General features: G+C 42.3%; 2 protein-coding genes, 2 long non-coding RNA genes and 1 pseudogene across 6 annotated transcripts in view; 4 read left to right on the top strand and 1 right to left on the bottom strand.

Moving 5' to 3' along the window:
* The first annotated feature begins 12,339 nt into the window (after positions 1 to 12,339).
* Positions 12,340 to 25,551, top strand: LOC136145170 (solute carrier family 7 member 13-like; annotated as a pseudogene).
* A 39,740-nt stretch (positions 25,552 to 65,291) lies between these two features.
* Positions 65,292 to 78,097, top strand: LOC136144992 (uncharacterized). Its single transcript, XR_010658665.1, has 3 exons — positions 65,292 to 65,366; positions 65,536 to 65,682; positions 77,902 to 78,097. It is a non-coding gene; the product is annotated as an uncharacterized lncRNA (long non-coding RNA).
* ATP6V0D2 (ATPase H+ transporting V0 subunit d2) lies at positions 66,309 to 114,888 on the bottom strand. Of its 3 annotated transcripts, XM_065903109.1 has the most exons (9): positions 114,854 to 114,888; positions 114,292 to 114,524; positions 101,613 to 101,784; positions 78,013 to 78,191; positions 76,752 to 76,831; positions 74,874 to 74,951; positions 70,136 to 70,312; positions 68,909 to 68,986; positions 66,310 to 67,239 (listed from the first exon to the last, which is right to left on the bottom strand). In XM_065903109.1, exons 2-9 carry the CDS (start codon positions 114,419 to 114,421, stop codon positions 67,078 to 67,080), a joined length of 1,056 nt encoding a protein of 351 aa, XP_065759181.1. In that variant the 5' UTR covers positions 114,422 to 114,524; positions 114,854 to 114,888; the 3' UTR covers positions 66,310 to 67,077. The 3 variants fall into 3 exon arrangements, with proteins under 3 accessions (XP_065759182.1, XP_065759181.1, XP_065759180.1); XM_065903108.1 differs by lacking the exon at positions 114,854 to 114,888 and having other exon boundaries at positions 114,292 to 114,700; XM_065903110.1 differs by lacking the exons at positions 70,136 to 70,312; positions 114,854 to 114,888 and having other exon boundaries at positions 66,309 to 67,239; positions 114,292 to 114,709.
* LOC136144991 (uncharacterized) lies at positions 67,201 to 74,865 on the top strand. Its single transcript, XR_010658664.1, has 3 exons — positions 67,201 to 67,464; positions 68,543 to 68,667; positions 70,453 to 74,865. It is a non-coding gene; the product is annotated as an uncharacterized lncRNA (long non-coding RNA).
* Positions 114,889 to 142,237: 27,349 nt separating the features above from the next.
* Positions 142,238 to 144,179, top strand: part of PSKH2 (protein serine kinase H2) — a 10,330-nt gene continuing 8,388 nt past the window's right edge. Inside the window, 1 exon segment of the mRNA XM_065903449.1 lies at positions 142,238 to 142,287. Within this exon segment, the coding sequence (XP_065759521.1) occupies positions 142,238 to 142,287 (50 nt within the window).

Raw genomic sequence — 144,179 nt, 5'->3', positions numbered from 1 at the left:
TAGGAATGTGTTGAATCTATTTGGGAGAGAATTGTTATCTTAACAATACTGAGTTTTCTAATCCATAATCACAGAATGCCTATTTATTTAGGTCTGGGGCTTCCCTGGTAACTCAAACAGTGAAGAATCTGCCTGCAATGCAGGAGACCAGGGTTCCATTCCTGGGTCAGGAAGATGCCCTGGAGAAGGGAATGACTATCCACTCCAATATTCTTGCCTCTTGGACAGAGGAGCCTGGCAAGCTACAGTCTATGGGGTCACAAAGAGCTGGACATGACTGAGTGACTAACACTGTTTTAAATTTACCTCAGCAAAGTTTTATGATTCTCAGTGTATGCTTTGCACTTTTCTTGCTAAATATATTCCTAAGTATTTCATTCATTTTGGTGCTATTGTGAATGAAATTTTATTCTTAATTTCGCTCATGTATCAAAATACAGTTGATTTTTGCAAATTGATATTATATCCACCAAACCTGCTGTACCTTTTGAAAAAAAATAATGGACTTAATTTTTTTAGAGCAGTTTCAGGTTTACAGAAAAATTTAGTACAGGAACTTCCCACCTACCCCTCCTCCCAGCGCTCTCCTCTACCCCTTCTACACAGTTCACCCTATTATTAACATCTTGTTAAATATGTTAAATAATACTAAAAATTGGCTTACCATGTGATCCAGCAATTGCTGAATCTAGTGCTAGAGATATACTTGATGAGCCAGTATTGCATTAAGGTTCACTCTATGTTGTATATCCTATGAGTTTTCACAAATGTATCCACAATTAAGGTGCCATACAACTTGCTTCACTGCCCCCCCGCCCCCCCATTAACCTCTGCAACACCTGTTCATCCATCCTTCCCTCCTTCTGGAATCCTTGGAAGCCACTTATCTTTTTACTGTCTCAGTAATTTTTGCCTTTTCCAAATTCCAACTGTTGTGCCTTTGTTCAACTAGCTTTTGTTGAGTCTCGTGATGACAGAAGGTGAGCCCAGGTTCAACAAGAGGCCACAAGGGAATTGAAATAGAGAAGTTTATTGCTCGTAGATCATGGAGGAAGTACACCGCATACGCTGGGGGAGCCCATGGGGAGGTCAAGGCAGGGTGTGGGCAGAGAGAGGGACAGGATGTGGGGCAAGGGCTTTTTTTAAGGTCCATGGGTGGAGTGCTTCGGGGTTTCCAGCTAAGCCAGATTGGTCAGTTCAAACCAAGAGGGGCTTTGATAAGCTCCGAACCTGCCTTATCTAAGAAGCATGCAAGGGGAAGGCCCTGGGCAGAGGGCTGAAAGTTTATCACAAGGGCTTTTGGGGAAGTCACATTAGGAACTTAGATTTTCTTGTGCCTCTGCAGGCTGTTATCTGGGCAATGTTCTTGCATGTGGAGCTGATGTCAATTTAAGGCCCCTGCAAGTTTCTTGACCCCCAAAATGGAGGTCAAAGCAGCGCTACCATGGAGTAGCTTAGCTAAATTTTCAGCAGTTGGAATCAAGTAGCCTGTAGTGTCTTTGAATTGATTTCTTTCTTAAATGCAATATGCATTTAAGATGTGTCCATGTTTTATCATTTATTTTAACTGCTGGATGGTATTCCATTGTGTACAACATAATAATATTCCATTAATATTATCACAGATGTTTATTCTTTCACCCTTGAAAACATCATGGCTGCTTCCAAGTTTTAGTTAAGCTGTGAATAGAACTTTGTGTGCACGTCATTAATTTCAGCTCATTTGGGTAAATACCAAGGAGTGCAATTGCTGGATCATATGGTAAACCGATGTTCAGTGTTTTAAGAAACTGCCAAATTGTCTTCAGTGTTGCTACACTACTTTTGCATTCCCACTAGCAATAAGCAAGAGTTCTTATTGCCCACATCCTTACTAACATTTGGTATTGTTAGTGCTGCTGTCAATGATTTCAGCCATTTTAAAAGGTGTGTAGTTTTACTTTAGTTTGCAATCGCCTCATGACGTTTGATGTGGAGCATCTCTTCACATGCTTATTTGCCATCTGTACATCTTATTTAATAAAGTATCTTATCAGTTCTTTTGATCACTTTTTGGTTGGGTTTTTTGCTTTCTTATTGCTAAGTTTTAAGAGTTCTTTCTATATTTTGGATACATGTACCTTATCAGATACACATTTTGCAAATATTTTCTTTCAGTCTGCAGTTAGTCTTTCCATTTTCTTAACAGTGTCTTTGCAGAGCCAAGGTTTTTAAATTAGGAAAAGTACAATTTGTCACATTCCCCCCCCAAATTGTGCTTTTGTTGGTGTGCCTTAGAAATCATCACTAAGCCCAAGGTCACCTAGAGTTTTTCTTATGTTGTCCTTAAGAGCTTTGTAGTTTTGTGTTTTATGTCTAGGTTTGTGAACTGTTTTGAGTTAATTTTTATGAAAAATGCCTACTCTGTGTCTGGATTTATTTATCTTCTTCTGCATTTGATGTTTAGTTGTTTCAGTACCATGTGTTGAAAAGATTCTGTTTTCTCCATTGAATTGCCTTTGCTCCTTTGTCAAAGGTCAGTTGACTACATTTGCGTGGGTCTATTTCTGGGATCTCTCTTCCTTTCCTTTGATCTATTTGTCTCTTCTTTTGCCAGTACCACACAGTCTTGATTGCTGTAGCTTCCTTCTGTTTTTGATTTCTAACTTAGCCGCATTTGTATGACTTAAGTCCATTTAAATTTATTAATGCTTATTTCATTACTTAACATATTATCTATCTTGTAAAATGTTCCATATGTGGTTGAAAATAATTTATGAATATTGCTGATGATGGGTGTTAGATTAAGTGGGTTGATGATATTTTTTAAGTTATACATATTCTTGTGGATTTTTGTTCCAGTTTTTCTATCAATTTTTTGAGAGCAGCTATTTACTTTTTTAATTATTTTTTTTTTGGCCACATGATGTAGTCTGTGGGATCTTAGTTCCCTCGGCAGTGATCATACCCCAGCCCTTAGCAGTGACAGCAAGGATTCCTAACCACTGGACCCCCAGGGAATTCTCAAGAGCAACTATCATTGAATTTTCTGTTCTTACCTCTAATTCTATCGATTTTAGTTTCATATATTTGGGACTCAGTTGTTAGGTTTTTGTAATTATTATTTGTTCTTGTAACTCAACTCTCTTGTTATAAAATGTTTCCCCAGTCCAGTAGCAATTTTTTCTTAAAACTTTATCTTTTATTAGTGTAATCTCTCCAGCTCTTTTTTTGCATACTATTTGTATTATATATCATTTTCTATCTTTTAACTTATTTGTGTCTTTGAATTTTACTATCTTCTATATACCATATTTAATTGGATCATTAAAAAATTCCATCCTACCTGTCTCTACATTTTGGATCATAGCATTTAGTTACATTTACTGTAAATGCTACTAAGGTAGGAGTTATGTTTGAAATTTTGCTATTTGTTTTCTATGTGTCTTTTTTATTCATCTGTTCCTCCCTCCCTTCTCTTGTGTGAAATAGACATTTTCTAGTGTACCATGTAAATTCTCTTTTCTGCTTATTCTTTTTAAAAAGTTGTTTTTGTAGTGTTTGCCCTGAGGATTACAACTGGCATCTTAACTTAAATCAGTCTGATTTAGATTAATATTAATACTAACTTACTTTCAGTAGTGTATAGAGATTTTGTTCTAATGGAGAAACTAGGCTTCATCCCTTCCTTTTTTCTGTGTGATACTATTGTTTTACAAATTATACCTTCAAACGTTATAAGACCATCAAAAAAATTTATATTAATTGCAGTATATAGTTGTCTTCTAAATCAGATAGAAGAAAAAAATTACAAAAATTGTGTTATATTGTGTTTTGTATTTATCTGTGTAGTTACCCTTACTAACAATCTATTTCTTCAAGTTGATTTGAGTTTACCCCCTAGTGTCTTCATTTTAGACTGAAAGATTCTCATAGAACTGGTAATTGTGAATCCCCTCAGCATTCGTTTGTCTTGTAGTATCTTGATTTCTCTCACAATTTTGAAGAATAGTTTTCCTGAATATAGAATTCTTGACTGACAGTCTCCCCTCCCATTCCCAATATTTTGTATTGTTCCACTGCCTCTGGCCTCCATAGTTTCTAATGAGAAGTTATTGTTAACTTTACTGAGAATTTCATATAGATGATGAGTATTTTTCTTTTGATGGTTTCAAGAATCCTTTGTTTATGTCTTTCTAAGTCTGAATACAGTGTGCTAGAGTATAAGTTTAGCTAAGTTTATTCTATTTGGGACTCATTTGTTTTTCATCAGTTTGAAAGTATATTAGTCTTACTGGATTAGGGCCCACCCTAATGACTTCATTTTAAATTAATTACCTCTGTAAAGACTCTTATTTCCAAATATTGTCACATTCTAAGGTACCAGGTATTAGGACTTAAATATGTCTCTTGGAGTTACATAATTCAACCCATAATATGAATTTTATAGAATTAGACTAGGAAAGTGATTAAGCAATCATACACGCACACATCCCAGAAGCAATAACAATTACAACAAACTTTGGGGAAGAGGGATCTAATTTTCAGAGTTGTGATATTTATATTATCTAAAATGTCGAGTTTCAACAAAAATTTATGTGAATTATGAAGGAACAAGAAAGACACAGAGGGAAAAGAAGACATGGGGAGAAAAGAGCATGGAGCCATTGTCTTGAATCTACAAACCAGGATATGGTATAGATTGCCAGAAATCACCTGGAGCTGGATGAGATGAGGAAGGATTCTCACCTAGAGTGGTCAGAGATTATGTGGCCCTCCTGAAATATTGATTTTTAACTTCTAGCCTCCAGAACAATGAGACAATAAATTTCTGTTGTTTTAAGACATCTCAGTTTTGGTACTTCATTGTGGCAACCCTGAGAAACAAATAAAAATTTGTATTCCCCAGTGTGCAGCCACTGAATTCTTTACTAGGTATGCTTAGTAGTTAGTTAATGACTCATCTCACATGCTAGCAAAGTAATGCTCCAAATTCTCCAAGGCTTCAACAGCACGTGAACTGTAAATTTCCAGATGTTCAAGTTGGATTTAGAAAAGACAGAGGAACCAGATCCAAATCAAATGGATCATTGAAAAAGCAAGAGAGTTCCAGAAAGACATCTACTTCTGCTTTATGGACTACACCAAAGCCTTTGACTGTGTGGATCACAATAAACTGTGGAAAATTCTGAAAGAGATGGGAATACCAGACCACCTGATCTGACTCCTGAGAAATCTGTATGCAGGTCAAGAAACAACAGTTAGAACTGGACATGGAACAACAGACTGGTTCCAAATTGGGAAAGGAGTACGTCAAGGCTGTATATTGTCACCCTGCTTATTTAACTTGTATGCAGAGTACATCATGAGAAATGCTGGACTGGATGAAACACAAGCTGGAATCAAGATTGCCAGGAGAAATATCAATAACCTCAGATACACAGATGACACCAACCTTATGGCAGAAAGTGAAGAGGAACTAAAGAGCCCCTTGATGAAAGTGAAAGAGAAGGGAGAAAAACTTGGCTTAAAACTCAACATTTAAAAAACTAAGATCATTGCATCTGGTCCCATCACTTCCTGGCAAATAGATGGGGAAATAATGGAAACAGTGGCAGACTTTATTTTGGGGGCTCCAAAATCACTGCAGATGGTGACTGCAGCCATGAAATTAAAAGGCACTTACTCCTTGGAAGGAAAGTTATGACCAACCTAGATAACATATTAAAAAGCAGAGACATTACTTTGCCAACACAGGTCTGTCTAGTCAAGGCTATGGTTTTTCCAGTGGTCATGTATGGATGTGAGAGTTAGACTATAAAGAAAGCTGAGTGCCGAAAAATTGATGCTTTTGAACTGTGGTGTTGGAGAAGACTCTTGAGAGTCCCTTGGACTGCAAGGAGATGCAACCAGTCCATCCTAAAGGAGATCAGTCCTGGGTGTTCATTGGAAGGACTGATGCTGAAGCTGAAACTCCAATACTTTGGCCACCTGATGTGAAGAGCTGACTCATTTGAAAGACCCTGATGCTGGGAGAGATTGGGGGCAGGAGGAGAAGGGGACAGCAGAGGATGAGATGGTTGGATGGCACCACCGACGCGATGAACATGAGTTTGAGTAAACTCCGGGAGTTGGTGATGGACAGGGAGGCCTCACATGCTGCGATTCATGGGATCACAAAGAGTTGGACACGACTGAGTGACTGAACTGAACTGAATGACTGATCAGAGATTCCCATAAATGATTGGGACCAGTAAGTTTTCCAGTCTTTGCTAAGGAGCCCTCTGTGTAGGTTAAGGCATTCCTTCTATGCTCAGGCAAATTATTAATCTAATTTAGGCTTCATTTCTAGTTTTCACAGGGCCTCAGTGAGAGCTTGGGGCCCTGTCAGGCCTTCTCTAGGCATTTGTACAGCCCTGAATGTGCACATGGCCTTTGAGATATTTATGAATACATTGGCACTTTTCAAAGGCCCTTCTGGACATCTCTTCCCCCAGATCTTCCTTTTAAATTTTAGACTGGGATTTCCCCTGTCCTCCTTGACGCCTAAACTGGCATTGCTGCCTTAGGCCATTGCTGTGTTAAACAAAATTGCAGTTGATTGTTTTTGTTAGATATCCTGCTGAGAGTGCTTTTTTCGAGACCTGCATATGGAGTATTTTCAAGGAGCCAAGAGATAGGTCCAAGGAGGAGAATGCTCTGGAGATGGTGCTCTTTGAGGAGCTCCTGGTTTACCACTTTCCAATGGTTGCAACACTGCTTATTTTCACGGTGGCAAGATTTCAGAGCTGTTGGCTTTCAAGGCTGACTTGGAGCTAGGGAAGGAGGATGGGAATAGGCCAAATTTAAAACCCACAAACTCAACTGTATTAATTAAAGCTCAGAAGTTTTTCTTAAATAAATTCTCCCTAGACTGTGACAGTTGTTGACTTAGATTCTGAAGTACAGAAAAAGTTGATTTTGACAAATTTTTCAGTATCTTGTTGCTTTTATGGAAGAATAGACATATAGGGTCTTCAATCTGATAATGTGACTACCACACTTATATTTAAATCAGGGGTGAAACAGGGAAGCCTGGCGTGCTGCAGTCCACGGGGTTACAAAGAGTTGGCCGTGACTGAGCAACTGAACTGACTGATACATAAAAAGGAAAAATCTAGTGCTATCTGCAGAGATGTGGGTGGTCCTAGAGATTGTCATATAGAGTGAAGTAAGTCAGAAAGAGAAAAATAAATAAATGTCATATAATATCATGTATATGTGAAATCTAGAAAAATGGTTCACATGAACTTATTTGCAAAGTGAAAATAGAGCCACAGACGTAGAGAACAAACTTTGGTCACCAAGAGGGAAGAGGAGTGGGGTGATTTGGGAGATTGGGGTTGACGTGTATGTACTACCATGTCTAAGACAGCTCACTAATGAGGACATACTGAACAGCACAGGGGCGTCTACGCAGAGATCTGGGGTGACCTAAATGGGAAGGGAATCTGAAAATGAGTATATGTGTGTATATGTATCCATGTAAATGATTCACTTTTGTGTACATCAGAAACTAACAACATTGTAAAGCAAATACATTTCAGTCAGTTCAGTCGCTCAGTCGTGTCCGACTCTTGGCAAACCCAGGAATCGCAGCACACCAGGCCTCCCTGTCCATCACCAACTCCCGGAGTTTACTCAAATTCATGTTCATTGAGTCAGTGATGCCATCCAGCCATCTCATCCTCTGTCGTCCCCTTCTCCTTCTGCCCCCAATCCCTCCCAGCATCAGGGTCTTTTCCAGTGAGTCAGCTCTTCGCATCAGGTGGCCAAAGTATTGGAGTTTCAGCTTCAGCATCAGTCCTTCCAATGAACACCCAGGACTGATCTCCTTTAGGATGGACTGGTTGGATCTCCTTGCAGTCCAAGGGACTCTCAAGAGCCTTCTCCAGCACCGCAGTTCAAAAGCATCAATTTTTCGGCACTCAGCTTTCTTTATAGTCTAACTCTTACATCCATACATGACCACTGGAAAAACCATAGCCTTGACTAGACGGACCTTTGTTGGCAAAGTAATGTCTCTGCTTTTTAATATGCTATCTAGGTTGGTCATAAATTTCCTTGCAAGGAGTAAGCGTCTTTCAATTTCATGGCTGCAATCACCATTATACACTTCAATAAAAATTAATTAAAAAATTAATAAATCAGGAATTTATTCTACAAACAGTAAGTTTATTATACAAATAATTCTACAAACAGTAGAATTTAGGTATTAAGAACATAAATTTTGGAGTAACACAGAGTCATATGAATTTCACAAGTCCCTTCCCTTCTGTGAGCCTCTTTTTTTGCATATCTGTACAATTGAGCTAATGATACACATTTAACAAGACTGACACCATTAGTTCTGCCATCATGACAGATCTTCTCTTAGATTGCAATTAAAGAAAAAGAAAAATAAACAGGAAAAACATTGTAAACCTTTCAGGATGGCATCTCACTATTCAATTTAGTCTTTCAAAACGTCTCTTCTTTGCTTCCCTCTTCACTGATTCTCTGCTGTTTGCAACTCCTGTTGCTGTTTCTTGAGTCACATGTTGAGAAGGCGTGGTCATGGAAGTTTCTCACTTCGCTTTCCAGAGTTTTCGTCCAAGGGCTGAGCTCACCTACGTGCTGTGGGGAAGGTGATTCCCAGGGCACTGGAGGAGCTGTGCCAGTGACCCTGATATTGGTTCACTCACCTTTTAATGGAGTAGCCCCACCTGGAATCTTCAAGAATACGCACCATGGAGTAGGGATCCCGTTTCAAAGGGAGCTTCCCCTGTATCTGGAGACTCTCTGATCGTCCTGAGAATGCCAGGAGTGGGGGTTGATACGCCAGCCCTAGTCTCCTGTTTTACACGCTTATGTTTCAGTGGCACAGACAGTTGTTGCTGTTTAGTTGCGACTTCATGTCTGACTCTCCTGCAACCCCATGGACTACAGCCCACCAGGCTCCTCTGTCCATGAAATTTCCTAGGTAAAAATACTGGAGTAGATTGCCATTTCCTTCTCCAGGGGATCTTCTTGACCCAAGGATTGAACCCGAGTCTCCTGCATTGGTAAGCAGATTCTTTACCACGGAGTGACTGACATACTTGAATACTACTGAACTCAAGGGGTACATGAAATGGCATATCCTTTTGCTCCTTGTATCAGTAAGAGCAATAGAACCTCTAGGAAACTGTATCTACATCTACATCTATTTCATCTATATATAGATCTATCTATAGCTCTCTATCTGTGTCAGTATCTGAATCTCTGTTTCTATTTCTAGCTATCATGGGATGGGGAGGGAGGTGGGAGGGGGAATCGGGATGGGGAACACATATAAATCCATGGCTGATTCATGTCAGTGTATGGCAAAAACCACTACAATACTGTAAAGTAACTAGCCTCCAACTAATAAAAATAAATGAAAAAAAAAAAAGAAAATGAAAAGGATTTGCTTGTTAAAGAGATTTGACTTTATTTAGTTGTGGGAGCTGATTATGTCGTCTCTAGTCCTCAAGTCTGCAGCTGGAAGTTGAAGTTCAGGTCATCCAGAAGGGATAGTGGATGTAAAAGTGAAGGAGAACAAGAACAAGCTGGAGCTCACAAGGATAAACTGAAATCTGTCAGTTTTATTACCACTTACTTTGACAGCGTGAGTATCTCACCGAAGCTGAAGCCCTTCCCGGTGGAAGTAAGCATGCACCAGACCCAGAAGTTGGAAGGGCCGGAGGACTTTGGTGAAGGTGGGAGAGTCACAAGTTTCCTTACCACCTCATGCTGATGAGATAAGCCAGCAGATATGCAATTATTACAGCAAAGGGGCGGGCCATCATCTATAACACAATGTATACTCTAAAAGAAAAATTGCTTAGTATGCTGGTTACAAATGGCAAGGCAGATTTTATTCGAGCTACTGCAGAAGGGGAAAGACACTTCAGTCTAGAACTGAACTCGACTCCAAACACAGCAAAGGCATGTGGGGATTTAGAGCCCACGCACAGTGAGGGGGTCAGTGAACGGAGAAAAACCAAGAGGAACCTGATTAGATAGCAGCAGTGTGGGTATTCTTGCTAAACTCTGCTCAGCAAACCAAAGGATGAGGGCTCAAAGGAGTCTTGTTTAAGTTTGGCCAAGCAGGGCTTCCTTGTCAGTGTGAAACATCAAAATGATTGCTGCTTCACTTCTGTTCTCTAAATCTTACTCAAGAATATTCCTTATGGGGTCTTCCTTGGTGGTCCAGTGCAGGGGTCCCTGAGCTTGATCCTTGGTGAGTAATTAGATCCCACATGTCGTGACTGAAGAGTTCAAATGCCACAACTAAGACCCAGCACAGTCAACTAAACAAACAAGCAAAAATTAGGGGGGAAAAAAAAGAATTCTTTTTCTCAGTTCATTTTAACTGAGAAATTCGGGAAATGTAGTTCAGCATAGTCAAATGTGTAGTTAACACATTGCAAAGCTACCACATTGTTATTTGTGGGTGTGTGCGTGTGTGTGGGGGGGGTGGGGTCCTGCTTCTTTTTCTAGTCTTATTTTCCTGCTGTGAAATCCAGGACACAGGGAGTGGGCTCACTCACTGTCTCTCCTGAAAGCAGGTAGGTAGGAGACTAGTGGCAGGATGTTGGCTAACTCTGCCCCCTGCTTCTGCTCTGTTTTCACCTTTTTCTCTCCACCAGTTAAATTTTATTTTACCCTCACAAAATATCTTCTTGTGATATGAACATAACATGGGATTTATCCTCTTAAATCTTTAGTTTGCATTATTGTTGACTATTGTTATAATGTTGTCCATCTCTAGAGCTTAATCATTTTACTTAGCTAAAACTTTATGACTTCTGATTAATAATTACCCACTCCCCCCTGGTTCAGCCCCTGGTAACCACCATCCCACTCTTTGACTTTATGGATTTGACTATTTTAGACACCTCATTTAAGTACAATCATGCAATACTAGTCTTTCTGTGAGTGATTATTTCACATACTGTAATTCAATTTTTAAAAAAAATTTTTGTAATTCTATTTTAAGGTGAACATTCTGGTCTCCTTCCCTCACTTCTAGGTCCTTCTCTCCAGGACAGAAGGGGAGGCATACTTTCATTTGGGTTGTGAACCTGCTCGTGTTTATTGAGATCTATATAGCATTGTTACTGGGCTTTCAGGTGAATCAGATGCAGTCTGCCAGAAAATACTGGCAACCAAAGCAAAAACATAAACAATTTTATGTTCATTTACTCTTAAAGGATAATATGGAAATAATTTACATCTAAGGCAGGGAATGTTCTCTAAGCTTAAGAGACTTTAGAGGTCAGGATGACATTTTGCATTGTGGAGTCAACATATTTAAGAGCTTGCCTTAATCAGGCCTTGCTCAGATGTTCAAGACCCTCGTTCCTCTGTCCAGGGGGTCAGGCTTCCTCCTGTCTTTCCTGACCTCATCTTTCTGCACGTGACCCAGGCCACCAGAATGGTGGCTGGTTAGGGGAAGGGCTTATGTTGCAGGGTCTTTCACTCCCTCACGTTGTTAATTTGTTTCTTAAAATGAACGAAAGGTAGATCCTTGGTAGCTTGAAAGCATGATGGAAAAAATGGGAGGAAGAGGGAGTAGAGTAAGTGAGAGGATTTTTGTAAGTGAGCCAACTCCTCAGTGTTCATGTGCAGAAGTCAACAGACACTGTCTTATGTTGAGATATTTATGACTAAACATTTCCATATTGTTTAGAGATGTGGAAAGAAAGTATTACTCATTCAATTGTGTCCAACTCTTTGTGACCCCATGGACTGTAGCCCACCAGGTTCCTCTGTCCATGGGATTCTCCAGGCAAGAATACTGGAGTGGGTAGACATTCCCTTCTCCAGGGGATCTTGCCGACCCAGGGATCAAACACAGATCTGCATTTCAGGCAGATTCTTTACCATCTGAGCCACCAGGGAAGACTTGTGGAAGCAACCACCAAGAAGAACCAGAACCATAAACACTCTTAAATGGTTGTTTCCAGAGGAAAAAAAAACTGGGAATATGTTTGGAAAGGAGTGGAGTAGAGTAGAAGACCCTTGCTTTTTGCTGTAATACCTGTCTCAATGACATTTTTCTTCCATCTGAATGTACTATTTTCATGATAATTTTTTAAAAAGTCAAACTAGAAACCCTTCAAGTAATCTTACACTCTTTTACCTGGATGCATCACATGCATTTTGTTAATGATTGAACACAGGCTGTATTTAACAAAGGTGAAACAAAAAGGGGCAGCACTCTTGTTTCAGAGAACCCATGAACATCATTTCTACCAATATAGGCAGGAAAAGTCATCAACTGTCATTTATGCAGAATTTGAAAATTCTGTTGCAATGGATAAAGAGAGGAAGATATAGCTCAAAAGAGTATTTGGATGTTACTGGGCACGCGGTTTCTAGTTGCTGATATAACTGGAGCAGACATTTTTGTGGCCCTTAGAGGGGTGTTGAAGTCCACGTGCATGAATCCAGGGCTCTCCCTAAGCACCCAGGTTGACTGGGCCCTGTGGTCCTTTATGACCCCTCTCCGCTCAGCAGAGGTAGGCGTGACCTTCTCATGCAGTGGAGCTCACTACTGTTTTCTCAAGAGGTATTTTGGCAATGTGATCTCTTTCCTGAATCTCTGGACCACCTTTCTGGGCCCAGGGCTCACTGCCAGGCAGGCTCCGCTCCTTGCTGAGTACAGCATCCAGCCTTTTTATCCCAGCTGCTCTGCTCCAAAGCTGCTGAAGAAATGTCTGGCACTGGGAATTCTGAGTTCTCATGGTGTGAGAGGGGTGACTCGGCTTCAGATAGACAGCATGATGCTGAAAATGGCCACGCACGGCCTTCTTTCCCTAAGTGCGGTAGTGTTACCGGTGAAAGGGAGAAGGGAGAAGCTAGAATTATTTCAGAACTCTTTCAATGCTGAGTTTCCAGAAGCCTCCCAGTTGACAGAAGCTATCTTCCAAGGATATTTTGCATATTCAGATGGGAGATGATTTATGTATCCAGCAGGTAACCCACAATACCTTGAGAAAAATAAATCTCAAGCCATGACTTGTTGCATGCAATGTGAAGTGCACATCTTTTATTATACTTTGTGTCTTATTTAAATTAAATAATTTTTTCTTCTTTATTATTTTCCAAATCAGATCAGAATATGCCAGCTCTGCATTTATCACCAACTCTTAATTTTTTCCAGTTATTCCAAAGTACTTATTTTCTTGAATAACTTCTCTTTTTCAGCTTTCTTTTCTGGGACAGCAGATAGGGGACTTACGTGCCAATCTAGTTTTTATTCTATTAATGGATGAATTCTCAGAGTGTGGAAATAGTCCTCTTTCACGAAACTGTGAATCTAAGAATAATCCAATGCCAGACTATGCTTGTATTATGGGTGGGTGTGACACATTGAGGCTTTTAAGTATTTTTAAAAAGAATAGAATCATAGATTTCCTTGATTGCTCTAAGGTCAGATTCGGTACCCATCCTTCAATGTCAGGATACAAGTTCTGTCTCCATTTCAAAGTCAGCCTCTCCCCTTGACCTCCACCTGTATGCTTTCCCTCTCACGTCCTCAGGAAACTTTCACACTTATTACATCGTGTTTCTCAACTTCAACCTTTTTATCGGTGTTTTTCTTGGACATTTAAACAGGAAGCAGATTCTCTACTACTGAAAAGAATGTTTCCTTAATCTTAGGACCCCCTGTAGTCACTGATGTGTCCATCATCTATTAACTGTCTTGTCAGCAGGTATTTTTTTTAAACACGGATGAGTTTTAAAGCCCTGTGTTAGTGCTGTAAGATCAGTAAGATGTATTCTTACATCTTACTGATGTAAGAGATCTGCAGCAGTAGAAGAGGCTCTCCCTAGATTTGTGGCCTGACTTCTTCCTAGTTGTGGTAAGTGTCTTTATCTCTCTGCACTTCACCTTCCTTCGTCTGAAAAATAGGCAGTATTGCTTAAAGTCACCATGATTCTGTGACTTATGAATAAGTGATGATATGATAGTATGTCATAAGTGACTGTAAGGGAACAATACAATTACAATGGAAATTCAGTGGAAGGTAAAACCACCTTCTGCTGTCTCATCAAGTGAAAAAGGTAGCAATTTTAATGGGACCCCCTCCAAAAAATTCCAGCAGTAGAAAAATCTGGGTGAAGCTGTGGAGACCAGAAGTGTGCAGATGTGTGTAAGACATGGCACACAATCTTAGGTAACTGCAAGATTGTTTCCACCTCACCAGCTTGATAATCAATCCAGTTGTTAGGTCGAGCACCTAGAGTGAGGAAGAGCAAGATGACATAGGATTGGAGATGGATGATGGAGAATGTCAACTTTTAGGAGGTAGATGGAGAAAGAGGATTTGATAAAGAAGCCAGAGGAAGTCTAGAGAATTATGAAAGAAAATCATCAAGTTTCCAAAGGAGAGAGTGTAATCCACATGGTGAAGTGCTTCAGAAGCTGAAGAGTGTGAGAAATGATCAAAAACAATTTTACTAACCAAGAGGTCATTGGTGAATTTTGAGCATGACAGGAAAGTCACTCAGCATTGAATTTAAAATTGAGATATTGAGAAAAGAAAACTATGAGAGATCAGTGTTTTATAATTAAATGGGCCACTGCCATTTGAGAGGATAATGAGCAAAACTTTCTTTTCCTCTCTCTCTCTCTCTCTCTCTCACTCACATTGTCCTTTTCTCTTTTAAAAACAGGAATCTTTGGCTTCTGTTTGTGCCAATTTCATCTTGTTTCTTTGCCAATGGTGTTTCATTGCTAGACGACTCTGCTGTAAACAAATTAACAAAATTTGCTAAGCTATCAACTATTACAGAACTCTTCAAAACCCGCGAGCAGTAAACAAAACGCTGGAGGAATTTGGGCATATGATGGGATTGTTAATTTACTTAATAACTTTTAAGCATAACTAAATTCTAAGTAACACTTTTACCAGTAAAATGGTAATTTGTAGGCACTGCCTTTGCCTACTGCGGGAACATTCATCTTTTAAGTTCAAAACCAAGGATATTCATAACTTGTATAGCTATTATATTATATATTTTATTGTATTATATTCCTTATCTCTGATGTAGCAATCTAATACATAATGAGAAAGAGCAAAAGGCCCAAAGGAAAGAACAGGTAATCCTAAAAGTTGCCCTTTAGCTTGCTCAAAAGCTTTAACTAATAACTGTAGTCATTAATAACTTATTAAGTGCTAGGGATTTGATTGGAATTTTATTGTCTCTATATTTTCCAATTTCCCCCAATATACAGGTAAGGAAATTGAAAGCTTGACGGTCAGTAAATCATCCAGAAGCCCATAGGAATAAGTGGGTGAGGCAGCACCTCAATGAGAGCTTTTTAAGTTTTTACTCTTCAGCTCTCAATCAGCCTATATCGGTGTGTGCCAGGGACAGTGCATTCAACCCTTGGGTGGATGTAGATGGAAGGCGTTTGATATCTGTCAAAGGACAAATATTTATTAGTCAGAGGTACTTGGCTTTAAGTAGCAGAAACTCACACACATTAGCTTAAACAAGCAGAAGGAAACAGGCTGGAAGAACAATGCTGTATTTCAAGGAAGACCTGAGCAACCAGTCTTCAGGAACAACAGAAATCAAGGAAGCTCTAGGACTCAAAAATTAAAGTTATCAGTTGCCTATTATGCAAACACTGAGTGCTTTTTTCCTGGTTCTCTCAGCTTTGTTGACATATGGTTCAAATCTTTGCAAGAAATCTTGTGTACTGGCAATGATAGGCTTCCAGGGAGTCAGAGGTCTGTGCGTGGTGCTGTTACCTATTACCAGGGCCCAGGGTCACATTGTATACACATAGCTATAGTGTTCAAATCTTTATGTCAGGGAGAGTTGTCAGAAAATGGTAAGACTGGGGAAAATGGTGTCATAAACGGGACAATATTTAGAATAAGACTATCCTGGAAAATCATTATATATATAAATGCTAAATCATGATCTCTTCTGCACTGAATATTGGTGTAAAGGAAAGCTTAGGAGTCTACAGGGAAAGAGTACTTCCGACTGACTCTTCTACTCTTTCCACAGATGCTATGAGAATGTAAATAGGACAATTTTGTTGGCCTAGGAGAGTTTTGATAGACAGAGTGCCTGACGAACTATGGACAGAGGTTCATGACATTATACAGGAGGCTGTGACCAAGACCATTCCCAAGAAGAAGAAATGCAAGAAGGCAAAATGGTTATCTGAGGAGGCCTTACAAATAGTTGAGAAAAGAAGAGAAGCAAGAGGAAAAGGAGAAAAGGAAAGATATATCCGTCTGAATGCAGAGTTCCAAAGAACAGCAAGGAGAGATAAGAAAGCCTTCCTCAGTGATCAATGCAAAGAAATAGAGCAAAGCAATAGAACGGGAAAGACTAGAGATCTCTTTAAGACAATTAGAGATACCAAGGGAACTCATGCATATGAAATGGGCACAATAAAGGGCAGAAATGGTAAAGACCTAACAGAAGCAGAAGAGATCAAGAAGAGGTGGCAAGAATACACAGAACTGTACAAAAAACATCTTAATGACCCAGATAACCGTGATGGTGTGGTCACTCACCTAGAGCCAGACATCTTGGAGTGTGAAGTCAAGTGGGGCTTAGGAAGAATTACTATGAACAAAGCTAGTGGAGGTGACAAAATTCCAGCTGAGCTATTTCAAATCCTAAAAGATGATGCTGTTAAAGCGCTGCACTCAATATGCCAGCAAATGTGGAAAACTCAGCAGTGGCCATAGGACTGGAAAAGGTCAGTTTTCATTCCAATTCCAAAGAAGGGCAATGCCAAAGAATGTTCAAACTACCACACAACTGCACCATTTCACATGCTAGCAAAGTAATGCTCAAAGTCGGTTCACTTTGAGGTAGGTTTCAACAGTATGTGAATTGAGAACTTCCAAATGTACAACCTGGATTTAGAAAAGGCAGAAGAATCATCCATTGGATCAGAGAAAAAGCAAAAGAATTCCAGAAAAAAAACCTACTTCTGCTTCATTGACTATGCTCAAGTCTTTGACTGTGTGGATCACAACAAACTGTGGAAAATTCTTAAAGAGATGGAAATACCAGATCACTCTACCTGCTTCCTGAGACACCTGTATGCAGTTTAAGAAGCAACAGTTAGAACCGGACATGGAACAATGGACAGGTTCAAAATTGGAAAAGGAGTACATTAAGGCTGATTATTGTCACCCTGCTTATTTAACTTATATGCAAAGTACATCATGCAAAATCTTGGGCTGGATGAAGCACAAGCTGGAGTCAAGACTGCCGGAAGTATCAGTAACCTCAGATGTGCAGATGGTACCACCCTAACCGCAGAAAGTGAAGAAGAACTAAAGAACCTGTTGATGAAGGTGAAAGAGGAGAGTGGAAAGCTGGCTCTTTTATTTTATTTTATTTTCTCTCTTTTTTTTTTAATTTTTTTTGTTAGTTGGAGGCTAATTACTTCACAACATTTCAGTGGGTTTTGTCATACATTGACATGAATCAGCCATAGAGTTACACGTATTCCCCATCCCGATCCCCTCCCCACCTCCCTCTCCACCCGACTCCTCTGGGTCCTCCCAGTGCACCAGGCCCGAGCACTTGACTCATGCATCCCACCTGGGCTGGTGGTCTGTTTCACCATAGATAATATACATGCTGTTCTTTCAAAACATCCCACCCTCACCTTCTCCCACAGAGTTCAAAAATCTGTTCTGTACTTCTGTGTCTCTTTTTCTTTTTTGCATATAGGGTTATTGTTACCATCTTTCTAAATTCCATATATATGTGTTAGTATGCTGTAATGTTCTTTATCTTTCTGGCTTACTTCACTCTGTATAATGGGCTCCAGTTTCATCCATCTCATTAGAACTGATTCAAATGAATTCCTTTTAACGGCTGAGTAATATTCCATGGTGTATATGTACCACAGCTTCCTTATCCATTCATCTGCTGATGGGCATCTAGGTTGCTTCCATGTCCTGGCTATTATAAACAGTGCTGCAATGAACATTGGGGTGCACGTGTCTCTTTCAGATCTGGATTCCTCAGTGTGTATACCCAGAAGTGGTATTGCTGGGTCATATGGCAATTCTATTCCCAGTTTTTTAAGAAATCTCCACACTGTTTTCCATAGTGGCTGTACTAGTTTGCATTCCCACCAACAGTGTAAGAGGGTTCCCTTTTCTCCACACCCTCTCCAAGCTAGCTCTTTTAAAACTCAGCCTTTGGAAAACTAAGATCATGGCATCATGGAAAATAGAGAAAATTTGAAACAGTGACAGACTTTCTTTTCTTGGGCTCCAAAATCACTGCAAATGGTGACTGCAGACATGAAATTAAGAGATGCTTGCTCCTTGGAAGAAAAGCCATGATAAACCTAGACAGGGTTTTAAAAAGCGGAGACATCACTTTGCTGACAAAGATCTGTCTAGTCAAAGCTATGGTTTTTCCAGTAGTCATGTATGGATGTGAGAATTGAACCATAAAGAAGGCTGAGGGCTGAAGAATTGATTCCTTTGAATGTGGGACTGGAGGAAACTCATGTGAGTCCCTTGGACTACAAGGAGATCCAACCAGCCCATCCTAAAGGAAATCAACCCTGAATATTCATTGGAAGGACTGATGCTAAAGCTGAAACTCCATTACTTTGGCAACCTGATGAGAAGAGCCAACTCATTGGAAGAGACTCTGGTGCTGGGAAAGATTGAAGGCAGGAAGAGAATAAGGCAACAGAGAATGAGACTCAGTGGACATGAGTTTGAGTGCAGCAAACTCCGGAGATAGTGAAGGACAGGGAAGCCTGGCGTGATGCAGTCCCTGGGGTCTCAGAGTTAGACATGACTGAGCAACTGAACAACAAGGAGAGTGTTAGCTCCTCTTTCCCAGAAGAAGCTATGGTTGCTGAAGGAAGGGCTAATGTCAATTAGGCAACTAGAAAAGGCAATAAGAGAATGGGCTGAGGGCAACAGGGAGTAAATTTTTCAGGAACTGAAAGAAAGCTGGTGTGCCTGTAACGCAGATAGCAAAAGGGACAATCAAATTATCATATATTTCCACAGCGCTTTCTCTTTTATATGGACACTTATCACAGTCACTATTTTAACTTTTCTTTATGTGATCATTGAGTTAATCATAGCTCTTCTCATAATCTTATGGTAATAAACATATATTTAAAAATGAGTAACAGATTCAAGGAATAAAAGGAAATTTGGGAAAAAATGAGGAGCAAGAAGTAGGAGGGGTTGAGCTTCCTGTTTGTTTTTGCTTACCATTGTATTCCCACTGCTCAAACTCAGCACCTAGTACCTAACAGAGAAGCCTGAAGACACACAGGTGGGCTCTGAACCCACAGGGTCTTATGGGCTCAGCTTCCATTTTCATTCTTGTGCCTTTAATTCAGAAATTTCACCATATTGTTCACTTAGCACCAAGCTCTGAAGGGAGGGTGCATGTGTAGTAGCTACTATTGTGGGTGTTTGTGCATATTAGAGTGTGTGTGTGTGTGTGTGTGTGTGAGTGGTAGGGCCCCGGTGAATAGGAAGAATCCAGCCCAACACTTGATACATGGAACTGTTGTAGTCACGCGTTCCAGGAAACAAACTCACTCAGGACAATGCAGATAGTGGAGTGCAGTTTATTACACCGGCGGGCCCAAGGCAGAGCCTCTTCTTAGCCAAGGACCCTGACCAGTTTTTGTGAAAACCTTATATACTCTAAGTGTACGTGTCCAAACCCATCTCCCCAAATTCCCTGAAGCTAGTCTGAACAAAGGAAAAGAAAGATACAATCAAAGTTAACCCGTGATTTGTATGCCTTAAGCCTCGGTAGTTAACAGTGGACAATTATCAATAGGCCTGTGCTCATACCCCAATAAGCATAATAGAATTCATGATTCCATTCGGTTGCATAGATAATTAGGGTATTTTTTTAGGTGATGGAGAGTCTAGGTATGAGCCCTGGGGCTCTTCCTTCTGGGGGGTCTGATTTTCCAGTTGGTATGTCGTTTCCATAGATACTGGGCATAGAGCTCAAAGTCCACAGTCTGGCCCAAGATGGAGTCCTGCTTTCAAGATGGAGCCTGTTCTGTCTGTTTCCTCCTTCAGAACAATTTTAAAGATAAATTTAAGACATAAGATTTACCAGTTGTGATTTTGTTCTTTTATGTCTTTCAGGCGAGCTAAAGAAACCCAGAAAGACAATTCGAAAGTACTTATTTCTTGCATTCCCTCTGGTAACTCTTGTTTATTTCCTGGTTAACATTTCCTACCTGACTGTTCTGACCCCCAAGGAAATGCTCTCTTCAGGTTTGTATGTAAATCGCTAAGACAATAAATAATAAAGACGGCATATATAAGTATCCCTTTACCAGTTGGAACTGTTGTTTGCTTTTCACTATTTTATAGAGAATCTATTGTAATTTTTGAAAATGACTGAGGTGACAAAGAGTATGATTTGGTTAAGAAAAGAGTTTTACATTTAAGCATGGTAATATGTTTTTTGCTAATATGGAATAGTATACATAATGCTGGCATATGATGCAGACTGATTCAGTATTAGCATTCCTTTCATGATTTCCTATCACCAGAGTGATACTATGTAATCAGAGCTTATATCTACTAAAACTTTGACAATGTGAATTTTCCAAATATTCTGCTAGGTGACATAAAGAATGATAAATTTGAAATGTAGGACATTAGCAATTAAAAGAATAGATGCTAATGGATGCTAATGTATATAGTTAATATGATAAATATTAATGTGCAATATAATGTCATTATTTATCATAAGTAACTCTAAACTCTATGGGGGCAAAGGGCCCTGAACATATTGAAAAGTTGACTAAAAGATAACTATTTGAGATCCCTAATTGTAGAATAAAAAATGAAATAAGAAAATCTTAAGGAAATAAACATATATTTAAAAATGAGCAACAGATGCAAGGAATAAAAGGAAATTTGGAAAAAATAATGAGGAACAGGAAATATGAGAGACCAGCAGTTTCCTCAAACCAGCATTAGACTCTGAGCAACCGCCTTCTGTGGTAAGCTATCAGCCAGTTCCTTTGGAACTAATCTCTTTTGAGTAGTTATTACTGCTTTAGTAAATCTTTGGAGCACTGGAAATAAGCCTAGGGGAGGTTTAATATAAAAGTCCTAACACACTTTGCCTGAGGTCTTGAGTTACTGCCCTGTAGGAAGTTGCCATATGCATGGTATCAGCGTTGATTCACAGCAGTTTAGCTCTCTTAGGGAGCTATATGCTAGAAATAATCAAGATTCTGAGAATTTATAACAACCTGCCTGCTAAATTGGATAAAAGCAAGTTGTGTTAGTTGCTCAGTCATGTCCGACTCTTTGCAACACCATGGACCGTAGCCTGCCAGGCTCCTCTGTCCATGGAATTCTCCAGGCAAGAATGCTGGAGTGGGTAGCCACTCCTTTCTCCAGGGATCTTCCCAACCCAGAGATCAAATCCAGGTCTCTTGCATTGAAGGTGGATTCTTTACCATCTGAGCCACCAGGGAAGCCCTCTACTTTGATTATGTGGAAAATAAATTTACAAAGGTAGCTAGGTATAGATGTGGTCAGGGCTGTTGGTCAGCTGGCTAGCTGTAATGGTTCATTGAAGCTGACATCTGTTATGGCCAGTGCTATGGTCATAGAGACTGAAAAATAATGAATGTCTCTTCTCAGGGGTCATAATAGTTGCAGCATTTTTGGGGGTGGTATAGTAATTTTGCTATGTGTGGAAGACTCATGAAGTGTTTTGACTGTATTTGATATGATTCTTTCAGACATATCCTCAGATCTTGTTTAAATTCTGAAATAATATTTTTATTGCAAATATCTATTTTTATTGTATTATGAACTTAAATTAAGAAAAAAAATCAGAGCTATACATGAAAACTGTATGTACAAGGGCAACCATCATAACATTATCTGAGGGAGCAAAAAATTAAAGATCACCAAAATATTCAATAAATTTGAAATAGATAAATAATTTCTAGGAAGTCATATAACAGACCGTCCCAAGCTTTTCCAAAGACCATATTTTTGAAGAATGCTTAAGGTAAAAAGACAATAATGAGAGGATTTCACTGTATCTACCACTAGCACCACCTGAGGGCTTCCCAGGTGCGCCAATGGTAGAGAACCCGCCGGCCATAGCAGGAGACTTGAGAGAGGTGAGTTCGATCCCCAGGTCGGGAAGATCCCCTGGAGGAGGGCATGGCAACCCTATTCTTGCCTGAAGAACCCGGTGGACAGAGGAGCCTGGCGGGCTACAGTCCATAGGGTTGCAAAGAGCTGGACACGACTGAAGCGATTTAGGAATGAGAGAAAAGGCAGGATCTACATTACAATATGTAACAGAGAGTAAACAGTTAATACTGATCTACAGGTGATTTTTGTTTATTCTTCACTAAATTTTTGGTCATGTCTGACATCGTCGAGTCTGTTCAGCAGAGGTTCCTTCGTTTACTTACATAGCTACCACTGCATTCCAGCATCTTCCACAGTCAGGGTCGGATTTAGCAGGTGGGAAATAAGAACGGGCAAGTGCTGCCTTGGGTCACAAGTTATACCATCTGCTATTCTGAAACGTCAGCCTAACTTGATCACCAACAGATTCCATCTTTTCATCTTCACTTACACTTAAACTTACTTTCAGTCTGGATGAAGAAGCGTTTCACAGGAGCACCCTTTAGTTGTAGAAAAGGAAAGGGGCAATGACTTGGCCGCATAAGGATACTGTTGGAGAAAGCTGGCCTGATGCTCTAATTATCAAAATAATAAAATAGTCTTGGTTGGCTCAGCATTCCTAAAGCTTTACTTGGATGATCATATTTAGCCCTCTCGGTCATACAGAAGGCAGATACAACTGTTATCTCCATTTTACAGAAAAGGAACCAGGTTTATACAAGTTGAGTCACTTGCCCAAGGCCACACAGCATGAAGTGGAAACAAGCTTCAAACTCTGGGCAGTCTCTTTGGGATGTTTGTCTCTCACCAAGTACAAAATATAAGAATGAACACTCGGAAGAAGCAGCATTTTAATCACCATCAACTTTGGTTGACTTGCAACCAGCCCTTCTTTTCAGTTCTTCCTTCTACTTCCATCTAATAATGTGATGAAAGTCGCTCAGTCGTGTCCGACTCTTTGCGACCCCATGGACTATACAGTCCACGGAATTCCCCAGGCCAGAATACTGGAGTGGGTAGCCTTTCCCTTCTCCAGGGGATCTTCCCAACCCAGGGAGTGAACCCAGGTCTCCCGAGTTGCAGGCAGATTCTTTACCAGCTGAGCACCAGGGAAGCCTATCTAGCTATCCTCTAATTGTATCAGTTATTGAGCAGCCACTAGGATTTGAGTATCTAGCTAGGTGTTCTGGGTGTAGAAAGGAATAAGACGGCTTCTGCATTCATGCAGAGTTTAGTCTACCTGGATAGTCAGGTGCGCCAAAACCATAGTAAGATCCCTGCCACACAGGGGCCTCCAGAGTACTTAGGGAGGGCATACAGGGAAAGACAATCTTCTTTTTTTTAACCGCTGATCCTCAGTGTTTTCAGACCTAAAATGGGAATAAATAACGCTCACCTCCTAAGAATGTGGGGATGTATTAAATGAGCTAAGGCATGCAAACAGTACAAAGCCACAGTGTACTTATTATTGCTTATATTATTATTTGATATTCATTTGCATCATAATGGAAGGCAGGGGACTTCCCTGGTGGTTCAAGGGCTAAGACTCTCTGCTCCCAGTGCAGGGGGCCTGGGTTAGGGAATTAGATCCTGTATGCTGCAACTAAGATCCAGCACAGCCAAATAAATAAATATTACCAAAAAAAAAAGGAAGGCAATGGTAACCATAGCATAAGCCGTTGAAATTTGTCTCTAATACCCACATGCATGCTCTTCTTTCCTCTCTCAGTTTTTGGATAATTGACAACAGGCTGTGAAACGATAGGTTATCTTTCTCAAGGGTATTTTACCCATTAAAAGGAGTTTTCTTAATGATTTAAGCCCCAAATGAGTGACCCTCTAATTAAACGGTTTCATAAATTGTAACTTGCTGTGTTAAACTTTGGGGGTATAGACATCACAAAAGTGACTGGCTTTTCTCCCTAGGACTTTTCTTTATGTGAATTGCTTACATTAACTTCCTAATATTTTATGGTTTTGTTTTTAAAATCTAGCTGTTTTGTTTATATAAAACTTGTTTTTATGTATATTTGAAAGAAGTCTTCTAAATGTATCTTCTTTTTTTCTCAAATGAATAGCCAATTACCAATCTGTTTTGTTTTGATAGTCTTTAATTTTAAAAAAATATATGGGTCTGAATGATTTATTCTATTAATCTATTCTGTATTAGTATGCAGTTTCTTAAAAATAGCAATGTTTCAGTTACCCTATTGGGTTGAATATTGTCTCCCCAAATTCATGTCCTTACCTGAACCTCAGAATGTGAATCTATTTGGAAACCATGCTTTTATAGATGTAGTTAGTTAAGAAGAGGTCATACTATGGATAGAATGGGCACTTAATTCAACAAGATGATGTCTTTGAAAGCAGATGAGCAGAGCCGTGCAGAGGGAAGATGTGTGATGGGACACAGAAAATGCCATGGACTTCTGAGGCAGTGTTTGAGGTAATGTATCTGCAAGGAGATCCAACCAGTCCATCCTAAAGGAAATCAGTCCTGAATGTTCATTGGAAGGACTGACTGATGCTGAAGCTGAAACTCCAATACTTTGGCCACCTGATGCAAAGAACTGACTCATTTGAAAAAACCCTGATACTGGGAAAGATTGAAGGCAGGAGGAGAAGGGGGCAACAGAGGCTGAGATGGCTCAATGGCATCACCGACACGATGGACATGAGTTTGAGTAAACTGCTGGAGTTGGTGATGGACAGGGAAGCCTGGAGGGCTGCAGCCCGTGGTGTCACAAAGAGTCAGACACGACTGAGCGACTGAACTGAACTGATCTGCAATTTGGGGAAAATGCCAAGAGTGGCCAGAAACTTGACCTTTCAGAGAAGGCATAGCCCTGTTGGACTTCTAGCCCGCAGAACTGTGGGAGAATAAACTTCTCTTTTTTTCATGTCACCTGGTTTCTGGTACTCTATGGCAGCCCTAGGGAACTTACACAGTTTTTAATGCTCTTAAAGAAAAGTCCTGTTTGGTTATCTGGTAGTGTATGTCAATTTTCCTCGTCTTGTAAAAAATGAGTATTAGTTATTACTGCCTTTTCATATGCCATAGCAAATTCTATTTGAATTTTTATTTTCATTACTTGGTTGTACTGGTTACTTCTGGAAGAACTCACATTTTCCAATACTGAGTCTTCCTTTTCAAGTCTTTCTTTTCAAATCTTGCTATTTATTAGGTTATCTTTATGTCTTCAAAGAAGTTTTATAAATATTTTTCAAAGATCTTGCAAATTTTTGTTTATTCCTATATGTTTCATATTTTCTTTTTTTTGACAGTGATTATGTTTGGGATACTTTAATCCCTCATTATTTTTTCCAACTGGTGATTGTTGGTATTTAAGAAAGCCATTTTTATTGTGGGTGATCTTGTATTTGGCTACTTAACTGAACTCTCATTATTCCAATAATTTTTTAGAAGAATATTTCTCATTTGCTAGGAAGATAATTGTCATCTCCAGAAAGAGAATTTTGTTTCTTTCACTTTAGTTTTTAGATATCATTTATGTGTTTTGCCTTGTGGCGATGACAAACACCTCCAGAACAAGGTTGAAAACTGTGATGATATTTGCATCCTTGCTCTGATCTTAACTTCAGTGGAAATAATTTTTTATGTTTTACAATTAAAAATAACTAATGCAAGTTTATACATTTGTGCAATCATATAGGTATTTATAGGAAAATTCTTATTCTAGCATATTTTCTTTTCCTTTCCTTACAGTGATAAGCTTTTGTTTAGTTGAGTAAAAATAAATATGAATTCCCTTCCTCAACAAAAAAAGTAAAAGAGAGACATGAGGCTTTCATGAACCCTTAAGAGTAGATGTGTATTTCTACATTGCACCATCTTTCTATCTCAAGCATTCCCATCATCACCACAGACTCTTCGAAAGAGATGATGGCTCCAGTGACTTTCCCTGCGGTTATCTGCTCACTCTGGAGGGTAAGACGGCTCTACATATGGGCCTCTGCACTTTTCTAAAACAGTTTCTAACGTGATTCACCTGAGATTTCCTTTGTCAATGTTCTGGGGAATTCTCTTTACCTCTTACCTCCACCTGTTTCTTTTGTCCCATGTATTTCTCTTTTTCAGCTGATTCTTCATTTTGGAAGGGCATGTTATTTTGTAACTTCATGTAAAAGGTAATGGGAGAAAAATTTCATAAGATATTGCAAGTATGTAAGTGTCTATTTTATTTCCTTACTTGAGTGATAGCTTGCAAGTAATAGAATTCTTTGGAAATAATTTTCCTTCAGAATTTTGAAGGCATTTCTCCACTGAATTCTAACTTCCAATATTGCTCTTGACATTTCAAAATCATTCTAATTTTTAAAATTTCTTGTTTAATTGTTCTGGTTAGACATTCTAGTATATTCTAATTCCTAATCCTATATATGTGGCAAAAGCCCTGTTTTTCCCCCCAACCTGAAAAAATGTAGCTACATTTTTGGTCTTCAGTATTTTAAAAAAAATTAATGGTAACGAATTTTTATGTGTCTTTATTTTCACCTATTGTGTTAGACCTTCACAAGCGTTTTCAAAATGGAAAATATTTTGGTTTGGGGAAATTTTCTTGGATCATTTCATTGATATAATGCCTCCTCTCTATTTCTGTTGGTTTTTCTGGAATTTTTGTTATTTTTGTGTGAACCTCCTGAACTTGTCTTTTGATTTTCTTATCTCTTGTTTCCTATCTTTAACCTCTAGTTGCTTGTTGTTACTTTTTTGTTGCTCTTTGTTGTTCAGCCGAGTCCAACTCTTTGCAACCCCATGAATTGCAGCACGCCAGGCCTCCCTGTCCTTCACCATCTCCTGGAGCTTGTTCAAACTCATGTCCATCCAGCTGGTGATGCCATCCAACCATCTCATCCTCTGTTGTCCCCTTCTCCTCCCGCCTTCAATCTACCAGCATCAGAGTCTTAATGAATTGGTTCTTCGAATCAGGTGGTGAAAGTAATGGAGCTTCAACTTCAGCATCAGTCCTTCCAATGAACACCCAGGACTGATCTCCTTTAGGATGGACTGGTTGGATCTCCTTGCAGTCCAAGGGACTCTCTAGAGTCTTCTCCAACACCACAGTTCAAAAGCATCAATTCTTCAGCACTCAGTCCTCTTTATGGTCCAACTCTCACATCCATACATGACTCCTGGAAAACCAGTAGTTTTTGATGTTTTGTGAGCCTTAACTGTCTGCTCATAATTAAAAATAATGGACCAAAAAGTTGATTGGAAACTCCAAATGTATACATGCTATATATATGGCGATCTCAGTGAACCAATTGTTAAGGCATCATCAAATTCAGAATCTGTACATCTTTCATCTCAGGAATGACTTTCGGGTATTAGGAGCTGAGCTGGGGATTGGGACTAGAGAGCACAGTCTCTGCAGTTAGTAACCAATGAGTATAAACTCATCTCATTTTCACAGAGTACCTAGAACTTCAACTGTGCTGATATCTCCCATCAATAAATCTGCAGTTATTTACTACGGTAGCACAGGAGCAGTTGCCTAGGGATTAAGACTAGAACTGGATTCTAGATCATTTCCACATAATCTTCTTTACTTAAGTGATGCCCCAGCCCCAGTCAGACCTAATTCCATTAATTTACATGATTCTTTTGAGCATTCTGCAGAGTAAATCACCTTGTTTCTCAACTTCTCCTGCTTTAAAGACCCACATTTGTAATGCATCTTTAATGCATTTGCTTTCCAATTTACAATATTTTGGAATATTTTTCTCAAAAAAAAAAAAAAAAAAAAGCTTTTCTCTTTTCCCTCTTCCTCATGGGGTTATTTATTTGAAAATTTTGTTCATTCTGGTTTTATTGGGATTACATAAGAGTGAAAGTACAGTGTTTTGGGCAGAATACTGGAGTGGGTAGCCTTGCCCTTCTCCAGGGGATCTTCCCAACTCAGGGATCAAACCCAGGCTCTTCCATTGCAGGCAGATTTTTTTTTTTAACCATCTGAGCCACCAGGGAAGCCCAAAAATGCTGAAATGGGTAGCCTATTCCTTCTCCAGTGGCTCTTCCCCACCCAGGAGTTGAACCAGAGTCTCCTGCATTGTATTGTAAAACATGTTGCATGGCTTAACATATTTGTTGTATATAACTGAATTTAAGAGGCTTCCCTGGTGGCTCAGATGGTAAAGAATCTGCCTGCAATGTAGGAGACCCAGGTTTGAGCCATGGGTTGGGAAGATCCTCTGGAGAAGGAAATGGCTACCCAGTCCAATATTCTTGGGGCTTTCCTGATAGCTCAGATAGTAAAGAATCTGACTGAAATTCAGGACATCCAGGTTTGATCCCTGGGTCAGGAAGATAACCTGGAGAAGGGAATGGCAACCCCCTCCAGTGTTCTTGCCAGGAGAATCCCATGGGTGGAGGAACCTGGTGGGCTACTGTCCATGGAGTCGCAAAGAGTCAGACATGACTGAACAGCTAACACACACACACACACACACACACACACACACACACACACACTCACACACACACACACACACACTCAAGAGTAGCTTAAATAGGGGCTTCCCAGGTGACTCAGTGGCAAAGAATCTGCTTGCCAGTGTAGGAGATGCAGGAAATGGATTTGATTCCTGAGTTGGGAAGATCCCCTGGGGAAGGAAATGGCAACCTACTCAGGTACTCTTGCCTGGAGAATCCCAGGGACAGAGGAGCCTGGCAGACTACAGTCCATGGAGTCGCAAAGAGCTGGACATGACAGTATGCACTCACAGCTTAAATAGGTGTTTCTTCAGTCTGACATCTTAACCTAAGTTAAGTCTGACATCTTAAACCTAAGATTTTTTTTTTTTTTTAATGTGTTGCAAAGACTTTTTTAAACAGGTAATATGTCCGTCAAGAAATCTGAGTTGATCAGACTCATTATTCTGAATAAAGTTTAAAGGAAATGTGTTCAAAGACGTTTGACTTAAAAGTCTTTGTCTCAGTGATATAAATTGTTTTAAAACAAGAATGTGATTAGTCTACATTGTCTAGTTTCATGGTATAGTGCAATATTTTCTTCCTTCTAATGACTGGCCCCATTCTCAGGCTGCATTCGGTGTTAGTACGTTTACATATGGCACAAGGCCCAACTCTACCAAGATGCCCTGTAGACTTATCATGCTTCAGTTCCACATGCTTAGGTTAATGGTGCATTCAAAATTTCAGTCTCGTTAAAATCTTGTGGAGGATGATGTGTCTAATGGCAAGTGAGAAAAATTCCTTATTACCTGGAATCTTTGAGCACTTTAATATATAAGGGAGATCCTACAGGTTGTCCCCTTTTCCCTTCCTTTACCTGACTTTATTCAGGTAAAAGGCAAAATTATACTCATCTTCAAGGGGATGAATCATAATTGATCTTGGCTGAACCCTGTAATCTCATGCTCCTGGCCTGTGATTTGTTTAGGAGAGGGTGTGAGACCTAGTTTTTGCCAAAGAAATGTAAGAGAGAGTCTGATGCAGGGTTGATGAGAAACGGTGTTCTCTCTGATAAAAAAGCCAGAACAAGCTCTCTGTGCTTTCCTTTCTCGGATTTGATCCTGTAAAAGTGGAATGCTTGAAGCCATGCTGACTCTAGTAACCCTGACATGCAAGTCAAGAGACCACAGAGAAATGGAACGCTCTTCTTGTGAAGCTGGAAACATAACCAGCCCTAGAACTGCTTCCCTCCAGACTTCTTCTTCTGACTTAATATGCTATGATTCAAGATACTTTTATCCAGTCTACTTTAAGCCAAAAGCATTTTAACTGGAAAAACGGTAAAATGCGAGGTGTTTGTGGTCATCAAGTGATGAGATGGTAGTCAGTATCTTTACATCTGTTTTATCATTTAAAATTGGAGTTAACACTCACCACTTAGGGGTTTATGAGAGTTAAATGAGGTAGTTTAGATTTAAAATGGTGGGAGGGGTGGGAAGCTTGTCGCAAGGAAGAGGATCTATGTCTACATACAGCGGATTCACTTTGTTGTACAACAGAAATGAACACAACATTGTAAGGCAATTATACTCCATAAAAAACAATAAAAAAATTTCATAAAGTAAAATAAGGTGCTTTTCTCAGTGTCTGGTACCTGGTAATCTTTAAATAAATAACAGTAATCATTATCTTAAGTTAATTAAGATGTTTAACTTCTTTCATTTTAATAAATGTCTTAATAACACTCATTTTTTGGCCTAATGAGACTATATACACTTTGGAGCAAGCCCAACCTTATGTGTATCTTTTCACGTCCAGTATGAGGCACAGGATAAATGTTCCATAAAATTAATGAAACAGAGTGAACATAGTAGGCATGCAACGCCTTTTTATTAAATTAATGAATAAAAGTGTGAGTGGGTGAATTAGTGTGAATTGTCTGTCGTGTCTATTGATTACCCTAAATTGTTAGAAGAAAAGGTGACATAGTATCCAAATAAGTTCTGTGAAAAATTCGATAGAGTTCCTGGAGAGAACATGGGATGGGATGGCAATGTGAACTCTATATATACAGAACGTTGGGTCGTGTCCCTCACCACTGATAAAGCGGTTCACTGCCTCGTGGGGGAGTATCCTGGAGCTGCTCAAGGGAAATCTCTTTGAAGTCTGTTAGGACAGAGCTTGTCTCTCACCCTATCTGGGATTTTATCTTAGAATCTTACAGGCTTATGCAGCATTAAACTGCACTTTATAGAATACACATTTAGCATTTTGCCATAAACGGAGCTCATTAGAACAAATGGAATGGACCAGAGAGGTTTCTACAGAACAAGGTGTCCCTTGTTAAAAAAAAACCCAGTGGCCTCTGTAATTCTCTCCCCTTTCTGAACGGATGGTTCATTCTGGGCACCAAACAGAGTTCCAAATCCAATGTCATCATCTGCTGGTTCCAATCTTATCACAACAGTTTGCATTTTTAAAGGAAATACATAAAACTGAAAGATAATATTCTTTTCGTTTGCTCACAGGAAACCAGCATTGTGTTTTTCACTGAAAAATTCTGGCTCGCACAACCCTTGACATCACAAATGATCTCAAAGCCCATTCTTGTTTTGGAATTTTCTGAAAGTTTGATTGCAAGTCCAGCAGAAATCATGATTTAAAAGGCAAGAGCTCAAGCCATTTTTGATGCTGGTTCAACAGGATCCAAGGTACCTCAGGTCAGTGTGGAGGAAATGACTTAAACCAATGATCAAACTCATGTAATGTCCTCGAGAAAGAAGTACATGATTTATGTGTAAATATTTTATGAACCTAAAGGCTGAATCTGAGCGAAACAGCTTTGAAAAGCCAAAGTCCTTGAAGAATGAATGGTACCGTTTCTTTGGTGACTCTTCTGGAAAGGCACTGAAAGAGCCTGGGGATGGTGTCTGTGGCTAAGGGGAGAAAGCCGCTAACGGGGCAGGGTCACACGGCGTCTTCCTCCTGCAGATGAGCGGAAAGACGACCCTTGCTGGGTCTTCAAACCCCAGTCATTGGAAGACTCCTCCTGTGGTCTGGTACGGAATGTCTGTTCACAAATCTGTGAGTCAGTGATGGCAGAAGGGAGAGTATGGTTGACAGGTGGAACCTGACTTCATTGAGGAAATTTTCAGCTGTGGTAAAATAGGGAATGGAGGGCTTAAACTCCAGTGAGAGACAGGATTCAGTGAAAAGTCTGTAAAGCAGGGTGTGCAAAGAGTTAGAATGACAGTGTCACTCTGTCCTGAGATGGAGATTCTGTTTGTATGTTTAACAATGATGACGGAGGTTTGCATGACAATATCTCATCCTCCTAAAATTGTTGCTTAAATGAAATTATGCTGATAACAAAGACAATTCTTGTCATTATATGTGCAGTAAAAGTAGCTATATCAAGCAGAGGCAATTATTTAGATTGTCTTCACATACTACTCTAAATCAGATAGCTATGATAGGAGCAAGTTAACCATTCTATCTCAGACATCCATGATTTACTGATTCTGAGTTTTATAGTAAGAGAGAATGGACAAAAGAATTTCTTACATGGAAAGAGGGAATCACCTTTCATTCCACATCTATCAAGACTCCTTTAAAAGCACTAGAAAATGTCCAGCAAAGTTGAAGCCAGTGCTGATCTTTAGACTCAGAGTTCATTGACGCATAGTGTGTCTGAGATTGTACAGAAGTTACCTGGTGGCCAAATTTATCTCAAAAACTCTCCCTTCCATTCTTCTCCCCGTTACAGATGGCCAACTTTCTATCGACTCCTTTCAAAATTTCCAACAGAGGTTAGAGATGGTTGGCTACTTGGGGAAAATTGAGTATATTAAAGGACGTGGCTAAGCTACTTACTATTTTCAAAATTTGAAGAGGTATATTTCAGACAGAACAGAGAAAAACAGAAAGAAAAGGAAGTCTTTTAAAGTTGCATCGAGGGGCACAGGAAGATAAGAACCCAGCTGCAGAAACAGGAAGATGTGGCACAAGGATTTTTTTTACTGGTATTTGAAACTCTGCATGTACAAGATGGAACTTCTTGCCAAGCAAGCCTTCTCTGCTTTTACCTCTCAGTAAGTGGCACCAATACCTTCTCAGCAATGTAGACTCACACCTCAGAGCCTTCTTGGAGCCCCTCTCCCCCTCCATCCCCAGTGTTCCAGAGGCTATCTAAAATTCTATTGATTCTATCTTGACAGGGTTTCTCACATTGCCTCTCTTTTCCATTGCCATATCTACCTTCTTAGTACAAGTCCTTAACTTCTGACCACCAGTTCTAGAGTGTTTGCCAATATCAACAATTAATTCTTTTTTTTTTTTTAAAGCAGTTGCAATACCGTCTTGTGGTGTCCCAGGCAGATGTCTAGCCTTTGGCCCACATCCCTGGCACAGAGCTCCTAAAACCCTTGGATTTTTCTGAGTGACAAAGGTGAAAAAATAAAAATAAAAAAGCTTCTTTTGTTCTAATGAGGTGACCCTTAGGGATCCCTGGATACCTTCAGGATGGTGTTATGTCCTCAGAAAGCCCAAGCCTTGATTAGAAGCTTAGAAATTTTAGCCCTGCCTTCCCAGTCTCCAGGAAGGGGAGGGTCTGGAGATTAAGTTAGCCACCTATTTTTTAGGTTATTATAATAACCTCCTGTTATTTAATCAATCATGTTTATGTCATGGAACTCCTAAATGACGGGGTTTGGAGAGCCTCTGGGCTGGTGAACACATCTGTATGCCAGAAGGGGGCACAACCCACCTCTAAGGGGACGGAAGCTCCCGCACTCAGGACCCTCTGAATCTTGTCCTGGCTGCCTCTTCGCCTGGCCGTTCATCTGTATCTTTATAATACATTTTCTAATAAACCAGTAAATGTAAGTGAAGTGCGTTCCTGAGTTCTGTGAGTCATGATAGCAACTAACTGAACCTGAGGAAGGGATTGTGGGAAGCTCTAATTTATAGCTGGTCGGTCAGAAGTATGAAAGACCGAGAATTTCCAAAGTGGAAATGGTCCTGTGGATTTTGTGGGTTTTCTGGATCTTCCTAATATTCATGACCCGCCTGAGAGGGCACCCAGACAAATTTTCCACATATTATCCCTCTTCATTTCACATAAAATGCCAGGAACCAGCACCTTGGGAATCAGTTCAGTTGCTCAGCTGTGTCCGACTCTTTGCAACTCAATGGACTGCAGCACGCCAGGCTTTCCTGTCCATCACCAACCTTGTGAATATCAGACTGGAAAATGACATACCAAGCAGTATGTATTATTATATCATATATATGTACTATTACTGCCATTTAGAAATTATAAAATAAATCAGAAATCTGAAAAAAAAACTAAATAACCCCTAAAAATGTGTTTATTATATGTTCTACTAAATCTAGGCCATATATTGAATTCTAAGCTTATACAGGCTTTAACTTTCTTTGGCAGAGTTATTTGAAAATTCTTTAAGTCTCTGAAATAGACAAACTAAGATCATCTGGTTTTAATTAGCTTATCCAAGACATAGTGAATTATGATAGCCAGTGGAAATTAACACCAGTTTTTAGGAAATAAAGTAAATCGTGCTCTGGGCATTGCCAAGATATATTATTTTGATTGTTTTGACCTCAAACAAGCTAGTTCTCTCAAATCATTCAGTAAGTAAACTTGATCTTACTCCAAGCTTCCCAAAAATTTTAACCACAGAAACCCTTTTAATTGTACTACTTTGTTTTAAAACAAGTGGTATAGAATTTGGAAACCCTACACACAAATGAAAATAAATTATCTTACAAAGTAAAAAAGAGACGATTTTTGTATTTAAAGACTGTTTACACAGCCACTATTTGCCAGGCAAAACCTTTTCTAGATTCCAAATGTAATTTAAGGATGAAAATGGGAGATAATCTGATAAATAGGAGTCTACAGCATCAGAGCCCGTTCAATGCTTCCCTGGTACCCAGAGGAAAGGCCAGTATAGGCTTTACCTGATACGATTTCAACTGAGATTAAAGACAGAAATACCAGAGAAAACAAGTCAACTTTGTACCTCATGTAGGACCAAACATCTCTATAAATGGCCTACTTAAAAATTCCTTAACCTGGGTTTCCCTGAGAGCTCAGTTGGTAAAGAATCTGCCTGCAATTCAGGAGACCCTGGTTCAACTCCTGGGTTGGGAAGATCCGCTGGAGAAGGGATAGGCTACCCACTCCAGTATTCTTGGGCTTCCCTTGTGGCTCAGCTGGTAAAGAATCCACCTGCAATGTGGGAGACCTGGGTTCAATTCCTGGATTGGGAAGATCTCCTGGAGAAGGGAAAGGCTACCCACTCCAGTATTCTGGCCTGGAGAATTCCATGGACTATATAGTCTATGACATTGTAAAGAGTTGGACAAGGCTGAACGACTTTCACTTCACTTTACTTCACTTCAACCAACGGATTTACTTAATATGTTTATAAAAAGATAATCCAAGGTTATTGACTTTAGGAGGAGAACTCAGATTAACTGGTTTCAGATTAAGAAACTTTTCACAACCGGCTTCCTGCCAAATTGTTAATAAATATGCAGATCTGATCAAGTACAAAAGTGGTGTTTCTTTTGTGCAACTTGGCTTGCATTTTCCTGAAAGTTATCAGTGAGGGCACGACACGGATTTAGCTATCGAACCATTTTACAGGCCAGAGGGCTTTTCAAGGAGATGTGCCCACAAGTTACCTTCAGAAGCCTGAGTCTTGGGAGCTGTTTCTGACTGATGTTGACGGTGGGGATGTTCACGGTCCAGCCCTGCTGGCTAGCCCACTTTCAAACAGCAGCCGAGGAGCTGCAGCCGAGGTCCTCCGCACAGACCCTTCTGCTGACTGGAGGAAGCCCTGGGAGAAGGCTTGGAGCAAAAGGGAGAGAACTCCGGGCTGATGAGAGATAAATCTGACTGTGGAAGCCTTGAGATCTCATCACTGCCCCTGGAATTCTGCCATGGGGGGAAATTCATTCCTGCTGGATGAGAAGAAAATAGTGAATTTAACTCATGTCCTCCATTACCATTAGCGTGGTCATCATCAATGTGCAATTACTGAGTGCCTACTCGGGGGTAGTGAAGGACAGGGAAGCCTGGCGTGCTGCAGGCCATGGGGCCTCAAAGAGTTGGACACGACTGAGTGACTGAGCAACTGGTACATGCCCTTTAGCTAGGGAATATGCAGCTCTTATAAACCATGGAAAAACAATGAAGAATTTGTAGGCGATTTAACAGAGAAATGAGTAGTCATATATTAAGCATAAAAGTTTTAGGTAAATACACACATCTGTGTAAAATGAATGAATATTGATAGCCAAATGGCTATTTGCTTTCGAATTAGTCTCCAGATTGGAAATGACATGTTCCAATTGAGAACAGGTGACCATAAGTATATAGTTAAAGCAATATAATATTTTAAAAGCATTTGGCAGTCTTTTTCAATAGTTACTGAATGAACTACTATCACATTAAGCTTAAAAAGTAAGTGCTACTTAATAAAGATAAGTTGCGAAGCTATTTTAGGTCCTCAGAGTACTATGGTCTTTAAATCCAGAGCATTATTGGGACACGTCCTTCCCATCAGTGATCCCATGAATTTCTGGGACCAATCAGATAACAGAGATAAGCACTATTTCTTAATATCTGTAAGCTCTCTGGCCTCTAACATATTTCTTTGGAAATGAAAATATTAAGGACAAAGTGAAGGAGAGTTATGGTCCCCTCAGAATTCTGGATCTCTAAACTTCTAGGTAAGTTAGATTAGATTCAAACAAGGAGGTTAGAGAAAAACTGTCTGTCTTTTGGGGAAGGAGACGTGCTGTGTGTAGTTTGAAGTTCTGCCTCCCTTCTGTCTGGGAGTGGTCCTCTCACAGCAGCCCTGCCCTGCTCTGGCTCTGTCCCAGGACTGGTTAAAAGCCGTGGGCCTGTCCCTGGTCACCAAGGTGAACAAGTTTACCTACGGGCAGGCTCACGCTTCCTTCCTGTGGCCCACCATTCAATACCCAGAAGAGTTTTTGCGAACCTTGCTACACAGCTCAACACAATGTAAGAGTTGCTAAAGGAAAGTGAAGTCGCTCGGTCGTGTCCGACTCTTTGCAACCCCATGGACTGTAACCCGCCAGGCTCCTCTGTCCACGGGCGTTTGCAGGCAAGAATACTGGAGTGGGTTGCCATTTCCTTCTCCAGGGGATCTTCCCGACCCAGGGATCGAACCTGGGTCTCCCACATTGCAGGTATATGCTTTCCATCTGAGCCACCAGGAAAGCTATTAAGAGTTACTAAATATACAACAAACATGACTTTCCCAAGGTCCAGAGAGATAGTCACCCAAGAAGCTCAAGTCTTCCTGAGGAAACCCCTGTTGGATACATCCATGTTCCTAATCTGGCTCCTTCCATTCCATGCTCCGTCTTTCTGACTTCTGCTTTGCAAATCTATCTCCTCCCTTTTGGGAAATGTGCCTCTTAACCACAGCGGTTGATCTCCTTCCACAATCCATGCTTCTCTTCCACGGAAGTACTTTTTTTCCCCCCCTATCTGAGACATTCATGTCAAAGTAACATACTTGGTAGGTTAGGGAGAGAGCCAGGGGTCTGCACTGACATTTCCTAAGTAGCTTGGCAGCAGCCAGGATGGACATGAGTCCTCCTGTCCTCTGTCACCCTGAGCGCACACTGGGAGCCCACGAGTGGCAGCTTTGTGCAGTGAGGAGTATTTCAAGTGCACACGCACGTGCACACACACTCCCAAAGCACATCTCGATTCTGGTACACAGTAAACTCCAATCCTACAATAGAATCGAGAAATATTTTTCTCCTTCATAACCAAACTTCGAATTTTTTTCAGTTCAGTTCAGTCGCTCAGTTGTGTCTGACTCTTTGCGACCCCATGAACCGCAGCATGCCAGGCCTCCCTGTCCATCACCAACTCCCGGAGTTTACTCAAACTCATGTCCATCGAGTCAGTGATGCCATCCAGCCATCTCATCCTCTGTCATCCCCTTCTCCTCCTGTCCCCAACCCCTCCCAGCATCAGGGTCTTTTCCAATGAGTCTTAGGCTATACCAAAAATGCTATTTCCTTTCTTTCATTGTTTCCTTTTAATGATTAATGCCTTTTCTTCACAAAGACCCTATGGAAGCTTAGAAATTCCTTTAGGTTTTCCTGAGGGTAGAGGAGGTTTTATGCTTCAAGTTATCTTTTTTTTCCACTTACATTTTTAGCACAATAACTCAGGAGATTCATTAATTCCTCATTTATTCATTGATTCATTCAACAGACATTTGTTGAGTGCCACTTAGTTCTTGGGGGGAAATATTGTATAAACATAAACAAGACAGGCTTTCAGTCCACAAACAGCTCACAGATTAAGTGTAATACCATGTGGAAAGTGCCTTAAAAGGTGCTAAGCGGACATGAAGGAAGTTCCAATTAAATTTCCCTTGGAGAGTCATGGTTCTATTTCTCATTTATTTTGACAATGTGAAGTGGTAATCATTTGTGAGAGAACCGTTTCTTTTTCCCTTATTATATATTGGTACTGCTCTACCTCTCAAGACTTACATCTGGGTTTTGGCTATGTATGTGCGTTCTCTTCCTCAGTCCTCTGTGTTCAATTGCAGGAATGAGCCATGCCTTCAACTTAAGAGTGATGGGTGGTATCACAAAGGACGACTAGGCCTGAGAGGCCCCAGTGACCTGGGTATATTCTGAAATATTTTCACTTCATCTTAAGGATTAATGATTCTTACACCATAAGTATCAACTAATTTTGTCAACTTCACCCTTGCAGAAAAGATAAAAGCTGTGACCCGTGGTGCACGCATAGCTACTCTCTCACCCTGTAGCTCTCCTAGGCCTCCTGCTCTTCTTCTGAATTCACAGCTTTCTCAGGTCGGGGGAGAGGAAAGGGTCAAATGTAGGGGAAGGTCAGTGATGGTGTGAATCTAAAATCCATTCGTCCATTTACCCTTTGAATAGCTTTGCTCTGGAGTGGGCTCTGAAGACGCAACGTTCAGTAACAACAAACACAGATATTGTGGCACGCTGCTAGTCGTCCTCCTAGGTTCAATCTCCTCGTCTTTCCTAGTATAGATGGTTGCAAGCTAACTCCTACATTTCCCAGATTTTTTTTTTTTTTTGCAATTATTAGGGACCATGTGAGTAAGCTGTGGCTGATAGGTTGAGCGTAGAAGCAACATCGTCTTCTGCAGGGACTCTGACCTTTTAAAGGACTACCGAACACACGCTGCTCTGGTCCTTTCCTCTCCTGACAGAGGCAGCAGGACACTGCAGCCCTCTTCAGTCAGGACGAGGCCCGTGCTGAGAGAGCAGCCATCCCACCAGCCCTGGATTGCCCTCACCTGGGATGTTACACTAAAGACAAACAGACGTGCAGCCTGTATAAGCTGAATTATTTGTGGTTTTCTTTCTTAAAACATTTTAGTCTGTTTCTGTTTCTTCATTAACACAGTCTCTGATAGCTCAGCTGGTAAAGACTCCGCCTGTAATGCAGGAGACCCCGGTTCAATTCCTGGGTCGGGAAGATTCCCCTGGAGAAGGGATGGGCTACCCACTCCAGGTCTTGGGCTTCCCTGGTGGCTCAGATGGTAACGAATCTGCCTGCAATGTGGGAGAAGTGGTTTGATACGTGGGCTGGGAAGATTCCCTGGAGAAGGAAAAGGCTACCCACTCCAGTATTCTGGCCTGGAGAATTCCATAGACAAAGGAGCCTGGCAGACTACAGTCCATGGGGTCACAAAGAATCAGACATGACTGAGTAGCTTTCATTTTCACTTTTTCTGCCTTCATGGAGGTCACAAACTACAAGAAAATTTAGATGTTAATCAAGTAATCTCAAAATAAGCATATACTTTTAAATTGAGATAAAAGTTATGAAAGATAAGAAAGTGGTACTATCAGAGCATATAATAAGGAGATCCCATAGTCTGAAGGGTCAGGGAAGATTCAAGAAAGAATAAGAATGAAGTGAACAAAGTCCTTGAATATTTAAAAATAGTAATTTTACATACAGCCATTTTTTGAAGGCTATAACCTAAATATTTTTCTGCATGAATTTTTCTGCCTGAGGTGGTCTTTGCACTTGAGGGAGCAATTACAAATGTCTTGTATATAGAATAGTCAAGTAAAGCAATGCAATAAAATGAAAACTATTTAACATCTTCTAAGACACTAAGTGAAGATGAATCATCAAACAATAGTGTAAGTTGTATAAGCTATGTCATATAAAAAAGGAAAATTTCTAAATTCTGAATAGAAAACATTATTCGTATTTAAATTATAATGCTGAACTTGAAAAAACAGAGTAAATTGTTTCTGTAACATAAATCTACATGGGCAAACAGAAGAGGACACCAGAGGTACATAGAAAATCTAATGAAAAACTACAGATCTTTCCCTCATTACGGAAGAGAATGGGGCTGATTCTTGTCTAAGTTTTTGGCCTGTTGTCTACAGTGATCAAATACATGGACAGACTGTGCCACTTTCTGTTCCACTTTCTGTTCCAGACGTAGAGCCAGAGACCGATGACAACTCCGTGTGCACCGACAGAGGAGCTGGCGTCAGATGGGAACAGTGCTGCATGGAAGAACAGGAAACCCGTTTAGAACGGCAGACACACAGACGACTTTAATAAAGTAAGCCGCAAGCATGCAGTTTTGCAACCAAAGGACGTTGCATTGCTGTATGGCATCAGAAACAAGGTCAAGAAAGTCAGTGAGCGACTCGCTGATTAAGACCTGGGCACATCTGATTATTCTAGCTTAATCCCATTGTGGCCTGAGAACAGACACTGTGTGACTTCTATTCTTTTAAAGTTAAGATGTGTTTTATGACCCAGAATGTGCTCTATGTTGGTGAATGTTCCATGTGAGCTTGAGATGATTACTCTATACATGTTTTTGTTTCTGTTATATCTAATAGGTAGATAATTTTTACTTGGAAACAAAGGGGATTGACTAGATCCTGGATGTTAATCTAGAACATATCTACTTAATCACATCTGGTATCAAAATTTTAAAAAACAACCAGTATCATGGTAAAGAGTGGCTATTTACCCCATATAACTTTTATTTTTAAAATATTTTTAATTGGAGGATAATTGCTTTGCAACCCATATTAATTTTACATATTAAACTTTTCCCATTTTACATCATGATGGAGTATGTTAGTCTCACTAAATTAAGAGGCAATTATGTACAAGAAATAGATGTCAAGAAAAACTGACTTTTGTAAAAGTATTGCCTTGGCTAATAAGTTCACATGCTAAATTAAATATGATTTTCATAAATGCTCTTGGGACAAAAGAAAATACTCACAGAGAGGAGGAGAGAAACATGTATGGTTAAAAGTACTGATAACAAAATAGCCATGAACATATTAATATTTCTTTTCTGTATTAATGGAAAATTCTATCAGTGGGTATAATCCTAATAATTATGATGATGATGCAATTTTAACTTCATTAGAAGTCACCGGAAGTGTTTTCCAAGAGAGTTCTGGTCATTTAAACAAATTTCTTTTGAGAGGAAATAGATTAACATTATGTTTTAACTACTCCTTTGTGTAAAAAGGAAGATTATGTGTTTCTGGAAAGCTAAATTTTAAAATAGGAAAGAAGAAATTTCAAAGAATTCATTAAAAATATCATCCTTATCTGTCCTGATATTTTATGATGATCATAGAAGTCATATCTAATTTAAGTTAAATAACATTAATATCACAGCTCAGTTATGACTCTTTTATTGGAATAAAAATTCATCATTTTGAAAATGAATTGCTTTACTATCCTGGGAGGAAAAAGCTAATAAAAATAGAAAGAAATACATTTGTTCAAAAAGCAAAACATATTTTAATCTACCGTCATATTGATATATTATCATTTTTGAGGCATTCTCATAAGCATCACACTGTTTTGAGACAAAAGTTCCATATGAAAGGAGGTGTTTATTCAGTGGCTGTTTATGGAACATATACTCTGAGCCTGGTAACTTGGTTGGCAAAGAATCTGTCTGCAGTGCAGGAGACTGGAATTCAATCCCTGGGTCGGGGCGATCCCCTGGAGAAGGAAATGGCAACCCACTCCAGTATTCTTGCCTGGGAAATCCCATGGACGGAGGAGCCTGGAGAGCTACAGTCCATGGGTCGCAGGAGTCAGACATGACTTAGTAACTAAGTCATGAATTTACTTCAGCAGGAGGGAGATTTTTATTACAAGGATCTTGATGATCTCACACTTCTCAAGGGAAAGATTGTTGAGTCTCAGAAACAATCAGAAGCGAGAATCTAAATGTTGCCAAGACCCTGACTTTCCCTTTCTTTCTGCCTTTAATCTCTATCTTCCTCTTAATCCTGACTTCATTTGTCTTTCTGACACATGATGAAAAACATGGCTGCCAACTTACTTTTATAATTTATAGTTTCAACCACAGGAATAAAATTGATAAGCTATTTTTTTCTAGTAGGAAACCTAAAACTTTCACTGTAGAAATACTCTGGCTCACTTTGGTAAATTAGCCACTCTTGATTCATGCAAAGGATTTGTAGGGCTGAGTTCTTTGGATCAGATTGGATCTAGGTTTACCCTTGAAGCCGTTTCCAGGGGCAGAAAGTCGCTCTCTTGTCCCGGTTCCCTAGGCTGCCGCCCTCTGCTGCAGCTTTCACAGGGCCCCATCCCAGTCTGAGCCCTGATCCTTTACGAGCGCCATCCAGTGACAGGTCCAGGCCAACTGATCTCACCTCTCACCTTCCTTTTCACAGCCCCGTTTGTTGAAAGCAAAATCCATATACAATTTCATATCCCTTAAGATCGGCTTTCTATATCGGCTTTCTATTTGCAATTTGACTTACATTTTAATCGCTCCGAGAAGCTACTTTTGCCAAGGTTGGCACTGATTCAATGAATACCTTTCAATCCTTGTCTCGCAAGACCTCTCTTCAGTTCGTGTCACTCTTCACCAACTCTGTGTGGCAGAAATTTCCAGTTTGCTTTCAGGATACGTTTTCCGCTCCTTAGTAAAACAGAGCTCTATTTTCAGCTGGACTTCCGGTTGCCCCAAATTTGATACGCATTTCTCAGCCTCCTTTAAAGGCAGGTGTGTTCATATGTCTAAATTCTGCCAGTAGACAGAAGGGCTGTGTAAAGTGGAGAGTAAGTGTCTTCAGAGGGAGGACTCTCCCTTCCTCAACGTGGCCTCCTCCCCTGAGATGAATCATGAGGAACCAAGTTGGATTATCAAGATTCCGGGTAAAATGTAGAAGGAACTGGATGATAATGAAGCCCCAATACTAGTACCAGAGGCCAAGCTCCACATCCAGTCTACCTGAGAAAGAAGTGCAAGCTGCAGCGGTCTCATCCGAACCCATATATACGCTTTCTTGAAACTCCCTTCCCTTTCCTCTGTCTACTTTCTGTTATATCTGCGCTTTACTGCTCTTCTTATTATTCTTGAATTTCCAACTCGGTTCTTTCTCTTGATCCATCCATTAATTATAGTCTCCAAGGTTCCATTCTCAGGTCTGTGTTTATTCAAAATATTCTACTTATGAAACTCATCAATATTTTGAATGGTTATGTTGTCCTGTTAGCTCAGAAACATCTCTCTTCTGACTGCAGACCTGTGTATGCACTTGGCCTCTGATTGGCTTCAGCAGTCTCTTCTTCAGTTCCTCATCTCAGCTGGCAACCCCGTCGTCTAGTTCGCTACCTGAGAAAGAAGATTGAATTTCCCTGGACCTTCCTTTTCTGCTCCATTGCAAGTTCCATGTAGCCGGTCTTCTTCCCTTGTTCATACTCTTTCCCACTGCCGCCAAAGTGGTCTTTCTATAAACAACATTGAACACATCACTCACCCAAATAATAAATCATTTACTGACTCTCTGTTGCCCAAAGCATCTGATCCATAGACCTTCACGTTACATAATAGAAACTTCAGGGGTGTGCCTCTTCCTCCAAACTTATTTTCAGCAACTTCCACTTCAGATCCCCAAACCCCAACAACACTGAACTATTCAAAGCCCTGCAGAGAGCCACGCTGTCTCTTACTTCCACCCTTTGTAGGTACTGTGTGCTTTGAAACTGCACTTTTTCTAGAGGGCATGCCTCTCATCTTCATTTCATAATAAATTCCCATTTATCCTTCAAGACTCAACTCATAACCTATAATAGAAAATAATCTGGAAAAAATGAATAACTGAATCATTTTGCTATATACTTGAAACTAACACAATATTGCAAATCAAGTTTACTTCAATTTAAAAAAAAAAGACAAAATAAATAAGACCAAAAAAAGACAACTCAAATATTCTTTCCTCTGAAAAGATTTCCCTGACATCTCAGGTGTATGTCAATTGATATTTTTTTAAAGTTTCTAGTGAATTGAAAGTTACTCAGTTGTGTCCGACTCTTTGCAACTCCATGGAGATAGTCCATGGAATTCTCCAGGCCAGAATACTAGAGTGGGTAGCCTTTCCCTTCTCCAGGGGATCTTCCCAACCCAGGAATCGAACACAGGTCTCTCGCATTGTAGGCAGATTCTTAAAGCTTCTAATAACTTCCTAAATATGCACAAGCCTGAATTATATCTGTTATGATGCTACTCATTATTTAAACATCTGCATCTCTTACTTGACTGAGAACTTTTTTATACCTGGAGTTTTGTCTTCTCCCTGGCACACAATAGGTATTTAATAAAGTGTTGAAATTATTCTGGAAAATCAATGTTCTATTTGTAACTCCATGAACCTAGAGTCTGATTATGACTTCAGCAAAAACAGTAGATAGAACTGGGGTTGCTGCTCAGCACACAATGATTCTCCGAGTGGTCTTGATCATTTTCCCTTCCCTTTCACTCTATACCTTTTATCCTTGGCAGTGGCTGTTAACCCAAGGGTAGATATGCCTCCCAGGTGGCGCAGTGGTGAAGAATCTGCCTGTTAATGCAGGAGATGCAAGAGACAAGGGTTTGACCCCTAGGTCAGGAAGTTTTCCTGAAGTAGGAAATGGCAACCGCTCCAATATTCTTGCCTGGAAAACTCCATGGATGGAGGAGCCTGACGGGCTATAGTCCATGGGGTTGCAGCAGAGTCGAAGACAACCGAGGGACTGAACGCAGGCACACACAGAGATGCCGACGGTGCCTGGGCTGAGAGGACAGTCCTTCCGCAGACATTGACGATGAATGGAGATCTGCGGAAACTGAAGCTTCTCAGAACCCAGTCACCGGTTCCCTAGAGAGACTGATCATGAGCAAGCAGCCCCAGTGATTTCTCTGGATCCGCTCTGATTTCTGTCCTCTGCAAGGTCTGTGCTGCCCTTCCTCTGATACTGTGAGCAACCCTTTACCGCACTCTGCTAATTTATTTGGATTAGCCAGAGTCAGTTTCTATAGCCTGAAAATTGAAGAATCTTAACCAAAGTGCCAATTATAAAAGCGCCACAGGACGGCAAACATGACTGGCAGGTCCTCTGTTCTGGGGGTTAGTCATTCGATTCTTATAAACCCACAGTTAAGCTCTTGGAGCACACTGACCTAATAGCGCTCTAACAGATTAAAGAGGAACAGAAAAGGACAAATATACAATAATCTTTTCCACAGACATAATTTAAATCATTCTTTCCTTTTCAGGTGTCCTATTCTCAAGTTTCTCATAAAAATATATTTTTCCCTTCAAGAAGTTGACTGTTCACTTCAAATTCAAAACGCTTCATCAAGTTAGTAAAGAATTTTGGCTTACGTTGTTCCTAGAAATCAGGTCTACTCTCCCTCAATGCCAGTTAAAGTGACACAGTCTGACAGAATGGAGTCCTGGCGTTTCCATGGCAGCTGGCACGAAGCAGCTTTGCTTACTAATTAGTCTCCTGGTACAGTCTGAAATTCCCTTAACCCGAAGACCAGAGGTGAGAAGATATGGCCTTTTTTGTAAACATAACCTTATATGACAGGAAACCAAAAAAGCAAAATTTCTCCGGATGAAACAGAAAGGGGAAATGTGTTCCACCAAAGTGTTAGATTCAAGCTGAGAGTTGGCAGAACACTGGGAAGAAAATACCCTCTCCTGGTCCGTTATCACACACATGCTCGGTGGAATGCTTAATAATCAGGCTGGTTTTGTAATGCAGTTTGGCAACTGGCATCTCCAGTACCCAAGGTCTTGAAATTTTGTCACAAGACATGATTTAACACTGCTTTAGAGGACATGTCGGTCTGCTGATTCAGCTCCACCACTTCCTGTCAACAAGGACACCAATATTATAAAGAACTCTTCTCACGTACTCAGTGGCGATTTAACAAAGTAATCTAGCTCTCAGGAAATAGAAAATAATCCATCAGGCCAAAGAGTTTACTGGGAATTCAGAGCTGACTTACAACATCCAGATACTCAAATTTACCCTGAGTTCTATTTACGTATCTTTTGGACCCAATTCTAACTGGTATCAGAGTATGGTTTTATTGCTCCCCTTTGGTGGGCAGCAAATCAGACGTAATAGAAGGAAGCCAGAGAAAGCTAATAAAAAAGAACTTCTATTACACTGACAGTTATAGAAGGGGCAAGAAAATTGCAGGAAAAGCAATCATAAAACTATAAAACATGTACTTGTCTGGAGTTATTTCAAAGACAGGCAAATGAGCTTATTCAGTTTAGTAGCCCTTGAGGCAACTCTATGTTATTATTATTTTTGGTCTTTTCTACCCCCTTTTATATTCTGAAATTATAAGGAAAAATATTTTCTAACAGTAATAATTTTAGAATGGCAGCTATAAATTTAATTCCAGGACACAAGTATGTACTGTGCACTGAAAAAAAAAAAAAAAAGAAGTGTAACAGACTCAAAGGGAGGGCTGTGGAGAGGTCAGTTTCTCTTGGTGGGTGCTGGCTTGGGGATGCACTGAGTCAGGTGAGTGCATCAGGGTACAGGTGGGTACAGCGGGGCCCGCTGCAAATGCTGGTTGTTCTCTGGACGCCCTCACCCCTCCTGGTGTGGGGAGCTGCCCTCTGTCCTTGAAAACTAGGCAAAGGCAGGACTCCAGCTGTCCAAGTCCCTCAGGACCGTTGTTCATCTCAGACTCTGTGATCCCACAGATACTTTCTAAAAAAGAAGGCAAATTATTAAACTAGAAATGATGAAGACAAAGCAATGAAAAATGGAGATGTGAGTGGTGGCATAAAGGATCTCAAGCCACCAAGAGAAGCGTCCATCCAGTGTGGAGGTTTCTAGTTAAGAAGATAGGGACATATTGATCTAACCTTTCTATTAGAATTTGCTGTAAGACTCAGCTGAGGCTTGGGGAGGGGAGGAGACTGCAAAAAGAGAAGCAATGAGTCCCCCCAAAAATCACAGGAGACGTGACCCAGGCTAAGAGGGATTCCAACAGACATGTAATGAAGGACTTGGAGATTAGAGGGCAGAGAGAGCAGGAGCAGTGAGCAGACTTGTGAGACCAGAAGGTGAACCGCTCGAGGAGTTTGGGGAAGGGCCGCCATGGCCTGGAAATGGAAGACATTCCTGTACAAAAGAGGCCCTACAGAGTTGTACAGGTTTATATGGAAGGCGACAGTTCTCGTTCATTAGAATTAATCTGCAGCCAACCTGGGATTTCAGTAAAATTATTTTGGTCATAAATCTATATTATATCAATATCCAGTAGCGGATTTTGATTCTCTTTGAAAAGCACGTATGATTTGAACTAATGGAGACACAAAAGCAATTAACAGATGGTCTTCCCTTTCCAGATACTTTCAACCTAGTGACTGGAACAGTGGCACGCACCAATTATTCAGATGCAAGTCTGTCCAGAGGAGGCATAACAGGACATTTATTGAGCTCCTACTCTGTGCCAGGCTGTGTACTAAGCATTTAAGCATATTGTTTAATCTGAATTTTGTAGCAATCTTAAGAAGTAGTTGTAATTCTGTCACTCATACAGATAGGGAAGTTCAACCTTGATGTATTGATTACTTTTGGTTGCACTGGTCCTTGTTGCTGTGAGGCTTTCTCTAGTTGCAGTGAGCAGGGGCTGCTCTTTGTTGCAGTGGGCAAAAACCTTTGACTGTGTGGATCACAATAAACTGTGGAAAATTCTTCAAGAGATGGGAACAACAGACCACCTTACCTGCCTCTTGAGAAACCTGTATGCAGGTCAGGAAGCAACAGTTAGAACTGGACATGGAACAACAGACTGGTTCCATGTAGGAAAAGGAGTACATCAAGGCTGTATATTGTCACCCTGCTTATTTAACTTATATGCAGAATACATCATGAGAAACACTAGGCTGGAAGAAGAATAAGTTGGAATCAAGATTGTCGGGAGAAATATCAATAATCTCAGATACGCAGATGACACCACCCTTATGGCAGAAAGTGAAGAGGAACTAAAAAGCCTCTTGATAAAAGTGAAAGAGAAGAGTGAAAAACTTGACTTAAAGCTCAACATTCAGAAAACTAAGATCATGGCATCTGGTCCCATCGCTTCATGGGAAATAGACCTGGAAACAGTGGAAACAGTGTCAGACTTTATTTTTGGGGGCTCCAAAATCACTGCAGATGGTGATTGCAGCCATGAAATTAAAAAAACGCTTACTCCCTGGAAGGAAAGTTATGACCAACCTAGATAGCATATTAAAAAGCAGAGACATTACTTTGCCAACAAAGGTCCATCTAGTCAAGGCAATGGTTTTTCCAGTGATCATGTATAGATGTGAGAGTTGGACTATAAAGAAGGTTGAGCACCGAAGAATTGATGCTTTTGAACTGTGGTGTTGGAGAAGACTCTTGAGAGTCCCTTGGACTGCAAGGAGATCCAACCAATCCTTCCTTTTAAAGGAGATCAGTCCTGGATGTTCATTGGAAGGACTGATGCTGAAGCTGAAACTCCAGTACTTTGGCCACCTCATGGAAAGAGTTGACTCATTGGAAAAGACCTTGATGCTGGGAGGGATTGGGGGCAGGAGGAGAAGGGGACGACAGAGGATGAGATGGCTGGATGGCATCACCGACTCAATGGACATGAGTTTGAGTAAACTCTGGGAGTTGGTGATGGACAGGGAGGCCTGGCGTGCTGCGATTCATGGGGTTGCAAAGAGTCGGACACGACTGAGTGACTGAACTGAACTGAACAGATGGGCTTCTCACTGTGGGAGCTTCTCTTGCTGTGGATCACAGGGTCCAGACCCGTGAGCTTCAGCAGTTGCAGCACATGGGCTCAGTAGTTGTGGCTTGTGGGTTCTAGGGCACGGGCTCAGCGGTTGTGGTTCACAGGCTTTAGTTGCTCTGCAGCATGTGGAATCTGCCTAGATCAGGGGTCAAACGCATGTCTGCTACGTTAGTAGGCAGATTCCTATCCACTGTACCACCAGAGAAGTCTGAGAAGCTCAATCTTAGAAGTTCAGTGATTTGCCTAAGACTACAAGGTTCTGGAAAATAGATTCAAATTCCTGACTCATACTCATTTTCTCAAAGGCTTTCCACTGTACTCAGTTAATTTCTTAGAGTCTAATTGTGCCTGTTTGATGCCTAACAAGACTGAGGTATGTATTTATGAGGCCCTTATCTGCTAGAAGAGAGTAAAGGCCTTTGTTTTGAAAGATGGAACAATGATATTAGGAGGGGAGGACCTCCATGGAAGACAGGCTCCTCTCTGCTGTCTTGAAGGGTGACTATGGAGGATGAGGTTAACCTTCAAAATTATTTCACATTTTAGTTTTTAAACCCCCACCCGCTGCTGCCAGAAAACTACTAGAGCTCATCAATGAATCTGGTAAATTTGTAGGTTACAAAATTAATACACAGAAATCTGTTACATTTCTGTACACTAACAGTGAAAGATCAGATAAAGAAATTCAAGAAACAATTCCACTTAGCACTGCATCAAAAAGAATAAAATACCTAGGGATAAATCTACTTAAGGAGACAAAAGACCTGCACTTTGAAAACTATAAGACCCCGATGAAAGAAACTGAAGGAGACACAAATAAATGGAAAGATATATAGTGTTCATGGATTGGAAAAATCGATATTATTAAAGTGACTATACTATCCAAGGCAACCTGCAGATTCAATGCAGAACTGGAACAAAAAACATTAAAACTTATATGGAGACACAAAAGATCCTAAAGAGCCAAAGCAATCTTGAGAAAGAGAAATGGAACTAGAAGAATCAGGCTTCCTGACTTCAGAATATACTGCAAAGCTACAATCATCAAAATAGTGTGGCACTGGCACAAAAATAGAAATAGAGACCAACAGAACAAGATAGAAAGCCCAGAAATAACCCCATGCACCTATGGTCGATTAATCTCTGACAACGTAGGCAAGACTACATAATGTTGGGAAGACACTCTCTTCAGCAAATGGAGTTGGGAAAACAGGACAAACACATAGAAAAAAAAAATGAAATTAGATCATCTTTTAACATCATACACAAAAATAAGCTTAAAATGGATTAAAGACCTATATGTGAGACTGGACACTATAAAACTCCTAGAGGAAAACATAGGCGGAACACTCTGACATAAATTCAGCAATATCTTTTCTGACCCATCTCCCAGAATAATGGAAATAAAAACAAACAAATGAGACCTACTTAAACTCAAAAGCTTTTGCACAGCAAAGGAAATACCTGACTCCCTGCATCTGGCTTACGCATCTTATGCATCTCGCCGGCATCTTCGCACTGGTCTGTCCTGTACTGTGCACTGTGCCAGCCCTATAAACAGATCTGAGCATGTCTCCACCAATGTAACATTAACTGGCCTTGCAGTGGCCACAGGGTGAAGGCCACACTGCTCGGTAGAGTCTGTAAAAGCCCTTGTCACCTGGTGTCAACCATTCCCTCCAGCTTCCCACAAACCATCCATGCCATCCCACGCACATACACATGTTCTGCTGTGCATCTCTACGCAGGGCCTTCTCTGCCTCGATTCATTCTCCCCTCCAATGCTGATCTATTGCATAAGACAGCCTGAACATCACCTCCTCCAGAAAATTTTACCAATGCTCCAAAAATCATAGCACTGCATTTTGGTGGGTTCCTTTGTCAATTTACAGATTTCTTAAAAGAAAAAAAAAAGGTATTGTTCTTAAAAAAAAATGCCAAAGACATTTTTCACAGAACTAGAACAAATAATCTTAAAACTTGTATGGAATGCAAAAGACAATGAACAGCCAAAACAATCTTGAGAGAAAAAGAATGGAGCTGGAGAAATCATGCTCCCTGACTTCAGACTATACAACAAGGATACAGTAATCAAAACGGCATGGTAATGACAGAAAAACAGACACCTAGATCACAGGAACAGAGTAGACTGCCCAGAAATAAACCACACACTTATGGTCAATTAATCTATGACAAAGGAAGCAAGAATAAATGGTGGAGAAAAGACAATTCCTTCAATAAGTGGTACTGGGTGGGACTGCTGCTGCTGCTAAATCACTTCAGTTATGTCCGACTCTGTGTGATCCCATAGACAGCAGCCCGCCAGGTTCCCCTATCCCTGGGATTCTCCAGGCAAGAACACTGGAGTGGGTTGCCATTTTCTTCTCCAATGTGTGAAAGTGAAAATTGAAAGTGAAGTCACTCAGTCGTGTCCGACTCTATGTGACCCCATGGACCGCAGCCTACCAGGCTCCTCCATCCATGGGATTTTCCAGGCAAGAGCCCTGGAGTGGGGTGCCATCACCTTCTCCGACTGAGTGGGACAACTACATATAAAAGAATGAAACTAAAACATTATCTAACATCAAGTACAAAAATAAAGTAAAAATGGATTAAAGACTTACTTGTAAGATAGAATACTATAAAACTCCTGGAGGAAAACAGGACATAAATCGTGACAATTTTTTTTGAATCCATCTCCTACAGTAATGGAAATAAAAGCAAAAATAAACAATTGGCCTAATTTTAAAAGCTTTTGCACAACAAAGGAAACCATCAGCGAATCAAAAAGACAACCTAAGGGCTGGGGGAAAGTATTTTCAAATGATGCCGCTGACATGAGACTGGTCTCCAAAATATACAATTAGCTCATACTGCTTAATATAAAAAACCAAACCACACAATCAAAAAATGGGCAGAAGATTCAAATAGATATTTCTTCAAAGAAGACATACAGATGGCCAAAAAGTACATGAAAAGATGCTCAATATTACTAATTATCAGAGAAACACAAATCAAAACTACATCACCTCACACTGGTCAGAATGGCCTTCATTAAAAAGTCTACAAATAACAAATGCTGGAGAGGGGGTGAAGGAAAAGGAACCGTCCTGCACTGTTGGTGGGAATGTAAACTGATACAGCTACGATGAAGAACAGTATGAAGGTTCCTTAAAAAGTGAAAACTAGAACTACCATATGATCCAGAAATCCTACTTTTTGGCATATATCTGGAGAAAACTATAATTCAAAAAGATACATGTACCCCAAAGTTCATTGCAGTGCTATTTACAATAGCTAAGACATGGAAGCAACTTAAATGTCCATCAACAAAGGAATAGATAAAGAAGATATGGTGCATATATACAACGGAATATTACTCAGTTGTAGAAATCAAATAGTGCCATTTGCAGCAACACTGTTGAACTTAAGGTTATTGTACTAAGTGAACTAAGTCAGGCAGAGAAAGACAAATATCATATGATATCACTTATGTGTGGAATCTAGAAAAATTGTTACATATCAACTTATTAATATTTATAAAACAGAACCAGATTAACAGGCATAGAAAACAAACTTATGGTTATCAAAGGGGAAGATGTGGGGGAGGGAAAAATTAAGAATTTGGGCTTAACATATACACACTCGGTTCAGTTCAGCTGCTCAGTCGTGTGCGACTCTTTGTGACCCCATGGACCGCAGCACGCCAGGCCTCCCTGTCCATCACCAACTCCCGGAGTTTACTCAAACCCATGTCCATCGAGTAGGTGATGCCATCCAACCATCTCATCCTCTGTCGTCCTCTTCTCCTGCTTTCAATCTTTCCCAGCATCAGGGTCTTTTCAAATGAGTCAGCTCTTTGCATCAGGTGGCCAAAGTATTGGAGTTTCGGCTTCAGCATAAGTCTTTCAAATGAACAGTCAGGACTAATTTCCTTTAGGATGGACTGGTTGGATCTCCTTGCAGTCCTAGGGACTCCCAAGAGTCTTCTCCAACACCAATATACACACTAATATATCTAAAATAGATAGCCAACAAGAACCTCCCATATAGCACAGAGAACTGTACTTAATGTTTTGTACTAACCTATAAGGGAAAAGAACCTGAAAAAATATAGATATATACATACTTACAATGGAATCACTTTGTTGTACATCTAAAACTTACACAACACTGTAAATCAACTAGAAAATCAATTATATAAATCAATAAAAATTTGTTTGTTTTGAAACAATAAACCTGCTCCCACATAATATCAAACCAAATAATAGTCTTTGAGGTATCTCTGTCTTAAGATAGTTCTCCATAACTCTGAAGTAAGTTCTGGAGAAAGAACTTAAGACAGATGATCAGAAAAGCAAAAAAATAATGATCAGAATTACCAAAATACCTTCATCATTCCTTTACCTAGGGTTGTTATTTCATGTCTTGCTAAGTTTCACTAAGTTCAAGTATTAGGCCTATTGAACTGGTTTATTTGGGGAGTGTCTCCTTTGGAATGACTCATCTGAGACTCATTTGGCAGATCAGATTAATTGCTTAAGTACTTAGGAGGAGCAGATGTCAAGGACGAAGCACAATGCTATTCCTCAGTGAGTGCATTTTCAGCTCTCTCCTCACCTCGAAAAAGAAGTTCAAGAGGACAAAGGTCTCATGTCTTCATGCAGCTTTTAGTCTGTGTTTGGGTGTGATTTACTTGTCTTACCTACGCCTGGGGAAGACCTCTGTGGAAATGGCCAGCCTCTCTCTCCACGGGTTACACAGTTAAGTAGAGAAGACTGTTTGTAACAGATGCTTAAATGCCATCTTACCAGGAGATCATACTGAGAGTATGGAATAGATGTGAAACCCCCAAAACAGCTATTTCCCCAATCTCAGCCACTCCTTTAGTTGAAAGTAGCCTTCTCTGAGAATGAATGGGGTGTGGTTTGGTGCCTGGTGAACACAGACACGAGTATCAGTAACATCTGGACTTTGCAATTAACCTTCCTTTCCACCTGCAGTTATTTAAAATAATTTTCGTTCCTTTCCTTTTTCTAAATATCATTCATCTTTTCCCCTCTTAATATTCCCATTAATTTTCATCACTGAAGTAGAATGTTCTGCACTTTGGCTTTTATCTCCATGCCTAGAACTCTTTGAAAGAGAGAGATAACATAATTAGTTGAATAAACGGTGCATGGCAGAGTAAACCATGTTTGACAATTCTTTTAAAACGCCATATAAATGAGGGAAATAACCAGTATTTTTATGTATGGTAGAGTCCTGTGAGTTTCAAGTTAGATGTTAAACGAGTTTGAGCAGGCAGGCAAGGTGGATTGAGAGTCATGACCCACATTTACCTTGGTGTGCAGAGAGCACCACGGAGCAATTTTGGTTCATTTACCTGTTCTTCGGGTTTGTCCTCTGTAGACACCTGTGTTTGTAGATGACAGGAAACAGGCTCCATTTAGTTAAGCAGTTCTTGGCTGAGGTGTATTTCTGTGATTGAGCTGGCTTGGCTTCTGACTGTGTGTGCCAAATGTGAGTGCAGACAAAGAACTGCAGGCTGGCTGCTCTAACTCAGAGAATGCTGTACTTGGGATGGATTCTGGGTCACTGTTCCCCCTTTGGTTGCAAAGGTCAAGGGCGGGTGGTGATGTAATACTTGCTCTGCATATACGTTTATTTACTCAACAAATACGTGTTGGGTGCCTGCTATGTGCTGAAGATCTCACTGTGGTCCAGAGGAGCCCCCGGGACCCCATCTTTGAATGTGGTTCTGTTTTCACTGACTGAGGAGGTGACATTCTATCAGACTCAGTTGTTTGGGCTTTTTAAAAAATCTTTTTGGCCTTCCCTTGTGGCTCAGCTGGTAAAGAATCCACCTGCAAAGCAGGAGACCTGGGTTCGATCCCTGGGTTAGGAGGATCCCCTGGAGGAGGGAAGGACTACTCACTCCAGTATTCTGGCCTGGAGAATTCCAGGGACTGTATAGTCCCTCGGGTTGCAAAGAGTTGGACACAACTGAGTCAGTTTCACTGGGCACTGAAAATATCTGTGCCCCAAAGGAAATTTATGGGTCCCTGGCCTAATTATATTTTGGCTTTTCCTTCTCTTAAATTAACTAAACAAGGAGGACATTAGATTGGGATGGTCTTAAGACCTTAATAGTCTTTGTAAGCACACCAAAACTTAGACCTATAAATGCCTCAAGGTTAGGAAATAAAAACCTGAGGACAATCCATAATAAATAGTCAACTAGGCCTCCCGAAACAAGGCAGATGCTTAAGCTATAGCCATTCAAACAATTTCCTTGCTGTTTTTTAGCCTTTTCTCTGTAAGTCTGTCCCCTTAGCTGCTGTTTGTGGAGCATGCCTGACTACTTCCAGCGTGGTGCTGCCCCAGTGGAATCGATTTTGCTTAAATGAGCTCTTAAAATTTTTAGTATGCCTCAGTTCATTTTTCAGCAGTTCTTGATTTGAATCTATGTATTTTGCAGGTGGAAGAATTTGTGCATTCATTCATTGAACAAATATCTATTAAATGCTGCCATATGCCAGGCTCTGTGCCAAATACTGAATATATTAATGTAGTGATGATCAAAAAAATAAATTTCCTGCTCTCACAGACCATAGTTGGGTGGGGAAGGCCAACATTACAAAACAGATAAACAAATCTATTACGGTTACAAATTGTGGTAAGATATAAGAGGTAAGGAACAGGATGCTTTGAGAGAGACAATACAAGGTGCCTCTTTAAAACTGAAAAAAGTCTTTGAGAAGCTGAATATAGAGGAACATCGTGTACTGGTGTTTGCACAACTTCAAAGATGTGGAAGTGCCCATTGGAACTGGGCAATGTGACAAAATCATGTTAAAACCTGAAGGAAAGGAGCCAGCCTCGGGAGAATTGAGTGGGAAAAAATTCTATGTAGAGAGAGGAACATAATAACCCTAAATGGGAACAAATCTGGACTACTGAAAATGTGAAAGCAGGCCAGTGAGCATGGTAGTGGACAGAGGCTGTCAGTGCAAAGGCAGCAAAGGCCTGACCTTTCCGGGCCTTGTAGGTCATGGTAAAGTTCTGGTTTTATTTCAAATATAAGGGGAAATGATGGGAGAGTTTTTGTTGTTGCTTTAAAGGGTAATAAGGTCTTAGGTTTTTAAAAGTTCTCTCAGTTGTAGTGGGGATGACAGTTAGAGGTTTATGGACCTAACCACACAAAAGATGATGAAGTATTGGACTTAAGTGGTGAATTAAAGAAATATTTTTCTTAGCAGAATTGGGAGAATTTACTTACAGGTTGTATACTATGGGTAAGGGAGATTAAAGTGTCATGATATAACTTAGCTATATTAACATTTTAAATTTAAAATTTAAAATTTAAATTTAAAATGTTAATATACCAAAGTTTTGATAACTAGCATTCCAAATAATTTTGCAGTCAGCTCAGTTCAGTTGCTCAGTTGTGTCTGACTCTTTGTGACCCCATGGACTGCAGCATGCCAGGCTTCCCTGCCTATCACCAACTGCCGGAGCTTGCTCAAACTCATGTCCAAAATTTGGCACTTAGTGTTGGATGAAATGGCAAAATTATTTTCAAAGTTACACTGGGCATGATATGGCCCGGTACTCAGTAAGGGCTCAGGGTCTAAATGATTAAAATGATTCAATAAAATAAGTAGTTTTTCTACTATTCTAATAATTTATAAAAATAAATGAACAAATTTTAAAGAATGCTTCCTCAATTCTCAAATAGTAACAGAATGATAAAAATTATAATTGCAAAGACTTACATGAAACGCCTTGGCAGGTCAGTCACTGTCAAATCCAGAGCAATTGTTGCTATTGGACTAGAGGAACATTTCCCTCTAGGCTGGGCTGCTGCTCATCATCTCTGACATGACATGGGGAATACAGATAATTTTTAATGAAATCTTTGAAGCCTTGGATTCAGTTCCATGAGCTCTGCAAATTCCCAAAGACTTGAGATGGTTTCCTTCTCATATTTTTATGAAGTTTGATAGGATTTCTGTCATTTTTCACAGGACACAGTTGGAACAAACAGGAATCTTAGTCTTAAACTGGAGATGATAACTTAAAGAGAAAATTAAAAATTTTTTTTTTCTTCTATCTCTAAGAAAGGTAGTAACTTAAAGCCTATAACTTAAAGAGAAAATTAAAAACTTGTCTACCACCTCTAAGAAAGTAGAATATCTATATCTATCTATGTATCTATCTATCTATCTAAAATGGAAGACACAGAACACTTGAGACCTAGTTTTGACTCCTATTCTTAGCTCTTCTATGACTATAGTTTCCTTATCTGGGAAACTAGTGCCCATTCTAGTTCTGAAATTCTACGTACCCATTTTATGCCTGTCTTTCAGTATCCAGATTAAATTATCCATTTTATTTTATTTTATTTTTTTGGCTAGATACAACAGATGTAGACATGTTTCTTAGATGGCTATATTGAATAAGGAACATTTAGCCTGATGTACTAAATTTGTCAGAGAAATCCAATTAAAAAAAATGGTCAGAGCAAGATATGGCCATTAGACAGATTTACTGTAGAGAGTTAATGGACCATACACATATGTCAATTTATTTTCAGAGCCATTGTGCTAACATTCAGTTTCAATTTGTGCTGTAAGACCTACCTTCAGAGGCTGTGGAGAACACCAATTTCCCGGGAGCATACACACCAAATTATGCTGCGTATTTTCTTCAGGTAAGCTATTTCTTGAAGTGCACTATTCTCAGATGTTGAACAGTCATTTTCTCGGTGGACCGTAGATATCTGCTTCATTTTTGCACAAGCATCCCTCTTCTCCTTGCTGCTGCTTTCCCATATTGTAAAACTGCTCCTGTCTTAAGTCAGCGGACTCTCTCCGCCTGGTTCAGTAGGGGCTGGCAGTGTGTCCAGCTGTTTTTGATTTACAATCTCTCCATGATCTGGCCTGAAAATGGTCCCATCCGTGCAGGATTCACAGGCTACTTCCTGAACATAAGGATGTATGTTTTATTTTAGAAAACACCGATTTAAATTTCCACCTGCTCTTCCTCGATTTATAATACTAAAGAGGTTCTGCATCTGTCCTGCCCACTCTTCACTACTCTGCTTGACTTATTTTAGTTGGCTTTAAGCCATAAAGGATGACTTTTATATAAATAAAAGAATTCAGAAATGATTCATTTCTGGGTGCCATGAGAAAATGTGAGGGCACAATTTTCTGCTACTATACTGAAGGTGCTGCCTTAATAGTAATTTTTCCCATTTGATCATGTCATCCTGAAAATAGACTTCAGGAAATATCAGCTGGGCAGATGTATTTATGTCTTTAAGACAATTAAGAGCGGTTTTAGGCTTCCAACAAAATTGAGAGGGAGTTACAGAGATTTACATGTACTTCCCACCCCACACATGCAGTCTCTCTCATCATCAACATCCCTCAGCAGAATAGCACATTTTTCATCAAGGATGAACCTACATTAACACATCATAATCACTCAAAGTCTACGGTTTACCTTAGGGTCCAGGCTTGGCGTTGCACATTGCATGGTTTACACAAATGTATAACGACATATGTCCATCAGCAGAATATCCTGGAGACTCACTGACCTAAAAATCCTCTGAGCTGGGCCTATTCATCTCTCCCCCCACCACCCCTGGCAAACACCAATCTTTCTATCACCTTCATAATTTTGCCTTTTCCAGAATGTCATATAGTTGGAGTCATGCAGTATGTTGTCCCTTTATATTGGCTTATGTCACTTCAGTTCAGTTCAGTCGCTCAGTCATGTCCAACTCTTTGTGACCCCATGAACTGCAGCACGCCAAGCCTCCCTGTCCATCACCAACTCCCGGAGTCCACCCAAACTCACGTCCCTTGAGTCAGTGATGCCATCTGACCATCTCATTCTCTGTCGTCCCCTTCTCCTCCTGCCTTCAATCTTTCCCAACATCACTTAATAATATGCATTTAAGATAGTCCATGGGGTCGCAAAGGGTTTCCCTCGTAGCTCAGTTGGTAAAGAATCTGCCTGCTGTTCAGGAGACCTGGGTTCGATTCCTGGGTGAAGAAGTTCCCCTGGAGAAGGAAATGGCAACCGGCTCCAGTATTCCTGCCTGGAGAATCCCATGGACAGAGGAGCCTGGTGGGCTACAGTCCACGGGGTCACAAGAGTTGGACATGACTGAGTGAGTTTCACTTTCACTTTCAAGCTTCCTCCAAGTCCTTTCATGACTTAGTGTTGCATAACACTCTACTGTCTGCATGCATCACTGTTTACCTGTTTGCCTGCTGAAGGACATCTTGGTTGCTTCCAAGTGTGGGCAGTTATGAAGAAAGCTGCTGCAAGCATCTGTATATAGGCATTTGTGTGGACATAAACTTCCAGCTCCTTTGGGAGAATACTGAGGAGGGAGGTGATTGCTGGTTAGTTTTGTAAGAACTCACTAAACTGTCTTCCAGAGTGAACACACCGTCTTGCATCCCCATGAGCAATGAACGAGAGTTTCTTTTGCTCCACCTCCCAGCCAGCATTTGGTGTGTGCATCCTGGACTGTGGCCGTTCGAATAGGTGTGTGGTAGTATCTCATTGTTGCCCTAATTTGCATTTCCCTAATGATCTATGATGTGGAGCATCTTCCCATATGCTTATTTGCCATTTATGCATCTTCCTTGGTGAAATTCCTCTTAAGGTCTTTTTTTAACCGGGTTGTTTATTTTTCTAGTGTGGAGTTTTAAGAATTCTTTGTTTTGCATAACAGTGCTTTATCAGATGTGTCTTTGCCAATATTTTATCCTAATCTATAGTTTGCCTTGTTATTCTCTTGATATTGGATTTTGCAGATTTAAGGGAATGTGTAATGTCTATTATTCTTAGGGAAGGTGTCCATTGTGTTCATCAGATTCTTTTTTTAACAATCAGATTCTTAAAGGATTATTTGAACTCAAATGATTAGAGCCATGGTTAATGACTCATCTTAAAGTTGGTGCTCAGGTAATCCTGGTATTTCACAGAATTACCTCCAGCACAGGGAACAGTTGACTATGAACTGATAGTTCCCTATGATATGGTTTATGTTTATTTATTTGCACGTGTGGTTCTTGCATAACTTCCTTCCAGTCTTTCTACTGAAAGCCTTTCAGGTTCTGAAAGATTTGTTCAATACAAACCTCTCATCACAGCACCAGGGGGAATCCTTGCATGCAGTCGTGTGATCTGGACACTCAGGGCTAGAATTGATGGCCACCCAAGCTTCCATGTTTCCACATATCTTAAGAAATAGATTGAGTTAAAATATATCTAATCATGATCACTAAGGGGTGTCCCTGATAGCTCAGACAGTAAAGAATCTGTCTACAATGCAGGAGACCTGGGTTCAACTCCGGGGTGGGAAGATCCCCTGGAGAAGGGCGTGGCAGAGCATGACAGTACTCTTGCCCGCAGACTCCTGTGGACAGAAGAGCCCGGCGGGCCACAGCGCACGCAGCGGCAAAGAGTCAGACACGGCTGAGCAACTACCGCAACCACAACAACCAACAATCGTGATTGCTGAAATACTACCTATAGACTTCCTTTTAATCTTCACTTACATTTGGGAAAAAAAGAAGTCAGTGTCATAGAAACAGAGAGTAGAAAAGTGACCCACAGGGCCAGGGAGAGGTACACACAGGGAGAAGTTGGTAAAGAAGGTCCAAATCTTTGGTTATAAGAGGAATAAGGTCTTATTAATAGAATCTAATGTGTTACATGGTGACTATAGTTGATAACACTGTATTGCATATTTGAAATTTGCTAAGAGAGTAGAACTTAAATATTCTCTCACATATAAGAATAAAGGTGTTAATGTGATGGGAGGAATCCTTTCACAGTGTCAGTGTCTATGCATATCAAATCATATTATGCACTAAAATACCTTACAATTTTGTCAATTATACTTCAAAAAAACTGAAAAAAATGAAAATTTGTTACTTTAAAAAATTCCTGACGTTGCAGATGCAAAGGTGGGCTGAATAAAGGACAGAAATGGTAGGGACCTAACAGAAGCAGAAGATATTAAGAAGAGGTAGCAAGAATACACAGAAGAACTGTACAAAAAAGATTTTCATGACCCAGATAATCACAATGGTGTGATCACTGACCTACAGCCAGACATCCTGGAATGTGAAATCAAGTGGGCCTTAGGAAGCATCACTACGAACAAAGCTAGAGGAGGTGATGGAATTCCAGTTGAGCTATTTCAAATCCTAAAAGATGATGCTGTAAAAGTGCTGCTCTCAATATGCCAGCAAATTTGGAAAACTCAGCAGTGGCCACAGGACTGGAAAAGGTCAGTTTTCATTCCAGTCCCAAAGAAAGGCAATGCCAAAGAATGCTCAAACTACCACACAATTGCACTCATATCACACACTAGCAAAGTAATGCTCAAAATTCTCCAAGCCAGGCTTCAGTAATACATGAACTGTGAACTTCCAGATATTCAAGCTGGTTTTATAAAAGGCAGAGGAACCAGAGATCAAATTGCCAACATCCGTTGTATCATCAAAAAAGCAAGAGAGTTCCAGAAAAACATCTGTTTCTGCTTTATTGTCCATGCCAAAACCTTTGACTGTGTGGATCACAATAAACTGTGGAAAATTCTTCAAGAGATGGGAATATCAGACCACCTGACCTGCCTCTTGAGAAACCTGTATGCAGGTCAGGAAGAAACAGTTAGAACTGGACATGGAACAACAGACTGGTTCCAAATAGGAAAAGGAGTACATCAAGGCTGTATATTGTCACCCTGCTTATTTAACTTATATGCAGAGTACATCATGAGAAACGCTGGGCTGGGTGAAACATAAGCTGGAATCAAGATTGCCGGGAGAAATATCAATAACCTCAGATATGCAGATGACACCATCCTTATGGCAGAACATGAGGAAGAACTAAAGAGCTTCTTGATGAAAGTGAAAGAGGAGAGTGAAAAAGTTGGCTTAAAGCTCAACATTCAGAAAATTAAGATCTGGCATCTGGTCCCATCACTTCATGGGAAATAGACCTGGAAACAGCGGAAACGGTGTCAGACTTTATTTTTCTGGGCTCCAAAATCACTGCAGATGGTGATTGCAGCCATGAAATTAAAAGACGCTTACTCCTTGGAAGGAAAGTTATGACAGCATATTAAAAAGCAGAGACATTATTTTGTCAACAAAGGTCCATCTAGTCAAGGCAATGGTTCTTCCAGCGTCATGTATGGATGTGAGAGTTGGACTATAAAGAAGGTTGAGCACAGAAGAATTGATGCTTTTGAACTGTGGTGTTGGAGAAGACTCTTGAGAGTCCCTTGTACTGCAAGGAGATCCAACCAGTCCATCCAAGAGGAGATCAGTCCTGGGTGTTCATTGGAAGGACTGATGCTGAAGCTGAAACTCCAATACTTTGGCCACCTGATGTGGAGAGCTGACTCATTTGAAAAGACCCTGATGCTGGGAAAGATTGAAGGTGGGAGGAGAAGGGGACAATAGAGGATGAGATGGTTGGATGGCATCACCAACTCAATGGACATGGGTTTGGGTGGACTCCGGGAACTGATGATGGACAGGGAGGCCTGGCGTTCTGCAGTTCATGGGGTTGCAAAGAGTTGGACACGACCGAGTGACTTAACTGAACTGATGTTGCTGAAATGAAATATAATATATTAGCATTTCACTCATTTTTTAAAAAAGCAGAAAATTAAAAATAAAACACTAAAACAAACCCAAAATTTAAAAACAGTGAACATTTTATACAACAAAATATGTATCTCATCAGCATGAAGAGTTGAATACAGAATGAACTGCTTTAATTTTTAAAAACTTACAAAAGAAGAATCTGAAACTGTTTAAGTAGTTTAAAATCTAAAATTGCTGTTTGTTCAAAAAATGACAAAGGTAATAAGGACTATCCCCTCTGAAGAGCTAGACTCAATGTCAGTGAATCTGGTACTGCCAGATCTTATTGGAAAGCAAGATGCTACACTGTCACCTAGAGCTGCCTGCTCCTATCTGGCTTTGGGCATGACATGTCTGTCTTCAAATGGCACAGAAGGAGTCCCTCCGGGTCAGCGTCCAGACTCATTTGCAGGTGATATACGTAGAAAACCGTACCTACCCCAACCGCCTGCAAAGATGATTGGAGAGTGGATGACTTAGGCAGGCCAAAGAAAGGACTTCAGGGTGGCCACAGACACTGCAGGACATGTCAGTGGATGACTACTGAGCGCCACTGTTCCATTTGTATTTCTGCATAAAAGTACCCCCGATTGAGCGGCTCAAAGCAGCAACTCTTTATTGAGCTCAAGGATGCTGTGGGTCCGGAGTTTAGGACAGGACTTGTCTAGGTAGTTCTTGCCTGGGTCTCTCATGCAGTTGTGGTTAGGTATTGGGTTAAGCTTTAGTACCTGAAGGCTGGCCTGGGCTAGACATGGCAGTCTAGACATAATACTATTGGTAGGAGTTCAACTGGGATTGTCATATTGAATATACCTTGCTTCTCCATATTGTCTGAGTGTCCAAACTTGGCTGCTGCATGTGGCTTGCCTTCCTCACAGTATGGGAGGCTCAGGGAAGCTGGACGACTTCCATGGTAGCTCAGGACTTAAAATCCAGTAAGCAAAGAGAACGGAATAACCTTGGATGGCATACAGCACTGCTTTTCTGGATTTTGTTGGTTATGCGTAAGTCACTAAAGATAGCTTATGTGCAAGGAGTGGGGACAAAGACCCCCATCTCTAGGTGGAGGGGTTTTAAAGAACCCGAAGACATATGCAACCTTGCAGAAAAACCACTGCAAACAGTCTTAATGACAGCCTCCTCTATTGGTAGGGAGCCTGGTACTTGCTTCCTGAAATGGAGATCTAATAATTTCTTATTATTTATTTATAAAGCCTGCTTCCAACTTTGTCAATAAGAGATCCACACTAACTGGAATATTAACAACATTCTTACAGATATCAGAAATCTGCCTAGAGCTACCAATGTACTTTTATAGCTCATCAATGATCCTAGTCTTTAAATGACATTTTGTGGATCTGGACAGAATGACAATTTTCTGGGGACAATTTCCAGTATATTGATTGACTCTTGTTTCTGTGTGCATCTTCTTAGTGTATTCTCTTTCCTTTTCAAAGAGAAGTCCAACTTGCCTTCCCTGGGACAAGCAGCCAGACGCTCTCATTGAGCAGTGCTGACCAACTGTATTTCACTTAGTGATCAAGCTGGTTGTGGAAGCTGGAAATTGCAGCACAGAGTGACTGAGGAGAAAGTGGAAAAGGAATTGATGGGAGGCCAGATAGAGTAATGAAGATGTAAAAGAGAAAAATGAAGATGGGAAAATGCTCAGGGCAGGTGGTTTGGCAGTTATGATAGTTTCTGCAGCCTATTCTCTTATTTATAAACCTCGTACATTTTGTAACTATGCAGCAATCCAAACTGACATAAAAACTCCCAATATCAGGTCTTGCCACAATGCAGGAGACACGAGTTGGATCCCTGGGTTGGGAGGATCCGTTGTATTCTTGCCTGGAGAATTCCATGGACAGCAGAGCCTGACGGGTTACAGTCCACAGGATTGCAAAGGATCGGACATGCCTGAGTGACCAACACTTTCACTTTCACATATATCTGCATTTTACCTGTGAGATCTGACATTATCAGCATGTTTCAAGTGGTAGGTTAAAAGTTATTACTGATGAAACCTCTCAAATCTGACCATCAAGTCCTTCTTCACTCTACAAAATTTTATTTATCTTTCTTAATGTCTTATTAAGTTGCTGCCATGCTGGGGGAAAGGGTTAATTCAACTTGTCCAATATTCAGCAAGACAGCCTTAGGCGAAGTTCACTCAGATTCAGAATGGTCCTTTTTATTTGCTCTCAGCATTCCTAAAGCATTGCGACAAATAAAAGGACTGCAATTCCCCCCCTCCTCTCAGATATTCTCCAAATTTCCTGAGAACTGCAATTGCTGATTTTGAATCCCCAAGCACCGCAAATTCTCCTGACTGCAAAACTTTCTTAGAGATTTATCAAGTTGCTGCCCATGGATAAACTGGTAAATGAGTTTGGAACCTTCGAGAAGGGGGTGGGAATGAAGGGGTCGGGGTGGTCGGAAGTCTGCCTGTGGCGCGGGATGGACCGGGTGCAGACCAAGCAACTCTGGGTGTAGAATCCACTGGAATCCAGCGTGCCAAGACCAACCTCAGCCGTTTATGGAGGTGGACGTCTGAGACTGCTGGGAGGCGGGTGCTAAAGGGGTGACAAGGCGCCTCAGCTCCCACCACTTAGGACACGAAATGCATTTTTGCCTCGTGGTTTTTTGTGTTGCTCCATGTACCTGATTTGCTGGCTCGTTTCCAGAGGGTCCCCGAGGCATGACAGAGAAATCGGATCCCAGCCCCTTAGAGGCTGTAACTTCGAAGCCAAGTTTTCCCATCAGCAGTGCGCGCCCCGATGCCTAACAGGGCGCGTCTCACAGAATGTGCCTCACGAGGGGCCGGAAATCCCTCTCTTCTGTCCGCACGGTGGTTGGACTTGGGGCTCGGGAGGGCTTCGGGGGCTGGCGGCTTCACTGCTCGCATGGGGCTGATGAGAGGTAACCGCGGCCCGCAGCCCTGGGGCACGCGGAGGGCCCGCTCGGGTCTTGGAGAGGCGGGTGGGAAGGGCCCGGTCTGAGAAAGCTCTGGGCTTCTCTAGGGGCCGCTTTGCAACCAGCATCCTTGCCCTCGACCCTTCCGGACGCCCAGCCTGACGCGCCTCCCCCGCTGCAGACACCCTGGGTGGAAACGTAGCCTACGGGCGTCCCTGGCCTCCGGGCTTCGGAGGGGAAGACCGCAGCGGCAGGTAGGGGCAGGGGCGAGCCGGGGAGGGCGCTGCCAGAGGCTGCCCCGGAGCAGCTCCCGGCCGGCTGCTGGATCCGCGCTGGAGCCTGCGCGGGGCGGCCTCGGCGTGGGCGCACGGCCGGGCCCTGCGCCGCTGGGCGGAGAGGCGCCGCCTTCCTTCTGGCTCCGACAGCCAGTTTCTCCCCCTGCTTAAAAATTCCTATCACTGAAACTAGAAAATATTTTATGAGAAGTTTAATTTTTTTCCCCAAAAATGGATTTCCTTCTTGGTCTTTGGGCCTAACTCAGTATACGTATACTGAATATCCCTGGACTGCCCTGGTGGCTCAGACGGTAAAGCGTCTGCCTACAGTGCGGGAGACCAGAGTTCGATCCCCGGGTCGGGAAGATCCGATCCCCTGGAGAAGGAAGTGGCAACCCACTCCAGTATTCTTGCCTGGAAAATCCCATGGATGGAGGAGCCTGGTGGGCTACAGTCCATGGGGGGTCACACAGACTCGGACACGACTGAGTGATTTCACTTTCACTCTCTGTAAATATTCTTACTTCAAGAACTTTTCAAATATAAATATATGTTTACCTTTTAAAATATAACAAAAAACCCAGATTTTTCTATTTAGGAATTTTTAATTTTTATTTTTAAAGAAAGCACTGGAGCAGTGTTTGTTGATTTTTCTTTCTCTGAAAAACTTGACTTTTATAGAGTTGCCATATCCTGTGAACCTATGATTTATGTTTCTGAATGAAATAAAATATAACAACTTTTTCTTCTCAAAGTATTAATATGAAGAAACTGTAAGAAAGAGAGGTATACCTTTTGTTTAATGAAAGTTGTGAGAAAATAAGTTATAACTGGTAGCCTTAGTAAGAAGTTTAACACCACCTGCACCTATGGAATATGATTTGGAACTGTGTAGCTTTCCCAAGCCTACCAGATCAAAGTGTATTAGGAAAAAACACAGTGTTTTCCACCATGTGTGGTCCTTGATGCCTATGTACTACTCTGGATTTCTGTGGACATAGATAAGGAATGGACAGTTAACAAGTAAAGGAGACATTCAGTATTTGGGCCTGTGGATAAACATGGGAAAGCAAAACACTTTTTAATAGATTTGATTTTACAAGAAGAAAACGAGAATAGGGAAAGTACCAGAGGTTAATTAAAATTAATGTCTAAGGCCCAGTGAAGAATGAGGCATGACAAGATTTAAGGCTCCTGGAAAAAGATAGGCTTTGTTTCCGGGTTGCTTTGCTGTGCTTCCAGTGGGTGTATAACTCATGAAGTGCAGCATCGCTTACTTTTGCGTGATCTAGATAATACGACACAGCTCCTTTATTTCCCTCATAACCTTCTCTTAACATTTATGATTTTCTGCATTTGAGGCCCCTCCCTGGGTTATAAGATTGGAATGTAACTGTTGATTTTAGTTCGTTGTCTCTGCGAAATGCATTCGGCGATCCACACGATATTTCTCATTTCTTGTTCCTTCAGCTTGGTGTATGCGTAAAACACGCCATAGTGGAATTGCCTGTTAAATGCCAGCAAGTTCATCTCTACCTGAGGAAGGAAAAAAGAAAGAAAAACATCGACCATCACCTTACATGGAACATACTACGTTAGTGAAAGAATAGGAAGCTGCAGACCAGCTTGTTTAGTGTTTATCTGTATTTAAATAGACAATTTCCAAGTTGGGTCAAAGAAAGGGAAACAGCAGGAAATTTAGCAAGTCTAAAGGGAGAGTGTCACTTTGCAGAGAAAAGCAGACAACCAGCAGTTTAAGAAGTAAGTTTGGAAAATTTTAAGACAGGCTTCAAATCTCAGTAGCACTGTTAGCACTGATTCACTGATTCCTGGGAGGACTTCAACTGTGTGTGAGGGTGTGTGAGTGTGTGTGTGTGTGTGTGTGTGTGTGTGTGTGTGAGTAACTTGGTAGTGATACTGATTTGGCTTCTAGCTAGTGGGCTTCTCTCATTTAGATAAGATATTTTCCCTTGGCCACAACGTTTACAATTCTCAAGTAGTTTTTAGGCTACTGAACTCCTTTTCAGGGCAATATCATACAGGAATCAAATCTGGACCAAGTGACGCTATGAGTTTCCTTAGAAATTTGGCATATAGTTAAACTGTTAAAAGAAAATAAAAAAAAAAATTTTTTTTAACTAGGGTACAGTCTGAAATGGAACAATGCCTTTATTCTTTTCCATTTAGGAAAAAGAAGAGGTACCAAGTCCCTTAGTTCTGAAAATCTCAAGCAAAGTTGTCAGGAAGGGGAGGCTCCCCGCTGTCAGGAGCAGGCAGGCATTTTTCCTGCCAAGGGGGCCCCTTTAGCAGCCGTCTTTGCAGAAGTGCAAGAGTGTGGACTTTTAAAACATCCCTAATATATGAAACAACTTGCATTGTTTTCACTTCCTTCTAGAGAGTTGTTAGAAAATACCTAGAGTAGGACTTAGAGGAAGACTCTCATACTGCTTTCTGGAGCCAGTCTGACCCTAAAGTGTGGGTAAATTTCAGGCTTCTCTCTAAAACCAGTGGTTTTAGGGAGATGAATAAAACACATCGTAAAAAACTCTCCAGATTTGGGGGCCCCCATCGAGCTACCTGCCCAAAGTCCTCTTGTTGCACATTCCAGTAGCCCACGAATTGGCTATAAGATTAAAGTACTCTTCTGCCTTTTCAGGGAAACACAATAATCTAGACTGGATGGATTTCCATGCAAATAATTCTGAGCTGTTGTAACAGCACAGGAGTGATAAATCCTCCTTGAAGAAGGGATGGGCTAGAGGGTGTGCACTTGACAGAGTGTGCTCCATGACGACAGTCAACACGCGATCACGAGGGCATCCTGGCTTTGTTTCCCTAGGTAACTATGGACGAGCTGCCTCCCTAGCATATGCTATGCTGGAGAATCCCCTGGACAGAGGAGGCTGGTGGGCTCCAGCCCAGGGGTCGCACAGAATCGGGCTGGCTCACTCCCGGAACCTCATGGTGAGCACATCTGTCTGGATGGGACAGTCCCACGCGAAGCCACCATTTGTGAACCTCGGGGCCTCGGCGCCCCACGTTAGGCACACTGACTGACACCTGTCCAAGCTACGGACCTGCCTAGTCAGTTGGCCCGGTCAACTGTAAAAAGAAAACCCAAAGCGTAAAAAATAAGAAAAACCCCTAAAACCCAGATATGAGAAAAAGGGTGTAAACGCTAGGAGCATGTCCATTTCCAGCATACCTCACGCTCATAAAACACGTCCTCCAGTGTCTTTCCCCCACTGCTGGCACTTACGGCCTCAAACAAAGGCTTGTATGCCTGAAAAAGAAAGACAAGACATCGTTTTGTAAAACAAGTTTTCACGTTTTACAAGCATAAAAATTATATCTTTCCAGCAACAAAAGAATTGCGCATCTATTTTAGAACATCTATCCAGAAGGCCTGGATGTTTTTTGTAGGCTATTTGGTCTCTTGAGGGAATAACAAAAAAAATCCAAACAAGGAGAGTAGGGATGGAATTCCATTCTCTTGGCTTATTCAGGCCTATAAGCCAAGAGGCAAAAGCAATTCTACTCTCTGTGCACACAGTTTAAGCTAATTTCCATATTTGTCTCTTAGCGCTGGTTAGACACATCGTAGAGGCTAAATGGTTTAATCTGTATGGGTTCACGGGTTTTTTGAGATTACAACTGATAAAATTCATGTGGAATTTTAAGTGAGGAAGGGGTGAAAACGGGGAGAAGCTCGAATTTTAGGATTATGCTCAAGAGCCTCTTGCAGTGACACAAAGGTTCATGCATTGTTGGTTGGCTTATCTTTCCCTGGGGGTAAAGATGAGAGAGGTGTCATTCTAGTCCTGGAAAAGCTCCCTGGAGGGTCTGTGTGTTACTGTCTGCAAGTGAGAAGGGAGGGTGCCAGGGGATGAGGTTATAACCTTGAGCTGAGAAGCTTCAGGCTGTCCAGGAGCAACCAGGCGCGCAGTAAGAGGACGTGGCAGCCCTCTTTCCCGAATGCTGGCCACCGAGCAAAGAGAGTGCTATAAACAGTATGACCATATTCTGCCCTCCTAGGAGACATTCCGTACCTAGCAATGTTTGCCCAGTGGGCACTTGAAAGGGCGGCTGGGGCAGGCTCTTTCACATAACTCTGACATGAGCTCACATTTCCACCGCACCAGTCCCTTGAGGAATTTGCTCTATCAAGCACTTTATAAAAAAAAAAAAAAAGGCTCAAATGACCATCCCCTGGAGATTTAAACAAGGACTTGCTTGGCAGGAAATCTTAGATAACACACTAGCTTGGGTTAGAAACTCGGTGTATTTCTTTGGGAGAGACATCCTAGCAAGAGAGACTGCCTTCTAGCCTATAAACATTATAACCGCGTTACATAAAGTGTCAATGTGATGTGTGGACTTTCTAAAGCACGCGAGATGAAATCACGCGAGACATTCCGGGGCAAGCACGCACTCCGTAACTGTCCGCTACCCGCTTCATCTGCTCGAAGTCCTCGGCTTGGGCCAGCAGGCGCAGCCCCTCGGGGAAGAGCTTGCCACAGGTCGGGTAGAGGGTCTCCCGGTCCTCTTTGCTCAACTCGGTGCCAAAGGAGTTCAGAGTGATGATAAAAGCACGCCGGTCAGCCTCAAACTTAATTTGCAAGACATCAGAGTCAGTGAAATTGAACCAGCTACTAAATGCTCTAGACAAATCCATTTTCAGAACGATCTGCCTTCTTTCCAATCTATGGCTAATTATAATGTGGACATGTGTTATTAATGTTCCCACAGTCTCTTCCTGTCACGGAGCAACTCGGCTGGCCAGAGGAGGAGCTCAGAGCAGTGACGACGGCCCAGGAGGCCAGGGCATGCCACTAAACCTCAGTTCCCAGGCTCTGTTATCAGTTACTCAAGCGTTTCTCTCGCATAGGCGCCTAGAGTCTCAAAGGGCTCTTCCATAAAGATCAGAGTAAGGCCTACTTGCTGGGATCGATTCAGAGACAGGACAAGATAATGCAGATAGAAGGTCCTGGCAAAATGTATAGAACCAAAAAGTGCATGTCCTACCAGCTAACCTCCCTTTCTGAATGCTGACATCGGTAGGATCTTTAAAACAAACCAGGCCACTTACCATTTGTTTGTACTTTCCTGGTATTGGTTTTCTTCTTTCAAGTCCTAGGGTCAGTTCAGTTCAGTCACTCAGTCGTGTCCGAGTCTTGGTGACCCCATGAATCCCAGCACGCCAGGCCTCCCTGTCCATCACCAACTCCCGGAGGTCACTCAAATCAATAAATCTAAGCCTGTCGCTAAGGGTCATGGGACTTGGGACAAGTGACTTTGCTCTCCAGACCTGTTTCCTTATTTGTCAACGGTGAGGTCTGACCACACGCTCTCTCAGGAGGGGTCAGTCTGCTCCCCACCTGTCTCCTCTGCGCTGAGCCCTCCTAGACGCTGAGCTCCCAGCCCCACGTGCCGACTCTCTGCTTCATCCTACCACCAGATCCTTCTTGAAATCGCCTTCTATTTCGTCACACTCCTCTTGGTTCTGCTTCTCCCCACTCTGACCACTCCATCTCAGTCTGTCCCCCATTTCGCCTCCTCTGCCTGCCAGGGGAATCTGCCGTGATGACCTTGGGCTAAGAAGGCCTTCTCCACCTACCCAAAGCAACCTGCACTTACCAGATTATTTTAAAATCTCCATGTGTGTCTTTCATCCCACTGCACTCTAAAATCTTTGAGGGGTCATGTCTGTCTTGTTCCTTATTTTTGGATATCTAGTGCCTGACACAGGAAGATCTTAAATGTTTACCAACTCCAACAGAATGGTCCACCGTCCAACCACTCTAAACTTCTCTACCTTGTTGCTACCCGAGGTGTGTTTCAAGGGTTCGTAGCTTTGACATCACTGGGAAGCTTGTTAGAAGTTCAGAATCTTAGACTGTAGTCCAGACCTAGTGAACTAGAATCTGCATTTGAAATGAGATCCCAAGCTTACTCATATGCACATCAGAGCTGAAATGAATTGCTCTACAGTATTATTTTTTGTTTTTTACTAATTAACCAATAGCAAATCCAGACTTACAACAGATTTTACTGGAACTGTTTTGTTAGAACAGGTGTTTCCTATCAGAGTGAGAGTTGGTTTCTTCTGATTCTTTTGATTGCTCTCATGGAAATTATGGGCATGTCAGAAGCAAGGGGAGGCCTTATATGGAAGCAAAGGCAGCTGCCTCTGGCTACTGAATATAACCAATTCTGTCAGTAATCTTAGACCTTCCAGGGATAAGAAAAGAAATGCAAGAGGGAGATTTCATGGCAATAAGAAACCCAGTTTCTGGTATATAATATATGTTAGCTATTAATATTGCTATTGTATACCTCTGTAAGGTTATTATTCTTTTTTCATTTTTATTAAATGAAAGATTATTCTGTAGTGCTTTATGATTTTCAAGTTTCATGTTTCATATAATCCCATAATAACCCTTCCCCCTATTCTGTCCTTCCCCCTTCACTCACTTCACTGGTAACCACTAGTTTGTTCTCTTTATCCGCAAGTCTGCTTCTTTTCTGTTTTATTCACTGATTTATTTTTTAGATTCCACATATAAGGTAACATACATTACTTGTGTCTCTCTGTCTTATTTCACTTAGTACAATGCCCTCCAAATCCATCGAAGTTGCTGCAAATGGCAAGATTTCATCCTTTTTCGTGGCTGAATAGTATTCCATTGTATATATATACTACATCTTCTTTACCTTTTCATCTGTTGATAGACATTTAGGTTGCTTCCATACTTTGGAAATTGTAAATAATGCTACTATGCACATTGGAGTGTATGTATCTTTTCAAATTAGTATCTTTGCTTTTTTCAGATATGTATCAGGAGTGGAACTGCTAGGTCATGTGGTAGTTCTAGTTTCATTTTTTTTTTTTTTTTTTGAGAAAATCTCATACCATTTTCCACAGCGGCTGCACCAATTTATATTCCTAGCAACAGTGATGATGGTTTCCTTTTCTCCACATTCTTGCCAACATTTGTTGTTTATATTCTTTTTGGTGATAGTCATTTTGACAGATGTGAAAGTTGTTCATCTTAACATAACTCTTTCCCACATATTTGTTAGGTACAAAGTATGTGAATCATTGCTAAGTCACAGGAATTATGCCATGTAGAATCTATACTTTGAGTCATAGATAATGTGGCTTTTTATAAAGTGGCTAGTACTTAAATTTATGAAAAGAAAGTGAGATGTTTCAGAGGGTCACTAGGCTGCTTGCGTTATGTGCTCAGCACGTCTGGAACTCACTTTTGACAACTGGCATGCCTTGAAAAAATCTTTTTTGATGCCCACTGCCTGTGTAATACAGGTAGAGATAGAAAATATTTTTGGAGTCCTCCAAAGAGTTCTTACTTCAAGGACTGCTTTGACTTTAAATTTTCAAGAGTATCTTTAACTATAAAAGTTTAATAATTAGATATTTGAAGGGAATTACTTTTATCAAGGGGCTTCCCAGGTGGTACTAGTGGTAAAGAACTTAAACTGCTAATGCAGGAGATGTGAGAGATGTGGTTTGATCCCTGGGTCGGGAAGACCCCCTGGAGGAGGGCACGATAACCCACTCCAGTGCTCTTGCCTGGAGAATCCCAAGGACAGAGGAGCCTGGTGGGCTACAGTCCATGGGGTTGCAGAGTTGGACACGACTGAAGCGACTAAGCGTACACACACTTTTATCAAACGCAGTATCAGAACGTTATGAACGTTAGGTAGTTAAAATACGTGCAGATGACGTTATTTCAGCTTTTTTTCTTCTTCTTCAGTGAACAGTTCTTATCAGGCTTTTCTTGAAGTCAGAAGTCATTCAAATTTGTAAATACTAATATCTACCCAGTCCTGACTGTTCATTGGAAGGACTGATGCTGAAGCTGAAACTACAATATGATGGCCACCTGATGCAAAGAGCTGACTCATCTGAAAAGACCCTGATGCTGGGAAAGATTGAGGGCAGGAGGAGAAGGGGATGACAGAGGATGAGATGGTTGGATGGCATCACCGACTCAATGGACATGAGTTTGAGTAAAGTCTGGGAGTTGGTGATGGACAGGGAGGCCTGGTGTGCTGGTTGCAAAGAGTCGGACACGACTGAGAGACTGAACTGAACCCGCCAATGAAGCCAGTATAACTGATAATCTAATGATTAAGGATATTCTTTAGACAAAACTCCTTTCCACAGGGCAAAGCAAGAGCTTTCTAAGCCCATTAAGCTTTTTTGTTTTGTTTTTTGGCTGTGCCACATGGCTTCAAGGATTCTTAGTTCCCCAACTAGGGATTGAACCTGTGCTCTTGGCAGTGAAAGCGAAGAATCCTAGCACTGGACCACCGGGGAATACTTTTTTTTTTTTAAGATCCAGGTGAAATAGTAAGTCAGCAAGAGAGATCCAGGTAAAACACTCAGCACAAACTACGCCCAGAATTCCCCTCTGATCCCTTGATCTCTGGCCTGAGTCTCCCGTGTGTGTGCAGACTGACAGTTGTAAGCCAGAGGGCCTCTGGGCACAGATGAAAGCTGTGATGATGAAGAGGAATTAAAGGGAGTATAACACCAGTTAGAGGTGGGCACCGATGGTGGCATCTGCCCCTCTGTGAGGAGTGAGTGGGCACGCCAGCTGTGAATCACCACCCCTGGTCTTTCTGCTGGGAGTGGTGATGCTCAAGGGTTGCCCGTGGAGGCCTGTGCTTTAGGACTTACGTGAAGAGTGCCACCCACAGTGGGTTTTGTTGACAAGTTGTGGGGGTTCCCAACAGGCCCAAAGTTGGGAGGGAACCTGGTGATGGTTACGGGTACCTATAGTGCACCAGTTGTCCAAAGCATGCTAAATTTTTAATGAATTATAATCTGCTTTCTTCCTACTACATCCAAGTAAATCATGATCAAACTTCCATAAGCATTATTCTTTTTTAATTTCCAAATAAGCTCTTCTCTGTAGAAAACTAGGAAAACACCACTCTTATTTGATACACATAATAAAATGATACACATAATAAAATATACACATAAAATAAAATATACAAATGATACACATAATAAAATATATTGCTATTTTATTTCTAGATAAAATAACTTCTAAGAATAAAAAAAATGGCAGGATTATATAAGTAAAAAGTGTGTAAGCCTGTTATTTGACATAAAAAATTCAAGGTCTCTTTCTTACCTCCAGAATGGGACACATGACTTCCGCTGTGACATCACCGTGATTCTTACAGAATTTGTAGAATGCCTCGATGTAGGACTTAAAAAGAAGAAAGACCACAAAACAAGAAAATGAACATATTTTCCTTTTGGAAATTTCTAGATCAGCTTTTCACGACTTATTAAACTGTTTAATGAAAATTGAATTACTTCTCCCATAGGGAGCTATCTTATAATACATTTGATGCAAACTTTCACCTTGCAGTACATTGCAGAGCCTAAAAAGCAAAACTCCGTAAAAGAACAAAATCGAACTTATCATAGCTTGAAATAACTTACCAAGCACTTTTTTGCATGGCTCTTGGATTATTTCATAGTTAATTCTCGCTATTCTAACAAGAGTATGAAACTCTCTTATAAGCTCAGCAAATAAATCCAGAATTGGGCCTATGAAAAAGTGAAAGTCCAAGCGCTCAGGAGACACATTTGGGATGGCGCTGAGTGTGGACCATACACGGGGAAGGCAGAGTCTAGGCGTAGAGTCAGGGGGTCTGTGTTTGTGTCTCAACTCTAGTACCTACTAGCTCGCTGACTTCTGCCAACTAAATTTACCTCTCCACGTTTCAGTTTTCTCATCTGGGGAGAGGGGATGGCACGTAGATTTGCTGAGTAGAGTAAATGAACTCATGCCTAGAAATGCTTAAAACAGTGGCTTCTGCTAGCTGTATCTCAGGGATGCCTCCTCTAAGCCCATGGTCTCTTTATAAAAAGGAGGCAGCGGCAATGCGGTGCCTTGGAAAGGAGGGTTCATACGTTGCAGCATGAGAAGCTAGACAGAGGGCACGTCCGTCCAGGTGCTCTGTGAGAGTGTAAGGATGCTGCGGTTGCGCGGGGGACACCCACAGCCCGTGACTCAGCCCGTCACTCAGCCCGTCACACAGAGCATCTCAGAGGGCGGCAGCACGGTCCAGAGAGACGGTCACGCTGCACAAGGTGGTGCGGTGTCCGCGGGCGGCTCATCCTGGTGCGCACCGTCAGTAAATTAAAATTCTGTGGGCAGGTTCACTGTGAGACTCACGGGCTCTGTAACAGGGTTGAGGTCAGAGACGAAAACTGCATAACACAGGGCTCACAGGGTAAGCTGCTGCTTTTGAAATGGATTGACGTTGTTCACCCCACTCATCTATCTACCTATCCATCCTTCCATCCATCCAGTTGACATCTTTTATGTGCCAGGCACCATGTACAAGCTAAGGATACAGAGAAGAATGGGATCATCTCAGGAATCTTGCTGGATGGCAGAAGTTGACATACGAGTATTTAACTAGAATACAGGTCAGGACTAAAGAGCTTTGTTCCCATGATGCCTGACTTCACAGTTCAGAGGCTGGCTAGCAAGTGCTAGTGCTAAGTCACTTTCAGTCATGTCCGACTCTGTGCGCCCCCATGGGCTGTAGCCTACCAGGCTTCTGTGTCCATGGGATTCTCCAGGCAAGAATACCGGAGTGGGTTTCCATTTCCTTCTCCAGGGGATCTTCCCGACCCAGGGATTGAACCCACATCTCTTATGTCTCCTGCATTGGCAGGCGGGTTCTTTACTGCTAGCACCACCTGGGAAGCCCAAAACCAAACAGCTGAGCCGATCGTCAGTCAATATAGAGAAAGTGTTAGTTGCCCAGTCGTGTCCTACTCTTTGCAACCCAGGGAAGAATAATGGGGTGGGTTGCCATTTACTTCTCCAGCGGATCTTCCTGACCCAGGAATGGAACCTGGGTCTCATGCTTTGCAGGTGGATTCTCTACCAGCTGAACTGCTAGCACGTAAGTAACATCTGATGAAGAACTCTGGTTACAATGTATTATATAATAAAGGAGAACATCATATCTGGGGAAACAGTTACCTTGTACAGTTTATTACGCAGGATTTCAATATTCAGTTCATCTAGAGCATTTTCAGACGTACAGTCCTGAAAGAATGGAGCTGAAAGCAGAAGTCATCATCCAAAATAAATCAAAAGAGGATTTTAAATTGTAGAAAATGTCTCCTGAATGTATCACCCCCTGCTCACCGCTAACCAGGACAATTGACAGCCTCAATGAAGCTAACAGTGGTGGTGATGGGGGAGTGACTACTGAGGAAGCATTTGCTCTGTGCAAGCCCTCAGTAATCACTGGATACACTTGAACATTTTCAATCCTCTCAACCTTGTACTCCTCACTTTATGGTTTCCGCTTTTGAAGTCCCTCCCCACATCAACCAGCCATAGTTACCATTTGCAACCTTACAATGTGACAAGTATGGAGCTATATTAAAAACTGTCCTAGTTTTAAAAACTCTTTGATAGGAAGAGAGTATTGTTTTCAGCATGAGGAAACTTGGGTGAAATGAATTGTCCCACGTCCCTTGCTTGAGGGCGGCAGGGCCTGGCTTCATGCCTGTGACCATGGGTTTTCAGACTCACCATCTTTCGGCCACGCTATGCTCCTAGAGCAACCGACCCTTAATAATGATGCAATTACTTTTCTTTTTAAAGTTTGTTTTAAATGGCAGCTATTATGATGAATGATCAGCAGTGAACTGCTATTATCAGGGTTTCCTGACAGTGGAGGTATAAAATGATTCCTTCAGCATTTTAAATGCTGTAACTATTGTCCATGCCAAAGTACGATGACATTAACATTTATTTTCTCACTGCTTCAGATCGTTTGACAGACACTCCTGAGCACCTAAAAAAAAAATGGAATTCCCAAACTTCCTAAAACAAAGTGTTTCCCAGACACAGCCCTATACAGAAATTTAAAATGAAAAGGTAAGAAACTTAATCACCTAAAACACAGCTAGAAAATTTTTTGAAAAATTACAAGTGTTATCACTTATTTGCTATGATCAGGAGTGAAGCCCATGGGTTTGGATGTTGGCAGGTGAGGCCTGGCCCTGCCCGGGTACCAATGGTCTGCGTGGGGTCTGGGGCGGTATTACATCACTCGTCTTGACCTGAAAAAGGAGGGAGCTGGACCAGATGATTCTGCAATGTCCCCTTCCCCTTCTAGGAACCTGTACAGTGTGACGCTGTGTTCATGGAGACAACTGTGAGTTGCAAGTGCATTTCCTGATGGTGTGATAACGCGCAAACAGCCGCACGGTGACTTGGGCGCTCGTACCTAAGGGTGTCTCGACCAGAATGGCGTTGAAGAGGTCGGAAGGCGTCTCTGCAATGTTGACTGCTTCCATTTCCGTGAAGTGGCCGAGGGGGTGGCACTTCCCCAGAACGTCCTTCACGGGTTTGCTCTGCAGAGCGCCGTTCATCAGGAGAATCACGTTGTCGATCATGTAACTGCACCTGGGGTGGAAGGGGGACCCGGTCGTTAGGGACACGATTGCATGAGGATAAGGAGCACCCCACAGGTTAAAGCAGCACGCACCGTCCAGGCACGTCCTCGTTCACGAAGGAAATCACATCTCCTTTAATTTTAAGCTCTGGCGTATGAGAGATGTGGGTGGCGTAAGATACATGACTCGCAGAGGGAACTGTAGTTTGAAAAACCATATTCATATATATAATAACTGACCGGTGAACCACGTAGGAGATGACCCTACACACTAATTATCGTACATGGGGGGTGGGGCTGGGGGCAGAGAGCCGCGAGGGTGTAAGATTGTTTGATTTCTCATAATGGACTATGGACTGACAAAGTTGAGAAACACAGAACTGAAGGATTTCTTTCTACTTTAAAAACTGACTGTTGAAATCTGTGATGAAGCCCCATCACTGAGGATTCAAAGTTTTAAGTATTTAAAATAAAAAGGAATAAAATTAGCATTCATTTTAAAATTAAAATGTTTTATTTATTTAAAATTAGACTGTTCCGGTCTTTTTCTCTTATGAGAGAGTGAGCTTTCTAACCTCTTCCCCTCCCAGAACCCCAAAAGTCCGTAGATTCACACTTTATGTGATTTCTTTCTTCAATACAAAGCCCTGTATTCCCAGGATGTTGCAAATGATGAGGTGGAGAAGTAAGAGAGACACAGTCGCCTCCTGTGCAGAGAACACAGCTTGAGGGAGGTCGTGGAGAAGGACCCACTGGGATGCCCACAGCGCAGCAGGCAGGCTCTGCAAAGATTGAGGGAGGCGTGCGGCTTCAGAGCTGGGCGTTTAAACCTGTCTGGGATCAGACTGATGAGGTGGTTGGATGGCATCACCGGCTCGATGGACATGAGTAAACTCCGGGACAGGGAGGCCTGGGGTGCTGCAGTCCATGGGGTCGCAGAGAGTCGGACATGACTGAGCGGCTGAACTGAATTGGGATCAGACTTCCTAGGGAGTGACTTCAGGCTGCAACTTGCAGAATGAGTAAGACCTGTCTAAGCAAAAGCGGCTGGGAACGGGGCGAAAGAGTGCTTGCAGGCAGAAGGGAGAACACATGGAAAGCCCAGGAGGCGGAGAGCCAGGAACAAGGACATCCTTCTGCCTGAGGCTGAGTGCTGGAGGTGGGGCCCAGACTGAACAGGCGGGGTCCTGAAGGACAAGATGAGGAATGTAGATCGAGGGCCATGGGAGATGCTGAGTGCCTTTAAGGACAGGGGAGAGTTATGATCTATGTAGACAGAATAGGCATTAAAACAGAAGAGGGAAATATATAGCAAAGTGCTTTACAAAAGTTATACTGCATTTTTACTTAATTATGATAATAACACTGTAACGATAATAGGTACTATTATTAATGAAATTTTGCAGATGAGCAACTAGAGGCCCGGACAGGTAAAAATCTCAGCCATGATGACACAGCTAACAAATGAGAGAGTGGTGTGTCAAACTCGGGCTGCTCCTGGAACCTTTCTCTGAACGCTCAGGTTATGTTGTGTTTAGTTGTCAAGGATGACGCATGGGTTTCTGGTTTTAACAGTTAGAAGCTGGAGCCATTTGTTGAGATGCGAGCGTTGGAGGAAGAACAGGTTATAATAGGAGCGGGTTTGGGGCAGAGTGAGCTCAGATGCCCAGGAGGAGGTGCCAGGCAGGCTTCAGCCATCGGAGTCCTGAAGACAGCGGTGGGGCAGAGACGGCCAGGGAGCCGGGCACTTCAAAGGCAGGAGCAGATGTTTGGGAGTGCTTGAGGTCACACCTTGGCGGGCACCTCAAGAGTTCAGTCCTGAGAACCCTGGGGAGCCCCAACATTCAAGGCCCCGGACAGAACTCAGCAGGAACGAGCAGACGGTAGGAAGAAAGCCACAGGAGGGAGTTCTAGGACGTTTCAGAAAGAAGACGTCAAAGGCCACAGGAAAATCAAGGTGGACACTAAAGCAAGCGTTCTCAGGATGCAGCCACCAAGAGGTCCTCTAACGGCAGAGCGAACACGCGTTCAGGGGGATTTGCTTGTGGAAGGGGAAGGGAAGGAGGCAGAAAGCTGGCCACTGTGTGTTTAGAACGAGAGGGAAGTAAAGAGGTTTTGTTCGCTTTGTTTTTTAAAAGAGTTCACGCTACAGGGCGGCGGAAGGTAACTAATATGGAGACCTAGGGGCTGAAGGAACTTTGGACTTCCAGTTTTGGTGTTTCTCCCCTAAAGATGGGAGTGAAGAGAACGTGATTAAGAGCCGAGGGGAAAGAGGCAGCGAGAGGCTGAGGTGGATGAGCCAGAAAGGACAGCTAAGCGGTGAGACACAGTCCTCAGCTCTGACAGCAAGGGGACTCAGCCACTGCACAGTTCAAGCTTGAAAAACAAACGCCTTTCAGGACTTCCCCTGGCGGGCCAGCGGTTAAGACTCTGCCTTGCAATGCACAGGACGCGGGCTTCATCCCTGGTCAGAGAGCCAAGACCCCACATGCTCATGCGCCTCACTAGAGGCTCGTGTGCTGGAAACTAGTCCACGCGCTCTGGAACCCTGCCACAACCACAGACGCCCAGGCACCACGACGGAAGATCCCGCAGGTCACAACTAAGACCAGACACAGCCAAAGCTGAATAAATTAATGTGAAAAAAAATCCCAAACCCACCTTTCACTGGATGAAAATAAGCCTGTCCATTCAGAAGCACAGTCACTGGAGTCTGGCTGCCTGGGTTACGGACTTCCTGGGCAAGAATGCATTTCCAGCAGGAAAATAGTCTCCTGCATGGCCCCTGAGCTTCTCAAAGTTATCCCAACAAAAATTTTACCTAAAGGAGTTTAGAAGAAGGCACGTATCCCTTCATGAAATTGTGTAACTATAAAGTTTCTTCACCCCCTCCAAATAGCAGTGCCACATTTAGACATTATGGAACTGGAGAATCCTTTTTATCTCCTGAAAAGGATATTAAAATGGAAGTGCTTATTTAACTGTCCCTTTATGGCTCAGAAGCTATTACCTGAGAGGGGAATTGCCAGCACTTAATAATCTTAGCAGACTCGAGATTTTTAATTGTTCCCCACAGCACCCCTGTGATGTAAAAGCAGGTGAGCCGCCAACATTCCCCATTTGCAGAGGACTATTAGACCGACGCTGACGGGGGTGAACAAAGTCAGTGAGACTTCAGCCCACAGGTCACAAGACTCAAGCCCATGCCTGTATGATGCATGTGGGCATGTGCACGCGTGTGTGTGTGCACATGTGTGTATTGGGTGCTTTTTTTTTAAAAGTTAATGGAGAGGCTAGTCCTACATTGCAAAGAGAAAGGTGTATGGAGATTGAATTGTTTTATTTCAACTCATTTAAGTGGCCTGGTTTCCAAGATGGGATAATAATAGCAGTTCTCAGCTGTGTCCAGAAAACAAAGTGAGAACTCAAGATTGGACCACAGCAGGGGAGAGGCGTCTCTTTCCTCACCTCCATCACACAGGCCCCGGGTGCATAATGAGTGGCGGTTTGGGGTGGAAGGGGATAATATGCCCAGAAGACAGCTTGTTCTCTCCAGACAATAATCCTGATAACCTTCAGGGCCATGCCTCCAGGGGTTAGGAATGAAATCTCTAATGGGTCACTTGAGTCATGTTTGAGTTTAAAGTCACCCGGCTGCTCGCCTAGTTCAAACTCCTCATGTTTTAAATATTTGTGCTTATAAGTAGTAACAGGGCCAAGACTTGTGTCCACTCAGTTGGGTCAATGTTTTTCCCACTCATGGTCTAGACAAACATTCTCACTGAGCCCCTTCTAAATATTTTCTCTATAACGCTGACATCGGCACCTCTGAAAATCATGAAGTGAAGTGAAGTGAAAGTTGCTCAGTCGTGTCCGACTCTTTGCGACCCCATGGACTATACAGTTTGTGGAATTCTCTAGGCCAGAATACTTTCCCTTCTCCAGGGGATCTTCCCAAGCCAGGGATCGAACCCAGGTCTCCCGTGTTGCGGGCAGATTCTTTACCAGCTGAGCCCCCAGGGAAGTGCATGAATGAACCTAAAATTGTGAGAGTAAATGACACAATTTCAAAAAGTTCAGGTTTTAAAAAGACGAATTTTTAAAAATGCCAACCTTGCTTGAGGTTGTTAATATGTGTCAGGCATTGCATGCAATACACGCATGGTTCTACTCAAGACTCCCCAGCAGCCAGTGCTTAAGGACCACTTCACATGGAGGAATCAGGCTGTGGGGGTTCCATACCTCGTCCAAGGCCACCCTGCTGCAGAGGGGCAGCGTTGGGACCCCACCGCCAAAGCCCGGCTCCATGCTGGATTTAGGTAAAGCAGCTTCGCCCAGAAGATATTTTGATATTTCCTTTTGGACTTAATGCTGTTCTTTTTCCTTCTGCTCCCAAACTTATTTAAGGACCTCGAAGCTAAACTAAATTAACTTTCCTGTGATATAACTATCAAATTCTGGGCTAATATAACAGCTGCTATATGGTCAGACACTAGAGCGAGCCATAATTTGGTGTTAGTGGAACTGTTCTATGAATAAAAGTTTTAAGTACTTGAGTGTCATTAACAGCGGCTGAGAAATGACCATCATTCCCGAAGCACTCTGGCGCGAGATAGTTAGGCAAAGAGAGGTATAAGAGCTATACCTCTATAGGCAAAGAACCATATTCTTCTTTTAAGAATGTAGTTAAGAGAGGTTCAGAAGAAAGTGGTCATGTCCCTTCTGAAGACACATCTACTAAGACGGTAGGCAGAGGGAAAAGCCAGAGGATTTTACAAATCCTTTAGGCTTCTCTGGTTGGATTTTGGCCTAACCATATCATGCACCATTTGACCCCCCCAACCAAATTAATATTCAAGATATATGAAAAGGAAAACATTCATCAATAGAGTGAAATGAGGGGGAAAAGAGATTTCAATAAATCTCTATAAGATCTCAAACAAATAGAATTTTATTGATGGCTTTAGAGCAAAAGAAGTCCCTGATCAGAAGGTACATGTGATAAAGTAACTGCAGAGTTGGGAAATTGCCATGAAAGGTGTCAAGCTCGGGCTGGTTCAGGAACAGTGACAGTTGGTTCAAGGCTGTAAGGCAAGGGTCAGGGCAATTAACTACAATAATTTTCCAGGGACGTGCGCTCCCAGGTGGGGTAAGGCAGCAAGTCTTAGGAGCATTGCCGTGCAACCACATGAAACAATTGCTGAAAAGTATGCACAGCTCATTTACTTTAAGTTGATACGTAAAAACTTTTACTGTAAGCTTACATACTGCAAAGATATTTCTGGTATATATTAGATGCCAGTATTTAAAATGAAACTGTTAAATCAGTCAAATTAAATTATTCAGTGAAGTGTCTGGATACTCACCTGCTATAGGCTGATTTCTGTCCTCCTAAAATTCACGTTGAATGAAATTCCAGCAAACTATTCAAATCCTTAAAGGGTGATGCCATCAAGATTTTGCTTTCATTATGTCAGCAAATCTGGAAGACCTGGTAGTGGCCATGGACTGGAAAAGGTCAATCCTCATCCCAATTCCCAAGAAGGGTGGTACTAACAAATGTGCTAACCATCGGACAATTGCACTCATCTCCCAGGCTAGGAAGGTCATGCTTAAAATCTTGCATGCTAGGCTTCTGCTGCTGCTAAGTCACCTCAGTCGTGTCCAACTCTGTGTGACCCCATAGACGGCAGCCCACCAGGCTCCCCGTCCCTGGGATTCTCCAAGCAAGAATACTGGAGTGGGTTGCCATTTCCTTCTCCAATGCATGCTAGTTCGTTATAAGAGAAAATTTAACAATATTCAAAATATCACTTAAGTGGGCATGAGAGACAGTAATGGCTAGAGATATAATGATATTTCAATAACACAGCGTCATTCCTAGACAAAGCTTGCATACTGAAATAAGTTCTGAGGATGCAACCCATATCACATCAACAAGTAGGAGAAGAACAATCCTAACAGCCATTCGCTTCCGCTGAGTGAAACCACTGCTCTGGGAATTCATTCGGTTCATGATAAACACACACACCATTTGCAGTCTTATTTTAAAGGCTTTTCTGAGATCTTGAAGAGCAATGCCTGAAAACTTAGCAGATCTGAGTCTAAACGGAGGTGAAGAACTCAGCGCACCTGGCCTTCCTGCCCCGGCATGGTGTCTTGGCGGCACCACGAGCGGGCCCGGCCCGGACCCGCCGCCGCCCAGGGCCACGGCCGCGGCCTCGGACTCAGGGCTTTCGCGGCCTGTCATCGTGCTGCACGGAGGGCCAGCCCCTGAAGCCGCGGCGCCCTCGGGGCGATGCTGCCGACGCCCACCGGCTCCACTCGGTTCGGGAGGGCCGGGGGCGGGCGAAGGCAAGGAACCGCGCAGGCAGCGACGGCCGCGGAGGCCCGGAGCTGGACGCGTTATTCAAACCAAGAACTTCCAAATGTCCAGGCTGGGTTTAGAAAAGGAAGAGGAACTAGAGATCAAACTGCCAACATTCGCTGGATCATAGAGAAAGCAAGGGAATTTCAGAAAAACATCTAAAGCCTTTGACTGTGTGGATCATGACAAACTTGGAAAGCTCTCGGCGAGAGGAGAAGACCTGTAATGGGGGTCAAGATGCAACAGTTAGGACCCTGTGTGGAACAGCCGATAGGTTCAAGGCTGAGAAAGGCGTACCACAGGGCCGCCTGCTGTCACCCTGTTTGTTTAACCTACACACGGAGCCCATCGTGAGAAATGCCGGGCTGGATGAGTTACAAGCTGGAATCAAGATAGGCGGGAGAAACATCAACAACCTTGGATATGAGGATGATAACACTCTAATGGCAGAAAGTGAAGAGGAACTAAACAGCCTCTTGATGAAGGTGAAGGAGGAGAATGAAAGAGCCGGCTTAAAACTAAATATTAAACTAAGATCATGGCATCTGGCCCCATTACTGCATGGCAAATAGAGGGGGAAAAGGTGGAAGTTACGACAGATTTCCTCTTCTTGGGCTCTAAAATCACTGCAGATGGTGACTGCAGCCATGAAATCAAGAGATGATTGCTCCTTGGCAGAAAAGTGATGACAAACCTAGACAGTGTGTTGAAAAGCATAGACATTCCTCTGCCAGCAAAGGTCCATACCGTCCAGGCTATGGTCTTCCCAGTGGCCATGTAGGTTGTGAGAGCTGGACTGTAAAGGTAGAACACCAAAGCATTGATGTCTTCAAACTGTGGTGCTGGAGAAGATTCCTGAAAGCACCTTGGACAGCAAGGAGATCAAACCAGTCAACCTCAAGGAAGATCAACCCTCAATATTCACTGGAAGGACTGATGTTGAAGCTGAAGCTCCAGTATTTTGGTCATCTGATGCAAACAGATGACTCATTGGAAAAGTCCCTGATGCTGGGAAAGATTGAGGGCAGAAGGAGAAGAGGGCGTCAGAGGATGAGATGGCTGGACAGCATCACTGATGCAATGAGCATGAGCTTGGGCAAACTCCGGGAGATGGTGAGGGACAGGAAGGCCGGCTATGCTGCAGTCCATGGGGTTGCAAAGAGTCAGACACGACTGGGCGACTAAACAAAGAATTCATGTTGAAGCCCTAGCCCCAGTGTGATGGTATATGGAGTGGTGGCGACTAGGGCTGTTAATTAGGTCCAAGTGAGGTCCTGAGGTGCAGCCTGCATGACAGGATTAGTGTCCTTCTAAGGGCAGACACTGGCATCTTGCTCTCTCTTCTGTTGTGTGAGGACAGTGAGGAAGAGAGCCTTCACCAGGGGACCAAATTGGATGGCGCCTTAATTTTGGACTTCTGTGCCTCCAAAATTGTAAGAAATAAAGTCCAATTATCCAAGCCACTAAATCTGTGCCATTTTGTTACAGAAACTCAAGCTCACTAAGACACCACCACTATTCAATTACAAATACATAAAGAAATTATGTTGTTCTTTTTTTTTTTTCTGGAAATTTATTTCTACTCCAATTCTCTGATGAAATTTTACACTAATATAGCGTTTATGTCTTCATGTTGAAAGTCTTTTATGTCTCCCTATAACTCTCTATACATGTAATTAAATACTAATTTGTCATTTCCTGTGATCATAGGCTTCAGATGTTAGATTTTATGAGTTATTATTACTGTTACTACTATGTGGATACAAAAATATGAAATAAATTTTTAAAGCTTTTTATCTTGAAATAATTACAGATTCTCTAGGAAGTTGAAAAAAATCGTACAGAGAGGTCCTACGTCCTCTTCACCCAGTTTCCACCAGGGGTTACATCTTCATAGCTCTAATGTTAGAATCAGACAATTGACATCGATCCTCTGCATATGTGTAGTTCTGTCTTACTTTATCCCGTGCGTAGATTGGTGCAGGCACCACCATAGTCAAGGCACGGAACTCCCACCTCATCTAAAGACCTCCAGCGTGCCACCCCTTCATTGTCACACCCTTTTCCTGCCAACCATCTCCAGTGCTGTAGAGTTCAGTCACTCAGTCATGACTCTTTGTGACCCCATGGACTGTAGCCCGCCAGGCTCCTCTGTCCATGGGGATTCTCCAGGCCAATAATACTGCAGTGGTTGCCATGCCCTCCTCCAGGGGATCTTCCCAACCCAGGGTTTGAACCCAAGTCTCCTGCATCACAGGTGGATTCTTTACCATCTGAACCAATTGGGAAGCCCATCTCTGAACCTCTGGCAAATACTAATTTGTTCTTTCTATAACTTTGCCATTTTTGTGCATAATATTTAACAGGAATTGTTTATTATGTGACATTTTGAGATGGGCTATTTTAATTCAGCTTATTGTGGTTCAGCTGGTAAAGAATCCACCTGCAATGCGAGAGACCTGGGTTTGATCCCTGGGTTGGGAAGATCCCCTGGAGAAGTGAAAGGCTCCCCACTCCAGTATTCTGGCCTGGGGAATTCCATGGACTGTATAGACCATGGGGTCGCAAAGAGTCGGACACGACCGAGTCACTTTCACTTTCACTGATTCCCTTGAGATACATGTAATACAAGTTGTTGCCTGTAAATAATGTAAATATGGACACTTGTGTGTCAGTTTTTATGTAGAAATAAATTTTAATTTATCTGGAATAATGCTTAGAAGTGCAATTTGAGTTGTATGGTAGACTATGTTTAGTTTTTAAAGAAACTGCATAAATCTTATCTCTTAAGATTTTCTCTTACCTTCCCTACTTATAAGAGAACTGTCTTAAATATTTCCTCCATATACAGACCACATCAGAAAAATATTAATTTTTGCTTCAACTGTCAACTATAAAATAGAAAATCAAGAGGAGGAAGTCTGTTGTATTTACCCATGTTTTCCTCCTATTTTGTTGTTCTCAGATTCCTTCTTTTTATCATTTCCTTTGTTTCAAGAATTTTGTTCAGCCATTCTTTTAGGGTAGGTCTATGGGCCACAAATTTTTAGTTTTCATTCTTCTGAGGCTGTTTTGAGTCACCCTTCAATCTTGAAAGATGCCTGCATTGTATACAGAATTCTGGGTTAACTTTTCTTTCCCTTTAGCATTAAACAATGCTATAGCCCTTCCTTCTGAACACTGTGGTTTCTAAGGAGAAATTCACCCCTGTTCACATTGCTTTTTCCCCATGAGTATCACAGCTTTCAGGCATTTTTGTCTTTGTCTTTCAGAAGTTTGACTATGATGTATCTTGGCTTGGATTTCACTGGGTTCCTCTTATTTGGGGTTCGTTTAGTTCTTGAATCAGTAGGTTTGTGTCTTTTGCCAAATTCCGAGGGTTTCCAGTCGTTGCTTCTTTAAACAGTTTTTCACCCTTTCCTCTCTTCTCTCCTTGGGGACTCACTGCTGCTTTGCATTGAGTCCTGGGTGTGATGGAAGGTGGAGCCGGGGGAGTCTTAGTCTTAAAGGGTGCAGAGGGAAAAGTTGGAAGCTTGAAATCCAGAAGCTTGGAGAAGGGCTCTGCCCCACACAGCCCCCCAGTCACCCCTGCAGATGAGTTCTGCACCTCCACTTGCAAAGCAGAAGCTGGAGGACCCACTGCCATTGCATTCTATCAAAGGAGCCTCCTGGCAGCATGGGTCATGACCGACTGTGCCATCACGAGCACCCGGCTGAGGCAGTGTTTGCCAGACTCCTCCACTGAAAAGGCCCTGCCTCCTCTTTCCATATTGTCCTCTTTGGAAGTCAAGCATAAGAGAAGTGGGAAATATGGTACCCTCCTTGAGGATGGAGCATCTACACAAATCATTCTGTAAGGGAGATGTGTCCCTTCTTGCTCATTTATTAAATTAGTCAATCATTTATTTAGACCAGGATGGTCTTAGAAAATATTTATTTTATACTTTGGATGATAATTCAGAACAATTTCCTTTATTTCGCTGCTCAAATTGCTCCAGCTTTGGCCCCTGGGAGCTCTTGCAGTCGGTTCCTGTGAGCTCCATTAACACACCCCAAACCATTGCAGGTTTTTTTTTTTTTTGCTTTGTTTCATTTTTCACATCCTTATATTCTGGTATTACAAGATAGTTCAAGTTCATCTTGTATATTTCTCGCTCGAGTCCTCAGATAGCTGTTTATCCAAGGAATGTCAGTTCCCTTTATGGGGGAATGGTTTTAGAAACCAAGATCTAACAAAAGAGCTGAAAATTTTATATCCATTAGACTTAGCAACTAGAGTGGTTTTGAGGGCATGGTGGGTTCAGAAATAAGACTGAGGTGGGTTGAGAAAATGAGAAGATAGGAGTAGAGACCATCCTTTTTTAAGAAGCTTGGCATCAAGGGGTGGGAAAGGGCAGAATATCATTGTCTTCACACGACTGCTGCGCAAACTAAATCAAATCACACATATGAAAACAGTTTGTAAATCATCAATTACAACAGTAAAAGGAGGCCAAGCTTTGAAATAGATAAGCCTAATTCTAAGCCCAGCTCTGTCACTTAAAAACCAGTTTAAAAAGAGCTCCATTTCCTCAGTCTCAAATGGAAATATTTATTCAACTTGAATTGCTGGCACCAGGATTAGTCATACATCTGAAAACACTAGTACAGTGCCTCCAGTGAAGGAGAGTCACATACCCTTAGACGAAGCTAATTCCCTGTAAACTGGACCTTGGAGGAAGAGGAGATAAAAATTAGAAGCTGTATACATAATATTTAGTGTAAAAATTTTGCAACGTTTATACTCTTTCATCAAGCCTGAGATTTCTATATCTCTATACTTTTACACTTAGTTCCAGTTAATAGAATCCTTCTAAAATTTACCTATTGCTCTTAGAAGACAAGTGATTAACCCCTGGGATGGCATGGAGATATAAGGCTGAGGGCTACAGTCATCTCAGAGACAGAACATCCCCAAGACATAAACCACGATACCTGTTGGGATACTAGCCCTCAGGTCTGATTTATACCTTTTATAAAATCTGTTACCAACCTGTTCTGCATCTTCTAACCCTAGAATTATCTTTGTGTGGTCATCGCTTCATACGATGTCTCCATTAAGATATCTGAACTTCAAAATGTTTAATGTTTTCTCTTTGGAAATGTAATCACTAATTTCAGAACATGCTGGTTAACTCATCGTAAATGATAGCTGCTTTTATGTATAAAAAAGCCTGGGCCCCTTAGTGAAGATGGAAGCTCTTCATGACTCAGACTGAACTCCCTCCTCCAGGCACGGCTGGATAGGAAATAACTTGGTGAACTTGGAGATGGACAATAGATTCATCATCTCAAAGCACTGTGACTAAGGTCTGGCTTCATCACGGGAGGCACACCCTGATATCAAGACTGCTTCCTTCTACCTAAGCGGCCAGGTGAGCATCGTTTCATCTGCAGCACGTAACACGGTGGTCTCAGCGCCAACGGTTCTGTTCCGGGTGAGCAGGACGGTGTGTTTCCGGGTCACGCTTGTACGTATGGAAAACACAGGAAGAGGGACGTAAAATGCCCAGTTCATGGGAAGTGTGGGGGGAGGGCGCGCTTATTTCGTTCCTCAGCAGCGCCCCGCAGAGAGAGGTGCTGGTCCGCCCTAGCAGGCCCGCCAGCTCTGCACTGTGACCCAGACAGCGGGCTGCTTCTCAGGCGAAGAACCTGCCCGGCGGTCGGGAGACGGTTCGGCCCCTGCAGGAGGGCGTGGAGACCCGCTCCACTGTTCCTGCCCGGAGAATCGCGCGCTCAGAGGGGCCTGGCGGGCTACAGGCCACGGGGTCACAAAGAGTCGGACACGACTGAGGCGACTTGGCACGACGGCAAGCGATAGGGCCATGTGGGAAGTATTTTCCAGTGTGTCAATTTTCAAATGAAAGCTTTTCTTGACTGCACTGATAAACATTTCTGTTACCCCAGATGTACTAAGTCCAATGCCAATCCCAGATACTCAGGTGGGGCAGCCCTTGCATTTAGTCTGATTTGCTAAAGAGGCTGTTGAGGATTAGAATGTCCCCATTAATATTCTGTACCTTCTTGAAAGTGGACGTTTGGGGTAACATTTCTTACTCCCCTGAAGTTTCCCACTTTTTAAATAGAGGAAGTGAAAATTACAGCAATTTTTAAAAGCAGTTCATTTTGCTGTCACGTGCATTTTTTTTTTCCTTCTAGGAAAATAAAATATTGAAAAATTATCCTGAAGTCAGCATTGCTGGAACAGCACATTTCGAACAAGAATGCTGGTCACTATGCATTTCTCAAACCCTTGGTAGCTCTGGAATCTTTAGCATTCTTCCCTAGTACTTAAGATTTTCGACAACCTCGGTCTAACCCATTTGTTTGGATTAAAAATTCTTCAAACTCATTCGTCCTTTTCTATATCAGTGTCTTTGTTCCTACCCCCTCTTTAGATGGAAAAAGTATCTGTTCCTCACCAATTGCTAAATGCCGAAATCCTCCCCATCCTTTAAGTCCAATATTCAAATATTTTAAGATTTTAAAATATCTGTAGCTAGAAGTGATATCTTTCTTCTGTCTCTAAAGCTCTGTATTTATATTTATCTTGGTGTGAAATTAATTTTTAGTATACATTGGCAGTAGCCATGGTGAACACAGGGAGGAGTTAACTCGTTCATTCACAAATATTTATTATATATCTAAGGAGCTGAGACCTGGATTCAGCATTAATTCTGTCACTCTTCAATTGTGTAATCTTGGGTAAGTGAGTTCACATGTTCATTTAAATGTAATTATTTACAGGTCATTCCTACAATATCCTTAGAGACTGTTCATTTTTTGTGGCCTCCGTGAGGCCTGAACCATACTTGCCCAGAACACGAGCACAGTGATGCTTTTTTTCAGTGGATGAGTACATTTTTTCGTACGTTCAGACAAGTATGTTAACTCTGACAGTCCCTGGGTAAAAAGGATGAAGGAGATACTTGGTACTTTTTCTAGGGATCAAGGCTGCTTATTCCTTGCTTTTCCTATATGTTTCTGTTGAGAAGAACAGCATTAGTGAGATGGCTTCAGTGCTGCCTCTTCCGTAGCAGTGTATGTAAATATTACAGAAATGGATAGGAAAACACCACTGGGGTGACGATTCTTCTTGTCCACTAGACACTTACACGTGCTGTGAGTGTCTATTATAGGCTGTTCTCTATCTGGTCAGGAACAGTGACTGGTGAATCTCGTTTATTATATTCAAAACACCAGTCACAACAGGTTTTGGAGAATCTTATTTCTTCCAATGAGGAAAGAAAAAAAGAAACAGCTGAGAAGATAGAGGAACAAACCATTCCAAATTGTTGGGGTATGAGAGAGCAATCTGCTAATAACTGTCAAAATCTAGAACCTGCACAGTTATGGACAAAGCAATTTCACTTCTGGAAATCCCTCGTAAAGAAATGCCGGCAAAAGGAAGCAAACATAATAGGTACAATGATTTCTGTTGTATTACTTGAAATAACAAAGAAATAAAGTAATATGGGCAAAAGAGGGAACAGAATACAATGTATGCTTTAAAATAAGATAGATCTGTGTGCACTTATGGGCTTTCCAGGTGGCTCAGTGGTAAAGAATCTGCCTGCTGAGGCAGGAGCCACGAGTCCAGTCTCTGGGTCAAGAAGATCTCCTAGAGAAGGAAATGGCAACCCAGTAAAGTATTCTTGACTGGAAAGTCCCATGGACAGAGGAGATTGGTGGGCTACAGCCCGTGGGGTCACAAAAGAGCCAGATACGACTTAGCCACTAAACAACAACATCTGTAGAAAATTCTTAATATCAATAGATTACACTAAAAAAAAAAAAAGACAAATTGTAAACAATATATCATATAACCTAACTGTTCTAAAAAAATTAAAGCCAGTTATGTATATTTTATATGTTGGTTTAGATATAAATATATGCACACATACAAACTTTTTTCACGTTGAAAGAAATTTGAAAAGGCATACATAAAATTTATGAGTGCTTACTTCTGGGCTTTGGGAAATAGGTACTGAATTACAGTCTTAACTTGTAAAACCTCTGTTCTGTATTTCTAAAAAGCCACCTCATAGGATTGTTGTGAGAATTAAATTTAATGCGTGAATAGTGACTGCAGGGCTTCCCAGGTGGTTCAGTGGTAGAGAATCCGCCTGCCAATGCAGGAAACTTGGGTTCGACTTCTGGGTGGGGAAGATGCCCTGGAGAAGGAAATGGCAACACATCCCAGTATTCTTGCCGGGAAATCCCATGGACAGCAGCCTGGCAGGCTATCCCACGGGCTCTCAAAAGTCAGACACAGCTTAGCAACTAGACAACAACAAAGCGACTATAAAATTGTTGGTCTGCAGAGAGCACTAAATAATTTTTTTAAAGAAAAACTATTTTTAAAAATACAGTTGCTTCATTTTAAATTAAAAAAAAAATAAACAAGATAAAATACAACTAGGGCAGTGGTTATCTGAATTAGTACCAGGGTTATGGGACAGTCTCAAGTCTTACTAAACAATTGCTGGGGAAGGCGTAGAGATTTGGTAAAAGGGTTACGGGGATCAATCGCGCCCCCTGGCGGTTGACTGCCGCCTAGCCAGACTGTTGATAAAGGAAACAATGCCTCTACCTTGACCCTGATGGATTTCTCACTCGGGAGAACTGTCGTAGCGTCCTGAGATCTTTTACACCCATGACCTTAGCATCCTTAATCCTCAGACACCACTTTGCTGTTATCAGTTAAGTGGGCAACCCAGCAGCAGGACTGGTGAAGCCTACGTTTCTGCCCTCTCCGCTAGATTTTTCCCTCCTGGCTGGGTACAGACAGGGTCCCATCCTTCCAACCGCAGTCTCAGCGTTACCGCCTTTATTATGCAACCTTTTCCCACTTTCACAGGTGCTAAGACCCTAATGCGTAAAGTTAGCTGTATTGAGCAAATGCATGTAGATATACTGTGTGTGTGGATTTATTTATATATTATATATGTATACATTTTTCAGTGAGCTTCCCCTATGGTGCTAGTGGTAAAGAATCCACCTGTCAATTCAGGAGACGCAAGAGACACGGGTTCCATCCTTGGGTCGGGAAGATCCCCTGGAGGAAGCACAACAACCCACTCCAGTACTCTTGCCTGGAGAATCCCATGGACAGAGGAGCCTGGCGGGCTACGGTCCATGGGGTCGCAAAGAGTTGGGCACAACTTGGGTACTAAACCATCACCATGCTCGCTTTAATTCTCTGCTGTTGGTCTCTTGAAATTACTGTTTTTGAACAAGGGCCATGTATTTTCATTTCACCGGGCCTCATGAAACACATAACTTTCAATTAACACTTAGACTCTATATTATATATGTGTTTTCAGTTAAACTTGCAACTCTATGGTATATAATTATTATTCTAGACGAGGAAAAGGCTTTGACTGACTAAGGCACTTTTCCAGGGCCCCACAGCTGGTGTATTGCAGACTCCCAGCCTGCATACTGGCTGTAAGAATTTCTCATGTAGATCAGGGTCACCGGAGGGCCTTCTGAAAGTGTGGATTCCTAAACTGCAGTCCAGGACTTTCTAAAACCTGATTTTTAGAGGCATGGTCTTGGAATCTGCGCCTTAAGTAACTCTTCCACTGGCTCAGAGAAGCAAGTCCGTATTCAATTCGTCTCCAGTCTTAGAACCTAGCATAGGCCTTCACTCATAGCAGTCACTTATTAAAGGTTATGTTGATTAATTAGGCTTCCCTTGTGGCTCAGCTGGTAAAGAATCTGACTGCAATGAGGGTTCGGTCCCTGGGTTGGAAGATCCCCTGGAGAAGGGAAAGGCTACCGACTCCAGTATTCGAGCCTGGAAAATTCTCAAAGAGTCGGACACGACTGAGTGACTTTTACTCACTCACGCTGATTAAGTATCATTCAGTTACAGGAAGACAAGTATTGCTTCTGTAGAAAAGCACCAGTGTTTTCAATTCCAGCACTTGGAGAATTTTACACAAAGGTCTCATCAGCAGCTGGATTAGAGACATTTTTGCTTCTCCCATTGAATATTCACATAGAATCTCTGGATATAAAACCTTTAAGTTGGTGCAATCTGTAAGATTTCAGAAGACCTTTTCTGGCCAGAGTCAGAATCACAAATACACAGTGTTGTCAACCAGATATTATTCAACCTGACATTTTTATTGGGAATTTGATTCTTGAAATCAGAATTTAACAAACTAAATATTTTGCAGACTTGGAGGTCAGGAAGAAACAAAACACACCTACAATGTTCATGATCAGATGGAAGCCTGTGCAGTAATTTAAAAATACTAGAAAAAAACTTCTGACATGAAAAAATTCTGGTAATAGATATTAAAGATTAAATTATTTTACAGAGTGATCTTAATTCCTTTAAAATGTGTGAGTACAAAAATATGTCAAATCATAGTGAGACTAAGGATAATTTGTTAATTTAATTTTATCTAAGTTAAATAGGCTTCTTATTCTTTTTGACTAGAAATAAAACAAAACCCTTTATCTCATTTGCAAATTCTTTTCTCCCTTAGCTTAGGATTCCAGGAATCATTGATTGCTTTCTCTCACTCATTGCATCATAAATCAAGATGGTAAATTTTGTCAAGTCTACCTATCAAATCCTTCCTGTCTCTACCAGCAATATTTTCAATGTAAACGTTTAAAATAGCTTCCTCTATAGTTTCTCTGCTTCAGATCTCATGTCTTCAATGCATCTTTCACAGTACCAACAGAATCATCTTCCTGAAAGATGTAACAGATCATTCCCCCTCACTTTTCAAGACAATGAGAGTTGAAAAGTAAAAACAAACAAGAAAAAGTAGCATCTTTGAAATGCTGTTTGGAAAATCCAATGTCACATCGGGGAAGGAACTGGCACCCCACTCCAGAACTCTCGCCTGGAAAACTCCACGGACGGAGAAGCCTGGTAGGCTACGGTTCATGGGGTCGCAAAGGGTCGGACACCACTGAGCGACTTCACTTTCTTTCTTTCTGCCGCTCCTTTCGGAGAAGGAAATGGCAGCCCAGTCCAGTGTGCCTGCCTGGAGAAGCCCATGGGCGGGGGGCCTGGTGGGCTGCAGCATGTGGGGCTGCAAAGAGTCGGACAGGACTGAGCAGCTAACACACACACACAGTGTCACATCTCAGGGTCTCTGCTACTTACTAGCAGAAAGGACGTGGGTGTTTGAAGTGGGAAGTGGTAGCGTCCTTCCTGAAATCCCCCCGCGACTGGCTGTTGCAGATGGAGACAGGTGAAGCCCTGCGTCAGCCAGCCTCTCGTCTCCTTCCCCAGCCACGCTCCGCTCTTGCCTGGGCTCCAGCCACGCCTGAGATGGCTTCTCACCTCTAGGTACACAATCTTCTCATGTCTCACTTACACAATGTATTCTTTCAATCTGATGCCCACTTGAAATACTGGTTCAAATGCTACCTTCTCTGCAAAATCGTTCAAAGTCAGGGTTAGTCATTTCACCCTCCAGGTTCCTCCAATTCAATGTTCAAGCCTCCATTACAGCTGCTGCGTAATTCTGTCATCGTTTCACCCTTTGTGGACGCATCTACCTGCTCCATTAGAATGTGAGTTCCCACTGACTCAGAATTATACTATTTATGTTTTGACTAACACATGATGGGGTGAGCAAGTTTGTGATCCAGTTTGTGGAGGACTCTGGTAAAGAATCTGCCTGCAATGCAGGAGACCCCGGTTCAACTCCTGGGTCGGGAAGATCCGCTGGAGAAGGGATAGGCTACCCACTCCAGTATTCTGGCCTGGAGTATGCCATGGACTGTATGGTCCATGGAGTCGCAAAGAGTCAGACACAACTGAGCAACTTTCACTTCCTCATGTTAGCACCAAACGACTTGATTCTGAGAAGCTTTTTAGGGCAAACCAAACTGCATAGCCCTCTAAAGTACAACACAGTGCAAAACCTGTGGAGAGTTATAAAGTGTCACTGAGATAGTCAAGAACTTTTGATTAGCTTAAAAATGAATCTCAAAAGATTTCTTCACTGTGTGGATCTTAACCTATGATTCTTGGTTGATGTTACTGTGAAGTATTGACGATTATATTTCCTTGGTTATCCTACATTGAGAAAATTTATTTTGAAAGATTAATAAAATTTAAAGCCTAAAAAATTAAATCAGTATTTTAAATATTAAAATATTTTAGTCAGAGAGCTAATCTCAAAAGATAGAGGTTTAAATGCTGCTTGGAAGTGTTGAGTAGGAGGGAAGAAAAAACAATCCAAGCCTCTATTACACAGTCTCTTCATTAAAATGCTATAGATTCACTCCTTTGTTTTACAGCACTATGTATAATTATAGTATACAAAACTGCCAGATCTTCCTGCGATAGGCATTTAAAAATATACATTCCAGATTTTCAAAACAAGTTTCACGTGTAGGGTAATTCTATCACATGAATGTACAGTTCTTGTACGTTCATATTGTGTTTATCATACCACTTTAAATATAGAGCATTTCTATTAGGGTTGGCTTAGTCATTTTCATAATGATACCCTGGGAATTCCCTAGTAGGGCAGTTCAGAGGTGCTAGACAGACACTTGACTTTGCAATATGTTCCAAGAGAGAAGTAAGAAAAACAGTTTCAGAACTACTGGACACCTGTCCCGCACACAGACACTTTTCGTCTTGGTAACATACATCCAGGCACTGCTGGACGCTGGCAGGTCACATGAATGGTGGGACAAACCATGGACTGAGATTCAGAAGACCTGGGCTTCAGTGTGATCCCTTTGGTCTCCGACAAGGAGAGAACGCTATTCATTGTCATTAACTGTGGCAAAAGACTCATGAGAATAATTGTGAAAGTGACATCCAAGTCATAAGCTTGGGGCACCATAATGGGACATTTTCAACTAGGGGTGCACATCTGAATAATCTGGGTGCCTTCCAAAATACAGGGGGGCCCCACTCCCAGATCAACTAGGTCAGAACCTCCTGGGATAGGGATCAGGAATATACTTCTATTCTAAAGGCCCACAGATACTTCTGATTTACTTGCCTTTTGACAAACTATGGAGTGAGTGCAAGACCATCAGCTTTCTAGAATGATGGACCCACACCAAATGCTTTCCAAATCTCTTAAAAATGCTCTGACTTTGAAATACACGTTGATTCATTGAGCCTACGTTTCTCTAATTTGAAAATTGGAGATATAAACACTTCTTTGCATGGTTCTGGTGCAAAGATGTAGGTAAAACATCTAGGTCTGCTGTCTGATAAGAAACCTAAACATCTGGGGTCTGATAAGTAACTTAAATACCTGCAGATCATAAGACAGAAGGGTGTGTTGGAGACCATGGCTAATTGGGGAATGCAAGCCTTAATGAAACATATTTTTTAATATTACTGTAAAGACTACCCTGGTCACATAAAACACATCTATAGGAATGACATCTGGCTTTTAGCCCTAACATACCATTCAATAAATAGCCAATCCTCAAGTACCATATATTAATTAAATGCAGATATAAAATCCTGAATTGTCTGAAAGCATGTTTCTATATGCATGTGGAGGATGCTGCTAGATACAGGATTATATACTGATTCAACAAATATTTAGTGTTCATTATTTACTAATGAGTCCAGATAAAGATCCTTAAAAGAACTAGTTCAAAGAGTTTATCATCAAGAGAGAGAAAGGGAGAGAGGAAGAGGATGAATTAAAGCATGTCCATTACTAGCAATACTACCAAAACTACGCTTCCGTGTCTATTTCTGCATTAACATTCTACCCAAGAATCTGTGACTATCTATACATACTTATACACAGTTTTGAAATGTCATTAATGATTAGAAGTATTTGGAATTTTAAGTAATTATTTTTAGAAACAGTATATTTTAACTAGATCGATATGATAGTTTGTTGTGAAATAAGAAGACTTGCTGAATTAATCTAAGGTTCCTTCCAGGTTTAAGATTCTATAGTTAGAAAACAATAAATCATGGAATCATCACATAAGAGGAACCACTGACCAAATGACTCAGAGTCATTCTTAGAGCACTTCTTAACATATTTGGGGGAAAATTTTCATCATGTGAGATCGTCTCTCAACCTAAAAAGTACAAAACCTGACAGCTTTCAGGTTGAGTTAAAATTGGACTTGCCCTGTCTTCATCACAGGTCAGTTTTTCTGCACTCATCTAAAATCTGAGCAAAATAATTCTGCAAAGCCTACTGCTAGCATTTATTTCGAATCACTTTTTAATGATTTGGGCAAGTTCCTCCTCTTAAGTTTTCATTTCCTCATGCTTAAAACGGTGACGACCAGAACTAAGTAAGACTTGTCACTGAAGACTCCATAATCTGACTGGAATTTTCTCCCCTAGCCTCCCTTCCCCATTCCTCTCCTCTTTCTGCACAGCCTGCTCCAGCCAAAACTGAGCGGTTATTACTCACGCAGCGTCCTTCCCATCGGCATACTTCAACCCCAGCCTTCTCCGGAATCTCCAATTTCTACTCCATTTCCAGCCTTGGCAGCAATGTCGGCCCTTCTGGAAGACCTTTCCAGAATCTTTCTCAAAGAAAATGCTTGGGCTTTAGACTGCGTCAGACCCAAGATCATATTCGATCTTCATTTTCACTAGTTGTTTATTGGTGGATTCTTTTAAAACGTCAGCATCTATATCTTGTCTGTAAACAAATTCCCAGACCACTTGGGAGTCTACTCCACTGCTAGGAGGCTAGATTACACAAGCAAGGAAGACAGGTGCTAACCACACGTCTCAAGTGCATCAGTGATTCCTTCCCGCCTTGAACTATGATCGTGCCTTCTAACCGCTTACTGGATCATTATTTGGGAAAAACAGTTTGAGCTGGATCCCTACTCTCATTCTTTACACAAAAATACATTTTAGATGAATCACACTTCTAAATGTTAAGAAGTGAAATAACAACAACAAAAGAATGGAAGAAAGGACAGGTGAATTTATCGATCCTTTGGAGTGAAGGCTTTTCTAAGCAGGACACAATAATCAAAAGATTGTACAATAAAAAGACTGGTGATAACTAAATTAAAAATTTCAATATTCCTACAGCAAAAAAATCAAAATAAAAATTAAGTTATATCAAACTGATGAAAGGCTAACTTTCTTAACTTATAAAGAGTCCTTATATATCAACAAGAAATGCTGCACATTCTAATAAAAATAGACAAGGAATTTGGTCAGGTAGCAAATATACATGACTAAATGTGTAAATGTGAAAAGATGTTCCATTTTGCCAATAAAGAAATATGCAAAGTGAAAGTCACTCAGTGATGTCCGACTCTTTGGGACCCCATGGACTGAAGCCTGCCAGGCCCCTCTGTCCAAGGAATTCTCCAGGCAAGAATACTGGAGAGAGTAGCTGTTCTCTTCACTCCCTTCTCCAGTGGATCTTCCCAACCCAGGGATCGAACCCACATCTCCTGCATTGCAGGTGGAGTCTCTACTGCCAGGGGATTCCAAGAATACTGGAGTGGGTAGCTTATCCCTTCTCCAGGAGATCTTCCTGACCCAGGAATTGAACCGGGGTCTCCTGCATCAACAGGCAGATTCTTTACAAGCTGAGATGCCAGAAAAGCCCATAAAGAAATATAAATTAAAGCAAAGAGATAGTTTTTAACTTACTGTCAAGGTAAAAATGAAAAATATAGTATCTGATGTTGGTAATGGTGTAGGGGCACGGGCCTTCTCATGCACTGTTTTGGGGGTACAAATTGGTGCTACTTCTGTTGTGTTCAAGTTAGCAAATTTTCTAAAATAAATAAAGGGACATTCCTTTGACTCACTACTTACACTGCTAGAAATTTAGCTTAGAAATAAATTCAAGACCTACACTATAATAAGGTAGAGCCAGTTACAAAACTTTTTGTAATAGGAAAAAAAAAGTTAGTTATTTGTTAATAGATGCCTGATAAATTGAGTTATAATGTATACCAAACATGGACTTCTACAGTTATTAAAAATGCATGACACAGATGAGGATATTTCTAACAATATTAAGTGGGAAAAAACTGATGTCATCTGTATGAATTTGAAATGTGGGAGTAGGGTGGGTTGAATATGTATCAATACACATATACAATGCAATTTTTTGTTTAGAAAAATAATAAACTGAGAAGTGTTTACTTTTAGGGAGAGGAACTGTGTGGGGAGGAAGTCTATGGCCTGGATGTAGTAATCATAGCTGTATATTAATCTAAATTATATGTACATGGTAGACATTTCATCCTTTGTGGGCATTCGTTCTCAGCTTATCAGCTAAGACAACTAAAGGGGCCCAAAGGTTTGAGCACTGGATATAGTTTATTAACTAGATTAAGAAATACAATTTACTATTGTATAGAAATTCAAGCACTTTAGAAAGAAGGGCCTTCACACCAAAAGACTGGAACCATTGGTGATGGAGAGGGATAAAAATAAGACACATCTAACTATGACGGGAGCACCTTATTCTGTTGAAGGGTAGGTGTGACTTTAAGAAAGATCTGTGATATTCCAACCCGACCTTGACAAGCGATCTGAAAATGTGGCGTAATACCTACCTTCAGTTCCAATGGCTGGAATGTTTCAAACATCAGCAGCACTTATCACTGCGAAGAGTGAGTGACCTGATCATGTTTATAAGTAAGTGAAATAAATAAATGAAATCTATTTTCTAACAGTGAAAATGTGGATCTATGCTCTTCCCTGGTGGCTCAGACAATAAAGAATCTGCCAGTAATGTGGGAGACCCGGGTTTGATCCCTGGGTCGGGAAGATCCCCCGGAGAAGGCGGTGGCCACCCATTCCCGTATTCTTGCCTGGAGAATCCCGTGGGCGGAGGAGCCTGGTGGGCCACAGTCCACGGGGTCGCAAAGAGTCTGGGGATGGAGTGACTCACACTGAGATAAGACACGCGCTTATCAGTTCTCAGATCTGAATGCATTCAAACTTACAAACAACAGACGTGGCCTTGAACTTCAGGCCAGCCTGACCCCCACCTGGAGCTCTTAGGGGTGGTTCGCAGTCACCCCGGGGAGGAGCAGGGCCCCTCCTGTCACTCACGTCATGTATGTGAAGAAGGTGCTTAGCGGCTCCAAGGAGTGATTCCGGAAATACTCAAACTCTCCGCACAGCTTCTTCCTCATCTCCGTGTCAATAATGGAAACAGTAAGAGGGGTGGCTTGATTAGCCAAGAAGTTGCCATAATCGGTGGTCTGGAGATGAATTTTCAGATCTGAAATTAAGGAAAGCACCAGATCAGGCTAAATTCAGAACATGCATGAAAACGCTTTACAACACCGACTGAATTTGCGGTAACTTCATGATGAATGCATATTTATGCACTGTTTATTACTGATTTGGTTGCGCTGGTCTTCGTTTCTGCCCGTGGACTCTCTAGTTGCGGTCACCTTTCCTGCCGCAGAGCAGAGGCTCTGGGGCATGAAGTTCGGTCGTTACAGCCCGTGGCTCCGCAGTTCTGATTTCAGGGCCCGGGGCTCGCAGGCTTCAGTAGCTGTGACTCGGGGGCTTAGCTGCTCCACAGCGTGTGGAATCTTCTGGGACCAGGATGGAACTCCTGTCTCCTGCACCGGCAGGTGAATTCTCATCCACTCTACCACCAGGGAAGTCTCATAAACACTTATTTAATTATTGCTATCTTATTAGGCCTTAACATAAGGTCTACATATGATTTAGACTTGAATGTTAATCTCTACAGCAATAAAGGATTCAGTGTTAATGCAGATAATCGAAAATAACGTTTAATTACATAAGAACTATAGAATTACTGAGCACAGTTGAAAAGAACATTAGAAACCACCTAGTCCAGAGATTGCAAATTGGTTTTAACTGAGCCAACGTAGTCATTTGGAAATAGTGCTAGGAAAACTGTTTGAGGATACCAAGCCTCCATCCCAGCTTGATGGCAAAGAATATTTACCCTACAGATGAAGAAATTGAGTCTCCGTGTATCTAAATGGGTTTTAACATTCAAAAAACGAAGATCATGGCCCATCACTTCATCAAAAAATGAAGATCTGGTCCCATCACTTCATCAATATCAATTTGAGAAATTGATTCAAAGCCAGTATTATACCTTAAAAAAAAAACTGTATTTTATTACCAATCAATTAAACTGGATTATCAATTATTCTGTTACTTAATTCTGTCTGGTAGCATTATTTAACCTCACTCATCTGAATTTCAAAATACTTGGATAATACTTCTAGCACACCTCCTGTCTCGGGATATCACAAAGTCTTAATATGTTAACTCCAAAGGGGCAGTTCCAGTTTCTTAGTAATATCTTTTATCTTTTGGTTCCTTGTGTGGTACCCAACATAAGTGTCTCAAATATCTGGACATCAGAAATGTCTTTGGTACCATCTAGCACATGACTGGAGTCAATAGAGTGTCCTAGACCTTATTGTAATTTTCATTGAAACATTTATTGAGTATCTATTATGTGCTGTTACCACAGGGGACAAGACATATTCCTCATCTTTAAGGAAACTCATAATATGGTGGAGGTAGAGGCACGAAAAAACAGATGACACAACCCGCTGAGTTCAGGATAAAGATAAGAACCTTGATTTACGGGAACATAGAAAATGACTCGATGGACATGGGTTTGGGTAAACTCGGGAGTTGGTGATGGACAGGGAGGCCTGGCGTGCTGCAGTCCATGGGGTCACGAAAAGTCGGACACGACTGAGCGACTGAACTGAACTGAAAAAATGAGAGCAAGACTCAGAGGGATGAAAGCAAAACAAGACTAGGAGAGTTTCCGGAAGAAGGTTAAGCCAGAGATGAGCCTTCAAGTGCTATGCAAGAGTGCAAGGAAGGCGTTCCATGAATTCGTACAGGTGGGGAGGAGGCAGGAAATTCAAAGCAGTTGAGTGCTGTTGAAGCGCTGAGCGGGAGGGGAGGAGGGGTAAGATGTGAAGCCAGAGAAAGACGCAGGGGCTGTCCCCAGGAGGACTTGGCCTGACATCCTTGATCCTGAGGATAACAGGGAGCCCCTGTGGGTGATGAGCTAATCCCTCTGGTAGCTGATGGGGGAGGGGGCATTTGCAGTCAAGTGGTTCTTGAGTCTCAGCAGACAGGCATTCTTCAGGGTCTGGAGTAGATCATGCATCAGAAATGCTCTTCATCTGACTGACTGCAGAATTTATTTGCTCAATTACGTATTTAATTAGCTTAATTCAAAAAAAAAAAAAGCATACACTTTTGCCATGTCTTGTTTGGCTTTTATTTTGACAGTTCAGATTTTTATACAATTTGACAGGGTGTAGTCTCAGCATGGAGAAATATTTGCCAACAGGAGTGACACAAATGGTATTTCTTCCAAAACCATGATATATGGCTCATGTGACATATGTTTCTCTTAGGCAAAATAACTTCCAAACCTTTCAGCTGCCAGTGAGATGCTGAAATGAAATGTCTCAAGTGTTTCAGACCCTGCTTAGGCAATCTTGTAAAAAACTGTGGTTGGTGGACAGACAGTTAAGACAGAAGGAGCCTTGCCTCCCCACCCCAAGGTGGTCCAAGGGACTCTGGAAATCAGATGCGAAGAAAATCTTGGCTTGAAATATCTGCTCTGAGTTAATATTATTATCTTTCAATGATAACGATCATGCTGATAGTTTTATAGTCACATTTTTTCCTCGCATTTCCCCGAGTGCTTATCTAAGCACGTGTGCCTACGTGCTCAGTTGTGTCCAATTCTCTGCGATCCCACGGACTGCAGTCCACCGGGTTCCTCTGTCCGTGGGACTTTTCCAGGCAAGAGTACTGGAGTGGGTTGCCATTTCCTGCTCCAGGGGATCTTGCCGACCCACGGGTAGAACTTGATGTCTCCTGCATCTCCTACACTGGCTGGGTGATTCTCCCCAAGCCACCTGGGAAGCATGCTTATCTAAATAGGTATGTGATAAATAGAGCTTTGTGGTCAGATACATTCGGAATAAACAGGCTTCTTCACTGCAGGAACTGAAAGCCTTTAATACATTCATTTGAATGATTTCTTTGGAAAGAGTTTGGTACAGAACTTCCCGAGCCACTAGAAAACAATGCAGCCACCCACAGAACACGCTTTGGAAAATTACACTTTTTTTATCCAGAGTCGTGTCGCAAGTGACACTTTTTCTTTTTTATTCAAATGAGGAACCATGAGATCACTGCCAACTAAATCAATTTTACAGGTCCCAAACACAATAGCACAACGGGAACAGATTCAGCTATTATAAAAAATATCTGAGCATGTCACACAGAGTATAATAGCATATATGCGTGTACAAAGAGTCATAGTGTAAAAATGCTCCTTCCATGGGCTGCAGTCATTGGGCTCGGGGAATTAGCTGAGATCTCTTGACTAGTGAGGCAGGAACACTCTCTGGCTGCTGTCTTTTCTCTGTTGCTTTGCTGGGTCATTCCTTTCTCGTTCCCGTGCAGCTTCTTTAAAAATGAATGTCCAGACTGTTCACACTCCAGGGAGCTTTATGCCAAGCCAGCACCTGCGCTTGTGAAAGATGCTATCTTTGAGTAGCCCCTCCCTCTTCCCCACACTCTGCTTGATGCTGAACTTATGGGCATTACCTGACCTTTTTGAACTCAGTTTTCTCACCTACAAAATGGGTTAGAATGTATGCTTTTTGGGTTACTGCGGAGCTTTAAAGAAGATAATGTAGATGAAGACCTCTTTTGCCCCCTTACTTGTACCTATCTCCTTCCAAAATAATTTGATTCGATTGGCTAAGACTTTGATTTTTATTCCCTAAATTGGAATTTTTTTAAACAATATATTACCATCATACCTTACAGTTACTTAAATTTGAATAAACCTATCAGTATTTTAAAAGTCAGATGCTTCTTTCTCCATTTTTGCTAAGGTACTGCCATCTCACGGTTATAAAACTTCAAGTCCTCTTTGAAGATTTATTAACTCCAAATCCCCTGCATTGTTTCTGAATATCTTCCCAGATTTCCTCTCCTTATACCCCAGTTTAGAATGATGATATCATAAACCTAGATCACTGTGGCAATCTCTAATAGATTCTCCCAGGTTTGTTTCCCTTCTGTCTTCCATGCCTCAAACTTTAATCTTTCCTAAGAAATGTTTGGATTTTAGAATGATCCTCTTAAGTATCCTGGAGCTACTGAATTTTAGGCAGATTAAAAGCAACTTGCAAATTACTTTTATTTTACCACTGACAGATGATTTTAACACACAATATAAGCCTTAACAATAATCCCCATTTCACAGATGAAGAAGCCAAGACTCAGAGAAACAACTTGACCATCTTTCCAAGCATACATGTATTTGACTGAAGATTCAGACATGCCTCTCTCTTCACTCAATATTCTGAAGTTCCATAATTAGACCCTTGGTGGCCCTAGAAAATTTTCACAGCATAAACTCCTGCATTATTGTAATACTCTAGCATTGCAGGCAACCGCTTTATCCTCACCATTATGCTTTTATGTTTTTCTATTTATAGCCCATTAATTCTCCCCAAGAGCCTAGGACATCTTATCATCTCAACTCCCCTGACCCCACCTCCAGTTCCCCATTCCACTGGCATTTTCCCAACCCACTGTCCTTGAAGATTCAGCTTACTTTAGAATATATCCTCTAGCTATAAACTCTTCTTAAATTTTAATAGTTTTTATTTATTTATAGAATGATTGTTTCCAAAACAAACCAGTGCTCTCTGAGGGAAAACAGAATCAACAACACAGAGGCGTACACCAAACACCATTAACCATAACCAAGAAACGGGACAGATTATTTCAGGAATTTAAAAGTCCAGCAGAAGAGGGTAAATTAACTCTTGTTGTATATACACGGCAGCTCAGGCGGTGTTCTTATGACTTCCTGGGAATTCTCATGATTTACAGTTTACAAAACATTTCCAGAAATTTCTGATTCCCTTAGTAACTGGGAGTTAGGCCAGGGAGATACCATCTATCAGAAAGGAAAGTACCATGGCTAAAAGTTAAGCAGCTGGCTTAACATCCCAGGGCCAGAAAGCAGAGTCAGGACTTAAACACGCAGACCTGTCTATTGTGTACTTTCAAATTCTTACTACGTGCAATACACAGCCTTAGGTTAGGGAAGCTAGGAGACAAAGAAGGATATGGTGTGGTTTCTATCCTTTAAAAAAAGTCTTTTTTAAAAAAAGTTCGGTTTTATTGAGGTATAACCAACAAATAAAATTCTAAGGCATTTAAAGTATACATCGTGGTGCTCTGATACACTCTTAACGCTGTGAAAGGATTCTCCCACCTCCTTAACTAACACCTCTATAAGCAGACATATTTATAGTTTCTGCCCTTGAGAAGCTTACAGTTTAGGAGGGGATAGATTCTTTTATTCACTCCAGAGTTAAACCCTTAACTGTGATCACTCAGCGGAATAGACAGATAAAGGAGACAAACGTCGTGCCCCGGAGTGACATACTTATGCAAATATCACAGATGCTATACAGAATTAGGTACATTACTCTGCACGATAAAACACAAAATTGAGGCTTGTCAATTCTATCCCAATAGAAAAGGGTTTATAGAGAAAGTGACTTCGAAATGGAGACTTCAAAGAGAAACGGGTGTTCTCCAGGTAAGAAAGATGCAGAATGGAATTTGTGGCTGAGGAATAACCTTACAGAAAGGCAGAAGAGCTCTGAGGAAGCGCTTCCCAGGTAGAGATGGGATGCTAACTGGCCTCAGCTCAGCTGGTTAGCGTGTCCGACTCTGTGTGACCCCATGGACTGTAGCCCGCCAGGCTCCTCTGTCCGTGGGACTCTCCAGGCAAGAGTACTGGAGTGGGTTGCCATGCCCTCATCCATGGATCTTCCCGACCCAGGGATCAAACCCAGGTCTCCTGCATTGCAGGCGGATTCTTAACCATCTGAGCCACCAGGGAAGCCACCACTGGTTACAGTGTGGTGCTAACAACGCCAAGATCGCTGGTTTGATCCTCGTACCAGCCAAGCTATCTAGCCTTTAAACTGAGCTAAGTTTATCCTGCCTGATGAGAGTATTTCTGAACACTTGACAATACTGTATATGCATTTTTAATACAAGGCAGAGAAAATAAGTACTCTAACTAGGGCTTTCTGGGTAGCTCAAATAGTAAAGAATCTGCCTGCAATGCGGGAGAACTGGGTCCCATCCCTGGGTTGGGACGATGCCCTGGAGGAGGGCATGGCAACCCTCTGCAGTATCCTTGCGGAGAATCCCACGGACAGAGGAGCCTGGTGGGCCCCAGTCCACGGGGTCCCAAAGAGTTGGGCATGCCTGAGTGACTAACACTTTCATTTTCACATAATGAGAGGTACAAATAATGTGTAAAGGAGATTGATGAAAGCCCTTTGAAATAAGAGCCTTCCTTCTGTGAGAGTTTTTCAAAATTTAGACTACCTTTAAATAGATAGTAGGTAAAGGCCTCCTACTTGTAAACTGCATATCCACACCCCTGCCACTCATTACTAGCCCCAGTAACTACTATTTTTAGTTCCACATGAATCCTCTCACAACTTCTTATTTCTTCTCTTTTTTTTGTAGTTATAGGATATTACATTATATAACTGCTCCATCATTTATTTAACCAGCTCCCTTACTGTACATTTGATTTGTTTGTCATTTTCTGCCATTCCCAACAGTGCTACACGAAGTCCCAGGCCAAGTGTACATGCATTTAGAATTCTGAGGCCCAGCCACTCTCATTAAGGGGCTCTTATTCTTTTAATATTTCTATTTGTTAGAGTGGGCGCCCTTTAGGGTGGGGTGTATCTTTTTCATCTTTCCTTCCTTGGCTCTAACTAGAAAGTGCTGAGTACACGCGTTAATTCCCACGTGAAGGCACCGCTGGAGAGGAGTGAAGGTCATGTTCCTTGAAAAGGAAGCATTAATCATTGGTCGTAAGCTGTAACCAGCTCCCTCACTCACTTCCCAAAAATGACGGCAGACAGGACAAGGTCCAGGCTGGGTGCAGGCCTCTCACCGTACCCGAGAGCAGGGATCACTTTCCCCACGTATTTCAGAGAAAGCTTGTTGCTGTTTGTCGTTTAGTTGCGACCCCATGGGCCGCAGCCCACCAGGCTCCCTTATCCACGGAATTCTCCAGGCAGGAATACTGGAGTGGGTGGCCATTTCCTTCTCCAGGCGACCTTCACCACCATCTCCAGCATTGCAGTGGAATCTTTACCTCTGAGCCACCAGGGAAGGCTATTTCTTCCTAAATTTTTGAGCTCTGAAGTGTTAATCTTACCACTTTGTCTTTTTTTTTGAATAGGAAAGAATACTTACAACGGTCTGGTTTGTAATTTAAAAATCTAATGAAAACAGCAGTGTTGCCATGAAAAGACATGAAGGAGCCTCAAATGTATGTTATTAAGTGAAAGAAACCAGTCTGGAAACGTTACATACTCATTTAATGATCCCAACAGTGTGACAGTCTGGAAAAGGCCAGGCTAGGGAAATAGCACAATGATCAGCGGTTCCCGCAGGGGGTCACCGATATGGAGAACAGTCAGAGCACAGGGCAGTGAAAACACTCTGTATAATGTAACAGTGGTGGGTACGTGTTGTACATTTGTCCATTCCCATAGAATGTGAAAGAGGAGAGTGAAAAATCTGGCTTAAAACTCAATAGTCAAAAAACTAAGATCATGGCGTCTGTCCCGTCACTTCATGGCAAATAGATGGGGAAACAATGGAAACAGTGACAGACTTTATTTTCTTGGGCTCCAAAACCACTGCAGATGGTGACTGCAGCCCTGAAATTAGAAGACACTTGCTCCTTGGGAGAAAAACTATGACTAACCTAGACAATATATAAAAAGCAGAGATATTGCTTTGCCAACAAAGGTCCATATAATCAAAGCTATGGTTTTTCCAGTGGTCATGTATGGATGTGAGAACTGGACCATAAAGAAGGCTGAGCACTGAAGAATTGATGCTTTTGAACTGTGGTGTTGGAGAAGACTCTTGAGAGTCCCTGGGACTATAAGGAGATAAAACCAGTCAATCCTAAAGGAAATCAATCCTGAATATTCATTGGAAGGACTGATGCTGAAGCTCCAATATTTTGGCCACCTGATTTGAAGAGCTGACTCACTAGAAAAGACCGTGATGATGGGAAAGATTGAGGGCAGGAGGAGAAGGGGACAACAGAGGATGAGATGGTTGGATGGCATCACCAACTCGATGGACATGGGTTTGAGTAAGCTCTGGGAGGTGTTGAAGGACAGGGAAACCTGGCATGCTGCATGCAGTCCACGGGGTCGCAGAGTCAGACACGACTGACAGACTGAACAACACAGGGTGTGTAAGGGTGACTGCAGTGTAAACTCTGGACTCTGTGTGATTATGATGTACCGAGCACAGGCTCGAGGATTATAAAAAATGCACCTCTCTAGTGCAGGATGTTGATAACGGGGGAGGCTATGCATGTGTGGGAGCAGGCGTTATATTAAAAGTCTCTGTACTTTCTCCTAAATTTTGCTGTGAACCTATAGCTGCTCTAAAAAAAAAATTAATTAAAAATTAGCGGTGCTAATTCTTCTAAAGACCATTTTATGCCCCTTTCACATTATTATTTTGGTTCAAGTTAATTTTAAATAACTTTTTTAAAAAGTCACTTTTTAGGAATTTTCTATGTGCCGTACCAGTGAGACAGGCTATGTGAACTGGCTTCCTCTCCTATTCCTGGGAAGGACTGAGTCATGGAGGGTCCTAGTGACTGGTTCAGGTGACTGTTAGTCAGGGTCAGGCCATGGAGAAAACGAATATTTCTGACCACACTCACTTGCACAATCATAAATGCCAGGATTTTCCAAAGCTTTTGTGGACAATGAAAGGTTGTTGCTGAATGATGAGAAGCCGGGATTCTTGGCCTCCGGAGGTGACAAATTCAATCCGGGGCCAGAGATGAGGCTGGCTTGCTCAGAGCTTTTGTGTAATAAAGTTTTATTAAAGTATAAAGGAGATAGAGAAAGCTTCCGACATAGGCATCAGAAGGGGGCAGAAAGAGTACCCCCCTGCTAGTCTTCGGCTGGATGTTATATAGTCACTAGCAGTCTGTTAATGAAAAGAAAGGAATGTCTTAAAACTCAGAATGGCACCAGGCCCCTCATCCATAAATTGCATTTTGTGATAATCCTGGCACCAGGTGATTCATCCCAGGCCATAAAACGATTGACTTGAATCTTGTAGAAGGGCAAATTACCATACAAATAGTTTCGTTTACATAGATTAGGGGAACAATATCTGAGTATAACATGCTGGTTTGTCAAGTAGGTTCTGAGTCATTTGGTAGAACTTGAAGACAGAGTCTGGGGTACATTAACAAAGCTTAAAACAACATTTCCATAAGAAAAAATGTATTGGGTAACTCAAGGTTTGAGAATAGTTAGCTTCAGGTGAAACCAGGTTTCATGGCAACACAGCATTTTAAGAGAAACCTCCTTTTCAATTTGTATAGAGAAGGAAAAAAATATCGCCAGTTTGTTTCCTCCTGCCGCTTAAGAGAGATAAAAGTGTCTGGCACTTGCAGCCTCTTTCCTTCATTTGGAGCCCCCTGGCCTTCCTGCATGTTACCCTCTCAGCAATCTCCATATTTCTCTCTTCCAAAGTGACCTGAAACCTCCTGTGTTCCTGATAAATGGTTCTAAAACAATTTGTTGGTATCAGGATACTTTTCTTTTAAAAACTAGAGAAATTTAAAAGACTAAAGGCAAATTTAATCTTTGCCAAATTAGCTTTCCTTTACAGTAAGTGCCTGCTCCAACACACAGTACTATCCCGACACTGTTTTACCCACCCTTCTTTACCCATCACTTGTATGGTGTATATTGTGTGCAAAAGTAGACAGATCCTAAAGTTCTTAACTTCTGTCCCGCGTGTTTTAAACCAGCTGGGAAGGTGGCTGGGTTTCTCTCAGTAAATTCACAGATGCAGTTGCTTTTCACAAGTGCCTTATTTCCCAACATCCTATAAGATACACAGGCAAGGCAGACCTTATTATTTTCTATGTCAAAATGGAGCTGAGAGCAACAGCGACCTATTCATGGATCTTCCATTCATGCTCAGGAGGGAGACACTTTAATGGAAAAAATATAATAGATGCAGATGTCTGCACACCTCACACCTGGTGAGGTGGTTAGATTGGTCACAGCCACGCCAAGCCTCAGAGTCTTCAACTGAAGACATGAAACCTTTATTTAGATTGATTTTCTCAGCAGTCATTATAACCTGCAGTTTGAGGGCATATTTGATATTCCCAAGAGTCTCCAAAAAGATTGGAAACAAATTCAAACATAGTTGTGAAATGAATGGTTGGAAAAGAGCTATTACTAGGAGAAAAGAAAGGTAGAAACCATGAGATCTGATGAAAATAACAAATGGAGTATTTAGGAAGGTTTCTTATTCGGGGTTCAGGATGACTTCAGGTGGTCCATGATTCCTTGAAATCATATGGAAAATTCTGTATGTGTGCACCTGTGTGTATTTTTCTAAGAAATTCACTCTTCAGGCCTTCAAGAGTCTGAAACCTTTCCTTCTCCCCCAAATTGAAACTGAGGGTGGTTTCTCTTTGAATTCTTTAGTGAGCAGGCTTAAGCCTTGCTTTGTGTCATGAAGACATTTATGTATGGTTTGTGTTTAAATTTGCATTTCTCAACTCACTTAAAAGCCTGAAAACTACTGAATTCATTCAAATGGCTTCTCTCGGAAGCATGCATTCTGCCTTGTGTTCATTAATTTTTTCTACCTCAACTTATGCTTATTTTCTATATGTGATTAACATTCTCCAGGCACCAAACTCCAAATTAAATATGCTGAAATGACTTAGGATTTGGGATTATACTGCAATTATTTGTAGCCAATAGGATTAGTTATCATCTACAAGATCTGTCCAGCCATGTCCATCGCTAATGAAAGGAGAGGCACTCCCTTAACTCGGGCAGTTCTGCCTTAACTCTGCTTGGCTCCACCCTCAGCCCTACTTGAGAAGCCGACAAAGTCACCTTGTTTTTTCGTTTCCTTTTCGCTTTCTGATACTCTTCCTGACAGTTTATTACTTTCTTGCTTTTCCTAGAACGATCTAGACATTTTAAAGCACCCTATTATTGGCATTATAATGATTTTATGAGCATGTTTCAAAGTTAGTAAATGTAGCCTTTTTAAATAATAAAATAATTTTAAATAATAAAAAAAAATATTATCGATGTGAAATCTTTGGTAAGGTTTTGAAAACATTGTAGGGTAGTTTCCAGAGAGGAAGGGGAAATTGGGAGGGACTGGTCGAAGGGTATGCAGTGTTGGCTACACAAGACAAGTACGTCCTAGAGATCTGCTATAGAGCACAGAAGGGATCGTTCTCACACACACATGCACACACACACACAACAATTGAGGGCAGGGGCAAACTTTCAGAGGTGTCAGATGGGTTTGTGGCACAGACTGTGGTGATTTCCCAGGTGTACACTTATCCCTGAACTCATCAAGTTGTATTCATTAAATATGAACAGCTTTCGAACGTCAACCATATCTCAGTAAAGTGGTTTTAAAAAAAGATAATTGCTTTTGTAGAGTGCTAAAGGAAATCAACCTTGAATGTTCCCTGGAAGGACTGATGCTGAAGCTGAAGCTCTGATACTTTGGCCACCTGATGCGAAGAGCTAATTAACTGGAAGAAAAAGACCCTGATGCTGGGAAAGATTCAAGGCGGGAGAAGAAGGGGACGACAGATGGTTGGATATGAGTTCGAGCAAACTCTGGAAAGTGATGAAGAACAGGGAGGCCTGGCGTGCTGCAGTCCATGGGGTGGCAAAGAGTCGGACACATCTTAGCGACTAAAGAACAACAAGAGTGCTTCATAGCTCTTAACACATTCTCTTATGTACTGCCTTATTTATTTGTCCAAACAACTCAGCAAAGCAGGCAGCATTACCATCCAGTTTTACAAATAAGGACTCAAGCTCGGAGGTTTTGAGCCTCAGGTCACCTACTGACCTTTTGTAGAAATCAAAGTCAGGACTTTTGAATCCAGGATGGCCTCACCACATGCCTGTCTTTTGATTTTTATTCTTATGCTCCAATAAAGGCAAATCTCAAATACACATGCCCTCATATTAATATACACTGAGAAAGAGGATAGAATAAAATTTTCTAGACCAAGATTTGGGAGGGGTGGGTATTTAGGCTGTGGATCCCTGGACAGTTTGGTGACACCTTTCTCCAAACATTTATAAATATGTAGAATGAAAATATATAGAATTACAAAGAAAACAAAATATATCAAAATAGAGTTACTAAGATACTGTAAAATGTGTAACAACGTACTTCTTTATTAAGACAGTAAATATCAAGGATCTGTCCAATATCTAGCATACTTTGAAGCAGTGAAAGCATAAATGATATTTCAAGGCATCTGCAAGAACAGTAAGAGGATATGAAAACACTGGATTTCTATTCAAAGTGCTAACCAGCTGTGATTGTTGCCTACATTCATAATGAAAGGAAATGCTCAATTTCACTTAGAGACTATCGAAAAATTGAGATGCGATCTTTTTTTTTTCTTTTTTTGCCCTCGTCCAAATTCAGGGACCCCTGAAGTCTGGATCTGGGGCTGAACACCCTGCCCTGGACTCTAGGCCAGGGGACACAGCCCCTGGCCCGCGCTTCCTTCCAGCGGGCGGCGTCAGCCCCCTTTTTTTTCCTTTTAAAGAGCGGCGCTTACCTTCCAGGTTCTCACACTGGACCAGGCTGACGTAGTCCTGTCGGGTCAGGAGGCCGGCCTTGCAGCCGCGCACCAGGCCCTCCAGGTAGCCGTGGTCGGCGTTGAAGTTCAGCTCTGCGCTTTCGAGCATCGCGGGAGCGGCCGCCGGAGGCTGCAGCGGCGCGCGGGTCCGGAGGGGCGCGCGGGTCCCCAGGGACGCGGGTTTGGAGGGGCGCTCGGGTCTGCAGGGGCGCTCGGGTCTGCAGGGGCGCTCGGGTCTGCAGGGGCGCGCGGGTCCCCAGGGACGCGGGTCTGCAGGGGCGCTCGGGTCTGCAGGGGCGCTCGGGTCTGCAGGGGCGCTCGGGTCTGCAGGGGCGCGCGGGTCCCCAGGGACGCGGGTCTGCAGGGGCGCTCGGGTCTGCAGGGGCGCGCGGGTCCCCAGGGACGCGGGTTTGGAGGGGCGCTCGGGTCCCCAGGGACGCGGGTCTGCAGGGGCGCGCGGGTCCCCAGGGACGCGGGTTTGGAGGGGCGCGCGGGTCTGCAGGGGCGCGCGGGTCCCCAGGGACGCGGGTCCGGAGGGCGCGCGGGTCCGGAGGGCGCGCGGGTCTGGAAGCGAGCGCGCGGTTCTCTCGGGTGGCCAGACGGCGATCTCTCAGCTGATAGTCACGCTGTGGTGACCGGTTTCCTCCGCTTTCGGCGGCTTTCCCCACAGCCGGCCCAGCCCTGTTTTTCCATCCACAGCGGATCAGCCAGATAACCCGAGGGGGACCCGGGAGCAAAGCCCTGCAGGGAGACGGGGGTCGTGGGAGGGACGGAGGGTCAGACGCCCGGTCCCGGCCCCGCTCTGCTATTGCAACCCGGCTACACCTGAATGCTGTGCAGACAGTCCTCCCCGAGCCGCGCTTCTGTGCTTTCAACTGCAAATTACATTCTTCTTAAATGTCTTGAGGGCTGCTAAGAAGACAGGAGTTTCTCTCTCTCTCTCTCTCTCTCTCTCTCTCTCTCTCTCTCTCACACACACACACACAAACACGCCCCACGCACACCTTCTGTGAATAGATCGAGTGTGAGCAGGCGCTTTGGAGAACCCCGGGAAGCTCATTTGACAGCACAGTGTCTGTAAAACAAAACTCTAAATAATGCCTTGCGCTTAGCCGCTCATTCGTATCCTACTCTTTCCGACCCCATGCGCTGTAACCCGCCAGGCTTCTCTGTCCATGGGGATTCTCCAGGCAAGAATCCTAGAGTGGGTTGCCATGCCCTCCTCCAGGGATCTTCCTGACACAGGATTCGAACCCAGGGCTCCTGCAGCGCGGGCTGATTCTTTACCTTCTGAGACACCAGGGAGGCCCCGGGAATGCCTTACGCTGCTCCAGGTCTCCTAGCTGCTTTCCGCTCAGCTCTGTCCTGGGGCAGAGACCAGAAGGCAATCTTGGAAGCAGGTACACAGTGCTGTGATTCTATAGTAATAAGCCACTGTCTTTGCAAAATTGACTCTTTAGGAGGTGCTCTTCATTCTCTTTTTCCCTTTTCAGTTCAGTTCACTTCATTCGCTCAGTCCTGTCCGACTGTTTGCGACCCCATGCCCCGCAGCACGCCAGGCCTCCCTGTCCATCACCAACTCCCGGGGTCCACCCAAACCCATGTCCATTGAGTTGGTGATGCCATCCAGCCATCTCATCCTGTGTCACCCCCTTCTCCTCCTGCACTCAATCCCTCCCAGCATCAGGGTCTTTTCAAATGAGTCAGCTCTTCCCATCAGGTGGCCAAAGTGTTGGAGTTTCAGCTTCAGCATCAGTCCTTCCAAAAAACACCCAGGACTGATCTCCTATAGGATGGACTGGTTTTCCCTTTTAGGTCTCAGGATTTACTCAGAGGAGTATCTGGACTGATCCTGTTACTGAGATAGGTCCTGTCCTGCTCTTTACTCTGTCCAGTAAATTCTCCTCTGTCCAGGGAATTTTCCAGCAAGAATGCTGGACTGGGTTGCCATTTCCTACTCCAGGGGATGTAGCCCTACTCCTGGGGCTTCCCTGGCACCTCAGTCAGTGGAGAATCCTCCTGCAATGCAGGAGACCTGGGTTCAATCCCTGGGTGGGAAAGATCCCCTGGAGAAGGGCATGGCAACCCACTCCAGGATTCTTGCCTGGAGAAGCCCATGGACAGAGGAGCCTGGTGGGGTGCAGCCCATGGGGTTGCAAAAGTCAGACCTGACTGAGCAACTTAGCCGCCGCCTCTCCAGGGGAGCTTGCCCACCCAGGGCTCCCGGCTAGTCTCTGAAGCCCCCTGCACTGGCAGCCGGGGTCCTTACCACTTCCCCGCCTGGGAAGCCATAGTGTCGGTGTGGTGGTTTACTGGCTAAGTCCTCGTGGACTCTTTGTGACCCCAGGGATCAAACGCACAGGAGCCATAGTATTATTACCCAGATCACAAATAAGGAACCGACTCTCGGAAGTTGGGAGGCAGCTCAGAAGGCACAGCATAATTAAGCCGGGATGTGATTGTTTCCTGCTCCAAAGGAACGCTGGTTCTCCCTTATACCTAGCTCAAAAATTGTGCCAAGTATCCTGAACATGATTTTACACGTGTTGTATTTCACTGTCATATATGTTATGTCAAATTCTTAATTGAAGTTAAAGTGTCAGAAATTCTCCAGCATTTCTAAGTCTTTCTCAGTATTTCTCAGACCATGTGCCATGCAGCAGGGCAGCTCTCTGGGGTTCCCTTACCCTGATGCCCTCCGGCCTCTTCCCAATGAAAGTCCTTTGCTTTGTCAGTAGGTGTGTCTCCTGGGACAGTGTACTTCCCGATGTTATGCAAGAGCCCACTCTTGGGCTCTGAGGAGGTGCCCCTTCTGGCAACAGTGACACTGTGAATTGCAAAAAATTTGAAGAAATAATCTTTCAGTATTCAAAAACCATCGACTACTTCTTTTTTTCAACAAAGAAGCCAGTCACGTTACATATGTCTTCATTGTTTCATTTTTGTGCTTCTCATTAATGTGAATAAAAATACCAGCCAACCATCATTTGAACTATATTTGTTTGTCAGTTGCAACCAGATGTTGGCAACAGATACTAGAGCTGAACAAAAATCAATGAAAGCATACTGTGAAAATCAATAGGCTAAATGGAATTTATATGAAAAAATACTATTTTATTGTTATTTGTAAGCTGGGTGATACACAGCCATTATATCATAAAATTTATGAGAAACATATGTACCTATTTTGGAGGGAGAGCCAGTTCTTAAGCATTTACAGTGCAACACAAAATCTTCACACACTCAAAAAAGAATGGGTTTTGTGTGTGTGCAAAAAGTTGTTTCTCATATTTTATATTTATAAGCAGATAAGTTCCAATGTTTCTTTAAAATTATACACATCTACTTTCTCTACTTTTATGAAATTGGAGGATGAGGTAAGCAAAGTATTTCCCTTTTTCTTGGATCAGCAGACATGTCTTATTCTTGCTAAAGACACTTATAAAAAATGAGATCAAACTCATGGGATATGAGAGGCAACCCAGTACAGTGACAATAATCTAGAGCTTTTTCTTAAATGGGCCCTTCTGGTGGAAGCATAATAAAAATGTTCGCTTCCGTGTTTAAACCACCAGTGATGTTTAAGAGAGTGGACTTTGGCGTGTGACAGAGCATGAGTTTAAATGACTTCTTTTCTCTGAGTGCCAGTGTTTCCATGTGTAAAATGAAGATAATAACACCTCGGTTTGTTGTAAATATTAAATGAGATACAATCCTAAATATACTTAGCAAGTGTGGGTATATGTGCTAAGAAGCAACTGCAACAGCTTCTCCTCTTCCTCTTGTTACTGTAAAACACTGTAATTTCAGTTCATCAACTAGACTGCATTCCTGACAGCCAGGAACAGTATCTTATTCATCTTTCTGTCTCTCAAGTGCCTACTAGCATGCCTTGAGGGAAGCAGATACTCAATAGCTGTCCACTGGATAAAGTTACACTTACAGAATCTTTAGCTCCATGTGTCTCTAGGAAACACTGTATTTAGAAATTGTATTTGAAGAATGAAGGTATTTTGTGGGTTTCTATGGTTTTTCCAGTAGTCATGTATGGATGTGAGAGTTGGACTATAAAGAAAGCTGAGCACTGAAGAATTGAGGCTTCTGAACTGTGGTGTTGAAGAAGACTCTTGAGAGTCCCTTGGACTGCAAGGAGATCCAACCAGTCCATCCTAAAGGAAATCAGTCCTGGGTGTTCATTGGAAGGACTGATGCTGAAGCTGAAACTCCAGTACTTTGGCCACCTCATGCGAAGAGCTGACTCATTGGAAAAGACCCTGATGCTGGGAGGGATTGGGGGCAAGAGGAGACGGGGACGAGAGAGGATGAGATGGTTGGATGGCATTACTGACTCGATGGACATGAGTTTGAGTAAACTCCGGGAGTTGGTGATGGACAGGGAGGCCTGGCGGGCTGCGGTTCATGGGGTCGCAAGGAGGACGCGACTGAGCGACTCAACTGAACTGGACTGGACTAAGGCTCTTGAGAGGACCCGAGGAAGCAAAGAAGATCTAGACCCCTTCCCACGAGCAGTCCTCTGCAGGTCTCCATGTGGCTGACCAAAACAAGCCAGGGCTAAATTCTGAGGTAGTTGTGGACAGCCACACCCGCCCTCAAACAGTCCCTCAGAGTGTCTTCAAGGGCCACGTTGTGTTGGATTCACCCTGGGGTGGGCCCAGGGTGCCATCCTCAATGACAAAGTCAAAGGCCAAGTCAAAGGCCTTTCTTAAAGCTAGCAGCACTTAAACAGTCTCTGTTGCAATTTTCACCTCTGCCTGTGCAGCTGTCCTCGGTCACAGAAACAAATGAACTTGACTGTTTTCCAGTAAAACTTCACCAAAACCATGTGCTGAGCCAGATTTGGCCTCTGGATCACAGTTTCTGGATCTATTCAATAACATCGTCCATCTCCTTCCTTCCCTGAATGACTGTCAAGGAAACCCAAGATATCTTATGTCTTGTCCATAAATATGTCAGTATCTCTAAAAGACAAAAAACCTTTAGGAATAATATAATATTGTTATGTGAGTGTGTGTGTTAGTCACTCAGCTGTGTCCAGCGTTTTGTGATACCATGAACTGTAGCCCATCAGGTTCCTCTGTCTATGGAGTTTTCCAGACAAGAAGACTGGAGTGGGTAACCATTTGCTTCTCCTTGGGATCTTCCCAAACAAGGGATCAAACCTGGGTCTCCTGCATTGCAGTCAGATTCTTTACCATCTGAGTCACCGGGAAAGTCCACTGATGTATAAGTAAGCAAGTAAGTAAAGTTGCTCAGTCGTGTCTGACTCTTTGCGACCCCATGGACTGTAGCCTACCAGGCTCCTCTGTCCATGGGATTCTCCAGACAAGAATACTGGAGTGGTTGCCATTTCCTTCTCCAGGGGATCTTCCTGACCTAGGGATTGAACCCGGGTCTCCAGCATTGCAGACAGACGCTTTACCTTCTGAGTCACCAGTATATACTATACTATATCTTAATGACCTGGATAATCACAATGGTGTGGTTACTCACCTAGAACTTAACATCCTGGAGTGTGAAGTCAAGTGGGGCTTAGGAAGAATTACTACAAAAAAAAGCTAGTGGAGGTGATGGAGTTTCAGCTGAGCTATTTCAAATCCTAAAAGATGATGCCGTTAAAGTGCTACACTCAATATCCCAGCAAATTTGGAAAACTCAGCAGTGGCCACATGACTGGAAAAGGTCAGTGTTCATTCCAGTCCCAAAGAAAGGCACTGCCAAAGAATGTTTAAACTATTGCATAACAGCACTCATTTCACATGCTAGCAATGTAATGCTCAAAATCCTTCAAACTAGATGTCAATAGTATGTGAACTGAGAACTTCCAGATGTACAACTTGGGTTTAGAAAAGGCAGAGGAATCAGAGATCAAATGGCCAACATCAGTTGGATCATAAAAAGCAAGGGAATTCTAGAGAAATATCTACTTCTGCTTCACTGACTATGCTAAAGCCTCTGAACTGTATAGATCACAACAAACTGTTGAAAATTCTTAAAGAGATGGGAATACCAGACCACCTTACCTGTCTCTTGAGAAACCTGTAGGCAGGTCAAGAAGCAACAGTTAGAACCAGACATGGAACGATGGACTGGTTCCAAATTGGGAAAGAAGTATGTCAAGACCATATATTGTTACCCTGCTTATTTAATTTCTATAAAGAGTACAACATGAGAAATGCAAGGTTGGATGAAGCACAAGCTGGAATCAAGATTGCTGGGAGAAATAAAAGAGTACAACATGAGAAATGCAAGGTTGGATGAAGCACAAGCTGGAATCAAGATTGCTGGGAGAAATATCAATAACCTCAGATACACAGATGATACCAGTCTAACTGCAGAAAGTGAAGAGGAACTAAAGAGCCTCTAAATGAAGGTGAAAGAGGAGAGTGAAAAAGTTGGCTTAAAGCTCAACATTCAAAAAGCTAAGACCACGGCATCTGGTCCCATCACTTCATGGCAAATAGATGGGGCAACAATGGAAACAGTGACAAACTTTATTTTCTTGGGCTCCAAAATCACTGTGGAAGGTGAAATTAAAAAATGAAATTAAAAAATGCTTGCTCTTGAAAGAAAAGCTATGATCAAACTAGACAGCATACTAAAAAGCAGATACAACTTTCAGCTGACAAAGTTTTGTATAATCGAAGCCATGATTTTTCCAGTAGTCATGTAAAGATGTGAGAGTTGGACCATAAAGAAGGCTTAGTGCCAAAGAATTGATGCTTTTGAATTGTGGTACTGGAGAAGACTCTTGAGAGTCCCTTGGACTGCAAGGAGATCCAACCAGTCAATCCTAAAGGAAATCAGTCCTGAATATTCATTGGAAAGATTAATGGTAAAGCTGAAGCTCCAGTACTTTGGCCACCTGATGTGAAGAACTGACTCATTTGAAAAGATCTGATGCTGGAAAAGGTTGAGGGCCAGAGGAGAAGGGAACAATAGAGGATGAGATGGTTGGATAGCATCACTTACTCAGTGTACCTGAATTTAAGTAAATTCTGGGAGATGGTAAAGGACAGGGAAGCCTGGAGTGCTGCAGTCCATAGGGTTGCAAAGAGTTGGACATGACTTAGTGATTGAACAACAAATATTATATAATATAATCATAATTATACTTGAAGTTATTCCTTGGTATTAAATATCCAGTCAATGTCCAAATTTTCTCAAGGTAATGATTTTTTACACTTGGTTTGCTTTAATGAGGAGACATTACAGTTGTATTTTATGTATCTTAATTTCCTTTTAGGTACACCTTCTTTCTGTTAGCTTTGCATTTTGTTTAAAAAACCTGGTCATAGATTCTAGAGAGTTTTTCACAGTTTGGAATTTGCTGATTACATCCTGAAGTGTCATTGAACTTGTTGCTCTATCTCCTGTTATTCCTATAAATTGGTAGTTAAATCTGGTGGCTTGATCACTTTCATGTTAGAGTTTTTGTAAGAACACTTCCTAGCGGTATTGACTACTTCTATCAGGATGCATGTAACGTATCTTTTTTTTTTTAATTTTAAATTTCACATGCCATTTATGATTACTACTTAGATCCATTGTTTCACTGTCACAAAATGATCATATTTTAGACTATCATCCCTTCTTAATTTATTAGCTGGAGAACTTATAGAAAAAGAGAGTTTGCAGCATCAACTGTTGGTTACCTTAGCTTACATTTCATTCAGGAAAGATAGGATAAGGACTTCCCTGGTGGGTCAAGAATCTGCCTTCCAGTGGAGGGGACATGGGTTTGATCCCTGGTTGGAGAATTCAGCCCCACGTGTGCAGGATGGCTAAGCCTGTGTGCTCCAGTTAGAGAAGGCTGCCTGCCTCAACTACCGAACCCGCACACTCTAGAGCTTGTGCCTGGAGAAGCCTGCGCACCACAGCTAGGGAAAGTCAGCATGCTGCACAAAGATCCAGCACCGCCAAAAAAAAAAACAAAAAAAAAAACTGGATAAATACTTAACTCATTCCATTTACCAGCTTTCCAAATAATGTGTTTGTTCCCTAGAATCCTCCAAAAGTGACCAATAAAGGTTTTCCTTTTTATTTAATATTTATTTTAATTGGAGGCTAATTACTTTACAATGTTGTAGTGGTTTTGCTATACACTGACATGAATCAGCCATGGGTGTACATGTGTTCCCCGCCCTCATCCCGAACCCTGCTCCCACCTCCCTCCCCCTCCCATCCCTCAGGGTTTTCCCAGTGCACTGGCTTTGAGGGCCCTGTCTCATGCATGGAACTTGCACTGGTCATCTATTTCACATACGGTAAGGTACATGTTTCAGTGGTCTTCTCTCAAAACATCCCACCCTCTCCTCCCACAGAGTCCAAAAGTCTGTTCTTTACATCTGTGTCTCTTTTGCTGTCTCGCATCTAGGGTCATCATTACCATCTTTATAAATTCCATATATATGTGTTAATATACTGTATTGGTATTTTTATTTCTGACTTACTTCACTCTGTATAATAGGCTCCAGTTTCATCCACCTCATTAGAACTGATTCAAATGAATTCTTTTTAATGGCTGAGTAATATTCCATGGTGTATATGTACCACAGCTTCCTTATCCATTCATCTGCTGATGGGCATCTAGGTTGCTTCCATGTCCTGGCTATTATAAACAGTGCTGCGATGAACATTGGGGTGCACGTGTCTCTTTCAGATCTGGATTCCTCAGTGTGTATGCCTAGAAGTGGTATTGCTGGGTCATATGGCAGTTCTATTTCCAGTTTTTTAAGGAATCTCCACACTGTTTTCCATAGTGGCTGTACTAGTTTGCATTCCCACCAACAGTGTAAGAGGGTTCCCTTTTCTCCACACTCTCCAGCATTTATTGCTTGTAGACTTTTGGATAGCAGCCATCCTGACTGGCGTGTAATGGTACCTCATTGTGGTTTTGATTTGCATTTCTCTGATGATGAGTGATGTTGAGCATCTTTTCATGTGTTTGTTAGCCATCTGTATGTCTTCTTTGGAGAAATGTCTGTTTAGTTCTTTGACCCACTTTTTGATTGGGTCATTTATTTTTCTGAAATTGAGCTGCATGAGCTGCTTGTATATTTTTGAGATTAATTCTTTATCAGTTGCTTCATTTGCTATTATCTTCTCCATTCTGACGGCTGTCTTTTCACCTTGTTTATAGTTTCCTTCGTTGTGCAAAAACTTTTAAGTTTAATCAGGTCCCATTTATTTATTTTTGCTTTTATTTCCATTACTCTGGGAGGTGGGTCATAGAGGATCTTGCTGTGATTTATGTCAGAGAATGTTTTGCCTATGTTTTCCTCTGGGAGTTTTATAGTTTCTGGTCTTACATTTAGATCTTTAATCCATTTTGAGTTTATTTTTGTGCATGGTGTTATAAAGTATTCTAGTTTCATTCTTTTACAGGTGGTTGACCAGTTTTCCCAGTACCACTTGTCAAAGAGATTGTCTTTTCTCCATTGTATATCCTTGCCTCTTTTGTCGAAGATAAGGTGTCCATAGGTGCATGGATTTATCTGTGGGCTTTTCTTTTTGATAGATACATTATTATTAACATAACTTTAAGCATAGTCATCATCTTCTTTTTTTTAAATATTTACTTATTTACTTGGCTGTACCAGGGCCTTAGTTGCAGCACGTGGGATCTAGTTCCCTGACCGGGGATCGAACCCAGGCTCTCTGCACTGACAGCCCAGAATCTCTCCCACTGGACCACCAGGGAAGTCCCCATCATGTTCTTTTGATTTAACCCTAGCAGTCTTTGACAACTGCCTTGCTTTCTGTAAGGACAGGCTGGTCCATGCTTATTTTGTTCCATTTTTACCCAGACCTAGAATCAGCTGTTTCTCCAAGGAGCTCTGCTTTAACACGGCAGTTCAGAAAAGAGTGTTCAGAAAAGAGCACACTCTCTGCAGTGGGGCAGACAATGTGCTCAGTGGTGTGTGATGGCCCCACACTGCTCACTGGAAGCTGCAGGTGGGTGATTTCTAAGAGCACGTGGACCCAGGGCAGGCAATGCTCTGTCGATGGGTTTGCAGTTACTTCTCCTTCACTATTTTCTCCAGTACTCAAGCTCTCCAGTTAGAACATGTGAACATAAACTTCCCATATCAGTCCAAAACACCCCATCATGATGAAAAACTGAGTTTTGAAGCCACATGAACTTAACTTCCATGTGTGTTCTTTAAGAATCCCAGCTGGATTAGAGGGGGTTACAGTGAGAGACCCCAGAGAGCATGTGTCTGAATTCAGCTCAAGGACTCCACAGGCGAAGCAGGGCGGGCGCTCCCCTGACCCTGATTCAGAACAGCGATCACGGTGCTCGGCCCGGCGGCGCTCCCGGTTTAACTCTCTTCAAAGCAGGAGGGTTTGCCAACTGTCCTCAGCATCATTGCCTTTCTGGGCCACGTCAGTCAGGAGAATCCCTTGTTTCAGGTTAAAAGTGGGCCTATTTTTGCTTTGTTGGCTTTGGCTAATTTAAAGTTTTAAGGATGTTTTATTATTTTTCTTCTTGCTGAAGAGAAGACTAAAAGTACTTCACGTGTTAGCTGGCGATGAAATCTATTTTGTCAGGAATTTGTAATGTGCTATTTGCCCTAATGATTTATCGTTTATATTTTATCAAAATAATATTCTTTATATGTTAATTAAACCTGGACCTGATATAATATGTGTCTTCCTTCATAATATCTTACTGTTCTTCAGTGACCCTATCTAATGTCTTATTACCAAATCTGTTCTAGGGAAAAAAATTTTTAATCTGATTAGAAAAGTACAAAAATGAATCATCACTCATAATATTTAGATAAAATATTTATATAGCTCTAAAGCAAAGGTAAAATATAGGTAAAATCCTGTTTATTTAGAAAGATTAGGGGCATTAATGTACTTTAATCCAGATTCTATATTTGGACTTGCAGAGAAATGAATATCAACCTGAGAAGGGTGATTGTTTCCCTTTTGTTTTGCTCTGATCACCAGAGCAACGCATACTTTTTGCAAAAATTTTGACTATTACAGCAATATATGAGACGAAAATCCCTCTAGTACCACTCGGAAGAGATAACCACTGGCAATAGTATGGGCAAACATTGAAAGGAGTTACTCTAAGATACTTGCTGTTCATGGTGCCAGGATTAATTTTTTCAAAGGATCATTTTGACTTTGAACCACAAGGGGTCATCATAACATTATAGCAAACATCTTTTCATTTGATTTAACAGTCAAAAACCAATTCAACTGAGTATCTCTGAAGATGTAATTAGCTTTATTCCACAACTCATGAACCAGGAAGCATTCCATCTGGTACTAGAAGGGCCCCACAGGAGGCCGGGAGCTGGACAAGGCAGAAGGCGTTTACAGAAAGCAGGGTGGGGCAAGGAAGTCATTAGTAAAAGAAGAGAAAGGATTATGTGGGGCCAGGACAACTTTTTTTTGGAAGGAAGAGACCAAGAGTTTCATCATGTGATTCCCTCCTCATCCTCTGGTGTGGTGTCAGGGAGAGGCCCATGCGCTGACTCAGTTCAGTCAGTTCAGTCGCTCAGTTGTGTACTGACTCTTTGCGACCCCACGGACTGCAGCACGCCAGGCCTCCCTGTCCATCACCAACTCCAGCAGTTTACTCAAACTCAAGTCCATCGAGTCGGTGATGCCATCCAACCATCTCATCCTCTGTCGTCCCCTTCTCCTCCTGCTCTCAATCTTTCCCAGCATCAGGGTCTTTTCAAATGAGTCAGGTCTTCCCATCAGGTGGCCAAAGTATTGGAGTTTCAGCTTCAGCATCAGCCCTTCCAATGAACACCCAGGACTGATCTCCTTTAGGATGGACTGGCTGGATCTCCTTGCAGTCCAAGGGACTCTCAAGAGTCGTCTCCAAAACCACAGTTCAAATCATCAATTCTTCGGCACTCAGGTTTCTTCACAGTCCAACTCTCACATCCATACCTGACCACTGGAGAAACCATAGCCTTGACTAGACGGACCTTTGTTGGCAAAGTAATGTCTCTGCTTTTTAGTATGCTGTCTAGGTTGGTTGTAACTTTTCTTCCAAGGAGCAAGCGACTTTTAATTTCATGACTGCAGTCACCATCTGCAGTGATTTCAGAGCCCAAAAGATAAAGTCTGTCACTGTTTCTATTCTTTCCCCATCTATTTGCCATGAGGTGATGGAACCGGATGCCATGATCTTAGTTTTTTTAATGTTGAGTTTTAAGCCAGCTTTTTCACTCTCCTCTTTCACTTTCATCAAGAGGCTCTTTAGTTCTTTGCTTTCTGTTATAAAGGTAATGTCATCTGCATATCTGAGGTTATAGATATTTCTCCTGGCAATCTTGATTCCAGCTTGTGCTTCTTCCAGCCTAGCATTTCTCATGATGTACTCTGTGTGAGGCGAGCAGAAGTAACGTAACTTAGATTAGGAGGAGGCCTTCCTACTATCAAGTAGCTTTCGCTTAACAATGACCACTGTTTGCCAATTAGGACCAATTAGCTTTCACCGATGTTTGCCAATTAGGAAATTAGGAACGGGGCGGAAACCCCCAGGAAAGTCCCGCCTGCGCGACGTGTAACCAATCTGCTTCTCACTCTATAAATTTGTGTAACAGCTTGGGCTCGGGGCTCTCTGACCCGCACCACTGCGTTGGTTGCGGCAGGGAGTCCTGACTCGAGTCAGTAATAAACTTCCCTTCCTGCGAGTTGCATTGTCTCGGAAGCCTTCTCTCTTCCCGCTCGGGGATTCGGACATCGGGCATAACACTCTGCATGTAAGTTAAATAAGCAGGGTGACAATATATAGCCTTGATGTACTCCTTTTCTTATTTGGAACCAATCTGTTGTTCCATGTCCAGTTCTAATTATTGCTTCCTGACCTGCATACAGATTTCTCAAGAGGTGGGTCAGGTGGTCTGGTATTCCCATCTTTTTCAGAATTTTCCACAGTTTTTTGTGACCCACACAGTCAAAGGTTTTGGCATAGTCCATAAAGCAGAAGTAAGTGTTTTTCTGGAACCCTCTGGCTTTTTTGATGATCTAACAGATGTTGGCAATTTGATCTCTGGTTCCTCGGCCTCTTCTAAATCCAGCTTGAACATCTGGAAGTTCACAGTTCACGTATTGTTGAAGCCTCGCTTGGAGAATTTTGAGAATTACTTTACTAGCATGTGAGATGACTGCAACTGTGTGGTACTTTGAACCTTCTTTGGCATTGCCTTTCTTTGGGACTGGAATGAAAACTGACCTTTTCTAGTCCTGTGGCCACTGCTGACTTTCCCAAATTTGCTGGCATATTGAGTGTAGCACTTTCACAGCATCATCATTTAGGATTTGAAATAGCTGAACTGGAATTCCACCACCTCCACTAGCTTTGTTCATAGTGATGCTTCCTAAGGCCCACTTGACTTCACATTCCAGGATGTCTGGCTCTAGGTGAGAGATCACACAATCGTGATTATCTGGGTGGTGAAGATCTTTTTTGTATAGTTCTTCTGTGTATTCTCACTACCTCTTCTTAATATATTCTGCTTCTGTTAGGTCCGTACCATTTCTGTCCTTTATTGAGCCCATTTTGCATGAAATATTCCCTTGGTATCTCTAATTTTCTTGAAGAGATCTCTAGTCTTTCCCATTCTATTATTTCCCTCTATTTCTTTGCATTGATTGCTGAGGAAGGCTTTCTTATCTCTCCTTACTATTCTTTGGAACTCTGCATTCAAATGGTGTATCTTTCCTTGTCTCCTTTGCCTTTGGCTTCTCTTCTTTTCTCAGCTATGTGTAAGGCCTCCTCAGACAGCGATTTTGCCTTTTTGCATTTCTTTTTCTTGCAGATGGTCTTGATCACTGCCTCCTGTACAATGTCACAAACCTCTGTCCATAGTTCTTCAGGCACTCTATTATATTTAATCCCTTGAATCTATTTGTCACATCCACTGTATAATCATAAGGAATTTGATTTAGGTCATACCTGAATGGTCAAGTGGTTTTCCCTACTTTCTTCAATTTAAGTCTGAATTTGGCAGTAAGGAGTTCATGATCTGAGCCACTTCATAGCAAATAGATGGGGAAACAATGGAAACAGTGACTGACTTTATTTTTCTGGGCTCCAAAATCACTGCAGATGGTGACTGCCGCCATGAAATTAAAAGACACTTACTCCTTGGAAGGAAAGTTATGACCAACCTAGACAGCATATTAAAAAGCAGAGACATTACTTTGTCAACAAAGGTCTATCTAGTCAAGGCTATGGTTTTTTCAGTGGTCATGTATGGATGTGAGAGTTGGACTATAAAAAAAGCTGAGTGTGGAAGAATTGATGCTTTTGAACTGTGGTGTTGGAGAAAGACTCTTGAGAATCCCTTGGACTGCACAGAGATCCAACCAGTCCATCCTAAAGGAGATCAGTCCTGGGTGTTCATTGGAAGGACTGATGTTGAAGCTGAAACTCCAATACTTTGGCCACCTGATGAGAAGAGCTGACTCATTTGAAAAAACCCTGATGCTGGTAAAGACTGAGGGCAGGAGGAGAAGGGGACGATAGAGGATGAGATGGTTGGATGGCATCACCGACTGAATGGACATGGGTTTGGGTGAACTCCGGGAGTTGGTGATGGACAGGGAGGCCTGGCATAATGCGGTTCATGGGGTCTCAAAGAGTTGGACACGACTGAGCGACTGAACTGAACTGAACTAAACTGAACTCATCTGAGCCACAGTCAGCTCCCAGTCTTGTTTTTGCTGACTGTATAGAGCTTCTCCATCTTTGGTTGCAAAGAATGTAATCAATCTGATTTCGGTGTTGACCATCTGGTGATGTCCATGTGTAGAGTCTTCTCTTGTGTTGTTGGAAGAGGGTGTTTGCTATGACCGGTGTGTTCTCTTGGCAAAACTCTTTTAGCCTTTGTCCTGCTTCATATTGTACTCCAAGGCCAAATGTGCCTGTTACTCCAGGTAACTCTTGACTTCTCCTTCGTTTTTGAGATTGCATCCAAGTACTGCATTTTGAACTCTTTTGTTGACTATGAGGGCTACTCCATTTCTTCTAAGGGATTCTTGCCCACAGTAGTAGATATAATGGTCATCTGAGTTAAATTCACCTATTCCAGTCCATTTTAGTTCACTAATTCCTAAAATGTCAATGTTCACTCTTGCATCTCCCATTTGACCACTTCCAACTTGCCTTGATTCACAGACCTAGCATTCCAGGTTCTTATGCAGTATTGCTCTTTACATCATTGGACCTTGCTTCCATCACCATTCACATCCACAACTGGGTATTGTTTTTGCTTTGGCTCCATCCCTTCAATTCTTTCTGGAGTTATTTTCCCCCTGATCTCCAGTCGCATACTGGGCACCTACCGACCTGGGGAGTTCATCTTTCAGTGTCCTATCTTTTTGCCTTTTCATACTGTTCATGGGATTCTCAAGGCAAGAATACGAAGTGGTTTGCCATTTCCTTCTCCAGTGGACCATGTTTTGTCAGAACTCTCCACCATGACCCATCATTCTTAGGTGGCCCTAAAGGGCATGGCTCATAGTTTCATTGAGTTAGACAAGGCTGTGGTCTGTGTGATCAGATTGCTTAGTTTTCTGTGATTGTGGTTTTCAGTCTGTCTGCCTCCTGATCGAGAAGGATAAGAGGCTTATGGAAGCTTCCTGGTGGGAGAGACTGACTGAGGGGGATACTGGGTCTTGTTCTGATGGGTGGGCCCATGCTCAGCAAATCTTTAATCCAGTTTTCTGTTGATGGGTGGGGCTGTGTTCCCTCCCTGCTATTTACCTGGGGCCAAGCTGTGCTGGAGTAATGAAGGTAAAGGGGGCTTCCCTGGTGGCTCAGAGGTAAAGCTTCTGCCGGCAGTGCTGGAGACCCGGGTTTGATCCCTGGGTCAGGACCCTGGAGAAGGACATGGCAACCCACTCCAGTACTCTTGCCTGGAGAACCCCATTGACGGAGGAACCTGGTAGTCTACAGTCCACGGGGTTGCAAAGAGTGGGACATGCCTACGTGACTTCACTGAATATTGTATATAACAAAGATAATGGCGACGTCCTTCAGAAGGTCCATGCACTGCCGCACCCAGCGCTCCCGACCCTGCAGCAGGCCTCCGCCGACCCTCGCCTCCTCCAGCGACCCCTGGGCCCCCACGGGCAAGTCTGGGTCAGTCTCCTGTGGGGCCACTGCTCCCTTCTCCAGGGTCCTGGTGCACAAGGTCCAAGAGCCTATTTCCCAGTCCTGTGGAAGTCCTGGTGGCTCTATGGTGGGGTTAATGGCGACCTCCTCCTGAGGGCTCATGCCCAGAAAATTCCAACTTCTTCATTAATGTTGCATTTTGGAGGAAGGTTGAAACTACAGTTAGATTAAATCCAGGTGGAATCACGGGCTATGCGGCCTATGGTTTTTCTCTTTAACACACATTACTGTTTCTCTTTAACATACATTAAGAAACCTCAAGGAGCTCTCCTACTTTCTGTCTCTTACTCTGCTGACCAGACTGTTAGGGGAAACGCTGACTGAAACCGTCCACCCTGGCCAGGCACCACAGTGACCATTTGCATGAGTTATTTTACAGTTATTTTATGACGGGAGGCCTGGTCAGGAGCAAGGAACTGACAAGCCACCACCAACCAGAAGAATTCGGGAAAGGTCAAAAGGAAACAGCAGTCCGTGTGTCCTACCCACCTCTCAGAATCCTCCTTGCTGGAATCCATCTTGGCTGAGCGATGCATGTGCCACCAAGAAGGACCCTGAGCCAGAATGACTGGCCAGAGACAACCTGGAATCCGATCCCCTCACCATGAGCCTGGAGACGGAGAGCCTCGTGGCAGAGCTGGGTTCTCTCGCCCTCCTGCTCTCCATGCGGGTGCCCCTTCCCAAGGAAGCCTCTGGTTTTGTCAGCATCTGCGTCTCCTCAGATAACCCATTTCCCAGTGTTACACAAGAGCCCACTCGGGGGCCCTGGTGGGCGTCCCCCTTCCTGCAACAAAGCCATCACTGGCTTCCCCCATAATGCAAGCCCTTCTCTTCATCCTAAATAGCATTTTAAAAAAATGTTTTCATCTGTTATTTCACAATCGGGTTGCATTTACCATACATATTCACTGCAATTTACCTTGTTTTAAGGATCTGTAAACAGAAAAAACCAGAATGTTGCTCGTCATCCAGTTACACAGAGGGTTAGGTTGCAACCGACTGCAGTCAGCCTGCAACAGTAAGTCCTGAATTCAGGGAACTCAGGATGGAAAAAATAGGATGAGCATTCTGTGTTTTGGAGTTTGGTCCCAAAATAGTTAAGATACATGTCTAACAAAGAAATTTTGTGACTCCAGATTCTTGCCTTCCCATAAACAGAAAAGCACTAAACTCACTGACTTCATATATCTGGTTTGTGTGTGTGTGTGTGTGTGTGTGTGTGTGATTAGCAATAATCTTTTATCAAGATGTATACATTTACATATATTTTCCAGCCCCAAATTCACATGTATATTGGTGGCTCTTTCTCTACCTCTTCAGAGCCATTCTTCAGAGCTGTCTGAGAGGCTTGTCTCCTGGCCTACAGTCTTCAGTAATGTTCCCAAATAAAACTGAAACTCACTGCTTTTAAGTTGTGATTTTGGTTTTCTAATTTTTATTTTCAATTGATATTTCCTTGAGAGATGTTCTATGGTGGAAGGAAAAGTTCTGTGAACAAACAGGTTAGATAGTACCCCCGAACTTGGACAATCAAAATGCATGCTAACATACTGAAGTCTCTGGGAAGTCTTTTGGTCATTAGAGCCATTTAACTTTAAGATAGCATTTTCCAAACAATTGACTGGACAATGGCTCCCTTTGTTTGGACAACTAATGTCTTTAGGGCCTTGAAGAAGTAGTACTCTTTTGAATAGTGTTTGAGAAATTCTGATTTATAACATTAATTATTTTAAAAAGTTATAAAACTCATATATCACATGATTGTATAATCATGTTTTTACTTGAAGAGATTATCTATTTTTGAATTCATGTGTATTTTAAAATGTAATACCCTTACAGTGTTTTTCTTTTCCACTCCAGATATTTCTGATTTTTCATTTTTTTCTGTCTTGATGGCAGAGATCCCAGGACCTGTCTTGCTACAACAGTAAGCTTGTATGGTAATTACAAGAACTAATGATGGAAAATTCACCAGTGGGAATAATAAATGGCATTGTTATGCTGAGAACATTATTTCTATGAGAAAATATGAACTAAGAAAAAATGAATTATTAGGTAGAAAGGCCATTACTTTCATTATTATAGAGGTCATTATTATACATTATATTTGCATTTTAAAAAATGGCACGGAAGAAAGATTTGTAATCAGAAACAGTTTTATACATACAAACCTTAAAATCTTAGCATAGGAAGGGATGTCATCAGAGAAAATTTGATAGGGTGTCATACCAACTGAAAAAATATGGAGACACTCATGAGTTTTCGTGGCTAATTCTTTACAGAGTCTGGAAAAGAAATTTCTTGATTTGAGTTATCCCAGTGTCACATTTCATAAGATTATAAAGCGTACTGGAAATTATAAAGCGTTTAGGAACCTCAGAAGCAGTCTTCCTGGGCTTCCCTGGTGGCCCAGTGGTTAAGAATCCGCCAGGCAATGCAGGGGACACTGGTGGGATCTCCCCTCCAGGAAGCTCCCCCACGTCGCGGGACGACTTGGCCCAAAGGCCACAGCTGCTGAGCCTGCACTGCGGAGGCCCTGAGCTGCAGCGGCCGAGCCCACGTCCCAGGGCCTGCGCTCCCCCACGGGAGAAGCTACTGCAACGAGAAGCCTGCACACGGCGGCTAGAGAGCGGTCCCCACTCTCTACAGCCAGTGAAAGGGAAGGCGAAGTCGCTCAGTCGTCCGACTCCTTGCGACCCCATGGGCTGTAGCCTGCTCCTCTGTCCATGGCATTTCTCAGGCAAGAATGCTGGAGCAGGTTGCCATTTCCTGCTCCAGGGGATCTTCCCGGCCCAGGGATTGAACCTGCGTCTCCTGCATTGGCAGGCGGATTCTTCACCACAGACCACCTGGGAAGCCCCCATAAACTATTCATGCGTGCGCATGAGCTCAGTGCTTCCGTCGTATCCTACTCTTGGCCACCCTGTGGACTGTAGCCCACCAGGGTCTTCTGTCCACGGGATTCTCCAGGCGAGAACACTGGAGTCAGTCACCATGCCCTCCTCCAGGGGATCTTCCCCACCCAGGGACTGCACCCAAATCTCCTGTGTGCATTGCAGGCGGATTCTTCACTGCTGAGCCACCGGGAAAGCCTAAACTATTCACAGTTTTATACAAATATGAAGTTATACCTGGAGTGATCTTACAGCTGTATTATGAAACTGAATTATTCTCTAAGGGGGAAAAACCTTCACTTCCCTATTTCCACCACTAGATAGCAGGCTGCTGAATAACACACAATACAGGATTTCACAGGTCTAGAGTTTAAGTAGGGTCAATGAGAAGAATGGCAAGTTGCAAAGTCACAAGAGATAGGAAGTTATAAACAGGCTGGTGAATTGGGATTTACCTGAGGAGAACGAGGCCACAACTTTCCCCCACTTTGCTTCTAAAGCAGTGAGGCCAGGTCTAACAACTCTTGAACCCTGAGATATAATTTACTTTGGTGATCTCCAATCTGTGCAATGCGTAGAAAATAAGAAACTGATAAAAAGTTTAAAGTTCAGAGGCTGATTGCACAGTGTATTTCTACATCACAGTGTAGCCAATTCGGGAGTCCTTTCTGAGTATAATGCAAAAAGCAGAAACAATAATAGAAAAAACTCAAAAGACTTCAACACGAATCTTTAAAATATCTATGTGTTGGGATTTCACTGGTGGTACAGTGGTTGAGAATTTGCTTTGCCATGCAGGGGATGCAGGTTCGATCCCTGGTTGGGAAACTAAGGTCCAGCTAAGCTCACAGACCACAACTAGAGAGTTCATGCATCAAAACAAAAGATCCAGATGAGGTAGCAAAGACCCTGCATGCTGCAACTGAGACGATGCAGTCAAATCAATCAATCAATATTAAAAATAAATAAAGTGAAACATCTATTTTGAAAGATATCCCACCTCCACCACACAGTGAGACTAAATATTCAATGATAAGGGAATATTTAAATTGTGGAATATCTGCATGATGTAATGCTGGTTAGTCATTTAAAATAATCTTTTAGATAATTCTTTACATGGGAAATAAAGATACTGATAGATGGAAAAAATGTTACATTATATCAATATATACCATAATATTTTTAGGGAATAATAATAAAAATGAAAAATAATGACATTTATTTACATCCATAAATCAAAGTTCTTTTTAAAGTTCAGCTTTCTTTTTGTGTTTTCAAAAGTGTTGCACTAAGCATGTATTATCTCTGAAATTGGAAGACAACAAAACTAAACATTTAACAGAAAGGTTGGTAAAGCAGCTCCTTTACCCATTGAGCACCTGCTGTCCCCCCAAGCCATCGAGAGCTTGCCCTGCCCTTTCTCTTTCTTTTTCTCTCTCCTTTTCCTGGTAGTGGTCGTGACTACCTAATATCTGATGTCCCTGGACGTGTTGGCACTTGGGTGGTGTCTATGAGTTCACAGTTTAGGTGGTCAGTTTCGCCACTCATGAGTAATAGTACTGAAAATAGTTATGATTCTTTGGTTTAAATTTTAATGACTTTTAGTTTTCAATGATATTTTCAAACTGGGTTTTATAGATCACCTTGCATTGATTTGTTAAAAATACAGATTCTTGGACTTTTCCCCAGGCTCAATGAATTTGAAATTTTGGAAATAGTGTTCTGGAATTTTCATTTTTAACTAGTTCCTTGAGTTATTTTTATGTATATTGAAATTTGAGAACTGTTGGTAATGCTTGGGATCAAGTGTGAGAAGAACAAGAGTGAAAATAGCAAATTAGGGAACACTTTTAAAGTCTGAATATTTATCAGACGTCTCATGTGAGCTATTTTTTTCCAGCAGATGCTTATATATTCAATATTTTTAAAGGCACAGACATATAGTGACCAACTAATGATCATCACTTTAATAACCTAAGTGCTTCCCCACCGGTCATAAAAAATTTGCTGCTCCATAAAAGCACCCAGCATACATGTGGAAACTGCAGTAAATAAACCAAGAAGCAATGTCTTTAAAAAAGCAAAATAAGCAAAGCAGCATTTCAGAAATCCGCTTCACATAGTGGAGGAGTAAGTCTGGATTTAGACATTCTCTGCTATTGCTGAAGTCCAGTGGCACCTGATGAGTTTGAATGCCAGAGGCGCCGATGGCAGGGTGGAGAGCTCAGGTCTTGAAAGCTTTCACAGCAGGTTTCAGCTTGACCACGGGCTCATCTCGGCGGTGAGCCTGTGTCTTATGTTGTGAGACTAACGTTTGCAAGGAAACGGGGACCTCAGATTTCAGTCCACAGCGGGTTTTCACAAAATGCTAGAGAGAGAAAATTAGTCACAGACTAACAGTTGGAGGGAAAAGCACTGCCAGGGATACAGTGACGGTGTCCAAGGGCGAGAGAGCCATTTCCCTGGAGAGAGAGGCTTGTGTGGGAATAACAGATATCAGAGAAGTATCACGTTGTGGAAATGCCTTGAAAGCACGTCAGTAAATAACCGAGGTTCTCCTCCCTGTTGACTCTTCTGTAGAGTCTTGTTTGAATTAAATATTGCAGCGGGGAAATCCAGAGCACGTTTCTGTAAACAGCTAAGACATTTTGATTTATTCAAGTTAGGAATCAGTCTCTAGGTCACTGGTTTTTGAAATGTTTACGAAAACTGCGCAAACTGTCTTGGAATAAGCGTTTTGATTTGCGGGCTTTCCCTGGCGGCTCAGCGGTGGAGAGTCTGCCCACCAAAGCGGGAGGCACGGATCCGACCCCTGGTGCGGGGGGATCCCACGTGCTGCGGGCGGATCCCACGTGCTGCGGGGGGAATCCCACGTGGTGCGGACAGATCCCACGTGCTGCGGGCGTATCCCACGTGCTGCGGGCGGATCCCACGTGCTGCGGACAGATCCCACGTGCTGCGGGGGGAATCCCACGTGGTGCGGACAGATCCCACGTGCTGCGGGCGGATCCCACGTGCTGCGGGCGGATCCCACGTGCTGCGGACAGATCCCACGTGCTGCGGGCGTATCCCACGTGCTGCGGACAGATCCCACGTGCTGCGGGCGTATCCCACGTGCTGCGGGCAGGCAAGCCCGAGGGGAGGGCGGCAACTACTGAGCGTGCGCTCTAGGAGCCCAGGAGCCGCAACGACTGAGGCCACGCGCCCCGAGATCATGCTTCACAAGAGAAGACTCTGCAACCCCAAGCTTGGCCCCACGGCCGAGAGGCGCCTCCGCGCCCGCAACTGGAGGAAAGCCCGCTCAGCAACAAAGCTAAATAACTGCACATTAAAAAAAACCCAAGTTTTGAGTTTTGTTTGTTAAAAAGCTCATTTCAAAGTAGTTTAGCTGTTGAGATACGGCTTTCTTTCCATACTAGTTGTCTTGATACTTGATCACCCGCGGCAGCCGGGAGAACTTCCTGCTGGAGGGAACTTGACCGAGGCCCAGACCGACCGCGCGCGTCCGGACCCGCGGCCTCTCTGCGCCCCCGCGCGGGAGGCGTGCTGCAGAGCCTCAGTCCTGGGAGCCGGCCGATGCTGCCCCGCCGACTTTGTTGTTTGAAAGCAGCTAAATTTGGAAATCTGTTGTGAAACAAGAGATAACTAGCACAATCCCTTAAAGCCATTTATTTAGGCTAGCTTTTAGTGCACTGTGTAATTATTATGGGGCTTCCCTTGCGGCTCAGATGGTAAGGAGTCTGCCTGCAATGAGGCCGGGTTCGGTCCCTGGGTCAGGAAGATCCCCTGGAGAAGGAAATGGCAGCCCACCCCAGTACTCTTGCCTGGAAAATCCCATGGATGGAGGAGCCTGGTGGGCTACAGCCCATGGGGTCGCAAAGAGTTGGCCACGACTGACCAACTTCACTTAGCCAAAAGCGGCTAAATTTGGAGCTAACTAACACAAGCCCTTAAAGCCATTTATTTTCATGTCAATGTATGGCAACAACCACTACAATATTGTGAAGTAATTAGCCTCCAACTAATAAAAATAAATGGAAAAAATACATTACAATAGTGATATTCATTGAGCATTTATAACGTTCTAGGTAATTGTTCTAAGTGCTTTAGACGAGTGAAGTTATTCACAGCAACCTCACGGCATTTGTGATGTTATCATTTCATATTCATGGATAAAGGTGGGGGCATAGACATGCTAGGTAACTTTCCTGAGGTCGCAGCGTGGGGGAGTGGTGTTAACAGGACTTGAACTTGGAAGTCTACTTTCAGAGCCAAGCTTTGCTGAAGTGGCATCAAGCTGTCATCTGGGCCTGAAGTCATCTCAAGGCTCAGCTGGGGACGGGGAATCTGTTCCCGGCTCTGTCACACACTTGTCAGCAGGCCCTGGCTCCTTGCTGTTTGATTTTTGGCTGGAAGCTTCCTTCCACACCACAGGAACTTATCTCATTAGTGAGTTTACAAATGAGATCACACAATATAGGGTTTCTTTTTTATCTTTTTTCCCACCCAGAAATATTAATATATTGTAAATGTTTTTCCCCTGTAACTAAACTTATTTTTAATAATAATTTTTTAAAAGGGTTTGGATACAATTTACCAACTTAAAAATGCAGAATTGTTTTGGGCAAGTCATTTAAATTGTTATGGAAAACCTCACTTTATCTTCTTTGATTTATGCACTAAAACTTCTCACAGTTGGCTGTTGGCTTCTTTGATCCATTACTATTTTAAAAAAAGAAAGATTTGTGTTTTTATTTGACAGCAGAGATCTTACCGGCAATTTATTGCTGTGTTTTAACATTTATCTTCTTTTTGTAATTATTGAAATTCCACAAAAATGAAATAAACTTTTTCAGTGCTAAATGTAGAGCTATGCAAATTAACAGGAATGACTCACTACTATAGTGGAGGCAAAATATTTAAGGCAATTAAAAATTTCTTACTGACTTGTCTGAATTATTATGATTTTTTTTTTATGTGTGTGTGTGTTGTGATAAGGAAAAATAGTCTGCCAGGGGTAGCAGGAACGTTCTTCTCACCTCTAAATTTCACACACAGGCATTCTACTTAATGGTTCTTAATTATTGGTTTTATGGAAAGAAAGCTCAGAGAGGAGTTTTGCACTGTTGGCTCCATGCTTCACTGTGTATGGGAAATTGACTTAAAAGAGCCCCATTATTCCTAGTCCTCATTATAAACACAGACCCTGCACCTTGTGAAACTGGAAGTCAAGAAGATGAACACCTTCAAATTGATGTTTCAGGCATGAGTTCGTTCTAGAGAAAATTAATCCCAATAGGGGGGCTCTAAAAAGAAGGAAAAGTTGAAAAACAACAAAATTGCAGCTATTAAAAAAAAAAACCCATCCCAAACACAGCAAATTCCTCATTTTTATCTGTTAGATATGTCTTTTGATTATATCTTTTTATTCTAAATCTAAAGAGGAGGTTATAGAATTGTAGGACTTCCCAGTGCATCATTTTTTGTGACACCCCTAATTTCTTGTGTTGCTCTCTTTCCTTTAGTGAAGTATACTAAAGACTGACAATAGAAGAGAATACAAAAATTTGTATTTTTTGTGTGTTTTTTGCCAATATTGCTCATGTAAGAGAGAAATGAATTTTCCCTAAATGATAGTCTAAGTCTTTAATGAGCTTTTAATTTGGTGTAATTCCATATATCCTTTCAATGGCTTCCCACGTGTCTCAGTGGTAAAGAATCTGCCTGCCAAAGCAAGAGATGCAGGAGACACAAAGTCGATCCCTGGGTAGGGAAGATCTCCTGGAGGAGGAAGGAGCAACCCACTCCAGTATTCCTGCCTGAAAAATCCCATGGACAGAGGAACCTGTTGGGCTACAGTCCACTGGGTTGCAAAGAGTCAGACAAGCACGTTCTCTTAAATCCTTTCACTGCAATATTCCTTAGGGATTGGTTTATAATTTGTTGAGTGTATCTTTCACACATCAAGGTACTTAGTTGAGAATCTCTGTTGCCTAGGATTCCCTGGGCCTTCTAACCCTCCTTTTAGCAAACTGGGTGTAGGAGAGAACCCAGCACTGAGGGATTGGTGCAATGTATTACCTATTGTTTTGAATGTCACAACCAACTATTCAATGAGAATTTGTGACTTGGGGGTAATGAGTGGGAGTTGAGGATGAGGTTGGATTTTTTTTTCTTTAGAAACTGCAGGTTCAATTTATTTCATCCTCTTCAGAAAACACCACTGGAGCAAACTTTAGCACCAGAACCAGATGTTAGTTAAACACCATCGTCCTTCTTCGACTGGTGTGAGTCTCACAGGAAGCCGTTTATAAGCACTGAACTCATGAACATAAAAAGAAGAGTTCATTTAAAATGAGCCTTACGTCTAAAACTTAACTTCAACAGCTGTATTACTTCAGTTAGGATAAAATATATAATTTAAATAACTATAAATAGTTAATTAAGGTGTAAACAGCATGTGATCCCAAACAATGTTTGCATGGTTTCGAAAACAATGAAGCAATTATGACAACAGAGAGAAATACACAGGACACACTGCCCTAGGATGCTATTCCACACAATACCGGTTCTTTCCAAGGGGTTAGATAGGCTACAAGAACACGCTGATGATGTGTGCCTAACATTTTGCATTTCAAAGCTTGGTGAAAACCCATAAAAGTTTTGACTACGTAAGTAGTTAAATTTTGTCTCCAGGCGCGGAATTTATATTTTCAACAACACTTGCAGTTATTAACGATAGTTGGTGCTTTCCAAAAGAGAACTGATCAGTGGTTTCTAATTTACCGTTTTCATTTTGAAAGGGCTTAAAAGCCAGAGATTGTATTAGTCAATTTTCAAGGAGGCTCCTGAGGAAGCTCTCGCCGCAGGGCGGCCAGCTCCAAGGACGGACCTCCTCGGGGAGCTGCGGGAGGCTGTCCTGGCGCCCCGGGGCCCGGATTTAGGAGGGCGTTTCCCGTGCCCCGGGCCGCCGCTCCATCCTCAGCTCACAGCTCTGGGCTCCCGGAGCAGCGAGCTCGCTCCTTGAGCAGCCTCTAAAGGCTTTATTTCTCTCCATCAGCGCCTCTTCTATTTCTCATTCCGCGTCCTTTGGTCTTTGGCCTATTCTGCCAATTCATTCAAAATCCTGAAACGCAAAAGCACAAATTCTTTACTGGCTAACCGTCAACCTTCTCTCTTTTTCCCCCAGTACTTGGGGAATCCTGCCGGTTCTTTTTCATGAAAAGTCTGTTTATCTGGCACTTAAGCTCCCTCTGCAGGATGGGCTCATTTTCTCTAAGCTACACCCCAACTCAATTTTATAATTTCCTTCAAAATACAGTTAGTTCTTTCGGGCAAATCCAGGACTAACTGACCCGTCACAGATGTTCCCTGTTAAGACGGACTGTGCTGTCTGAGAGTGCTCAGTCCTGTCTGGCTCTTTTGTGATCCCATGGACTGTAGCCCCCAGGCGCCTCTGTCCTTGGGGTTTTCCAGGCAAGCATACCGGAGTGGTTTGCCATTTGCTTCTCCAGGGGAACTTTGCGGCCCAGGGACTGAACCCACGTCCTGCTTGGCAGGCAGATTCTTTACCACTGAGCCTCCTGGGAAGTCCAAGGTTAACTGAAATTAGAAAAGAAATGACCACGGGAAGGGCACTAAACTGGGAGACCTGGCCTCCAGCTCTGGCTCTATAACCTGTGAGGGGTGTCTGATCTTCACTGAATTTCACTTCCTGCACATCATTTATATAAACTTTATCAATATAAATCATACAAAATCAATATACTGATGTATAACCTAAACTTTAAATATCATTTATTAAAATACTTATATGCAAACACATAAAAACAATTATGAATGTAAGAATGAAATAGACAAAACAGAAGATTATATATTATACAAGAACAATTATATTAATTAATATTCTGTATAATTATTAACATCTGAGCCTCGTAGCTCAGTCAGTAAAGAATCCGCCTGCAATCCAGGAGACCCTGGTTGGAATCCTGGGTCAGGAAGATCCCCTGGAGAAGGAAATGGCAACCCACTCCAGTATTCTTGCCTGGAAAATCCCGTGGACAGAGGAGCCTGGCGGGCTACAGTCCAGCGGGTTGCAAGAGTCAGACGTGACTTAGCAACTAAACCACCACATAATTATTAATACAATCCCCCCCTCCATAGATTTTATCCTTGTGTTTGCATAGTGTATCACACTTAGTTCTAGACATCTGGTTTTGCCCAGAGTGTTTGCGTCTCACATGCATCGCTGGGAGAGTGTAGCTCATGTCTCTTCTGGCTGTAGGAGCTAGCAGAGTGCCAGACACGGACTAGAGTGTGCAACTCATGCAAAAGAGTACAGTGATGTTTTATACTTTAAATATTACAAGCTCTTAGTGCTGAAAAATAACATATTTAAAGTTCATATCATCTTTATATGCGTGAGCTCTGCTTTGGAGACAGAAAAAGTCCTTTAGAGGGAAGCTATACTTTATAGATATAACTTCGTATGTTCACGTCCCCATTTCACAGACCAGAAAACTGAGGCTCCTACCTCTCCTCCACTTTGCTCTTACCTTCTCTAAACCTACTAGGGTAAGTGGTCAGCGCGGATCAAGGCAGCCTGACGTCAGCAAGGCCTTCTTCCCAGCAAGGACTCCCGGGCCCGGCGCTCTGTCCCACCTGCCTTGCGGTTCCGGCGATAAGTGGGTGGCGGCCCCCTGAGAAGCCAGACCCCGACCCCTCTCTTGGCCCTGGGTTGCAGCGCCCGCAGGAAGGTGCACGTTCCAGGGCGCCTGCACCAGCCGGGGTGCAGTGAGAGGGTCCAGGCCAAGGCCACTCTGGAGGCCTCCGATCCACGGCTGCGCGTGGGATGCAAGCTGCCTGCTTCTGCGCCAAGTCTGAGCGCCGGGGCCTCATCAGGTAAAGCGCAGTGAGCAGCGCCGGGGGAGCGGCAGGGCTGGAGCGGGGCTGGGAAAGGTGACCCGCGACCCACGGCCTTGCCCTTCCCCTAGACTTGCCAGGACCCTAGTGAAAGTCGCTCAGTCGTGTCCGACTCTCTGCAACCCCATGGACTATACAGTCCATGGAATTCTCCAGGCCAGACTACTGGAGTGGGTAGCCCTTCCCTCCTCCAGGGGATCTTCCCAACCCAGGGATCGAACCGAGCTCTCCCGCATTGCAGGTGGATTCTCTACCAGATGATACACAAGGGAAGCTAGGACCCTAAGGTCTTCTGATAAAAGGCTCCTGACCTCCCTAAAATCTCGGCCCCTTTGAGATGTAAATGTTCTACAGTCCGGGAATGTCTTTCTCCAGGACTTGGACCATCCTTTCTTTTGAAATACAATCATCAAGAAAGAGCCTGGCCTTATCTACCAGTCTCTGTTGAGAGTCCGGAATCTAGCTCCCTGGTACCCCTCCGCTGTGGCCTCTGCTACTGATAATTTCCTACAAGCTCGCTCCAGGCTTACACTCTTCTGCCATGTGTTTCCACAGCTGAATTCAGCTGTTCTTTCCCAGCACAGTAGTTTTGACCCCTATTGCAGTAGTCTGGAATAAAAATCTTCTTTGCTCTTTTAGCCAATGTCTCTGAGAAGAGCGGGAGGGCAAAGGATAGGGAAAGTTCTAGACTAAAAGGAAGGAGGAAATGCCAGGAGGACAGGGAGGGAATCCCTGATCTCAGAGTCCAGGGGCAGGAGGAAGGTCTCCCACCCTCACAGTGCCGGGTAGGGGTGGGGCGTAGGGGGATTTGGTGGAGGGGGTGGTGTTGTTCACTGGCACAGTCGTCCGACTCTGTGTCCCCATGGACTGCAGCACGCCAGGCTTCCCTGTCCTTCACCATCTCCTGGAGCTTGCTCAAACTCATGTCCATTGAGTTGAGTCAGTGATGCCATCCAACCATCTCATCCTCTGCCATCCCCTTCTCCTCCTGTATTCAGTCTTTCCCAGCATCGGGGTCTTTTCTAATGAGTCAGCTCTTCGAATCAGGTGGCCAAAGTATTGGAGTTTCAGCTTCAGCATCAATGAATGTTGATGTCCTTTCAATGAATATTCAGGACTGATCTCCTTTAGGATGGACTGGTTGGATCTCCTTGCAGTCCAAGGGACTCTCAAGAGTCTTCTCCAACACCACAGTTCAAAAGCATCAATTCTTTGGCACTCAGCTTTCTTTATGGTCCAACTCTCATATCCATACATGACCACTGGAAAAACCATAGCCTTGACTAGACGGACCTTTGTTGGCAAAGTAATGTCTCTGCTTTTTAATGTGCTATCTAGGTTGATCATACCTTTTCTTCCAAGAAGCAAGTGTCTTTTCATTTCATGACTGCAGTCACCATCCACAGTGGCAGCGAGGAGTACCTTGCTTTGGATACACTGGGGCTGGAGTGTGAAGGATCTTCTGTTATGTTCTATTAGAGTAATAAAAACAGGGATTTGACTCAACTAGGCTTGAGATCCACTCCTGTCTTTTCTATTGTGTGTCTTTGGGAATGTTCTTTAGCCTTTCTCCTTGTTCAGTTTCCACTCTGTAAAATGGGATTAATAACAAAATACCTGCCTCATAAGAATGGACTGTAATAAAGGTAGGACACCAAAGTATTGGTTCCTTTGAACTGTGGTGCTAGAGAAGACTCCTGAAAGTCCCTTGAACAGCAAAGACATCAAAGCAGTCAATCTTAATGGAAAACAACTCTGAATACTTGTTGGAAGGACTGATTCTAAACCTGAAGCTCCACTATTTTGGTCATCTGAGGTGTGATTTTTCCAGTGGTCATGTATGGATGTGAGAGTTGGACTATGAAGAAAGT

Source organism: Muntiacus reevesi, chromosome 12 (assembly GCF_963930625.1).
Source record: "Muntiacus reevesi chromosome 12, mMunRee1.1, whole genome shotgun sequence".
Lineage (NCBI taxonomy): Eukaryota > Metazoa > Chordata > Mammalia > Artiodactyla > Cervidae > Muntiacus > Muntiacus reevesi.
This window is presented reverse-complemented; position numbering and strand designations above follow the sequence as displayed.

Coding starts and splice junctions, on each gene's coding strand:
- ATP6V0D2 (XM_065903109.1), bottom strand. CDS start 114,421: ATGCTCGAAAGCGCAGAGCTGAACTTCAACGCCGACCACGGCTACCTG. Junction 78,192..101,612: donor ACCTTCTTCACATACATGAC/GTGAGTGACAGG, acceptor CTTCCACCCCAG/GTGCAGTTACATGATCGACA. Junction 67,240..68,908: donor ACGTGTTTTATGAGCGTGAG/GTATGCTGGAAA, acceptor TTCCTTCCTCAG/GTAGAGATGAACTTGCTGGC.